Here is a 109322-nt window from a genome sequence, read left to right as displayed (position 1 = left end):
ACCAGTATTGGAAAGGCCCCAATTTCAAAAAATGAAATGGAAGCTCTCATTACCAATCATGTGAAAGAATATGTTTTGATTAATACATGATGATACAAAATTTGCCGGGAAACCGCCTACTAATTCATATATTTGGTAAATTTGTTTCTCTCATGGTCTGTGAGAGATATAGGGTAGTCCCATATACATCTTTCTGTGTATAGTGCTTGTAACTTTACAAAGAATGGGCCAAATTTCTTATCATTTTGATGATTCCAGAACCTTGCAGATGCTAGATGCTAGATGATCAACCTTTACTGATCGATTCCATAACGTTTCTTTCACAATGCAATCGCATGACCATAACTGGTCTTTACCTTTAATAATTCATATCAACAATAATGCTGTCCTGACATAATACATTAAATTTCTTCAAACAAGATAATAACCACTGTAGACATAAAGACAGGTGCAAACAAAATAAGAATGAAGATAAATTACTAATTTTTCGAATATTTATTTCAGCTGCAACATCAAAACATTGAATGATAATGCGAATGGTTATTTTCAGTGAGATACAAGTCAGTGCATATGTTGAGTTTTCATTACTTAAAGAGAAATCCAACCCTTGCAATAAGTTTGTTGAATGCAGAAAAATAAGATAAAACAAAATGGTGGAAATTTGAAATAATTAAATTGGCTCAATAATAAGATAATAATGAATGTTTGAAATATGAGATCACTAAATGAGTATGAATTTCAAATTGGCAGTTTGTTCTGTAGATTGTGACGTAGAGTCGTAGACACAGACAACTCTCCTGTTTGTTGTGAACAAAAACATCATTATTTCAGTTTATCTCCGAAGTGCCTTCTCCCGGCCTTGGGGGCACTATCAAAATTTATTATGGCTAGCATATCATTATAGGTCCTTTAAAAAGAAAAGACCCTTGTGAGCCATACATTTTTGAAAAATTGAATTTTATTCATTTTTGATAATAGAATAAACGGGAAAACTACATCAAAGAGACATTACCGATTAAGCCAATTTGAAGAGCTCATACCTATAGTGATTACAACTTTCAAATATGCATAACTTTCTCATAATAATGTATGATTTCATTCAAACTTTCACCAGTCTTTTTCTCTGATTTGTTTCTGCTTTCCCTTTAATCATGTCAAATGGCTACAGATTAGTTTTAAATTCATGTATATACCCAGCCTATTGGGCAAAATAATGTAGATACATAAACATTCATCTTTACTTCTACTTTCAAAACATCATTTATAAGAGTGAAGTCATTGTCAAAACCTTTATCTTAAACTGCTTTATCTTTTTCTTACAAACATATCAAATAGTTGGAAAGATTTTCAATTTTTATTACCAGAGTTGCATTCAAATTATTCCTACGGTACTCACAGATCGTATCAAGAGAAAACATTGACAAGAATAGGTCATGAATCCATAACACCACGAACAATAATCATTAACATCAAGATTGTGGACAGGTTCCAAAGGTGTTCATAATTGACAAAAGTCAAGTTTAAATTGGTACTACTCACAAATCACATTGACAATAAATGAAATATACAAGAGTAAATCATGAATCCCATATGACAAACATGAAAACAGACTTCAAATTACTACTAAAAATCATTGATCATATAAAAAGGAAAAGATTTTCAAAAGTACAAATCACAATTGTACAACAAAATATATATTATACAAACATCAAATTTACCACCAAAAACAAGAAATGTGAGAAAAGTTTTACAGGTGTTTATCAGATATCAGAGGTAAAATTTTACTACTCATTGCTTACATTAAAAAAAAGAAATACAGTGTACATACATTTTAATCTTTCTTTTACAAGTGTTGGTCGTAATTCCACAAAACAACACAATTACAAATTTTGTTCAGGCACTGTTCCTACTATTCAATCTCAATGTAACCCACTGAATTTTATTATCTGTGAACAATTGTGAATTGTGAATTGTGAACAACTGGTTTAGATGCAACAATGATGTACATTGTTATAACACCCGAAACTCCAAGAATTTGCATAGTATAGTATTAATGACTGCTTTGAGAGAAATAGTTGTTTTATTACGCTCAAGGGAAGGTTACAATTGGGCTATTCCCCGAGGCTTGCCGAGGGGAATAGCCCAATTGTAACCTTCCCGAGAGCGTATGAAAACAACTATTTCTCGAATATTAAAGCAGTCATTAATACTTTTATATGCCGAAAAAAAATAGACTAAAAAATAAAAAATAAAAATAATTTACATTTTTGTCGAAGACGGGATTCGAACTCTTGCGTACAACAAGAGGTGTATCGAAAACCAACGCTTAGACCACTCGGCTATCGCGCGCCGTTCACATGCTTGGCAGTTTTCTCCAATATATACATTAAAATGGATTGAAAACGGCTCCGCGTGAGGGATGCTTCGCAAAAGCTCCATGAAACGGACCCTTCTTTTACTTTTGCAATGCATATTGGCACGAACTTAGATCAAGATCTATCGGCAGATGTTGTTTTTTTGTTTTTGAGAGTTAATTTTCGTCTTCATGTCAACAATGCAAGATAAAATTGTCGGTAAGATCGATCGAGATTCAATTGTATTGAAATTGCCGACCAATTTTTCGCACACGTATGGTATCCTCCATCGCTCAAACCATTTTTTAACATGTAAACCTATGGGGTAACCATGGAGACTGACCTATTTTTTTAATAACCATGGTTATTAAAAATATTGAAATGTTTTATGCATGGTTACCAGGAATTTTACAGGAACAGTTGAAGTTTATGAATGCAATTCGACCAATCAGATGGCTGGATTTCTTAAGTGAGGTATATAACATTTATTACAGAACTGCTACTGGCCAAAGAAGTGTTAGTACCAGGGTTACCTTACATGGTCTGCTTTAGATGACAGTCTCAAACAATCCGCATCATTACGACAATTTAAATTTAAATATAAAAAATACCTCTGCAATTCTAAATAGTCATATCAATCTAAAAAAAATATATTATTATGTTTCAAATCGCAATTATGTTTTCATCGGGTCAATTTAATCTAATTATAAAACCAGACATGTGAAGGGAGAGTCCACCCTGAGGATGGGTTTACTCCGCCTTTACTTGGCCACACACATTCTCAGGGTGGACTTCCCTTTCATTGCTACCGGGGCTAGACTCGACAAGCTTCGCTTTTTCTAGCCCCATCTACATTACTCACCTTTTTATGTTTTAATGTTGATGTTTGTTAACTGATGTAGATTTTCATTGTTCTTTTATGCTTATGTATCTGTTTTTCATTTGCTCTATGTGTCAAATGTATAAAATGTATTTTCTTACCATGTATATTCTTCTGGTTTTTAACGTGGAAAATAAATGAAATAATAATAATTATTTTACATGGTGAATAAATAAAACAAACAAAAAGACAAACAAAAAGGCATCAGATTCACCATTAAAAGTCACTGCATAAACAGGAAATAATATTTACAAATAGAATTTGTAATTCAAACATTAATACAGATATCAAATTTACTAATGAGAGATCACTGATCATATAATATAAAAAGGAAATAATATTTACAAATAGAATTTGGAATTCAAATTTACCACAAAAGATTTGAAAGGTGTTTAAAAGTAGCACATGTAAAATTTCAAATAATTAATGTTAACTGATCATAATATAAATAAAAGGGAAAAATATACAAAGTGTAATTCAGAAACAAACAAAACATACACTAATATTAACATCAAATTTACCACTTGAATCAAAGAAAAAGAACTGGAAATGTCTTGAAGGCGTTTTGCACAGACTAAGTTCAAAGTATTCATGGGCAAGCAACGCTAGATGTAAAGTATTTTGTTTGATACGTTATTGACCACATGTAAGATTTTTTAGCATATCTGATCTTTGAATAAAGTTAATAACCCCACTATTGATTAGAATAAGGTCAAATATGAAGTAAATTTATATCCATAACTCCAAAACTTAGTTATATTATGAGAAACCATATACTCACTGATCACGATCACATTAAAAGTAAATGACTTTTACAAGTGTAAATCATGTTTCCACAACATCACACATAAGATTTTAGCATATCTGATCCTTGTAGAAAGTTAATAACCCCCACTATTGATTAGAATAAGGTCAAATATGAAGTAAATTTATATCCATAACTCCAAAACTTAGTTATATTATGAGAAACCATATACTCACTGATCACGATCACATTAAAAGTAAATGACTTTTACAAGTGTAAATCATGTTTCCACAACATCACACGTAAGATTTTAGCATATCTGATCCTTGTAGAAAGTTAATAACCCCCACTATTGATTAGAATAAGGTCAAATATGAAGTAAATTTATATCCATAACTCCAAAACTTAGTTATATTATGAGAAACCACATACTCACTGATCACGATCACATTAAAAGTAAATGACTTTTACAAGTGTAAATCATGTTTCCAAGACATCACAAACGTCAAAATAAGCAAAGTAAACAAATCATGATACTCTCTCAGCATCACTGACACATCCTTAGACTGACTCAGGATTTGTTTGATGCTGAGGAAGGACTAGAGAGAACCTGTTCCCTCAGGAATCCTGTAAGATCATCAAAGTCCAGGTCTAGATCCAGGAACTTGGCTAGAATCTCCTTGTACCTGTCAAACTGGGTCTCGGAGCTTGAGGAGTCTACCCTCAGGATTGGTTGGTTCTCTCTCAGAAGTTTAGAGACCTAGACAAGTGGGTGGAATTGATGGTAGAATTATTTAGATGAGGATTGCATTTTAGATAATATAATAATAATAATAATAATACACAACATTTATTAGACGCTTAATACGGGTGTTTTTAAGCGCACCATTGTCTGACTAAAAGTTAACAACCAAAACTTATAATAAACATAAAAAAATATATATATGTTCTTTATTCAATAAATCATGCATATATAATAACAAAAATAAAAACAAAAATGAGATCAAACATAAGGTCAGACATAAGATCAACCAAACAAGGAATAAGATGGTGTGCACCTCCTTTGACCGACTCACAACTGCAGAATATCATTCAATTGGAATTGTCTTATCTATTCTCTCTCTAATCTTTCTATCCCACTCTCTTAACCTCTTTATTAAGTTTTCCTTTATTTCTTAAACACTCTTGTTCGTCTCCATCACTTGTTTTTCTTTCAATTTTCTCTCTCCGGTCCCCTCGACCTCCCTGTTTCCCCTGTCTATTCACCTCTCTGCCTCTCTTTCCCTCTACATCGCTCTCTGAAGTGAAACATCATCCAATTTACCTTTGTACCCCTCTTGACCAGTTCTTCTGGAAGACCAGCGGTCAGTGCTATGTGGCTAGCATGGCTGTAGTTAGCATGTCCATCGGTCAGCTCGTACAGAAAAACCAATTCACCATCATTTTCAAGCACCTCCATGGTCTAAATGGAGTTTTAAAAAAAATTGATATGCATGAAGAAATAAACATAAGATTATTATCTTTCTATCACATGAACATTCTTGATGTTCATGGCATAATGTAGTAGGAAGAGAGTTGTGCAGAAAACAGCATTTAGGAGTACTTTGAACTTCCAGAAAAGTCTCTCTTGAGGGAGGGTAGTAGTAGTAGTGGTAGTGGTAGTGGTAGTGGTAGTGGTGGTGGTGGTAGTGGTAGAAGCAGCAGCAATAAGAGCAGTATTAGTAGAAGTAGAAGTAGTCTTTATTGGATATTTTTTAGCACAAGGCTAATCTGTTGAAGGTATAGTCCTTCCCTGATGATAGCGTGAAAGTGGGTTGAAACCATCAGTTTTGGACAGTCCGATCCCCACCCCCCCCCCCACTCCAGGAACGGAGGCACCGCATGCATGTTCCCAAAATCTCTGGCTCGTAACAAAAGAAAAAGCTCTACCCATATTGACTTTACACACCGGACTTATGCTGAAACGGGGGGGGGGGGGGGGGGGGGGGTGCTGAAAAGGCTTGTATAACTAAAGAAAAAGGTCTACCCGTATTGACTTTACACACTGGACTTATGCTGAAAAAGGTGGGGGGGGGGGGTGCTGGGAACACGCATATGCGTACCCTACATAACACTGAGTGGGGGAGCCGGGGTCCGATCTTTTGTTTGTAACCAGTATCTAACAAAAACACAATCTTACATTGTACCTATGAAACACCAGAAAGGCATTAATTTGTATCATGCTTTTGGCTTCTAACAGGTGGTTTGTTCTTTGTTGTATGAACCGTTACCTGATAAGAGAGTTGTTGCGATGCTGGTAGCAGCCCTTCTCTGACGATGGCATGGAAGTGAGTTGAAACCATCAGGTTTGGACAGTCAGATCCTTTGCCTTCCCAGTGTTTAATACAAGCCACCAGCAGTGAGAGACCATCCACTGTATCTGTGCTCCTTCCAAACTCATCGACGATCACCAGAGAGTTCTTAGTTGCATCACGGACGGCAGCAGATAGCTTTAGAATGTACAAAACAATTTTAAAATGTTTAAAATTTCATATTAGAGAATTAAAAAATGTCATGGCTTACCTAATAATAAATAATAATAATAATAGCCTAATAGTCCACTCCAAATGTTATTAAACCGAAACGGAACACACTCATAGAACACTGAGGCTGTTGGTTTAAGGAAATAACTCTGCCTAACACTGTGCTACATGTGAAAGGCAAATCAGCAAGGACCTAAATATATGTTCCATTTGCATTCAAATCATGGATTAGATTAGAAAGGTGATACATGTCGGTAAAGGAGCTACATTTTTAAATAAATAATGTGACTTATTCTTCGAACTGTGCACTCACAGGAAATTAAAATACCTGTGTACATAAACATGTTTATTTAGCATTCTAGCACACTCTTTCCAATTCTCACTCGAAAAATTACTTTTCCTTTCCTGATCTGGTCTTACTAAACTATTCCTCAAGCATGTTGTTCTTTATGATAATAATAGTTACCATTCATATAGCGCTTAACAAACATGTACTTATAGTGCATAATTGCTTCAATAAATGCCATATTTAAAATTCAAATTCTTTTATTTCACATCTTTTAGAAACACAAGGTATGCAGAAATACATTTTAAGATGTATATCCCTACATTGCTTCAAGTAGATACCATATTTTAAATTCAAATTCATTCATTTCACGTCAAAGTACAACGTATACAAAATACATTTTGAAATGAATATCTCCATGTTTTTGTTGCAACTATATGGAAATGAAGAACAAAGACTTCAGAAGTTGGCTTGAAACCAATTTCTAACCTGATTGAGGTCTATCATGAATGTTGATAGTCCCACTGATACAGATTCTTGTGTGTGAACTCGAGTGTAGATGCCATCTAGCATACCAATGCTTGCCTTCTCGGCCGGTACGAAGCTACCAATCAGAGCCATGAATGCTATCAAACCAACCTGTATATGGAAGAGGGAGGGAGGGAGGGAGGGAGGGAGGGAGGGGGGGGGGAATGGAGGGAGGGGGGAATGGAGCAGAAATATATCAGTCAGGAGGTGCCTTCTGTGTAACAAGCCTTGTGCTTTTTTGGGGGTTGGGGGAAGGTAACCTTACATCTATTATTTTCCCAATTTATGTATTGTTAACTTAATTATTCATACACTTACCAAATTTTTTTATTTTTTAAGTATGTAAAGAATTTATTTATCCAGATTTATGTTTCTTGAGAACGTGAGATATTAAAGCTTACATGTAAAAGTATTCAACAAAGGCCCTAATTTAAGCAGGCCCCCTTTCATTCTTGAGTTACGAAAACCACAAAAACATCAAATTTACAAGGGGTATGAATAATTCAGTTGTTAGCTGTATATATGTAAATGATTTTATATGTGTCTTACATGTTGGATGATAAATAAATTGAAATTCAATTGAAAAAGATCTTGGTTCTTGGGATGTGTTATACATTTTGATGTCTGTTTCAAAGACATGTCTATGCACGCATATTTCATCAAGTACAAAATGTGTTCACATCTTCATTAGACTTGACTCCTGCTACAAGATATCAGAGGGATATGAACAGGCATGGGATGGAGAAACAGAATGAGAGAGAAGGAGACAGGAGGAGGCTTATGGGCATAAAGACTGTCTATCTTACTGCATGATTGGCTTGCTGACTGATGGCATAAAAAGAAGAAGGAGAAGGAGAAGGAGGAGAAGGAGAAGGAGAAGAAGAAGAAGAATGAGAAAAAGAAGAAGGAGCAGAAAAAAGAAGAAGGAGCAGAAAAAAGAAGAAGGAGCAGAAAAAGAAGAAGGAGAAAAAGAAGAAGGAGAAAAAGAAGAAGGAGGAGAAAAAGAAGAAGGAGGAGAAAAAGAAGAAGAAGTAGAATGAGGAGGAGGAGAAAAAGAAAAGAAAAAGGAGGAGGAGGAGGAGGACAAAGGCATTTGGTTACCACACCTTTGATTGCAAGTCATCAACATCCCAGGGCCCCGTCTTATAAAGAGTTGTGATTGATCCAAATCAATCGAAAGTCCCCTAATCAATCGCAAGTTTGCATTTCCCTATCTCTTATTTACATAGTTGAGAATAATATCAACTCTTTATATCCAATGAAATGATGTCCCAAGTCTTTTTCTTCTGTAGGGAGCATCTCGTAATATAAAGTACTTATAAAGTCTAATTAACCTTCAAATGCAGTCTGAAAAATGCCTCTTCACAACTCTCAACCAATCAGTACAAAAAACATCATGTTGCCAATGGGATACCTGTTTAAGGTAGATGCTCTTCCCGCTTGCATTGGGACCAGTAATGACCTTGATCCTGGTATGGTCCCCTCCAAAGTGTGCATTGTTAGGTACAAAGGGGGTGACACACAGCTCCTGTAGAGGGTGACGTCCCCCGATGATGTCCAACTGACTGCCGTGGGTGAGCTCAGGCCGGACGTAGTTGCCTTCCTTGGCAGCGATGGCAATGGCTATCAAACTAGGAAATATTATTGAAAAGACATTGAAAAATCAATCAATTAGACTGGGAACGTGTCATAAGCTGTCACTATTCAAGCCCGCCCGCCCCCCCCCCCCCCCCCCCCCCCCCCCCCCAAAAAAAAAAAAAAAAAATATATATATTTTTTTTTTAATTATTTTTTTTATATGTAATAAAAAGACATAAGGCACATATAGAAAATCAATGAAAGAACCCTACGAAACCCCTTGGAAAAAAAATTATTCTAGAAATGCTCCTGGTCATAAGCCCTTTTAATGAACATTGTGTGGTAAAAAATGTACATCATCACTTAATAGAAATGTTCATACATTATAATCACAACTATGAAATTCAGTTTTGATGTGTCAATATACATGTACCCCATATGGTAAGTTGCAAGTACAACCATGATTGTCACCTACCAGTCTAGTTCAGCAGCATAGTCCATGATAGCATAGAAGACCTGTGATCTTAGAAGGATATCATTCTGTAGCTGATGCATGATCTGTGTCTCATGGTCAGTGATGTCACAATGGGTGTCGCCTAGCTTCACATCAAGGGCTGATCAAGAGAAAAGGACTTTGATTGATTGATGAACATATCCACAAATTATTATTTAAATTAGAAGGACCTTCAACTGCGAGCAGTCGAAAATGATGCCCTTGCCATAGAGCGTTTTTATACAAAACAGAAGCAATTTTTCAAACTCAAGTTTGATTGTAATCCATTAACAGGTTCTCAGAATATCCTGATTAGAAGCTATTTTTCATATACATGACCGTTTGATCTTTGACCTTAAAATCTAATCAGTTCATTGGTTCAGCAAGATACATACATGTCCTGAGTTTGATGGTAATCTGTCCATCAGTTATAATGATGATGTGATCACAAGCTATTTTTGCATATATATAATGAGACCTGTGACCTTTGACTTTGTGGCCCCAAAATCTAATCAGCTTATTAGCTCTGCAAGATACATACATGACCTAAGTTTGGGAGGAATCCATCAATCATTTCTTGAGATAACGCGATCACAAGCTGTTTTTGCATATATAAAGAGCCATGTGACCTTTGACCCTGTGACCCCAAAATCTGATCAGCTTATTAGCTCTGCAAGGTACATACATGACCCAAGTTTGGCAGGAATCCGTCAATTGGTTCTTGAGATAATGCGATCACAAGAATGGGACGTACATATGTAATTATGTCCTATGGTAAATATCAGACTAAACAAAACGGCTAACATTCTGACCATTAGTGAACATTATATACCTCACTTAAGAAATCCAGCCATCTGATTGGTCGAAATTGCATTCATAAACTTCAACTATTTCCGTAAAATTCCCAGTAACCATGGTTAAAATAGTTCTAAAGTCCCAGTAACCATGGTTATTGGAAAATAGTTCAGTCTCCATGGTTACCCCATAGGTTTACATGTTAAAAAATGGTCTGAGCGATCGAGGATACCGTACGTGTGCGAAGAATTGGTCGCTATATTTTACCAATTTTGTAATACAACTAGCAGCGAATCCGGGCTAACTCGCCCCACGGGACATCTCGCCCCAGCATCAAAGACTGGGTCGAGATGTCCCGACACGATTCATCGATCGAGAGATACCAATGTGTATATGTTTGTGCTCATTGTACATTTTAGACGATATGGCTGATATTTGTTCACATTCTTTCATCCTGGCCGTTAATTAGCAGACTACTGGTATCTCTCAATCGATAAATCATGTCGGGACATCGCGCTGGGGCGAGATGTCCCGTGGGGCGAGTTAGCCCGACTCCCTAGTAGCTGCGCCAGCGCAGACGACCGACTGTACTAGGCCAAAATGGCTGAATTAGAAACGCTCCCAAGATTTTGACTTCTGGATGAGGATCAAATGCGAGATATGCTGACAGCAAGAACTCCAAAAAGGGTACGTGAAATCTTCCATAATTTTTTCAGTAGGCCTAGATCTAGATTCTAGTACGCGACAACCAGATGCTGGTGATTGTAGTGATTTGCACGTCACGGACAGATGCAGATCCTTCCCGTAGAGATTACACACATCCCTATGCATTTCCATTGGCCATTGCGCATTCGATCATGCTAGATTGGTCGATGTTTTAATTACCAGAGATTCAAACTAATATTGCTCGTGATCCTGAAGGTGATACTCAATAAGTGAGGTGTCATATGAAAGCGCAGGTTTTTCTCCATATTCCCCACAGGGCCAGCCCACCCCCAAAATTGTAAAAATATCTTGCTTAGACTAGTACTGATCTAGATCTAGTCTACTCTCAAAGAAACAATCATAAAAAACAACCGTGCAGATAAACTAGAAAAAGGCCAAGGTGGTGTCATAATTTTTTTGGCATATAAAAGTATTAATGACTTCTTAATATTCAAGAAATAGTTGTTTTTATACGCTCAAGGGAAGGTTACAATTGGGCTATTGCCCTAGCTCGGCACGCCTCGGGCAATAGCACAATTCTAACCTTCCCTTGAGCGAATAAAAACAACTATTTCTCTCAAAGCAGTCATTAATACTATAATATATATTCAATATTTGTTGTATGTAATTTCTCTCCTCTATGCAATATGCAGTTCTTTTCATCTTCATTATGTGTACAAGAAATTGCTTAACTCCACCATAATAAAACTGAAACAGGCCAGCGTTTCTCGAAACCGTCATGACTACAAGTTCACCGACATCCCATTGAAACGCGTGTATTAAGTTTAACACGCGTTTCAATGGGATGTCGGTGAACTTGTAGTTATGACGGTTTCGAGAAACACTGCCCAGGACACCAGCAGTATGGTTGACATGTTTCTTAAGTCACAAGCGTTTATAATGATTTTCACTCAACGTTTTCATTCAATTTTTCTTCCCATCATACCTCTTGTTCTAGCACTCTTGTAATGAACGGTATTGTTGGACATGAACTGTGATAAAGAGAAATTGAAAAACAGGAAAAATGAAAGTCAGTGACATTTAAGCTCCAAATGATGACCATTTGACATTCTTCTGTAATTGTTTGAAAAATATGTATTTTCATAAACTTCATAAAAAACTTCTAGCTATAAGTCTATAAGTGTCTATAAGTCTATAAGTGTTCATTATTCATTAACATCTTCTGAATATAGCTAAGTTGTCATTATTCATTTACATCTTCTGAAGATGAGATAGTATTCATTTACATCTTCAGAAGATGAGTTAGTATTCATTTACATCTTCTGGAGATGAGTTAGTATTCATTTACATCTTCTGAAGATGAGTTAGTATTCATTTACATCTTCTGAAGATTAGTATTCATTTAAATCTTCTAAAGATGAGTATTCATTTACATCTTCTGAAGATGAGTTAGTATTCATTTACATCTTCTGAAGATGAGTTAGTATTCATTTACATCTTCTGAAGATGAGTTAGTATTCATTTACATCTTCAGAAGATGAGTTAGTATTCATTTACATCTTCTGGAGATGAGTTAGTATTCATTTACATCTTCTGAAGATGAGTTAGTATTCATTTACATCTTCTGAAGATGAGTTAGTATTCATTTACATCTTCTGAAGATGAGTTAGTATTCATTTACATCTTCTGGAGATGAGTTAGTATTCATTTACATCTTCTAAAGATGAGTTAGTATTCATTTACATCTTCTGAAGATGAGTTAGTATTCATTTACATCTTCTGAAGATGAGTTAGTATTCATTTGCATCTTCTGAAGATGAGTTAGTATTCATTTATATCTTCTGAAGATGAGTTAGTATTCATTTACATCTTCTGAAGATGAGTTAGTATTCATTAACATCTTATGAAGATGAGTTAGTATTCATTTACATTTTCTGAAGATGAGTTAGTATTCATTTACATCTTATGAACATTAGTTAGTATTCATTTACATCTTATGAAGATGAGTTAGTATTCATTTGTTAGTATTCAGTGTGACATTACATCTTCTAAAGAAATATATCATTAAAAACACATTTCATTTTTATTATCATAATAATTAATATTAATATTATTATCATAACTGCTATTATATAAATTATCATTATTATTATTGTTAATATTATTATCCATCACTATTATTACTAGTATTGTCTTACCATGAATTGTAAGCCCTCAATTGTGAAGTCCTTGGTTTCTGTCATGTGTTGGGTACATGGTAAGGCCAACAAATACCCAAGCTGTCGAATAATAAAGAAAACATTGTACTTACATAGGTGAAGGGTATGCCCTGTAGAGTGCAAAATAGTAATGGAATAGTGACGGGGTGATCATACTTTGAGCGATTTGGTCAGTTACGTTTTAACTGGTAAAGTACTTTATCAGTACTTCTTTAACATCATCACATGATCATAGCTACACCAAGGGGAGCCTCATCGGTGTTTACCTTTTTTTGTAAAGTCCTACAATCTTCTTATTAACCCAGGCTGTATTCGTTGGAGGTACATAATTATTAATCTAGACCTATGCTGTCCTGAACCCTCCTCTGGTTTCATGGCTACAAACATTAAAGGGATCGTTTAACAATATTCAATCTGAGATGCACGGCCCTACATGTTATCAGTGTCTGTGATATGGTGTTATAGTGAAGCCCTAAAGAGAAAGTGTGCTTCAAAATGATCAAGAAGTGCCTCAAAAAAGTAAACACTTTTGAGTGACCGGTTTTACCATACTATTTTTCCCCAATAGACTGTAGTGTTATGAAAACCGTTTGGCAAACACAAAATTTGATTTTGATTTTTCAATCATAAATATCTTGATAATCAGACAGGCTTGTAAAAGTCATGGAGTTCCTGACTGACCTAAAGGTTTATAATCATCATTGCAGGATGAGCTAAATCAAGGATTTTTTTAAGGATCTAAGACAAAGTTACTGGATCCCTTTAAAGTGTACCAATCACAGAAATACTGTTCTCCCTGAAGGCCCTGCAATTGCGCTTAATTCCTATAATTGCCCTACAGCGGATGTGGGAACATTCTTAATCATAAGGTTTAAATAAGAAACTATCTTTCAAACTATCTACCTGAGGTACATATATGATAGAACACTCTTCTATGTGTGGTCCAAGTCTATCAAGCTCTTCTCTGGCTACAGTTGTCATCAAGCTCGGTAGAGTGCTGTAGGTCCGCTTTCCTAGTTCAAGCAGCAATCAACAAAACATGATTTAAATTAGAAGAATTACTAACATTAGAGAAGCATGATGAAAGATCGCCATGAATTGAAAATATGAACTCAATAATATTGCAGTTGTAAACAATATGATGGAGCCTTCGTTATTCCCAAGTTCTTCATGCAAAAAAAAGGTTTTAAACGTATATCTCAATGCAACCTTTGGCCAAATGAAAAGGATGGAGTGGAATTTGCTTCTCTAAAAAGAAAAGGAAAAAAGATGCCCCCCAGCCATGACAGTGTAAATCACAATAAATCACAATAATTGATGAATATATATTTTTGGTAAAAGTATTTTAGTTAAATTTGTTTTGGGGTACAAAATTCTATTTGTGTCCCATCTGAAAACACAAACTCTGGAATAATGGGAGAAACTGAAACAAGTTTGGAAGAACCAATGAGCTTGGCCATTGCAATTTGATTCAAATCAAACATGCATTAACTCGAGCAAAATGGAAAGGATTTAACAATAAATGTTAATTATTATATGTACAGTATGTCAACTCTTCATTTGTTACAGAACCTTGTTAATTTTTTCCCAATGTTGCCTTCATTGCTTCACAACAAATTAACAAACATGCACGTGCAATGTGCAGATTTTACAAGTGCTTTAACCAGATAATGAAAATCACATAACACGTATCTATATCTATTTAGCTAAAAGTGAAATCAGAAATAAAATCACAATCACATTCAAATTGTAATGTGATTAGATATAATCTTACTTTGATCGAGTTCCTCATCTACATGTGGCTTCACAATGAAACGGTTCTGGGCAAACGATTCTTCAAAGTCCACCTTCGAATGCAAGATGACAAACAGATAAGGAGAATATTAATAACATTCACAAAAACAAACCTTAGAACTTACTTTTTCCTTAATTTATTGATTTATTTCTTGTGTATTCTTTATAAAGGGTACTCTATCAGGAGGGGGGGGGGGGGGGGGGGGGTTAAAAATCATTAAAAAATCCAAAGCATATTCAACTGCCATTTCACATTAAGAATTCATTGAGAAAGCTTTTTTCCAGAAAGTTTAAACAAAGTTAAAGCAAGGATGAATTCATTGTTAATACTAGAGAAATCTGACAGATTTAATTATCTTGTCATGACAATTATTTCAATTCATTTTGAACTATCATACACACCACCACAAAGAGGGTGCAATCATGACAAATATTTTATGATTGGCTTTTCTTTGTGAACAAAGATTTAGGAAGGTAATACTCAGTTTGTCCAAGTTTATGACTGGCCCCAGACTGACAACTGCCAGAATGGAAAATGAATTTTGCCCCATATGGCCCAAAATTGGTCAGTTTCAGTGGAGTTGGTTTGGAAACAATTTGGGGTTGTGACTGTGTATACTTACCAGCTGACTGATGGCTGCAGCAACTTGGTGGATATCATCAGTGAAGGCTTCTGTGATCTGAGGAATAAACAATAAATTCATTTCAAACAAAAATAAACAAGGGCATCCACATCCATTAACTTATGTAATCTGACGCCTTTTTTTGCATGAATTTTTTTTCATCTAACATATGTCTGCAAATTTGGTCAAACATCCCTGTCTCCCCCTTCAAATTATTTGCTGCTAGTCGAAAGGCTGCTAAGTACTGCATTGAAAAGTCATAGCTCTTACGGCCAGTTTGGAGGAAGTTGACAAAATGATCTAGCCCCATCCCTTGACACACAGCACATGTCCATTAAAATCTGATCTCAACTAGTTGTTTTTTTGCTACTGGGCTAAATCCTACCTTCTTGAAAATGGGTACATCAGCTCTCTGTGCTCGACATATCTCAGCAATATCGATGGCATTGTAGGCTGTCTGTACAGGGGAAAATGAGAGTTATTCATATTTGATTTGGTGTCTGTAAAATTTTTTTTTCTATCATCATCATTATCAGTAGTAGAAGTAGTAGTGGTAAAAGCAGTAGGAGTAGGAGTAGGAGTAGGAGTAGGAGTAGGAGTAGGAGTAGGAGTAGGAGTAGGAGTAGGAGTAGGAGTAGGAGTAGGAGTAGGAGTAGTAGTAGTAGTAGTAGTAGTAGTAGTAGAAGCAGTAGAAGTAGTAGCAGCAGCAGCAGCAGCAGTAGTAGCAATATTACTGTAATTATCATAATCATTATCATTATTAATATTATTACTATTATTAATAATATTAATAATGATTCTTTTAAAGACCGTCAATACTACTGGGCCAGAAGGGATTAGACCACACAGCGAGGTCACTGACAGGTGGCTATCTCATTAACTCAGCTCTCAACTAACATAAAAAAAGAGGATCGTGGGGGACCAACATGCACCGATTGGGGAAGTTTTCTATATAGAGGGAGCAAGTAGCTACAAGTAGGACAGTGGGGCTTTAATATTAATCCTTTTATTATCATGATCAATATCATCTAATCCTGGATACATGAACAGTCCTTTACCTTGTAGAGGGACTGCCAGTCTGTCATGGAGGCTTGTGCTTGCTGCATCTGCTTGAAGATTCTCTGAAAAAAAATCAAGACAAAATTTTAACCCATTGAGAACTTTTTTTTTATTTTTTAAACCGAACATGTGATGTAAGATCATATTCAACAAAGGAAGAAATAGACCTCAATCTAACAACCTTTAATTTACCAAGTTTTAGACAAAAGCTTAAGCTGTGCATCGGGTATCAATTTCATTGGAATAGGGGCCATTGGCTCTGATACGGGAGCAAACTGGTTTGTAATGTTTTGGGGTTGGGGGTTAAATTACTTAATTAAACAAAGATCTTTTTATTTTCATGCAGTAGTATACCTCCACAAATGGACAGTGAACATACAATTCTAATGACTACATGATCAAATGATAATATGCAATATTGAAGAACAAATACAAATACTCTCAGGGCCAACTAATCCTCTCGAAAGAACGTGTGGTGTTACCACGAACCCCAATCAAATCTATCCTCACCATGGAAGCCTTCAAAGATTAATCTAGTATATACAGTATAGTTAAACAGACAGTAATAATCAGTGCAAGGAATGTCTAATATAAAACACCAAAATGTGACTACTGGATTTGACAGTTTAATCATCTTGGTCACTGTTTAGCTTGCTGAAACAGATCATCAATTTTAAAAAAATCTTGCAAAATAGAAAATAATGAAGTATATTTACACAGATAAAAAAATAACACTAGGAGTAAAGTAAAGGCATCCTTGATGTGCAACTTTTGGTCAAATATAAAGAACAAGACAGAAATAATAATAATAATAATATTTGCATTTATATAGCGCTCATTACAGTAAATGTATCACAGCGCTTTACATATCATATACATATATAAGAATATCAATAACAAAATAACAATAACATTTTTGGATGCATTTTGAAGAAAACTGAACACATGAATACTTTCTTGCTTTGCCACCTACCGGAACATTCTTAACATTCTTGAGGCAATTCTGAAGTGACCCGGTGACCTCAGCGTTCTTAGGATTTAAGAAGAAAGAAACAGCTTCCTGGCGCTCTCGAAGAAGGTCCAGATTACGAGACGGCCGCAAGAACCATAGTCTGTAAACATATATCAGAGCAAACATGAAGCTTCATTAACAATAACATTTTTGATAGCAGCAAACCTTTACTTGATTAACTATTATAAATTTGAAATAAAGACTTAATTAATTTTGTATTTATGTACAATGATATAAAATTGTAAAATATATGAACAAAATTCAGACATTTACAAAATCGATGAGAAAAAGTGATGAAATATCAAAATTCTAAAATTGATTATCTATAACTGATTTATGAAATTAAAAAACATGAGTTTATTGCTCTATCTTCCAAAACGAAACAGCACCACCTCTTGTTAAAAATAGTACAGTCACTCTCCTGATATCTATATAATGTAAGAAGAGAATAGCCGATGAGTACATTTACCTCACTAGATGAACATAACATATCTGTCAAACCACTGACAACAATTATAATTCTGTAATTAGATATTAATATCAAGTAATTTATTTTTCATTCAACCTACAAGTGTTATAGAAATTGCTTCTGTCTAAATCTCACTATTAGATTGCAATGAGATAACCTAGAATAACTAGGAATACTTGTTCATCATGTATTAGTTTTGAATTACCCCATCTTTTGACCAAAGTCATGCAGGAGAACTCTTTTCTGAAAAAAAAATGTTTCCAATGCAGAATGACGGAGGAGTACAATGGCACTTTACAGAATACTACCTTCATACCTTTGTTTGTTTTACCTGACTGCTAAGAAAGCAATAAACAAAAAATGTAATTCTAAGATTTAAAAAAAAATGTTTTATCTATAAAAGAAGTATCCTAAGATCTACTACCTGTCAGCAAATATCACAGAAAATCACTCTTGCTGATTCCAGCCGATTGTTTTACAAAGAGGGCATAACAAATCACAGGGCTTTGATCTTGTACCAAATTTTGGATGAAATTTCTCTCTTTCTTACGGTAAATAAAAATGGGTTTAAAAAAAATCATGGTTAATCAACTGAAAGACTTTACAAACATCTTAAAATACATCCAATCAGGCTTTTTTTTGCCTTTCAATACAATGTGTATTCTTTTTTGAAGAAAAAAAAAATCACTTGTTCTACATTGTATTCTGTTAATATAAATCTATTGTAAAACTCATTAATTATATTTGTAATCTCACCAAAAAAGGATTAATATTTCCATTTCTTACAAAATATATATATTTTGTGTGTGTACACCACAAAAAGCCCGGCCTGAATGGATCGAGCTAATGAAATAAATGCACAGAAGCAGTGAGTGAATAAGCTCTGAAAAACAGAGAGCCCTGGACAACAAATGAGGAGCTCTAATTAAAGTTACCGGGTAAACAAAAATAATAATAATTAAACAAAATCACAATCTAAAAAATATCAAATGAACAAATGAACAAAATAACAATAAAAGAGATAAAAGTCAATGTGCTGAAATATGATTTGTTCTATAAGTCCACAAAGAACCTCACAAACAAACAAATGGTGCATTTTCAAACTCTTATTAAACCAATTCATAATTCATTTGGGTCTGGAGATGAAGTCTAAAGAGACGGAGGTAGGGGAGGAAGGGTAATTTTTGGCAGCATGAGCCAGCAAGGGGGATATCCACTCACCCCTGGTCCCAGTCATTAAAAACGGGGGAAGTACACTAATGAATGAAGCATGACTCACCTCAAAGAGTCATTCTAGCTGCGTGTTAAGACGCGAGACGCGGTACGTGACAAAGAAAGGGAAGAAATTAAATGAGGTGACTTGAGTCAGCCTTCTTGCATGGGCCTCCCCGGCTCAACTTTATCAAATTCTATGGATGACTTTATTTTTATTTTTTATTGATTAGCCATGCATATGACTCTTTTATAGATTTCTGCATATGGTCAAGTATTAACTTTTTCTTTTCTTCATATATCAAAAAAGTTTTGTTTTACCATCTTTTTTCTTCATTTTGTTTACTTTTGGTAAATTTTTAGTCCTGTAAAAGGAAAAAGGTAATTGTATTTGAAACAATTGCCAAGTGGTTTCTAATGAGGATATTGGAACAACTGTTTCAAGTGGAATCCGAGTTTCCAGTGGAAACTCAGTTGCCAATGAATTTCCATTGAAAACTAATAAGCCAGATTGTTTTTACAATGGAGAAATTGAATCTACTAGTTCCTGGAAAAAAAATTCTATTCAAAACAATTCAGTGGGATTATGAAATTATTTGACCCACGCATTTCCTGTGGAAAAAAAAGGTACAATAAGAAAGAATCAAATAGTTCAACGGAATCTAGAAAAGAAAAAGGGGAACAACAGTCACCCACCCCCCCCCACACACACACACACACGCATACACCCATGATTACCACCCCATGTAAGTTAGCAGAGCCATAGGCTTCTCTAATACCCTGTGGGTGGGTGAGTGAGTGAGTGGGTTGGGGTAAGTTTAAATCATTGTTGATGTTCTTTTTAATTGAACAAAAGTCACAAGAAAATTAAAAATACATGCAAATGCACAGGTATCAACAAATTCAACCTTAAGCTTAACTTTTAAAGGTAAATAAACAACTGTTTAAACCTAGCACAACCGCTTTGTACTTTGGAAAACAGTTAAGAAGTTAAAGTTAGTGGTTTGATTGTAAATCAGTAAGCAAATGAATCCAATTCATTATGACATTAAAAAGGGAAGTTTTATTACCCCCCCCCCACAAGTGATTCGAAAGCAAGACTAACAATAAACTTGTAAACTTTAAACATAGCAAAGAAACATCATAAGTTAATCATGAAATTCATGATAAAAAGAAAGTAACTAAACTTTACCTCATAAGCCTACTGCCAATGACTGATCTTGTTCTGTTCAAGATCCCTAAACATTGCAATAATTCATTAGCAAATAGGTGAAATATAATTCTATGATCAACATATCACCAGTTCATTATGAATTAAGTTCATCTTTTAACTCTTGTTTTAAAGAAAACTTTCTTTCAACTTTCCCAGTTAAACAAAAATGGACAGAAGACCAATCAATGATATACATGTAGATGTTAACATAATCTAAACTTAATCTGTAATTATTATTTGATAGATATATCTATAACTATTAATTTTCTCTCTTCTGTCTAATATTATTTGTTAATTTCTTATAAATACTTTTTTTTTCAGGGTCACTATTTCATTAATTCCTTAACAGTAAACCTACTTGTACCAATCAGTCCTTAATTACAAATTACAAAGTAGAATAAAGGAAACGTATGACAAACTTAAGATGATGCTGATGTTAGAAATTATGATTAATGCATTTAATAATGGAAATGATGATGATGGAGATGATGGAAGTTATAGTAATACAGTTGATGATTAAGTATGATCCTATTAATAAAAAAGAGCAATAAATTCCAATAAAGTTGTCTTTGTTATGGGGCCCTGATGAGAGAAAGATTGGATGGAGGGAACAAAATCTTAAATACATACAAAGAGTAAGAGAGGATGACAAATCTACCAATCATATTAGATACTAGATGCTAAATAACTTGAAACCTACCAAATAGACTTAGTCCCTCCTTAGCGCCACTGCCACCAGATTTATAGACGGATGGATGACTCTCCTTCTGGAAGATCTGAAGACTGCTGTATGTATTGACATCAATGCTTACCATATCGGACCTGAGACGGAGAGGGAGAGAGAGAGAGAGAGGGGGGAGAGATAGAGAGAGTAAGAAAGAGAGAGAGAGAGAGAGAGAGACAGAGGGAGAGATAGAGGGAGAGAGAGAGAGAGAGAAAGAGAGAGGGAGAGAGAGAGAGAAAAGAGAGAGCGGGAGAAGAGAGGACAAAGATGAAAAAGAAAGAGAACAAAGAGGTAAAAGGAAGAGAGAAAGATTTACGAGAACGAGAGAGAGAGATAGGGGAGAAAGGGCGAGAGAGAAAGAGGGAGGGAGAGAGAGAAAGGGGAGGGAGAGAGAGAAAGGAAGGAGAGAAAGGGAGAGAGAGAGATAGAGAGAAAGGGAGAGAGAGATAGAGAGAGAGAGAGGTGGGGGTAGAGAAAGACGGAGAAGAGAGAACGAAGATGAAAAAGGAAGAGAGAACAAAGAGGTAAAAGGAAGAGAGAAAGATTTACGAGAAAGAGAGAGAGAGAGAGATAGGGGAGAAAGGGCGAGAGAGAAAGAGGGAGGGAGAGAGAGAAAGGGGAGGGAGAGAGAGAAAGGAAGGAGAGAAAGGGAGAGAGAGAGATAGAGAGAAAGGGAGAGAGAGGTGGGGGTAGAGAAAGACGGAGAAGAGAGAACATAGATGAAAAAGGAAGAGAGAACATAGAGGTAAAAGGAAGAGAGAAAGATTACAAGAAAGAGGAGAGATAGAAAAAGAGAGTGGTGAGAGAGAAGAGTGAGAGAGATGGGATAGGTAGGAAGTAAAATATGCATGGTTTCAAATATAAAGGTTATTAAAAAGACCAATAGAATGAAGAACATAACAATTTTGACAATTTCAAAAGAACTAGACAGCTTTTTTCTTTTTTACAGCTCATACCACGGACTTTGCACTAACACTACCCCCAGTGGGGTGAACTTTATAGGGGTCTTCCCCTTACAAAGTGACGAAAGGGTAACAAGGCAGATGATTATGATTCAAGAAATTGAGAGGGAGGGGGCAAATACAAATTCTGACATTAGATACAGACGTTTACTTTCTCAATCTGTTAACAAGTCAACAATAAATGTTAAGAAAGACAGGAGGATATGATTGTGATGGCATTGTCTGTTTAGAGGCAGAAGGGGGGTAGCTTGTATACTTTTAACACATAGTTAACACCCTTCTGGCTCTCTGCAGAGGTTATATGTTTGGCAGGGAGCTCCTCTGTGATCTCAGTAGGGACTTCCCTTCATATTTGAGTGGTGATGATGAATGACAGCTAGGAAATGATCCATAACATGGGTTCTTCTCATCTCTCTCAGGCCTGTCAATCCCTCCCTCGGCCATCCCTTGCAGAGATGGGGGAGAGGTTTTCTTTGATTTTAGTGATGGCATCGATGATATGACAATTGATGGGTAGGTGATCATGAGAGAACAGGAGGAATAGAAGAGGAGGAATAGAAAAGGAGGAAGGAGAGGTAGGGGAGAGAGTGGGGGAGAGAGGGGAAGAAAGAAGAGGGAAGAAAGAAGAGGGGAGAAGGCAGGGGGTGTAGAGAGTGGGAGGGATTGTGGAAGAGAGAGTGGGATAGAGGGTGGGAGGAAGGGAAAATGAAAACTTGCAAGAGATGAGGTTTTTCATAGCAGGAAAGATGGAGAGAGGCGGGATGGGGGTATACATCTACATGTAGGGGAAAAAGATGAGATGCGAGAACATTCCAAGGACCTCAGAATGATGAGATCCTATCTTTAAACCTTTTTTAAAGATCTGTTCTGATCTTTCTAAGTGTCATTGATAAAGAACAATAGACGGTAATGCTAAAGTCTAAAGGCAAAAGTTGGAGGTTAAGAGTGAAGAAGTGCATGAGAGATAGGGAACAAGGCGAGAGAAGAGAGATAAGACGGAGGTATGAGATGGGGAGAAGAGATGGGACAGATATGATGATTCAGGGCAGATTACAATGACAAAGATGAAGAGAGCAAGACATGAAGGAAGAGAAAGTGAGAGAGAGAGAGAGAGAGAGAGAGATAGGGATACAGACAAGAGAAGAGGGATATGACAGAGGTATACATGAGATGGAGAGAAGAGATTGGACAGATATGATTTAGGGCAGATTACAGTGACAGAGATGAAGAGAACAAGCCGTGAGCGAAGGAAGAGGTAGAGAGAAGTGTGAAGAGAGTGAATGAGATATAGGGAACAAGAGGAGAGAAGAGAGATGTGACAGAGGTATACATGAGATGGAGAGAAGAGATGGGACGGATTACAATGTCAGAGATGAAGAGAGCAAGACTTGAAGGAAGAGAGAGAGAGAGAGAGAAGTGTGAAAAGAGTGAATGAGATATAGGGATAAAGACGAGACAAGAGAGATGTGACAGAGGTAGACATGATTCAGGGCAGATTACAATGACAGATCGAGATGAATAGAGCAAGACTTGAAGGAAGAGATAGAGAGAAGCAAATTCACAGAAGAGTACAGCAAATAGAGAGAAGGGGTATGCAAAGAAACAGTGTTTGGGAGAGATGGGCATGAAGAGAAATAGATAAATGAGGCTGATTAAGAAATTAACTGACATAAGAGTGTGTTTTTTTTAAATGAAAATAATAATAAGTCAGAAAGATGGGAAGAAAGAGAAATAAAAAAGGAGGCATGAGTTTGTAAAAGTTCTGAAAAGGTAAATCAAAAGTAATAAACGGCCGATGTTCAGTAGAGAAAGATAAAGAGTAACAGAAAATAAGAGAAAAGGAGAATGAATATGAATAAAAGAAAATAAATATATGCAGAGCGAAGGGGGAAGAGAGAGAGAGAGGGAGGGAGACAAGGAACAAGAGATGCACATATGGAGACACTGAGAGAGACAGAAAGACGGAGATGAAGATGGAAAGAGGAAGTCCATCCACGCTGGAGCAAAATGGGTTATTGATGAGGAGCATGCAAGCTGAGCCAACATCCCAACGGGGATTCCCTCTCATATCCCCTCAATCGTGTTGAGTGACAACGCGGAAATGATTTATAACGGATTCCTACCATCTCACGGAACCCAGCGACCCTTACTACAAAGGAGACAAAAAAAGTAGAAAAAACTAGCACAAATTTCTGAATGAAATTACCGCCAGTAATCTCCTCCGCACGCTACACTCTTTCCTTTTTGGCTTTCGAGTCACACTAACTTGGCCAAAATAAAATGCTGCCCTCGTATCCCACCCTGCCTCCTTTCCTCGTCCGTCAGTCACTCATTGAGTCACGCAATCCATCTCTAGAGTTCATAACCTTAGTTGAATGGGAAGCTATCTGCTGAGAGCCAGAAGGGCATTAATTCAAATTCCTTAAAAAAATACTAATGGTGTACCAAGATTCTTTTGATAATTTGCGGTAATCTCTTCATTTGCTTTAATTCTTACTAAAAACACCCTTCCCACTAAAAAAAACTGTCTGAAATGCCCCCATGTATGAATAATATGTGTTTAAAGGCCTACATTAACTACACTTATACAATTTTCTGCATTATTTATTCATAAAAAGTCATTAAAAGTGTTACTTCTATACAAAGATTACAAAGCTCTTACATAGCAAGAGGTTCGTCTATATTCAAAGCAAAGAAAGTGTACATGTATCAAATAACAGAATTTTTGCTTACAAATCATGCCCTCAAATGTATATTGATTGTGTCTAAATAAAAAGAAATATTCAATGCCACTACAACAAATCAGGAAATGGGAAACCTCTGTTGAGGCAGAGGTTTTTGTTCTTCTGCTCTCAATGAAACTTAGTTTAAGTGAGTCTGGAGTAAGAAGACTACCCCTTTTATGGGGAGAGGTGGAGAAAGAAGGAGGGGAGTGATGACAAAGTGAAAGAAAAAAGAGAGATGAAGAGAAAGACAGTAGGGGAGATGGAGAGAGGGGTGATGTAAAGGTGAAAGAAAAGAGATGAGAAAGAAAGGGAGATTGGGAGAGATAGAGTGATAGAGAGAGAGAGAAAGAGAAATGGAGAAATGGAGAAATGGAGAAAGAGAGAAAGAGAGAAGAGAGAGAGAGAGAGAGAAAGATAAAGCGAGAGAGAGGGTGGAAGAGAGAGAGAAAGAGAGATGGAGAGAGATGGAGAGAGAGAGAGAGAGAAAGAGAGAGAAAGAGAGAGAGAGAGAGAGAGAGAGAGGGAGAGAAAAAGAGAAAGAGAAAGAAAGAGAAAGATGAGGACAGTCTACATGCATGCATAGCTCTCACAATAAATCTTATTGTCATCTCAAGGATGGAGTAATAACTACTTTCATCTTGAAGGACAGGTAACCAGGATGGCTCTTAAACTCCCCCAATCAGATCAAGATGTGAACACATTAAGGGTAACCTGGAGGCAAAGACATAATAGCAAATAGAAATACCCCCTAGACTTTAGATTCTCATCAAATGATTGGCCGACTGCCCATCAATCATCTGCCGTTTCAAAATCTACATCATCAGAGGTTTGGAACTAGCCATTTCTTACAGATTGTTCAAATATAATGAGAAACAAAACCAGAAGTTTTTTTAAACCAACAAAGCTTAAAAATAAAGCACAGCAACAAAATAGAGCGGTCATTTACATGTAAACTTTTATCTGTAGGAGAGAGAGGGACTTGGTAAATGCACGTAGGGACGATTTTGGAAACTTAATAATCTTATGTTAGAGACCAAACCAGCATAGTGCCCCGTAAACGCATGAATAACTATTCTACATTACCTACATGAGGTCCCTCTGATACGATTGAGAGACTGGAGTCCACAAGAGATTAATACAAGCAAAACTAATTGCCTCCTTAGCACTACAGTAAAACTGTAAAAAACTGTGACTGAACCTAATACTAACAAAAACAGTTGGATTTAAACATTGCTATTTTCCCAGGATAAAAAGTCACAAATACTTTTCTTACACCATCTTTAGTCCCAATAATTTTATGTTATTATTAAAAGCATCTTCACTTCTGATGTGCTGTGAACTTAATTTCCCTGATAAGGCGTATGTTTCAATGAAGATCTTGGATAGTGAGACACACAAATAGACTATGCAATCCTTTCTTAAATGTAACTTGCAAATCCTGAAAAAGATGATTTTATTATCATTTGGCAGTTTCTTGTGTACACAAAATAATGTTGTGTAGCTCTTACAAGCACTCAAGATAATCTTTACAATTTTTAGTCCATGTAGTTTGCATATGTAAACAAACCACTTTCATTCAATAGCAAACAAAAGTGTCAACCGAAAATGAAACAACGTTGATTGGTGTTGTTGCCACTTCCTTGTTTTTCACCTGCATGCACAAAAACAATCCTTTATAGAAACTAAAAGACAGCACATATAGAACAAAAAAATTAAAATGGGTTTTTCCCGGTATTCCTAATCAAGGGACAACAAAGATCGATCAGTGTTTTTTTCCACTTCTTTTTTCTTCCTGTTATTGATGTTGTTGTGACCTTCAACTTTTGACCCAATTTAAATGAAATTAATCATCACTATCGCCAGAATAGAAACATTTTTACCAAAAGCTATGGCGTTGACCATCCAACCAAGCCTGTGGTTAAAAATGAATAGCCAAAATTTCAGCAATAATAATAATAATAATACATGAGATTTATATAGCGCCACTATCCACTTTAATTAAATGGTCAAGGCGTTTCAAAATATTAGGGAACACCTTACATCATGACAAAGAATCGTGTACATTAACATAAGAAAGAAAATGCAAAAAAATGAAAGAATGAATGAATGTCTGTCTTCAAAACGTGAAATTGAACAAATGGAACAAATAAAGACATCCCAGAGGATAATGCATTCCATATTCTTAATATTCTATGTTTAACCCGATGACCACTGAATTCTCTAATTCTCATTGACATAATACAGGGATCACCCGGTTCCAGTAAGCAGAGGGTTTATATATCATCTGCTTTGAGCCATAAGGGCGTTAACTCCCTATCATTTTTATAAAGGTACCTGCCCTTCTAGTGCTCTGCATACGATATACCAATAGCATATATCATATTCTATATAATAATATTAACATGCAGATTATGTCATGTATTGATTTTGTTATTGTTTGTTATTGCTATTTTTGTTATTGTTTGTGAAAAGCAATGGAGAAAATAAAATATCATTGAAAAAAAAAAATATCAGAACCTGCCAAAGAATAATGCTGCTTTCCATGTTCTTAATTTCTACAAAATATATTATTTCCTAAGAGCTAGAAGGAGGTAATCCATAAAACAATGTCCTTCTGACTGCCTCGGTATTATAATAAATGTGTTATGGATATTCCTGACTCATCAGTTCCTAAAACTGGAAGGAAACTTTGTTGGTGGTCAAGAATCATGCGGAAGTTTCACATGTTAAAAATAGTTTCTGCTCTGGGATTTCAAAAGAAAGATGATAAATTTTGAGTGATGATGTGATGATGGACTGTCAAGTGCATGTCTTAGTGATAAAGAGATAATTGAAAACAATCCATGCTCTACAAAATGTTGAACTTGGTGGAAGAAAAATTATCAAACGTGAACATCCCTCACGCAATTTTACTTGTTTTCTTCGAACCATCCATAATTTTATCTTTCTTCCTTCCTTTCTTAGCTCTGACATTTAAAGTGACACCCCCCACCCTCTCTATCTCTCTCCATCTGTGCCCTTCGATTTGTTCATGGAAGCGGTGACTCAATATAAGACCATCACCATACAAAGTAAAATGATATTTAGGAAACAGTGGTGAGGTTGTGTAGAGGTCTGTATGAATGAGGAAGTTACAAAAGAACAAAAAAACATTGGATAATTATTTATTTCAGGCATTGGTTTTGACTCACTTTCCTATTAAAATATTGGGATGTACAGCAGGAAACAATGTTGGTGGTTGGGAGATTCAGGAAATGCGATGTGTCATAAACAAGGCACAGAATATGAAGGATATTTTTTGTCTCTAATTTCTCCACTTATGAATTTCTTTCTTTTTTTCTTCCACTTTTTTCTAATCCTTATAGTACATATGGCCCCTTCCCCCTTCCTCCCACACTCCCCCTCTCTCTCTCTCTCTATCTGTGTCTCTTTCTTTCTATGTCTTTCTCTCTCTCTCTCTCTCTCTCTCTCTCTCTATCTATCTGTGTCTCTCTCTTTATGTGTCTTTATCTTTCTCTGTCTTTCTCTCTATCTATGTCTCTCTCGTTATGTGTCTTTATCTTTCTTTCTCTTTCTATCTGTCTTTCTCTCTTATCTGCTTCAGTCATTGGTTATTTGCCATCATGTCAAAAATGTCAATATAAATATATATTTTTTATTGTTGGGAATAATAATAATAATAATAAAATGAATTTTTAACGCCCTTGAGCTGATTTTTTGAAAATCATTGCGATTGGCACATAACCTTTTTTCCCCCTGACTTACAAGGAAAATGTCTTGATGTTCAGGACCGGACTGGAAACATCAGATCGCTCCAACTCCACTCCGATCCTCTTCTTCTCCAAGAACTTCAGAAGTCCTCCAGTGGCACGGATCTACAAGGATGGAAATGAGTTGAGATTAATCACATATGAAGGGAAAAAAAAGACTGATTATTAAGTATTAGGCGTCCCCTGTGCCTGAGAGGCGAACAGCGAACAAAATCAATGTAACCCTCGCGTCTCTCCTCTCGGTATGACTGATTGGGGTGTGCAGGTGGACCACTACACCGGGGTTTTCCCCTACTCTTGTGCGAATAGTGCAGTGGGTTCTTTATGTGCAAAGGTGGTGACTCTCCTCTACAGGGGGCTTCCATTTAATGTCCTATCCGAGGGATGGAAAATGATAATTGGCTAGTTTTGACCATCAATTTTATGATAGTAATAATGTTCTGTGTATACCATTACCATTACTATTGAAAATTTGCAAGATGGATCAAACTATCATCAGTATCATCATCATCAGTGCCATACTTATCGTTACATCAATTATAATCGACGTCTACCATTAATTGTGCGATTTTTAACACTTTAAAATATTGCACTTAGTCTTAAACAACAATTTCATATCCTTTTAGATAAGAGTGCTCGGAGTGAGAGATTGAATCTGGGTAAGCAAATAAAAAGGCAAAATAAATTACTTTTATGCATCATTGCTCTAAATTCTTGTGGGTAATACTTGGTTATTACTGCATTAAAAAAAAGACTCTGAAGTGATTACTATATCACCTTAATACCTCATATAATGCACTGGAAGTAGTATTCATCTGGTATTTTGAGCATCCTCTTTTCCACATATATATGTAACCTTTATCATCTCACTCTCCCCCCCCCCCCCCCATGAAAAAAAATTGGATCTTGTTTGGAGGAAAAGGAATAACGGGCATAAATAATAAATCTTTCGTCCTCGCTTTGAACAGGTTGACAAGCTACCCATAATCCTTGGCAAATCACTCAAAATTAGACATATCCTTGTTGAGCACGCTGGAAACCACAGGGCGCTAATCGCTCAACGGGATCTAGCAACGGAGACCTTATCCTTTTACAAACTAGAAAGAAAATCGGTTAGCGGGATATCATCTTTTTGAAGTGATGAATCAACGCTATTGCACTGTCAATCATGCTATAAATTGCTTATTGGCTTTACACAGTTATAAACTAATAAGATTATTGTTTGTTTTTCTTTATCTTTTAATAAAATCAATTATTATTGGACTTCACCTTGGAATATGCAGACAGTGACATCAGATTTCCCTAAGAACTATTTCGGGTAAGACCTAGTCATATTTGATTCAGGAAATCTTTTATAAAGAACATGATCATTTGAAAATGAAGGTGAATTAGGTTTAGTAATTTTCGGAAAAAGAGCAAAAGATAAATCTAAGAATGTAAGATTCTTGTGTATTGCGTGAGAAGTGGTTTTAAAAATGTGAATGACATATACTTCCATCTCCTAAAGAAAAAAACATATCTTGCAGCATATTTCTTTCCCTTCTTCATTCCTTATGTTTCTATTCCCAATATTTTATTGATTAACCTGCTTTTTTTCAAGACAATTTTTTAATTCATTAAAAACATTACCTATTTAGTTGCAACTTCTATTCACAATCAATTCTCTCTTTCTTCTGTTTTTGTTTGCTCCCCCCCCCCCCATATCTCTCCATTTCATCCCCCTCCCCCCTCTCTCTCTCTCACCCTCCCTCTAACTATCTCCCATTCTCTCTCTCATTTCCACTTCATCTCTGTATTCCCCCCTCTCTCTCTCTCTCTCTTTCTCTCTCTCCCGCTTCTTCCAATTTTGTCTATCTCTATTCGATCATAACAGCAACAAAGGAAGAAGTAAATCAGGTCTTCCTCTTTTAATATCTTCTGTCTTAGTGGGACCAGCTGTTCAGATTTCCAAGACTGAATCTTTTGCCAAAAAAATTGCTTCAAACCAACTCTTTTCCAGGGTTGCCGACATTTGCGTGTAAAATCCAATTAAATTGTGACATCTTATGGCAGGGCACTCAAACAAATAGGCAATGTTAATTGAATGAATATGCCTCGTCTCTTGTCAACCTATAATTATTTATATATTTCTTGTTTCAATTTATTCCTGCTTGTATTTGCTTTTCATCCATCTCTCTCTTGTTTTCCTTTTTCTCTTTCCCCTTATCCTGTCTCTCTCACATCTGCTTCTTTGCTACCTCTGATGAGTTCCACATTCAGATGAATGAATCTTTCTTCAAAATTATTATCATCTCTTCTCTTTCCTTCTCTTTCCATTTGACATTTTAGAATTTTTTTAAAATGTGTTTATTTTGGAGAACAATACCAGGTTACATTTAATCAAAATCAAAGTTTCCAAAGGTTTAATTGAAATAATCCTTTATTTCACTTACTTAATTTGTGATTTATCCTTTTTTTTGTTAGTGCCCAAAGAACTAATCCCATACAAAACTAGACAGACAACGAACAGTTTAACCTACATATATCATCAAAAGTTTATTCTTATTACTTTTGTAGTGTTACATGTAGAAACAAAATATTCAAAGTTGGATAACTTACACATCTCCATTCATCTCAAAAATTCTCTCCTTACAATCTATTCATATCACTTTCACTCGCCGGCGTGTCAGACTGACGTTTGCGTGTAAAGTTTCCATTAAATTACGCCATTCTACAGCGAAACGCTTCCTGTAATTTTGAGTGACACACTCCTGGCGGTTTAGAAATTCTTAGAGAGTGATCTAAAGGTTTAGTGGTCAGTGAATATGTTCAACTTCTTGTTTCATCACTTACACTATTTTAAAGGCATTAATACCTTAAAAATATTGACAATTTTAACATTTAGGTATAATAATATAATAGTTCTGTTTTAAAGTATAGATGATATTGATGTTTTGGGCAATGTATGAAAATATAATTTGCATACATGCACTTTTTTTTTCTTTTCCAAAAAAGGATAAAATCTAGCTGTTCAAAACTGTAGAAAAAGAGTCAAGCATATTGTGTTCTGAGAGGCAAAAGTCATTAAACTCTGATAAAAGCTCTTATTGCATTTCTAGCTCTTAAATGATGACATTAACATTAAAGTAGGAATCACCTGTCATTAAAGCTATTTATAATCACTTGTTTATAGGTATGCACTTTGATAGAATCAATTAACTAAATATAAATCACAGTAATTTGTTATCAAATAAAATTGTGAAATGTCAATCAAAAAGAATAAAAACATTGCAGTATCAATTATCCCTTGTGCTTGTAAACAGAATTTATCACCCAGGAGTGACCAAAATAAGAGAAATGTGATTAATTTCCTAGAATTTCCACCCTTCAATTAGGGGATGATTTGTCTACGGGTCATTTCTATCAGCTGTTGCAATCACATCAGAGACAGACGAAATGCAAGGAAGCAGTGTGAAAGGTATATCCCATCCTACAACCCATACAGATTAATGCATACATGCTACTTTATTTACCTTAAATTACAGTGAGTTATGCCACTTTCTGTTCACTATGAATGCCATTTTAATAAGTAATGTTATCTAGTAGTGATAATAATAGATATTATCTAAGTTTTCTAGTAGTGATATTATAGATACTGTCTAAATTTCTAGGGCTAACCAAAATAGGTGGAACGTTTGTCTTAATTTGTATATGATTTTCAGTATCCCTAAGCTAATTCATTAACTTATAAATAAACTCAAAGAAAATTACAAATGCATATGTATAATACATTCTTTTAGATGCTCAATAATAACATTATGCCTGAAATGGCAATATCCTTGTCCAACAATATAAGATATCTTTATGTATAACAAGACTATTCTATCAAAGTTTACTCTGAAAATTAAATAACACCTCTATTTACAAGTATTTCTTTCCTTGGCTCCAAAGAAAGTGAGTACATGCTTATAGCAATAAGTGGAGGGACTTTCATATTTACATCATATCTCATGGACGACATCATATCTAAATGAAATCAAAATTGCATATAACACAAGTTCCCAAGTACTTAATGATACCCTTGGTAGACTTCATATGTAATTTGGGCATTCTTTTAACAAGTTTTTAGAATATTTCTGCCCATAGTTCAGCGACTTCTTTCCTAACTAAAAACCCTTGGGGGTTTCCTTTAGATGTTGAAATAGTTCTCTGAATAAAGTTACAAGATTAATCATTTTCACGAAGCTCCAGTTTGGCCTGATAGTGTGATTAATGCGATGAAGAGTCAATGAACTATGGTATCCTTCACACAGTTACATGGAATTCAGCAGGATATCCTATTATTTTCTATCCATGGAGTGACAAAACAGAACTTTGACATAGATTTGGAGGAAAGAAATAACTATATCTTTGCCAGACACAGTAATATGATTTTCATATGGTATTGTGAAACTTGTGAAGATAATTAAGCCTTTTTTATGAAGTAAAAGTAATCATGTTATTACATTATCATTACCCAGTATCCAAGATGCATGTAACTTAAAGGCATCTTAAGATAAACTTGAATTCTGTAGACTGTTTTCATGCAATATTTCCGAATCCAACAATCTAAAAACATTATTCCTTTTCTTTTCTTTTTTCTTGCTACAAAATGTGTGAGTAATATCAGGCTTCCTTCTCACATAACTAACAATATTCATTAATTAGACTTGCAATATATAACATTTTTATATCAACATATCCTAAGAGATAATTACAATATTTTTGTCACCATCTTTTGACAGGGGGACACTCCTTTCTCATAAAACAGATTCAATAGTCATCAATTAAGGCCATCAGCATCCATGTCAGGATGTGAACATATCTTGAAGAGATAATAGCTGTAGCTTTGTCACCATCTTTTGATAGACGAACACCCTCCTCTCATAAAGAAATGCAATAGTCATCATGACAATCAATTATCTCTACATACGAATACAACCTAGTGATAATTACTTTAGCTGTGTTAGTATTGACTTGTTGTATGCTTAGATATAAACACTACCCGAAGAGATAATTACAGCATCTGTATCACGATGTTTAGAAAGTGAAACACCCCTCTACTCATAAAGAAATGCAATAGTCATCAATGAAATCAAACAATTATCTCTACATATAAATACAACCTAGTGCTAATTGCTTTAGCTGTGTTATCGTCTTATTGACTTGTTGTATGCTTAGATATAAACACTACCCGAAGAGATAATTAAAGCATCTTTGTCACGATCTTTAGAAAGTGGAACACCCCTCTCTTATAAACAAATGCACTAGTCATCAATGGGAGTAAATCATTATCTCTACAAACATGTATGAATATTATCTAAAGATAATCACGTTAGTTGTGTCATCGTCTTATTGACCTGTCCAGTCTTTAGATGTGACCGCTACCTTAATAGAGATAATTACAAATATTTGTGTCACTATCTTTTGACAGTGGAACACCCCTCTCGTCATCAATGGTAATAACTCATTATCTATGCGTATGAATACAACCTAAACATAATCATGTTAGCTGTGACACTGCCTATTGACTTGATGTTAACTCTTTCTTATCTAAGAGATCATTACAATATCTGTGTCACTATCTTTTGACAGTGGAACACCCCTTTCTCACAAAGAATGTAAGAGTCATCAATTAAAGATATGACTAGCCTGTCACAGCATACCGTCCGCATCCTAGTGGGTAATTATTGCGCTAATCAGGATAATCTAATCTGGTGATTAAGTTCTTAAATGGATCAAGTCTTTAAGAAGCAAGCAGGGTGGTTTTCCTCTGGTTTCTTGTTCAAAGAATAAATTTATATGGGATTACCCTCTACTGCAGCCATTGCTGCAAAGTTAAGAAGCTGTATTAATCTATCATTCAATATATTTGAGTCATTAAATGAGAGAAGAAAAATTGTTCCATTTCTTACAAAATACAATGAAACTTTCAAAGACATATTAGAGTCAGCAACACACTTCCAACAAAATACTTTATTCCATTTCTTATTTCTTCATTACAATATCTGTGTCATAGACACCTTTATTCATCTTTTTTCCAATATTTGCCAAATTAAAGACTCTTGAAGTTGATGATATCAATATTCTACAAATTGCATTTTTTAATGTTCCATTTACAAAATGGTGAACTACCTTCATACTTCTCGAATAAAGATGAACACAGTTTAATATTCCACTAGACAAACTGACAGACTCCATCTAAGAAATTTGAAAACTGTATTAGCCCTCAAATTCATTTGACACACCGGCACAGATACATGTACCGTAACTCACAACGGTACCCATCCTTTGATCAATCTACAAACTAGGAGGGGCACGCAACTGTACCCAACCTTTACTGGAGGGGTGAATAAATGTACCCACCCTTCCTCATTTGACAGTCGGTTGTTACTTTTTTTCTTTTCTTTAATTTTTACTCACCAAAACAATTAGAAAGAGGGAATACCCTTCCTGAATAAACTGATGACTATATGTACATTAAGTTCTCACATTCTATGTAATATCATTTCATCCATGACTCCTCTGTAAAAATTAACACCTGTACACAAAAAAGGGTTTTAAGTTATCCATCACATTCTGTTAAAAATCAAACAGAATCAACACCAGGTGATTCTTATTATACAGTAGGCTTGCGGGTGCACCATGTGAGAGAGAGAGAGGGAGGATTGAGAAGTCCTGAAAAGGACTCTCGGTAATCTTTCTTGAGGGTGTGTAGTCCTTATTTCCTTGATTCTTATTATCTTAAACATTGTACAGTAAATGAAATTTTAATCAATAACCGGAGAATATAAGATTGAATTCTGTCGCAAAATTCAGGCAAGGGATGGAGTATGAAACTTTGAGACATGTCACATTAATAGAAATGCTCTATGTTTGTTTTAATTTTTTTATTGTGAAAGGGGATTCTACTAGAGTATTCTTGTAGCATGTTGCAAGTGGTAAAGGTGAAAGTTACGAGCACCTTTTAATTATTTTTGCCAAATATTGTAATAGCCTGCATCAATGTTTAGCCAAATTGAGCTGTATTCTTCATCAGTCTTCCCTCAATTCTAATATTTTGACTCATGTGAACCATTAATGAAGAAGGTTATCAAAAGCACTCTGCATACATATAATACTCCTCTGGCTCTTCGCAAACAATTTAATGTAAAAAGGTGAGAAAGCAAAGATGAAAGAGGTGGGATATTCATCTAACAAGTAGGAGTAATAGTTAGAAGATTATTCATACCCTTACCAAGTTCTGTAATTTTTCAAGTACATTAAAAAAAAAATGATTTGTCCAGATTTATGTTTCTTGATACTTAAGCTAACCTCAAAAAGTATTCAAGAAGGCCCTATTTCAACCAGTCCACTTTTCATTCTTGAGTTATGAAAAACACAAAAACCATCAAATTTACACAGGGTAAGAATAATTTAGTTGTTAACTCTATAGATCACTGGGGGATAGTCAATCCTAACAGTCATATCATTGGATGCATCTATCAGCTTTACCACAGGTTTACTATGAGGCGTCAATGCTTAATTGCTAATTGACCACTTGTTTAAATTTAACTCAGTTAGTGATTTAATCATTTTTAAGCACACCCTAGTGGTGTGGGTTAATGACTTATACCAAGGGTGTGAGTGGTCATCCAGTCATTTCTCTCTTTCTATCCTCCTCTCTCTCTCCCTCCCCCTCTCTTTCTCTCTTTCTATCCTCCTCTCTCTCTCTCCTTCCCCCTCTCTCTCTCCCTTCCCCTCCCCTCTCTCTCTTTCTATCCTCCTCTCTCTCTCCCTTCCCCTCTCTCTCTCTCTCTTTCTATCCTCCTCTCTCTCCCTCCCCCTCTCTTTCTCTTTCTATCCCCCTCTCTCTCTCCCTCCCCCACTCTTTCTCTCTTTCTATCCTCCTCTCTCTCTCCCTCCCCCTCTCTCTCTCTCTTTCTATCCTCCTCTCTCTCTCCCTCCCCCTCTCTTTCTCTCTTTCTATCCTCCACCTCTCTCTCTCCCTCTCTCTCTTTCTCTCGCTCTCCCTCTCTGTCCCTCCCCTTCCCTTTCTCTCTCTCTTATCTCTCCTCTCTCTCTCTCTCTCTCTCTCTCTCTCTCTCATCCTCCATTGACTCTCCTCACCCTATATTGTGTATGTCCTCACACCTGCATCTTTCTCATCCTTTTCCAAATCTCACTCCCAATTTCAAGGAATGCAGGAAATGAAAAGTGCTACAAATTGACCATAACATTATTAAATTAATAGTCCCACCCTTTGTCCTTTCCGCCTTATCCAATCAATATTTCCATGCAACTTGACCAAAATTTAAAGGGATTTTGTAGCTTTGCAACATTTTAGAAAAGCAGTTGCCAGAAAAATGGCATGCCACTAGGCAGTAAATGTAGCGTGCCCAGCAGAAAGATGATTACCTGTGACCAATCCAGTCATGATAAAAATGCCTTAATTACAATAATTCAGCCATAAACACAAACATGCTGTCTACTCATAGCTGAAGGGTCGTTAGTTAACTCATATGATTCCACACAGGGTTAATGTCCTTCTGGCTCTCAACTGAAAAAAATAGAGGTATGATTTAATCATCCTATAAATACAAAGATGAATCAATTCACATTGGTTGCCCTTATTCCAATTTTGTGTTCTTTTGAGGTTGGTCCAGATAACTCTAGATCAGTCCAGTCTTAATAGCAAGAATCCATTAGAGCAATTGAATGTCTCCTAGTATATTGACCTTTCCCCACACACTCACCACTGAAGTTTGTTACCGGTCACCTGATCGATATCGCCAAAATACAGAACATCGCCCTCGTGGGTTGAGAATTGAGACATCAGCCTAAATAGACTTGGACAGGTCGTTATTAACCACTATACACCAGAGAGGCGTGTTCAGGAACAAATGAGGTCAGAGAAAGACGTTTAGAAAGCAAGGTATCGTAATGTCTTAATCCTCCACATGAGGATATAGCGGTGCATGCATCAGACAAGGGGGGACATTAGGACTCTAGGAGAGGGGGCCCCCAGGTGAGGAATTCTGGGAGGGGTTATGGTTTGCAGGTGACCGTTGTTTGAAGTCAATGGAAAGAAAGATGTCAAAGTTTTGATTTGTTTTGTTTTGTTTAGTTTCGATCGAAGGGGGGGGGGGCGCAAGTTCTTGCATAAAGTGCTTAATCATCTTTTCAGAAATATACTACACCTGCCTTGCAAAGCCTTTAGCCAGAACAAAAAAAAGAAAAAGGTTTATACAAACAAGAGTGCATGATACTGCTGGAGTAAGATATTGACTCAATATTTTGAAATCAAACAAATTAAAAAAACTTACTGGTAACTGAAAGTATTTTTGAAGTTTTATGAACACATCGCTCAAAATACAGTCCTTGAAATGATAGGGAGTAAGACGTTCAGCCTTTTCACACACGAGTAAAATTCTTTAAAGCTGATTAGTCTACAGCCCTTTAAACTAATCAGCTTTACATACGACATATCATTCACACACAGAAATTTTGGTGTGATTGTTAATCGTTTCGTGATTAACTACTGCTTTTAAATTGCGCAGTAGTGCCATTGCGCATTGAAGGTCAGGTCATATCAAACAAAGCGCACGCTCCATCCAGTTTAAAGACTTATACTGTTCACACACAAAATGTCAAGCTCTCTAGAACTTTGTATCTGCAGCCTGCTTTGAGGGGCGTATGAATCGCAACTTCGTATCTATTCGAACATCGTATAAACGATGTTCACACAGGGAAAATTTTCTTTAAAGCTGTTTAAAACTGTTGAGTTAAACAGCTTTAAACTATAATCAGCTCTAGATACGATGAATTTTAGCTGTGTGTGAAAAGGCTGACGGTCAATGGTTTGGAATTCCTATATAAAATAATACAGACTCTAATTGTGATGAGATCCATGATTTCAGGTTTTTCACTGTCACAATGCTGTAAAAAGAATTATTTAAATATTCATTCGCAGAAAAATAAAGGTATCAAACTTGAATAAAGTTGTACTCTGAAAATGAAGTCAAACATTGCAGCTATTTTTAAACCAATATAGAAAAACTACAGGAGCCAAGGACAACAATCGGTTTTGGTTCAAAGCTTAAATGATTAATTAAAATAGACCAGTTTTGGAAACGCCCCCCCCCCTCTCAAAAAATGAAATGGAAGCTTTTATTACCAATCATGTAAAAAAAATGTTTTGACTAATACGTCATGATACAAAGTTTGGCGGGAAACCGCCTACTAATATATTTGGTAAATTATTACCGGTATATCTATCCGGACTGGATAGATATCGCGTAGTCCCATATACATCTTTCTGTGTACAGTGCTTGTAACTTTACCAAGACTGGGCCAAATTTCTTATCATTTTGATGATTCCAGAACCTTGCAGTACGCACCAATACGTATATGCTAGCTGATCAACCTTTTCTGATCGATTTCACAACATTTTTTTCACAATGCAATTGCATGACCAGAACTGGTCTATACCTTTAATAGGATAGATTCATTAATTAATTAAGAAAGCAATAGTCACTTGTGATGATCTATTCAACACAAACACACCAAGCTTGCATTCAAAGATAATCAACTTTGAGTGAGGAGCAACAAATTTCTAATTCATCCAAATACCGCATTAAAAAAAAAATGGCAGACCCACACAAAAATAACAACAATGGTTATGGTCCATCACTTACGAAGGATGCATTGCTAAGTAAGCAGGGAAAGGGGTTGGTTGGGCTGCCATATCTGTAACGAGATGTCGGCACTTTGCAGGATGAAGACATCAAATATAATTGAACCTGATTGATCTTACTGACCACTGGGCTCTGGGGAAAGGTGCTTTATGAAATCACATGAGGGATAAAGGGGGTAAAAAGGCACTTTTAAAAATGTGAAAGTGATACAAAAAATGGAGCATGATTTTGAAGGTGACTGAGGAAGGAAAGGAGGGCTGTGGTCGGTGTGTAAATCAATCAAGAAGTTATAAAATGCTGCTTGGCTGTTTTGATTATCTTGAAACCACTCATTTGAGTTGCTGTTTTCTTTCTGTAAGGCCTTATACTTTTTGCCATCATGCGTTTGAATGTATACATATTCTTTTAATCATTTCAAGAGCCAGCTTTTCAATTTTTTTATTTTTTCACTTTTCACCAATTTATTTACTCACTTAATAATATCTTTCATGAATGCTTCGCTTCATTAACAAGCCTATTTGTCTGTCATATCTGTCTCTTTAATCATCTTTTTTTTACCACATATCTACATTTTCAGTCTCTTTATATCTGCAATAAAAGGACCTGTACATGCTGTAAACACGACCAGATTCTAAACACTGTTTCACTCTACCTTTCCAACTTTATAGCTGCCCTGATTTTGGCTTTAAAAGCAAATGAAAAAAACCTTTTGTTATTCATTTGCACCCATTAAAGTTAATATCTGACTAATACGATCAAAACTATTTTCAAATAATCAACTCAAGGGTGTTTTCAATATTCTATTGCATGTCCTATGGCAATCGTTTTCCGATTACGTAATACATCATTGTCATCTTCAGACATTTTAATAGGTGACGCACAAGGATATTGTTATGAATAGGCAAATTATTGGATTGAAATATATTAATTCCAAGAAATTATGTGTTGTTAGATGATCAGCTAATAAACCATGAATCAAAGGTAACGAATGATCCGATTTTGTCTTGATTTTGAATGTATTAATTTGATTCTAAGTTGTAGGGGATCATGTAATCTAAGACCCCGTTCTCACTCACTTTGAAAGTGGTCTTAGTTAGACCGCTCCAGAGGAACGGGTCTTGAGGAACGGTTTGCGAGCGTTCACATTCCGAGCAGTTTTTATGGCTCAACCGCTCCATGAGTCAAAATGGTCTTGTTGCTATGGCAGCTCAGGTCAGCGGGTCAATTTTTTCGCGCGCGGAATACAAACCGTATGTACCGTACTACATGTTTCGCACCGAAGGTCACTAGCTTACTTCCGTTCAAAGTACGCTTCCGTTCACATTGCACGTTAGAGCGCTCCAAACCGCTCTTAATAAGACCCGCTCCTCAAGACCACCTCGGAAGCTGGTCTTCTGGAGCGGTCCAGAAGTCCACTTCCTGGACCACTTTGACCGTTCTCACTCACCTAAGAACCGCTCCTGAGGAACGGGTCTTAGTTAGAGCACTCCAGAGCGCTCCAACGAAGTGAGTGAGAACGGGTCTAATTGCCCCGACCCAACAATATTGAAATTGCTTATAAAAGAAGTTACGATCGTGTTCTATCATATTTATATCTAAAATGTAGGTAAAGGCAATTCTCCGTGTAAAGACTGTAAAAGGAAACAAAGAAAAAAAAGTTTGTCTACCGTACATAGAAAGGTGTTAGGTGATCTTTACCAAGGAGTTTCTTGTCATACAGGTTCATTGCACTACAAGTTTTGACAAGAAAACTGCTCTTGCATCTGAAAACAAAAATGAAGTTTATAAAGACAGGTGGCCTTTAGACACAGGTGATCACCAGAGCCATGGATTAGCAGAGTTTGGCAAACCCGGTTTGAGTTGGGCACAACTGCTTTGTTGGTTGGGCGAGCACAAAACAAATAATGTATGCCATAGTGTGACCAAGTGAAACCAAGTTGGCCAAACTCTGTGTATGGATGGCTCTTGTGATCACTATAAGTCAATAACACTTGTGAATTCAAAAACCAACAGTAGATCCATACAATGATTAAAAAATTATTCAACTACTCCATGCAGTGGTGGATATGCAGAGGATAGGACAAGGGTCAATCTTGAATGAATGGCAAAATGCAGGTCAGAGTTCAGAGTTCAAAGTTCACATCTACTTCAGACAAGAGTTTCACAACTGGCATGTCCATGAATACATGTTCCTTTGAAGATGGTAGTGAAACCACTATGGACCAACTATTAAATTTCTTTTGTGTCTGTTTCATGCAAGACAAACCATCCATTAAAGGGACTTTGTAACATTGTTCAGATGAGAGATAGTGGTGCTAAGGCATTGACTTCAATGCTAGATGTACAATTAAAGATAATCTGAAAATTTGAGCGAAAACGGACCAATATTCATGGTACAAATGGGGAAAAACTGATCCGATCGATTCCTTAATTCTCCCATTACTATATTATTACAATTTAATGACATTTTAGGTGAATGGAAATCTCACAAAGCAATAAAATGGCTCTACATTCCATTCCAGACGTTTTAGTGTTGACACATTTTTTTATAGCCTGTTTAAATGTCTTTTTTTCATGGAAAAACGGTTGGGAAAATTAAAAAAATTGTTGGGAGAATTTAAATTTAGAAGCGCCGCACATCGACGCCCGTTCGAAAACCCGTTGAACTTTGTTAAAAATCTTCATATTGCTGAATTAATTTCGGATTTGGGGCATCGTAGTTGGATAATCCATACATACAAACATAATTTTACGTGTTTTGCATCCTGATTCAACAGATTTGTGAAATCAACCATCACAATGTTACTAAGTACCTTTAAAACTAAAAAGTATGCAAATTAATCCCTTTGGTCATTTTTCACATATGATACTAGGAGAGTTGAAAAGGATGAAGACAGTTCAGTTAAAATTCAATCAGATATTTAAAACAATTACCATCTCCATTTTTCCTTTTAACGTTTTCAAAGTACTTTCTAAAACTTGAAATTTCAGCGTCCCGGTGGTTCTCAGGTAAAGTTGTGGTTATAAAAAGTGTCATGTCATTTCTTGGTCTAAGGTTGTGGTACTAGCGTTCGTTCGACACATGCCCTCTATTGGTGACTCATAGCGCACCAGTTGTTGGAGGACATGCGTCAGCGTGCGACAAGTGTTTGCGAGCGCCGGGCAGGCTTCGGATCCTACGCAGGAAGTCTCAGTTTGCGGCAACTGGCCTGGCGGGCAAGCGTACTCACGCAATTCTCGACCGCATTCTGGGATGGCAGCACTCCAAAAACTACACCTCGATCAGCCGATGTATTCTCAGTGAAGGAGAGACAACTCTGAATGAGGTGGTTTGTAAATTTAGTCATGCAACTGGTGCATGAGTATTATTCCTTCCTCATTCTTGTCATATTGACTAGATGAAGAACCTTCCTTTCCGTATCGTCTATTTGGAGCCTTGTTAAAAAAATTGTTTAACATAACAGGGATATCTCTTTTTATCGACTAATAAAAAAGAGAAAATGGATTGTAACTACCTAACTTTTGTAGTTTCATGTCAAATACGCACAATTTTGTTAAGTTATGTGCAATAAATGCAGACCCAATACTATGCAACAGAGTATTATCTACTTCATAGTCTATGGTACACACCATCTAAAAACTCCTTTTAGACTTTGCAACAAGCCCAAGACTTGAATCATGGGACATCCCCTTTTCTCGATGACTCTCCCTTAAACCTGACACGGATGATTCACACCTCTCCTAACTCTGAATCCCTAGTCGAACAAGTTCTGACTTTTTAATCACCCCGTTAACTGATCAACCCTTTTATCACATTCTTGGCCCGGAGCAGACTTTGACTTTTATGTTATCACCGATCAGACTCCCTATTTTACCCCCCTTTTTACTCTCTTTCATACTTTTCCTTCGTGATGATTAATGCTCTAGCGATCTTGAAGTGAATAAGTCGGTGCTGGTTTGATATCATGGATGCGATCAATATCCCATGGATTAAGAGCGTTATTCACCCCCAAGTCTCTTTCGTCAGGGGTGCAGCAAAAATAAAACTTGAGTCAAGTTTCTGATGACTGGGTTTAGTCATTAGCTCACAAAACTTGTGAGATCAGAAATTAGTTAGGTATTCACCTCACAGAAAAAGTGCTAAAGTGCATGACACTTAGTCTGCTAGTTAATGAGGAAGACACCTCATTTCTGTATTTATCTATGGTTACAAGAATTACCAAATTAGAATAAATTCATTTAAGTTGATGAAAGAAACAAAAAACACTCTTTTGGGAGCATATAGCTGTTCTCATTTAGTATCTGCTATAGTTTCTTTCTTGATTGGAGATAGGAGGGGGTTGAAGGAATAACCCTCATCACTCATAATGTATAAAGTTTGGTATGAATTATTTTTGGTGGAGACTGTCACAAACCATTGTGACACTGGATTAAACAAATTTTATTCAGTTTAGTTCATTTAGGTGATGAATTCAAACATATACTAGGTGAAAAGATTGATTTCGAGGTGGTATTTAGATTTTAGACTTTTTTTTTTTTGAGGGGGGGGGGGGGGGGGAGGTTGGGGAGGGCATGATGTCAGATCAGGGGTCTCACTTACCCTGATTTTGTTTTAATATATTATTTACAGTTTAATTTGTCTTCCATTCGTACCCTCAAGAATTTGATTTTCAATACTTAAGAGAGGGATTAATGATCTAATTATACAAACTAAAATTGGCCTTGGAGAAGCACTGGTGTAATGAGTACATGATATTTTCATATATCTGTATTTTTGCCTTGCAAAGCCGAGAATTCAGGATAATTTTTTTTTCTTTTTCCAACTAGGTCTGACATGTGATGAAGAGCGATCTAATACGGCCGTGGCATGGGGCTTTAGATAGCACATGTGATAGAATAATCCTGGACGTAATACGAGCGAATGCACTCGGGCAGGATTTGGAGCTGGTTTGCAGGAGTTTCTTCGCTATGCAGAGACCACGAAAGCCGGGAATGCCTTGAAATAAAGTAGAACTAATAATCAAGGCAGCTGGATGAATGCTTGTGATACTAATTCATTCTCAAAATATGCTGTCGGCAGCCTTGAATTTTAATCTAACTGAAACATATTCCTCTCTTCTCATGATTTTATGTGATAAAGTGATAAAACAATGATCTATAGACTGGTTGCTTTTTAAAATTGTAGGTTACCCCTCCCCCATATAAAAACATTCTAAGACAATAAGATTACCCTTGAAAAACAACAATACCCTACCACCCCCCCCCCCCACCTGATTTTCAAATCATTATGTTTGTAAGTTTGTAGTGACATTCAACAGTATTAAACAAGACACTGTGAATTTTATGAAGTATGTTACTATTTGTTTTGTGCTTTTATGCAGAGCCCTCTGAAAGACTTGTACCATTTTTATATTATATATGTATTTTCTTATTCAATTGCTTTTTATTGTACATGAATGATATAATTTTGTATTGTTGTAACTGAACACACTACTCTGGTTAAAGATGTAAAATAAATGAATAAAAAAATGCAAAAAGTTAAAAACTCACTCTCTTTACATTCAGCATAGTTGGATAGATCAAATTGGTATTTAGCAGGAGGCCATACATATATGTACTGTAGTCGCATGTCTTAATTACATCTTGTAGAAACATCCATGTAGATTTTCTTACTTAACCCTAACCATGTGACACAACGACCTTGAAATACACTCTAAATATCTGGACAAGCCAATATTGCCTAAATGATGTGAACAAAATTGTAGCTTTGATAACTTAAGGGTTGCCAAAAAGGGAAGAGTTGTAAGTCAAAAGTCTTCTCTAGATCTCCTTAACAGCTTTTCCTCGTGAGGGATAATGACCTTGGAAGTCGAGAGATTAAGTACAGGGCAATATGGAGATTCTTTCCAATGCAAGATAACCTTGCTGGTAATATGATTCTAATCCCTATATCCGGTCAAGTTTTGCTAGACATTTTGTGAGTGAAAATAACATTTGATTTGATTAATATCTGTCTAGGCTGAATTAGGATGCTTGTATTTTCAAAACTATCTTAAAGACCCTAACCAGTGAAAATACAATTTCAGATCAATGGCATGCTGAATGAACGTACAATACAAATATAAAGGAGTAAAAAGTATTTACCCTTTTATTATTGCACAAAAGCAAATTAATCCGCACCTCTCCAAATTACGGGTCAACAGGGGTCAAATTTGCTGAAGTTACAGTGATGACATAACATGTGGAACTGACCGGCTCACCTATATATACGAGGCAATGAGCCCTGCTCAATTAATGCCATTAAATTCATTGTGAATATGCATACTGCACATAAGATGATGTCATCAAGTCAATAGCTAGTTTTTAGTTTAAAAACTTCTGATTATCAAAGCTTTAAATTTTTAGTCTTCAGAGAGCTGATACTCTTCTGGCAGACACTAAAATGGCATATAATTGATATTACTGTAATGTACGACCTTTAAGCTTCTAGTGATATTTAATTTAGCTTTTTTTTTCTTTCCGATTCGGATAGGGTCTTTAATAATATTGACTTGGGGCAGACGTAAAATGTACCATTTGTGGTCAAGCATGTCTTTGATTGGTTGATTAACAGCTGTCTGTACTGAATTAAGAAGTCTCTATTCTTGTTTGATGTCCAATTATCAATTCTAAGTGTCATTTCATCGAGGCAAACCAAGTTTTAATAAAAAGTTTAACAACAAATTACTGATTTTAGACAAGACTTTCAAAAAGATAACAGGAAGAGAAGAAGTACTTTGTCCCCTAAAATCCTTGCTTGTTGCATGCCACCCCTCATCCATTTTAAGCCCTGTCAAATTCTCATGAATCGAGTTCAAGTAAAGTGAAAAGTATCGATCAAAGCCAAGAATTTTGTAAAGATAAACAGATAAATAGTTTGTTCCTCCTCATCCCCTACAACCCCCCCTCCCCCCCCCCCCCCCCCTCCACATTTCACATCTCCTCTTTCCTTAATTACAAGAAATGATATGTGTTGGAACAAATAGGAAAGTTGTTGTCCGGCTCTAAATCAGTGAAAGTACCGATTTCGGCCAATTTGAAGTTCCTACATGTAAAGTGATTACAACTTTCAAAAGTTCATAACTTTTTTTGTTGTTGTCCGATTTCATTCAAACTTTCACCAGTCTGCTTCTTTAATGTTTCTGTTTTCTTTTAAAGTTGTATGCTCTTAAGTTTGGATTTCCCACATATTTCTGTCACATGATCAGCCTTTTCACATACAGCTAAAATTCTATAAACATGATTAGTTTAAAGGGCTTTAAACTAATCAGCTGTACATACGACATCATTCACACACAGAAATTTTGGTGCAATTGTTAATCGTTTCGTGATTAACTACTGCTCTTAAAATGCGCAGCAGTGCCATTGCGCATTGAAGGTCAGGTCATATCAAACAAAGCACACGCTCCATCCAGTTTAAACACGTTTAAACCGTTCACACACAAAATGTCAAGCTCTCTAGATACGAACTTCGTATCTGCAGCCTGCTTTGAGGGGCGTATGAATCGCGACTTTGTATCTATCCGAACATTGTATAAATGATGTTCACACAGGGAAATTTTTCTTTAAAGCTGTTTAAAACTGTTGAGTTAAACATGTTTATACTAATCATCTCTAGATACGATGAATTTGAGCTGTGTGTGAAAAGGCTGGATGACGTCCTACATTGGTCATAGCCAAGTGGCTAAATATGTAGCACTCTAGCACATCAGGTCTTACATATTATTATTATTATTATAATAATAATAATAATATTCCGCTTCTATATAGCGACCAATACATCGATTCGATACAATGATGCATCTAAGCGCTTTACAGATTACCCTGGTCATCGGATTCAGGCTTACCCGCACACAATGTATGCACATTCTCCACTCCCTAGGGAGCATCTTAACTTTCGCATCTTACCATGCAGGTGGCATCAAATGAGAGCAGTGAAGACATGTAGATGGTCCTGTCTGTCTCTGTGAAATGCTCTGGAATGGATGGTAGACTGATGGATAGCACTCTCCTCTTACATACTTCCAGAGCTGTTGAAACGTTAAGATAAAGCAACAAACGTTATGAATAAAGTATATAGGAACACTGCATGCTGACACTGCAAAGAGAACCTGATAACAATAATGTATCAAATTGTTAAGCAATATGTAAAATCTGTTTCCATCATAACTATAATTCATATGCTTGCACTGGCAATGATGATGATGATGATGGTGATGATGATGGTGATGATGAGGATGAGGATGAGGATGATGATGAGGAGGAGGAGGAGGAGGAGGAGGAGGAGGAGGAGGAGGAGGAGGAGGAGGAGGAGGAGGAGGAGGGGGAGGAGGAGGAGGAGGAGGAGGAGGAGGAGAGGAGGAGGAGGAGGAGGAGGAGGAGGAGGAGTAGGAAAAGGAGGAAGAAGAGTAGGAGGAAGAGGAGGAGGAAGAATAGGAGGGGGAGGAGAAAGAGAAGAACTGGAGAAGGAGAAGGAGGAGGAGGAGGAGGAGGAAAAAGAAGGAGATGATAACCATGCAATAATTCCAAAAAATATAAATCAGAAATTATTGTACCGTACATTCTTCATCAAACCATTTCTATTGTTTAGTTTGAACCTTACTTTGACTCTATATCTCACCTCCTTTCTCTCCCACTCTATTAAAGTTTTCTTTAATTTTACATTTTTTTTTTCCATTCCGCATTTCATTTTTATCTGTGTGTTTTCCTTTCCTCTCTCCTAAACCTTCTTCACCCATTAATCTATGCATCCCTTTCCCCTCTCTGCCTCTCCAATTTGTATTTATTCCTCTATCCATATTTTCTTCATTTCTTGTTATTTTATAATTGTTTTCTTTTCCCTCTCTCCTAATTCTTGTAAACCCATGGCATATATCCAATCTGAACCTGGCAGGAAGGAAGGGGTTCATTTAATCCACTATCCAATTAGTCTTTCAATTCAAACTTCAATAGAGGTGCTGTGGTCGAGTGGTTGTCGCCGGACTGTCGATCACAAGTTCCGCAGTTCCAGACCCGCAGCGGCACTAATGTCCTTTGGGAAGGCATTGATCTACATTTGCCACACTCAACCCAGGTGATGTAAATGGGTACCTGGCATGAATTAATTCTTTGAAATGCTAGAGCGCCGAAATGGCAGCACAGCTAAAGCCGGGGCAATAATCTCCAAGTTTGGAAGCGCTTAGTGATTGTAATAAGCGCTATATAAAAACAGAGTATTATTATTATTATTATTAACAGAAATAACTCTGATACAAAACATGAGCACCCATTAGAAGAACCAAATTAAACTAATACTGACAAAATCCAATTTTAGTTGTCACAAAAGAGGTATTCTGCTTCTCTTTCTTTTAATTCATCAATCATTGTGAATAAAATAAGTCAAACAAAATTATCTCAATTTTCTTTTTTTAATGTTCAGAAATTTAAAGCTAGAGAGTATATAGAATTTGACAGTCTAAAAGGATACAAGGTTTCTGATGCTAGACTATCTTTCAATGTCCCCCATTGGCCGGTATTCTCTTCCATATAATATGCCTCTTCCTGCCTTAAATCCATGTCAGATTTTCTTTGTTTTTATGCAAAAGACGGAAAGAAGAGGAGCCTCTGCAGAAACATAATACCTCACCGAAAACACTCCAAATAAACATGCTACAGAAATGCAATAACAAGCAAACTCAAGGACAGAGAATTGTTAACTTGATCAAGTTTTTGCAAGTACGAAAGACAAATGCAATTAAAAGAGAATGAAACCCAACAAACATTAACTAATAATCTTATTCAAAATCGTCAGTCAATTAAATATCTTTTAATTACTTGTATTTGATTATTTGGCAAGGAATACAGCATCTCCCAAATTGCACCTTCTCCACTCCGTTGAGAGAAAAAAAAGTATTTCATAAAAGGTTGCACACAATGTGAAATGAGCGGGACATGATTAATAAAAGGAGAGATTCCCCCCCCCCCCCTAAATAAATGAATTTGGGACTATTTATGGGCATTTTTTTCTTCTTTTTCTTGTTGTTGTAAAACCTCCCATTGAAATCAATAGGACATCAGCTTCAAATGCATGATTATCTGAGAAGCTGATCTTATATCTGTTATGTAGCAGGGCATTATGTATCTCCATCTTGTTAAAGATCTAGTAGGGAGAAACAAATGAAATCAGATACAAATGAATATAGATAGCCAAAAAATTAAAACAAGTACCATTTCAGTGACAGAGCAACAGGAAATATCACTTTTACCTCATTGCAATTGACCTTTTGAAATATTTGGTGTCATTTTGAGAAGATTTAAGATTACATCTAATACAAAACAAATCATTTAGTTGGGGGTATTTCCCCCTCTTGACACTTGACAGAAGTATCATTCACTAGCTCAATGGAATCAATGCTCTTCACTTTAAACCTTTTTCATTCATGTACCACATACCTATCTGTATATTTCTATAAATCATTTCTACCTCTTAAATCTTAACTAGATTTTCTCCAGAACATTCTTCATTACATATTTCCTCATCTTCATCCCCCCCTCTTCTCTCTCTCTCTCTCTCTCTCTCTCTATCTATATATTCTCTCTCTCTCTCTCTCTCTCTCTCTCTCTCTCTCTCTCTGTCTCTCTCTCTCTCTCTCTCTCTCTCACAACTTTCTTCCTTTGCTCAAACTTACATAATCAACTGAATCACTAATAGAACTAGCGTGAGCCAGGACTCCACGCAATTATCTTGAATAGCTCCCTCTATAGACCACCATGGTGATATTATCTTCACTTTTGACAAACCGTTTCCTTCCTCTTGATAAACACATTAAGAAGTATTGCCCTGATTAGGCTTATATACTAGTCATGGTCATCAGAATTATACACTGACCTGGGAGGTCTGTGGAGGCTATAGATAGGGGTAAACAAACTTGATAACTCAGCAACAAACAGCTAGAAATCAAAAACAGTATTAATAAGTCTAATGGACATGAATCAATTGCAATTACATCACATCTCTCTATCTCACTCTCTCCCTTCTTAAATTTGTGTACACAAATCTTTGAACCCCTTGGAAAACATGCACTTACCTAGCTTTCATGATACTATATAAATGCAATTTGCAACGGAGGGGGGGGGGGGGGGGGGGGGGGGGGGCTCTTTTCTCAAATATTGGCATATATTTGCTGGGCTGCAATTTACTGTTGTTGTAGTGTTGTGATTATTTTCTTATAGGAAGTGTCCCCTAAATTTCTTATGATTCAGTTCAATTTTATTATGGTGTCTTTTCAACTTTTGTAATTTATTTCCAGCAGGCTTTATAACGATACGTTAGTGACTGTGATGCTTCACATAAGACCCATATTTTAACTTTAACCTCTCACAAATATGCATACTTTGAAGTTTAAATGAATATTATTGATGACATCATTCATATTTATAAAATGGTAATCAAATTCAATTTGATGGTTCAAATGGAACAATGGCAATCTCACGAACTCTCAATCAGCATGGTCGCAAAATAGATTTTTATGAAGACATACTTTATTTGCAATTAAACTAACTTAATATTTACATTGTTCAAGTTTATATATCAATATCCGTCCAAGACTGTCGTGTCTTTTGCAACCCACACAATGAATCCTGTTCCTGTGTCTTCAACAGTATTTGTGTAGTGTCAACAATCTACGTCACAATAGGTGCGTCTTTTTCTGATTTGGGAAATAATCCCAATGTTACAAATCGTGTTTTCATCAGCTCGAGACTCAAAACTTGAACTCAAGAAATTAGCTCGAGATATTTTGCTCATCATTTGCGCAGAGTGCGAGTCTGCAGGCTGGTGAAGTCGCACATGACAAATAGCGGGATATTTTGCAAACTAGCCCAAGAATATACTTCTAATTGCAACTGCGGGCAAATGAAGACGCAAATTAGGTGGATAATTTGCAATCGGGATAGTTAAAATAGCGAGTTATTTGGCAATCTGGAGCTGATGAAAACAGGCCTTATGAATCCTGTTCTTGTGTCTTCAACAGTATTTGTGTAGTGTCAACAATCTACGTCACAATGTCATGAGTGGTATAGGGGGTTGATGCTTGTTGAGTAGTTGTGAATGACAACTTAGTTTTGACGCATGACTGGTCTACGTCACAATCAAAACAAAAATCAGTCATCGAACCATGTCTGTAGCATTCTAGTCTAGTTTGATGGATGTAAGTAATAGTTACCCACGCAGAAATAGTATCACAGAATGTTGACATGAGAAGGGATATTCCCCCCCCCCCCAAAAAAAAAAATAAATAAATAAATAAAATAAGAGAGATATTGTATATGACAAAGAGAGTTACTATAATTATTCATACTCGTATCCAGAAGCAAGTCTTTCTTTTGCATATGATTGGGGTTTAAACCACTAGCCTTTCCAAAATCAACCTTACTCTTGTCTAAAGTACTACCGGTAGTCCTTAATTCAAAAAATCATTTCTTTTAGTTGGTTAAACCTCTCTGTATAGAAAAAAATTTGTAGAAGCTTTTCACCGTTTGATTTCTCGGTTGACTTGGCTCCTCACAACAATTCAAACTAATTTTGTGCCAATTTGACTTTTTTAATTGTTTAGTATAGGTAATAACAATTCATTAATACATGCTCAATTTAAAGGAAAAGTAAAAAGTCATATTCATATTCAAGCGTGTGGCACCTATACAAGCTTAAAACCATGGACTAGGTTTGCTTGAATTGGCAGCAATGAGAAATCCACCTTTTCAAATGTTGATGTCAATGACACAGAAAGGAGATCAGACTAGAATATATCAAAACATTGACTCATCCATATATCTCCCCCTCATTTACAACACTAACAAATAGAACCATGCAGCCCCCTCCAAATAGTCATCAAACTTTTTATATTGCAACTAGTTTATACAGTAAACCTCACGTAAAATGATCTTGACGGGTCTGAGTGAAATGCGTCGACTTAGGCAATCTTTGGATAAGTTGTAGAAATACAACTCATACATGTGTATGTACTACAAGTACATGTACATACACATGTATTTTGTCCCTAGGCCTAATATAACAAATGCCCCATAGTTGGCAGACATATAAAATGTTCTGCAATTTTTGTTCAACACAATATTGTTTTAACACTGTATATTTTGTTATCATATCCAGATGAGAACATCAGGCCCAAAAGCATCATGAGTTCATGACTACCTATAACCAAACAAAACCAAAACAAAACCAAAATGGTCGAATTTTCTACATAAAAAAATATTCATGCCCTCTTTATAGAAGACCTTAAACTCTAATCAGTTTTGTTTTCCTTAACAAGGGCACAAGCATTTACTTTCTACTGTATTCTTCATTGAGAGGAAGGCCATTCTGCCCACTCGCTACCTTAGGTAAACCTTCAATGTAGTTTCACAGGATTCATGAATTTTATTATGCAAGACAAATACCTTCTATATTTTCTCATTATGTGTTGCATGGTATTGTATGAAGTCAGGAATGGCATTACTTCTGGTATCACAGCCCACTTCAAATTATACAAGCTAACAATATCAGAAAAGTCAACATAAGAGTTTGTGATCCAATGCCTTGATGCCTTCAAATTTTAAGAAAAAGCAAACACTTTGATCATCCCTTTCTGTAACTGTTAATCAATCCATATATATAAGAATTGTCTGGTGTTTCACATAACGAATGAAGCTATGATTGGAATCAATCTTTTCTGGGTTATAATGCACCTCTAGCTATAAGTTGAGTTTTGATATTTCTGAATATTCAAAATATGTAATGACTTTGTGATCAAATACACTAAACATTCTTTGGTTGGTTCACAGAATGTTCCACAAGAACTTTTTCTCATGTTTCTAATCAGTTCACTTTAAGGTCATAAATTTGGTACAATATGTGCCTTCTTTCTTGCAATTAATCCTTTTCTTCCTTCAAATCCATACCACCATTGACTTTACACAAGGTATCTCTGCCTATATGGTATTGATAGAATTTTTGCTTAGTCAAACAAGTGTTTGCACTGCCACCATCGCAAGTCCAAAGTCTAATTGAATAATATCATTTGTAACAATCACTTGTCCATATGCCTCATTGTCTCCATACTATCAGCATGTCCACACTACAGGAAATTTATATAAAACTTTTATAAAGAAAGGTCATTTAAAGAATCATTGTATAGTGAATGGAGCATATATACAGACTAGAAAATAACATCATATAATGAAACGTCATATAAAGAATCATTGTATAGTGAATGGAGTGCACAGACTAGAAAACATTGTTTTATATAGAAACGTTGAATAAAGAAACTGTTTTTGAGGAGCTCAATTGACATGACAGATGGGCCAATCATCAGTGCATGTTCACATCAAGCCTGGCCCAGTTATACGATTTTCATACGATACAACGTTCTGACTAGAATGGGACCCAAATTTCTTTATCCAGTTTTTATTACTCAAACACGCATTTCGCTATACATTTCATAATGTGACATTTCTTTATATAAGTTTTGTATAAATTTCCTGTAGTGTGAACATGATAGTATGGAGTGAAAGAACATATGAACAAGTGATTGGTTACAATACCATTCAATACTATACAATGAATTCTGGAAGTATGAACAGGGGTATACCGCTCTATATCTGGATTCTTGTTGTGTCGTCATGGTTTAAAGTCCAACATGAAGCGCCAATGTATGTTTGCTGTGGCAACAAGTACCGGTAGGATAATTGCGGCTAGATGTATTCATGAAAAATTGTGTTTTTATAACATCTGGATTTTTATTTGCTTTGAATGGGAAATTAGAAAGGTGAATAGTTCATTCTGGATTGTGATATAATCAAAAGGGGAATATTTGTTTAACAATACCAGAAAGAGAAAAGTTATCAAACGACTTTTTGAAATAAATACAATAAATAAAAAGTTTGACTGAATGGAAAGAAGGGAAATGTCAAAACAAGAAAAATAATAACAAATATATTACATCATTCTGTGTTATGAAAACAGATTACCACATACCAGCCGTGATCCATTTTATCATATAGAAAAACAGAAAATTAACAGAGAGGGTGGGAAATCTGGGTCAACGGGAGTTTTACTAAATGAAATCTCTTTTCAAAATCAAAGCATTTTCCTATATTAGGGGGAAATTTTGTGTCATTATCCGCTAATCAGGTGAATGTACAAGAATAGAAAGAGGTGCTCTCTAACATTTCATAGGCTAAATTGCTTAATCTACTATTTGGATAACATTACATCAGATGGAAATAAGACACCTGCATTTATTCAAGACACTTGGAAGTTTGTTAAAAGAGAAAGAGGAAGAAATTATTCTTTGCTCATTGAACTTCCTCCCGGAGTTTCAGATAATTTGACTCTTTAAACCAGGAAATGTTTAACTTTCTGAACCAACAAAATAAACCCCTCCAATGTATCCTATTTGTCTATCGAACGTCTCTCTCTCTCTCTCTCTCTCTCTCTCTCTCTCTCTCTCTCTTTTCTCTGCTGCGTCACAGCTCAAAGTCCAATCTCTGCACACTTGTGTTTCATATGTCCTTGTGACGATGGCAAGCTGCCTGGCAACGTTTGATCAACAATGGAACAACAGGCTTCCCCCGTTACCAGCGTAACTAACATTCAGTCAGAATGTTCTGGATGCTGGGGGATTTACCCTACTTGACAAGACTACTATTTTCAGAGAAATGTGGGGCATTTGAAATATGGTTTCTTTGAAAAGGGTGGTGAAATGGTTGCCACAGTAAGAATGACAAAGGTGTAAAATTCAAACAGGTTCGAAATAGTCAATATTTATCATTCTACATTGTGTAATCCATATAAATGAAAATTCACAATCAGATTGAAATTGCAGCTCCTAAATTTGGGCATGTGTCCAAAGAAAAAAGAGATTAATTTGAGATTTTGAAACTTAGATAGCCTTGGTATAAATTTGAAAGTGAAAGACGATCTAAGAGTCAGTACTACCAACTAAACTAGTGTATATTCAGATTAAGCATAATACCAAGTGATGTTCAAACCTGGCTATTTATGTCTCAGATGTGATAAGTTTGATATGATCAGATCAATGTTTTGCATGAGGAAGATTTCATGAAATCTGGAGATTTTGGTCACATTTCCACAACCTATTTATCCTTGAGACTGTTTTTAAATAGAAACTTAATCAAGAACAGTTTAAAAGCTATATATTGAGGCAAAATTTAGATTAAAGATCACTGAAACATCAAAGTTTAATCCATTACAAATTTCATCCATCCTTTGGCATAATCAATACATTAAAACTATTATATATTCAACTAATTTTGCAACACTCTACTTGATCATCAATTATCATGATACATTTCACGGTTTTTTTTAACACTTACAAATAGATTGTAATTTCACAATGCTAAAGAATTCTGAAACCAAGTTTAAATCTATTGTCCTTATTATTTCACATTCCAAAAGCTTTGGGTTTCTGAGGTCCAAGATTTAAAATGAATCCTTTATACCTTTTACGGAACCTAAACTATTCTAAAGGTAATCGAAAGCCTGGAAATTAATGACATTTATCGGCAGTGCCCTAAAGATATAAAAGTGCAACTTAATAAAACCACAATACTGACACAAAGAGCAATGCCTTCTAGATGCCTGACATTCGCTCCAATTTCAAATTACTATCACAAAGGACGGTTCCTTGAAAATTACCGATTGTTGACAGCTTCAATGGGGACCATTTAAAAAAAGAGGCATTTGGAGAAGAAAAGGAGGAATTTTTGGTGTTGCAGCTGTGATCACTACAAAAGTTAAGCGATATCCTTGAGGCTTGTGTCCATCCCACGCATGTTTCACTTTGCGCCTTTCTATAATGAAATGGGTCTATTTTTCCTTGTTCACCGCAAATACCCAATGAGGCGTAAACACAATGCACAATATCTATACCTCCTGACTTTAATATTTGTGTCATCTCTCTCTCTTTCTCTCTCACTTTGATTTTCATTGTAGGCCCATTTACACAACTAAAACAACATTTTGATTTTATTTTTCCTGACATTTATACTCCTGGAAAAACCCATAAAAAACGTCTGTGTTTAGTCATTCTGGTTTTTGGGGTGCGTAGTGTACATGCACGACTTGTTGCTGCTCGGCATGCGATTGCGCAGAAGCAACGAGAGTCATGGCCAAAAGTTGGAATAATTCACTGATGTTTCGAGAGCGGGCATTCACACTGCAAAAATTATCAAATTTCTGCCAGCATTTAAAAAAACTACACTCCAGAGGTGGTTAGTTCGATTTCGTTTTTTTTGTTGTGTTTGCTGGTAAATGCTTAGCAATTAACTATCAACATAACACCAGAATATGAGGGGAAAAAAAAATCAAAAAATTAGTACAGTGTAAATGCAACCAATGTTAGGTGGCAGGCCCCCAATTCTATGAAAGTCAACAAACTGTTTGCACAATTCAATAAAAGATCGGTTCTGTACAACTTCCGGACACGCTTGTTCGATCCTGTTCTTGATAAGCACTTCACACCCCTTCTCTAAAGCTATCCTTCACACTGTGTATCCTGTTAGCTTTGCGTGTTATCAGATGATGCAAGAATAAGGAGAGGAAGCTCCATCCATTCAAATGAACATCACCAAAGATTCAGTGACCTTAATTACCCCGTAAACTTTGCAGAAACGGAAGTTTAAAGGTTGGTGAGATTTTAAGTGATAATGCTTACAACTCTTATCATTTATAGATTTTGTTACAGCTCTCACAAAATATTTAGATGTCTTTAAACTTATATTCTTAGATTCAGATATAACATAAATTATTTATATCATATTGAGCTACAATGAAAATGCCTAAAAAATGTTCTTCAATTCAAGTTTGAGCCTTAATATCTCTCTCTGCACTATATTATCATACTTGACATTTGTATTACCCAGTATTAAAAAACCTGACTGTTCATTCCCTTTTACAATGATGCCCCATTTGTAATGATTATGTAATCATGGATGATTTTGCAGTACACCTAAATATGGGGCCGCCGGGTCGAAAAAATATGTTGCAAAATGCATTGTTATCTAACATTTAACATTGAATTCTTCACTGGTTTGGATGGTGGATTGTGCGTTGAATCTGTATGAAACTCAAACACAATGATAATCTTACAATCAGTTCATAAAACACATTTGAACTCCCAAACAAAAGGTGAAAACATATTGCACTTCATGGTTAACCTCCTCCACATCATTCTAAACATGTTTCATTCACCAAAGAATAGGAGAATACACCATTGGCACTCATACATGACAGCCTCAATACCATTAAACAATTGAATATCAAAATGGAAAATGGTATTTCTCATTAGCAGAGTAAGGAAAATAAATAACACATTTTATAGCTGGAGATCAGTATACAAAATAGTGATACATTTCTGGTTATTGCCTCAAATAAATTAGTTTATCCTTCTTTTTCTATTCTGCATCAGAATCTATCATTAGCATAGTTCATGTCTACAACTTTTTGAGCTAGCTTTCCATTAAAGTTCCCCAAGTTATGTGTACATGAAATATTTAATATAAAAAAGAATGCAAAGTTTATCTATAATGATAACACCTTTAATTCCAAAAGGTGCATCCTCCTCTATTTTTGTCAAGGATGTCCTTTTTGAAAACTAAATAAGCAGGCTTTTCTTTTGACAAAGATTTTTAACAGTAACTTCTCAGGTGCTTGCAATACCTACCAAAGATATGGTGGCCCTGAAGGGACATCGCGAATAGACTAAATCGTGAAAAATATGCGATAAAATTCACGATATCGTCAATTTTATCGCATATTTTTCACGAAGAAATTCACGAAATTGACGATATCGTGAACTTTATCGTGAACTTTTCACGATGAAATTGACGATATCGTGAATTTTATCGTGAAAAGTTCACGATATCGTCAATTTTATCGTGTACTCTATCGTGTACTCTATCGTGTACTCTCCTGACGGGCGCTTCGTAAACAAAACCAGCCCTAGCTGGGGGAGACAGAGAGAAGGAAAAAAGGGAAAGGGAAAGAGAAGATAAAAGAAAAGAAAGAATAATAAGAAGGAAAGAGGGAAACGGGGGAAGGGCGAAGGGCTCTTGCCTCCTCCCTCCCCACCCCCGCCAAAAAAAAAAAAAATAAGAGATAGAGAGAGAAGGGAAAGGGAAAGGGAAAGAGAAGATAAAAGGAAAGAAAGAAGAGGAAGAAGAAGAAAAGAGGAAAACGGGGGAAGGGCGAAGGACTCTTGCCCCCCCCCTCCCCCCCCCCCCGCCAAAAAATAAATCAGAGAGAGAGAGAGAAGGGAAAGGGAAAGGGAAAGAGAAGATAAAAGGAAAGAAAGAAGAGGAAGAAGAAGAAAAGAGGGAAACGGGGGCAAAGGGCTTTTGCCTCGTCCCCCCGCCCCCCGCCAAAAAATAAATAAGAGAGAGAGAGAGAAGGAAAGGAAAAGGAGGCAAGAGCCCTTCGCCCCTGTTTCCCTCTTTTCTTATTCTTTTTCCTCTTCTTTCTATCCTTTTATATTTTCTTTCCCTCTCCCTTCTCTTTCCCTTTATGGCGGGAGGGGGAGGGGGAGGTAAGAGCCTTTCGCCCTTCCCCCGTTTCCCTCTTTCCGTCTTCTTCTTCTTTCTTTCCTTTTATATTTTCTTTCCCTTTCCCTTTCCCTTCTCTCTCTATCTCTCTCTCTCTCCTATTTATTTGTTGGCGCGGGAGGGGGGGGGGGAGGAGGCAAGAGCCCCTCTTTTCTTCTTATTCTTCTTCCTTTCCTTTTTTATTATCTTTCCCTTTCCCTTCTCTCTCTCTCTCTTATTTATTTTTTGGGCGGGGGGATGCAAGAGCCCTTCGCCCCCGTTTCCCTCTTTTCTTCTTCTTCTTCCTCTTCTTTCTTTCCTTTTATCTTCTCTTTCCCTTTCCCTTCTCTCTCTATCTCTTATTTTTTTTTTTGGCGGGGGTGGGGAGGGAGGAGGCAAGAGCCCTTCGCCCTTCCCCCGTTTCACTCTTTCCTTCTTATTCCTCTTCTTTCTTTCCTTTTATATTTTCTTTCCCTTTCCCTTCTCTCTCTTATTTATTTTTTGGCGGGGGGCGGGGGACGAGGCAAAAGCCCTTTGCCCCCGTTTCCCTCTTATTCCTCTTCTTTCTTTCCCTTTCCCTTCTCTCTCTCTCTCTCTCTTATTTATTTTTTTTTGGCGGGGGGGGGGGGAGGTAAGAGCCTTTCGCCCTTCCCCCGTTTCCCTCTTTCCTTCTTCCTCTTCTTTCTTTCCTTTTATATTTTCTTTCCCTTTCCCTTTCCCTTCTCTCTCTCCTTATTTAGTTTTGGCGGGGGGGGGGGGGGGAGTGAGGAGGAGGCAAGAGCCCTTCGCCCCCCCCCCGTTTCCCTCTTTTCTTCTTATTATTCTTTCTTTCCTTTTATCTTCTCTTTCCCTTTCCCTTTTTTCCTTCTCTCTGTCTCCCCCAGCTAGGGCTGGTTTTGTTTACGAAGCGCCCGTCAGGAGAGTACACGATAAAATTGACGATATCGTGAACTTTATATCGTGAACTTTTCACGATAAAATTCACGATATCGTCAATTTCATCGTGAAAAGTTCACGATAAAGTTCACGATATCGTCAATTTCGTGAATTTCTTCGTGAAAAATATGCGATAAAATTGACGATATCGTGAATTTTATCGCATATTTTTCACGATTTAGTCTATTCGCGATGTCCCTTCAGGGCCACCATACAAAGAAAACCCTTTGTAGGTTATCTTGTGGAAAACCCAAGGATATGTATTGTCATCTATCATAAGATTCAGACCACACAGGGTGCTTACCACACCCCACACAACTTCATAGATATTCTTACAAAAAATTTATTTGACGGAGTATCTGTATTCTTCAAAGTTCAGAGAAAGAGCGAGAAGGGTAGGGGAAAGAAAAGGAGAGAGAAGGGTAGGGAAAATGAAAGAGAGAGGGAGTGAGAGAGTTTAAAATATAGAATTTGTATTTGTTGTGTTATTTGATTAACTTCCTTTTGTTGCATATCTGTATTGTAATTTATATGGAGCCCAATGTTAAATACAAACCCATCCTTAAAGTTAAAGATATCAATAAACATAATGTTTTAAATAAGTATTTTTTGTGTTCGTTATTAATATCAAAATCATAATTATACAGAGTTTTGTAATTATTATTATCATTATTATTTTTATTTTTTTTACAGAGAATAGATCAGTAACAATCATCAAAAGTCAGTGAACTTTGAAAATAATTAGCCAGATATTGTTTGCACACTAGAAAGAAGCTAAAATTTAAAAAATGCAGCAAATGTCAGTGAACTGTGCTCTTTTAGAATATGAAATTCCTGCTCACAGTTCCATACCATTCGGTCTAAACACCTATTGTTGAGATCCAGATTGACAGTTGTTAACAATGCCTATTCTCGTGATCTGAATACAAAGATTCCCTGTTCTATTTTCCACCCCTTTTGCCTTTTGTTGAGGGAAACAATATCTACATTTAGGAGATAATGCCCAGTATCATCCATACAAATCGACCTGATTGCTTGTAACCCGGAATAAAAGACTTTTGATCACAATCTAAGTATAATCATTGTTATGTAATGCAAGGCATTAAGTTGAAACTATTATCAGACAACATAAAGTATGAGGGGAATTTTCCATTGCATGCTCACTTGATAATGCTTCAATTACAAGTAAATTGGATCTCTCAAAGCCAGGCAGGGCATTAAACTCCATGTAAATTAACCTGCCTGTCTAGTGGCAAAGCCCGGGCCCCCCTCCCACTCCACGAACGGACCGCATTCATGTTCCCAAAATCTCTGGTACTGTTCATGTCGGACTTAGGGGGTACTTTCAAACGGAGGAAACATGCATACGCGTACCTTAAATACTGGGGGAGGGGGCAGAGACTTGTGAAAAGAGGGAGAAAATTGTATTAAAAAGAATCATTATATTTGTATGAAAAATAAATAATTGTTTCAAAATTCTTTTGATCTGCTAATAACGAGAAGAGCATTAAACTCCATGTGGCAGTTAGTACCATACATTTGTTTGGAGCAAGAAAATAATTACTTCATTTACTTTAAAGAGATCGTTTAACAATGTTAAATCTGAGATGCATGGCCCTACGTGTAATTTTTTGTTGTTGATATGGTGTTATATTGAAGCCCTAAAAAAATTGCGCTTCAAAATATCAAGAAGTGCCTCAAAAAAGTAAAAACCTTTGAGTGTCCGGTTTTACCATACTCTTTTCCCCTAATAGGCTGTAGTGTTATGAAAACCGTTTGGCAAACGCAAAATTTGATTTCGATTTTCAATCATAAATATCTTGATAATCAGACAGGCGATCAGCTTGTAAAAGTCATGGGTTCCTGACTGACCTAAAGGTTTATAATTATCATTGCAGCATGAGCTAAGTCAAGGTTTTTTTATAAGGATCTAAGACAAAGTTACCGGATCCCTTTAACTACAGAGTTAATGCCCTTCTGGCTCCTAATAGTCAATAAGTTAACACACTTCTGGCTCTTAACAGATGATATAGTGTTGTTCTTCTCCTAAAGATACAAACAGTGGCACAAGAACAAAGAAGAACATCTTCCAAAAAGGTAGTCACTTTATATTGAAATAATAACTTGATGCACATGTCATGGTTATTCTTCACTATTAAATAAAAACACCTTTTTCTGAAGAAAAAAAAATCAAAAATTCCTCAACACAATATGCCTTCATAAAATTGAAATGTCATCTAGCAAAGCAAACATAAGGTAATGGCTTTGTTTGCAAACAACAAAGAACCATTTCATGGTATTGGCTGTATCAAATTATGACAGAGAAGCGTACTCTCTGAAGTTTTGAACACCTGTGCCGGTTTCCATAATAAAAAGAAACAAGATTACTGTCTGGACTAAAATGGTGATAGATTACAAGTGCAGGAGTAAGTACCTGGTCTGTTTGCAGAAGGAAGGTTGCCTCTTTCTTTTGTTAAGGATACAATTTCATGACAAACAAGCAAAGTTCTCTAATCACATCTACCTTCAAAGGAGGGAATTCAATGTCTGCGGTAAACAACTTCAATCCTGGCCAAACCACAACACAAATTCATTGTAGATACCTTGCTTTTTGATCTCCTTTGTTCATTAAGATGTTCTGTATTAAAGGCAATATCAACCGTCTACATATTTTCTTTTAACTGTCATTATTTGATTCTCATTTCTTATGTACATGTAGTTCTACCAAAATTTAAAATGAAACCTGCTTTAAATGTATGTTTTGCGATTCAAAGTTAGTGAAATAGTCTTGACAGTATCACAAACTCCTGCAAACTTCATATGTGTGTAGTCTACAATATCCAGACTCTAACCTGACTATAGTACTTGGGGTTGTGCATCTACTTCCATGGTTTCAAGCAATTGCAGCATTTCTTTTTTTTTTCTCTTCTAATTACATGAATGTTACATTATATTTCACTAAGTAAAGATCTCTTTTAATACCATTTCTCAAAAAACATATTTGAAGATGCCATTCGGTATTGTTAAGGTCTCATTTTCCAGAATGAACAGTAAGTGTATAGAAAATCTATACTTAAGTTTAATATATAAAGAAAAGGAACAAACAATTATCATCATTCTTGTTGTGCACTTGGCAGTTGTACATATTACCCTACTTTACTTTGAATTCTACTTAATGTCAGGTTCCCTATTCACAACACAGTGTTAAATTTCTTTCTGTTTTAATAAATCACTGAGCTGTTTTATTTCTAGTTAATCATTAAACCTTTTGGAAAGACCTGTGAAAGATTGTCTATTTGGTCATCAACAAACTGCTAATGTTAGAAGCTACATCAATTATGTGTCTAGAGGTGGAATGGGGGTTCTATAAACACATACTATATGCTTCAGACCAGAAATGTGTTAACTCATATATTTGTGCATAAAGTTAACATTCCCCTGACTCTCAAACTGTGATATTCTCTACTAGTTGGCATTAAAAAAATAGCCGTACCAAACTCCAACAACTGCCCAACAAGCTTTTTTTTTATTTGGAGGGGGGGGGGGGGCACACAAGTATCATGTGAACTATTAGAATATTGTTTTAATTTTCTTTATTTAATGGAGGGAATTGTTTTGTGTTAAGTCACATCTATTCTGCTAGAAATTACTTTATTACCAGCCTACATATACTTTACTGATCTCTGAGAAGTGTCTTACATTTTTTTTGAAGTGGCCCAAACCAGGGACTTGGGATACGTCCCTGCCCAAACATTGTGGACCAACAAGTCCCTGGTAACTGCAAGGAAAAGGCACTATATCAAATATCTTTTGGATATGATTGGATCAGAGAATATAATTAATTTCATGAAATTTTCATTCATTATAATAAAAAAATCATTCAATCAATCAACTAGATATTGATTACAATTCCTCTGCTTTGAGACAAAAGGGCATTAACTCTGTGTGAAATGATGATTATATAAATGCCCTTCTGGCTCAAAACAAGACTACCCAGGTACTACAAGACTTATCCTTTAAAGAGAAGGTTGAGTTCTGGGAAGAGGTGAAAAATAATTTGTGAGCGTTATCTTTCTTATTATGCAAGTGTGGAAGAACATCAGTTAAGACATGTTCCCTGAAAAACTTGGCTCTTCAAATGCCTTCATATTCTAAATATGTCATGTAACATCGTAAAACTCCGGGGTAGGATTTTTACGCCACGTGTTCGTGTAGTCCCATATACATCTTTCTGGGTACAGTGTTTGTAACTTTACAGACTTTTCTTATCATTTTGATGATTCCAGAACCTTGCAGTACACACCAATTCTTATATGCTAGATGATCAACCTTTTCTGGTCGATTCCACACCGTTTCTTTCACAATGCAATCGCATGACCAGAACTCAACTTCATCTTTAAATCCTGTCTGTACTAGTTTGGCCAGGAGGGATTAGACCACCCAGCCAGGTCACTGACAGGTGGCCGTCTCATCAAATCAGCTCTCAAACAACATAAGAAAAAGAGGATCATGGGGGACCACCGGGCACCGCTTAGGCATTGTTTCCTATATAGAGGGAGCAAGAAGCTAATAGTAGTGCAGTGGGGCTTTAAGTAACTGTACATCATAACGATTAGACTTTGTTTGTTAGGGTAAGATTTAGACCTAAGCCACAAAACCACTACAGAGTGCATGTGGGCTGGCGAAGGGTTGGTTGAAGCACCAAACAAAGAAAGACTATCTGGATAGAGCCTGTCAAGAGCTTGAATTGACAAGGTTTCATCAAAGAGGACAAATATCAAACAATGCAATAAAAGCTATCCAACCATGATCCAACCAAGCAAAAGGAATGAAAAGAAGGTATCAAATGATTGAAGTACCAAGTATAATACCTACATTGAAAGACATGTTTGTGAGAGCAAAAGGGTTAAAGGTAAAGACCAGTATTGGAAACACCCCAATTTCAAAAAATGAAATGGAAGCTCTCATTACCAATCATGTGAAAGAATATGTTTTGACTAATACATGATGATAAAATATTTGCCGGAAACCGCCTACTAATTCATATATTTGGTAAATTTGTTTCTCTCATGGTCTGTGAGAGATATAGGGTAGTCCCATATACATCTTTCTGTGTATAGTGCTTGTAACTTTACGAAGAATGGGCCAAATTTCTTATCATTTTGATGATTCCAGAACCTTGCAGATGCTAGATGCTAGATGATCAACCTTTTCTGATCGATTCCACAACGTTTCTTTCACAATGCAATTGCATGACCATAACTGGTCTTTACCTTTAATATAGTAAAATGGATTAAAAGAAACCGACAGGGACTTCAAATGCTTTGACAAGAAGATGGTATAAAAAAGAAGGGCTTGACAAACAACTATGGATTAAGTTGGTGAAAAACACCACTTCAGAGAGATAAATAATCTGTTAATATATCAGATTATCCTCATTTAAAAATGTCATCAATTGTGGTGAATTGATCAGGTGCTTTGAAGAAAACATGTTGTTGAGTGATTTTCATATGTTTTGGGACAGCTTCTCTCTTTCTGCTCCTCTAAAATGTCCTCTGTATTTGCTTTGTTTAAATCTTCCTTTTAAAGATAAAGGTGCGTTCTGGTCATCCGATTGCATTGTGAAAAAAATGGTGTGGAATGGATCAGAAAAAGTTCATCATGTGGCATGTAAGTATTGGTGTGTACTGCAAAGTTCTGGAGCCATCAAAATCATAATAAATTTGGCCCAGTCTTGGTAAAGTAACAAGCACTGTACACAGAAAGATGTATATGAGAATACACAAGTGTTGTGGGGGGGGGGGGGGGGGGGGGCTATTAACCTTGATTTCCTAACCTTTCAATGCTCATTACTTAGTCAGTATACATTTTATACCAAAATTGTTTGGCAAATGACATTTTTTTGTAATCTTGAACATTCAGTGTAAGTGTCGTTTGATTTTGTGAGAATTATTATTTTTTTTTTTATTACCAGAACTCACCTTTATAAATCCATTGTCACTTTTTTCCAATTCTCTCCTAATGTATTTTTTTCCTTTTTATTTCTTTTTCTTCAACTGGGATTTTGTGACACAAAATAGAGTGGGACCATACAAAGAAGGAATAGCTACATCTTGTCCTGTCCCAAATACAAACGGCATATCTAGTCTGGATCGCAATGGAAAAGTATACTGCTGATTAAAATTTTTAAAAATGCAATAAATTTTCAAATTTGTCTCTCATTCATTGAGATTCACTCAGATCAGTGTCTCATCTTTTTAAACAAAGTGCAACAGAATTTATAAGTGAGATCTCTGCACTAACACCCATCATAAGTGCTTCCACTAGAGCTATAATAAGATGATCTGTAGAAAATCTGCAGATCACCTCTTGATTTCTTAATTTTTTTGATGAGAAAATTGACGTAAAATAGTGTAACCTATCAGGGTTCTGCTCACAGGTACTGCAATTATCCAGTTTCTGTTATGCTAGTACCCTTCTCAGACGTACAATTTTTATTGAAATATTGAGCCTGGTATATTTTGTGTAAAAAAATCTATAGTTTCTTGGTCATTTCAGATCTGCTGGAGATCACATCTCAGCAGTGCTGAATGCCAGTACTAATGAATGTGATAGGTTTCCACATCAAGTTGTCAACTTGACAATTAAAGGCCTGGCTGACCTCACTCAGATGTAAACAGGAAATATAAGGCCATAGTGGTTTAAAGTTGCATGGGTGTAGAAATGGAGTTGAACAAGAGGCAGACATGTAGCCACGGAGGGGGGGGGGGGGGGGGGGCACATGCCCCCCAAAATTTCCAAGATCGGTTGAACTTTTTTAGACCCCTCACCAGGACGTCGATCGATCACATGTATGTGCACCCCCCCCCCCCCAAACATCAAACTCTGGCTACATGCCTGACAAGAGGTATAACCCCCCCCCCTCCTGCCTATACAGCCCTCTAGCATATATCAAGGAATTAATTCCTGCCAGGTACCCATTAACCTCACCTGGAGCGAGTGTGGCAAATGAAGATTAATGCCTTGCCAAAGGACTGTGTCAGGGATCGAACCACGACCTTTGAATTTCAAGTCAAGTGCTTAAACCATACTTCTACAAACGCACAAAAAGTTAAATTTGACTAATAATATATTTGCTGATGGGAATATTATATGAGATTTCTATGGTAGACGGGCTTAAGCAAGGATCCTAATGACAAGTCAATAAAGAACCATTGGTCTATCTAATCAGCAACCTGGGTTGTACAATTATTATTTTTGTTTTGTTTACAGCACTGCAACATGTACATATCTGATTCTGAATACATTTCAAAATGATTTTCCTCTTGTGTGAACAACCAATCATACAACCAAAGTTTGTTGTGGTTGCATTGTTTGTTTTGTGGGGGTGTTCAGTTATACTATCCTCTAGATAACCATCAAATACAAACAATTTACAGATAAAAATTCCAGATAACATCTCATTAAAGCCTCTAAGTGATTGACAACAGCATCACCCAATACGATGGGATTGTATTGGATGTCACGGAGGATTGATTGACAAGAGATAATAGCTTATTAACATGTTTCTGGTCTCCGTTTTCACTCACTCCAGAGATATAGATAATAGGCTATTAAGATACGGTTGATATCTTCTTTCAAATAAGATAAAACTGACCATAATATGCTTTGACAATGTGTATACATACAGTGCATGTAGTTAATATAACATTAAAAAGATGAACAGATAACTGGCTATAAATACACATATTCATTGTTAACATTTCTTTTTAACCAACAAAAAAGAGAGACAAAGACATGGGCCACAGCCGCCATAACTAATACTTTCACTCTCCTCAAAGATACTGACAGTATATAGTTAAATAAACAACTTAATTTGAAGTATTTCTAGGCAAATCTTCTTTCTACTGGTGGGATTTGATATACAATTTTACGGAGTAGGGGGGGGGGGGGTTCTTTCTTCTCTTAACAATATCTCCTCTGTCGTATCTGATATAAATTTCTTTTTTCAATATATAAGTATTGAAAAAATAATGATAACAACAACAACAATAATGATAGTAACAATATTGGATTTATTTAGCATTTTTTCGAGGGGATAAAAGGCACTGTTCTCCAGCCTATTAGTATTTGTAATGAATTTACAACTATCATGCACAGACAATAACCTACTACTTGAATTAAGTATAAAAGAGAGAGATAGACAGAGAGATAGACAGAGAGAGAGAGAGAGAGAGAGAGAGAAAGAAAGAGAAAGAAAGAGAAAGAGAGAGAAAGAGAGATCTAGGGGAGAGCTGTTGAGGTGAATTGAAATGTTTATAATTCAAAAAGCTTCATGACATAGTAATATCAAAATAAACACTAAAAGTCCTTCACCTTTAGCGACAAAAAAGACCCCCAAATTCTCCATGCATATCTGATAGGGTATCATGAAGCAATGTAAACAAACAAGTTTTGGAAACTTCCTTATAACAATACAACAACAAACATTTCAATAACCTAATTTATTCACATCCTCAATAATTACTGACCCATTTTCATCGCCGTCTGTATTTATTTTCATAATGGAGTATCTAAAAAAATAGTTTCAGTTCCGGTTTGGATATATTTGTTTTGTAGTGTTGATAGTGGGTGTAAATGCATTTGCCCGGAAGTGGAGGCATGTTTGCATAATTTTCAACTCTTTTCAACTCTTCCGGTGAGGAAGACTGGTCTGTCAATGTAACTTTTTGTAATACATGTGCAGGTGTTAGTTTCATCACACAAAGATATAGAAATAACCAAGAATAACATTAGTGCAGCATATTTAATTTTTAGGACTGCCATTAACACAAACCAATCAAAAGCTGTTGGTGTTTGGTCATACCAATGTTGTGGTGAGTAGTGTCCATGCCCGACTTGTTGCTACTCTCTCTCTCTCTCTCTCTCTCTCTCTCTTCCTCATCCCCCCCCCCCCCAGCCTCCTTTCTCTCTGCTCTCCGTCCCACTTTCTCTCTCCCACCCCCTCTCTCTTTCGGTCTCTTTCGGTCTCTCTCTCTCTCTGTCTCCCCACCCCCCTCCCCCCCCCCAAGCCTCCTTTCTCTCTGCTCTCCATCCCACTTTCTCTCTCTTTCCTTCTCTAAATTCATATTGTTTCAAACTCTGTATCTCTTTCTTTCTCTCAACCTGTCTTTTGAATCTAATGAGCGCTGTTAGATATTAAACTTTTTCAGTTCCTATCTAATATCATGTATTTTCTCTGCATTTCTCCGCATTCTATTCACATGCTCATTTTTCCTGTCAGTCGGTATGTCCATCCTCCGTTTTGCTTCTGTTTGTGACTCTTTCCCTCGACCCCCCCCCCCCCCTCTTTTTAACTCTACATAACTCTTCTCCTAATTTAATGAACTAAACAAGCTTAAGCACATACGCATTACATGTTATCTTACTGTTATCCCCAAGGGCCCCCACTTCTTGAAGAACTGAAGGATTTAGACATTTTCATAGAATTTTGTCTGTCTCTGACTGTCTGTTTATGTCTCTGTCCCTTTCTCCTTAACCCATTAGCAACTAGAGATTTTGTAAAATTGGCCTATTACTCACTGGAAGATGTTGCAACATTGCTCTCATTTTGACATTGTTCTGAACAATATTAAACATGCGCTATTTTCTATGCAGAATCCTTCTGTAGACATCGTAAAGATTACGCACGTATAACATTATCACGGTAGACCCAAGAACGGATACTATAGCGCGTTGAAAACGGACGGGCGGTTTCGGGCGGTTCAGTGAGTAAAAGGAGGGGGGTTTGGGGCGGTTTAGTTGCAAATGGGTTAATGCTCTAAATGTCAAGACCCCCCCCCCCCCCTTCATCAAATTAAACATGCCAACTCATATTACATGCTACATTGATGAGATCCCCCTGCCCCCCCCCATCCCCTCCCCCTCCTTGAAGGGCATGAGGATTTACAAATGTTATCAGTTAAATTTTGGCCCAGATGCTTTCCTCAATGAGGACATTAAACGATATCTGTCTGTCTAATGATTTAATCTTCTTTTAGATCCCACTCTAATGTAGTCTCCTAATACCAAGCACTTCAAATCTCCTGCAAATACAACATTAAAGAATGAATTTGGAATGGATCAAAATTTGCTAGATTAGACCAAACATAATGAGTACACAAGCCATGCTGATAATACAAACATGTCAGTAGTAAATTGCAATAGATAGTTCTCCAATATCAGCTTACACATAGTTAAAGTTCTTTCTTTAAATGTATAAGCCTGCACAATTCAACTTCATTTAGATATTTCAAAATTTGGCAAGTGCAACAATATTTAACAGGGTCTCATTTTATAACAATTCAGTTCTTGTATAGCGCATATCACATTATATGGTCCCTATGCGCATCCAAATAGCTTTGGAAATGATTACCCTAGCTTTAGCTCCGGTAGCCATTATCAGCGCACAGTGCATGTCAAGGAATAATCCTACCAAGTACCCATTTACCTCACCTGGGTCGAGTGAGGCAAATGTAGATTAATGTCTTGCCAAAGAAAGAAATAATAGGTAAGAAGTAAAAGACAAACATTCTACAAACACACCTACTCTCAGCCCTCAAAAAAAAAGTTTACAAAAGCATTCTTCAAATCAATATTCCATAAAGCTTTTGCTCTCATAAAATATTATAAATAAAAAGAATTTTCCACCTCCTTCTAAATCTAGGAAACAAACCAGACCCCCCATTTCACACCAGTAGCTCAATTACTACTCCATCTTGCCACAGTACTGGGCAAGATGGTCCACGATCTGCAACAACATTAGGCAATAATTCCCACCCAGACACTGCAATTTAGGGGCAAATCTCCACGCTTACATTTGGGACGACAGTAATAGATAGGAGTAATAAAATGCATTAGCACTAGCCAGACATAACGAGACATGGGGGATGGCAACCGATGGGTAATGCTGTACAATCCGCAAGGAAGGTTGGGAACCAGAGGCTTGAGATGGCCTGTAATTCCAAACAGTCGTGAGAAGGGTTTACAACAAGTTATCTCCGCAGCTGTATGAAAGGTTTTTTTTGGTTGCATCTTCTCTGTCCTTGAAACAGATTTCCCAAGGCAACCAATGATATACAGCATCCAGTGTATTTTCAATGCCCACCAACACCACATAGCCTTTCATTTTTGTCAATGTATAAGGATATCAAATTAGTATTAAGAAAACTAATATGAAAACCATTATCTTTTCTACAACCAATTTTGTTAAATAATCCATGCCTATACCTTTCAAGGAAGTCACACATGTATTGGCAGAGAAATACAAATTGAACCAACTCAGTAATTCTTGCTTGTTATAAAACTCAATCAGTTTGATAATTTACTGATTATCTGGTTAATTCATAATTAATAAGTTAGTTAGTTACTTATTGTTTTATTATAGTTGTTGGTTAGCAGGCCAGAAGTTATACAGTCATTTAGTTTGCTTTTAATTAGTGTGATTGTTATATAAAGTGATAGAATTACAGTACATAATAATGACTTCTTTCAACTTTTCAACACTTTTAGATACTTACAGAAATCTAAGCTTGGGAGGAGCTGTACATCAATTAGTCGGTTGCTACTATCCTCAGGCAAGACCTCACTAGCACCAAAGCACGAGTCAACTCCACCTGCAGTACACAAAACAAAAATCACTGCTGAATTAACTTGTTAGGGGGCTGATATCACAATTTTCAAACTGGTAACACCTTGTGATGAAATTAATTTCTTTGCAAATTGGTATGTCTTTGATTATTTACATTTTCGTTTCTGATTCATATTCTACCACAGAGACATTTTTGAAAGAATACTATTGTTTGTTCGGGCCAGATCGACGGGCATCAACTCATATACTTCACCACAGAGTTAATGCCCTTTTGGCTCTGAACGGACAAAGACCTGGGGGGCGTTTCACAAAACTTGTCATCAGTGACAAATGACAGTTTTTGTTATAAGCTACAGAAATCCTTGCTTCTGATTGGTTATCAACAGATTTGTCACTGATTTTTGTCATTTGTCATTGAAAAAAGGCTTTGTGAAACGGGTCTCAGATATGTGTTTCAAAGCCCTCTCTAGATTAGTAATCATCATAGAGCTGTCTGGTTGCAGAGGTAAGAGTTACAATGTAGATGCAGGACACATTCACTGATCTATGTCAACCATGGATGAGAAAATGTAAACATGCCCAGCTTCCTGGAAAGATACTGTTCTTTGAGAGCTGATGATCATTGGACATTTGCCTGTTTAGAGAGGACAAACATGTAGTTAGGTGTAAAAGGATATAGTCAAAGATATATATGTCAACCCTGGTTTCAGATGTCAATGAACCACATCAGCTTATGATGACAAAGACAACACAACAGAGTGATCGAGGCCTGACTGAGTCAAAGACATCACTAAACAATGTCTCCTACAGTCATTCTAGAGGATTCTATGGGTGTCATCTTCAGGACTAGTAAGTAATCTTGACACAGTTTTCATGACGATGAGTGTAAAAGCCTAAAAGGGCACATTCCCCAATATGTATGTCAACCCTGGTTTCAGATGTCAATGAACCACACACCTTATAATGACAAAAACAACACAACCGAGTGATCAAGGCCTGACTGAGTCAAAGACATCACTAAACAATGTCTCCTAAAGTCATTCTAGAGGATTCTAGGGGTTTCATCTTTTGGACTAGTAAGCAATCTTGACACAGTTTTCATAAAGATGAGTGTAAAACGACACATTCCCAGATATGTATGTCAACCCTGGTTTCAGATGTCAATGAACCACATCAGCTTATAATGACAAAGACAACACAACAGAGTGATCGAGGCCTGACTGAGTCAAACACATCACTAAACAATGTCTCCACAGTCATTCTAGAGGATCCTATGGGTTTCATCTTTGGGACTAGTAAGCAATCTTGACACAGTTTTCATAAATATGAATCAGAGCCCCAGTTAACTAGACTTCTAGAAGGAAGGGGATATGGAAGTCATATCTCTTATATTTTTACGCTAATCTTTCTGTTCAGTCACTTTTCTATAGATAGTACGTCTCAGGAATCAGGATATGTTCTGTGTCTTTCCTCGCTTTGTGGAGGAATGTAGAATGAAGCTAAGCTTATTCAGGGTTAGTCACAAGTGGATCCTTAGGCAGGGGAGACTTATGATACATTCTACTGAATGATAAGGGATTACTCAAGAATTCATGAGCAAAATAATCACAAGATGTCCTCATGAGCCATACAAAGTAGTCTTGTTATAGATGAATCGGGCACTGTCAAATTAATTGCTTAAAAAGACTTTTCTTAATTTCTGATAAATTTTGAAACGATAATCATTTTCATGACAGAGAAATTATTGACTAAAATTAGTCCTAGTCCTAGTATTCACTAGTCATCTAGTTGTAGAGGGGATTAAGATTTATTCAACTATTTAACGGCACTTAAATTACGGTAATTTTATTTTGTCCTTTTCTTTAAACCAGTTTTTTAAAAGGTGAAGAAGTGATTAACAAACTATCGTTTTGTAGGAATAAACAGCATTGAACAATATTCCATATTATCAGCCCAGAGCCAGAAGGATGTTTAACATATATACTTAGCATCTTTTTGGTTCTCAAAAATGATATTATACATGTGAATGCTAAATGATTGTAAAGTGTTCATTATTATCATATGTTGGACAGATGATGATTTTAATGTATCAAGTTAAAAAACAAATCTTATCGAAAACAAGCTATCAATTTTATCAATAAAGCGTTGAACATACAAGATAAGAGTTTGCAGCATAATCAATCATGTCATACATGTAGCATTACGCCTCACCAATATCCTTTAATAGTTTACATTTTTGTCAAGAACTTGTTGTTATTTTATTCAATCTGTTTGTTGCGACTGCCTGTGTGGAATATGTCGCACATTATAAATGTCTGCATAATAATTTTTTCTCATTCTTTCATTTTCATTTATCAAACGCACATAGACAGACTGGTGAATTAAGTGCTATGAAAGCATAATTCGTTGTTATTATAAGAAATGTTATCATCATTATCATTAAGGCTGTGTATCAATTCTCTTGAGATCTCAAGCCTCGCTGTCACAGCGTTGCTGTCGACAGTCTCTGCATCATCTCTCTCTCACAACAATGCAAGTGTTAAGAAACATTGAGATTACCTGGATAATCTGCTGGATTAGCTAAGTAGGGGATTACTCACCCAGATCCCGCAGCATGAGGAGGAGTCTCTCGTTGGCCTTAGAGCTCGCGATGACGCAGCACGGCTGCAGCTGATGGCAGACTGGTGATGGGATATGGAAGATAGGATGGAGAGAGAAAAGGTAACCAAAGAGAAATTAAGCATTTGAGAAATGGATCGGGAGAGAATGCATATATATGGAAAGTGAAATAGATTTAAGAGAAGAGAGAGACAAGAGAGACATATATTCAGAGAGAAATAAAAAGAGAGAGATTGAGATAGATGACAAATTGAAGAGAGAGAGAGGAAGAGAGATAGAGAAAAGAGAGAGAGAGAGAGGGGAGGAGAGAGAATTAAAGAGTTTGAAAGCTTTGTCAGCTAACATGGTTTATCGGATCCTGTGATCACATTTTTCTTTTTAATGTAATCATAATGATCCACATAATACATTTTACTGACGTTATTACATGACAAGTTTGTTATCTGTTATACTCTTTCTTTTTCTCTTTACTCTAGCTCCCCCCCCCCCCCCCCTCCTCTCTCCCTTTCTCTCTCTTTCATATTACCCATTAGTTTATTTTACCCATCTTTCTGAATTGATTCCTCTAATTTCCTGTCAATGCATACATGTGTATAATTATGATAAATCGTAATTATTGCATATTTCTTCAAACACCTGAGACCTAAACATAGAAGATAATTGGACCAAGTTGTCAGGAATTACAATTATATTAAAGCATTCATTTTACAGCTCTTGTAATACAATGTCACACAGAAGAAATATACTGGCACAAAGAAACATAATATTATATTGGAAAGGTTCTATTATGTTTGAAGTAGACAGAGTTTCTACATCTTAGAAAAATAATGTTATTGCAGACAGCTAAAAGGATTTCCTTAATTGATAAAAGCATGTGATTGCTGTAATAACATGTCTATTTCCTAGTTTTCTAGAGTTCAAATCCTCTTGAATCAATAACGTTGGTATATGCAGATGAACTATTTTATTTTGGAGACATTTCCAGAAATTATTGTATTGTATTGTATTTATTTATTCATGGTAAAAACACACTATCGGTCAAAACAGATTGCTTTTCAGTGAGTCTGTGCATATTGTAAAAAACAAGTGAAATTAACACAATATCATTGATAAACAAATATAGAATAAATATAAATATCTACAAAAAAGTATTGAAAAAAAAAATGAAAATCACAAGAAGAGAATCAGAAACTATGTTTCATGAATAATCAGTTTAGGTTTACAACTTTCTAGAAATGTGGAGTTATTCAATGGCAGTTATCTAGGTATAAACCTCAACATGTCTTGGTGATCACTGGTAATAATAACTCATCATATTTTCACTCCTTACAATCAAACTGAATCATTCATAATATTTAGTTTGATGAAATATTTAAATATTACTATTTCTTTTCATGGTAGCTGTGATTGGTACAGCTTGATCCAACTCAATCATAGAACTTTTAAGTGTGAATCGGGTCAAAATGGTTCAACAGACAATAAGTACTTAATATAGAAAATTACCGAAAATGAGGATGCATGCCATTTTGAATAAAGATCGTTAACACCTTCCTGTCAACAGCAGACAGTTTCTTCCAGACTGAGAACTTCATCTGTTTTGTTAATCAAATCACAACTGCACAAAATCTATGCATGATTAATCAAAACAATGTCCTTGTTTGGAAGAAAATGTTCATCAACTTGATGACTCACAAATGAGAAGAGCACTTAACAACGGAATCTCTCAGAATCCAGGAAGTCCAAAGAGAAAGGTAGAAATTTATCCCACTTGCGATTCACTCTGTGAGGATGATCGAGAACCTCCATCTATTTGTTTCCTCAATGCACATTTCCTGACAATTGAGAAAGGTTGGGCAGTAATTAAATTCTGAAGATCACACACACTCTTATAATACAAATATTTTCTTGAACAGGGACACGTGAGATCCTTGAAGAGGATATAATGAATGGACAAGGATAAATGGCATATTCAGGATACACTTCACACATCTACTTCACGTCAATGATGCTACTTATCCAACCTGGTTATCCTTGTTTGGTAGGTATACCTCCACAAGGTAGGATACTTGCGACGATCACGAGTGCTTAATGATATAAATATGACACGAGTGTAGGAAGATAATTGATAAATAAGGGTTATCATAGCCTCTTCCTCTCATTTTCAACTCCTCCTGGTTTTGAAATTAAAATAATTAATGGTAATCCCCCCCCCCCCTCTCTCTCTCTCTCTGTCTCCTGTAGGTACATTTCTCTTTCTTTCTTTTTGTCTTTCTATCTATATTATATTTCTTTATCTCTCTCTTTCTTCTCTAGACCTATTTATCTATTTCTCTTTGTTTCTTTCTCTCGTTCTTTCCATCAATCCTGTATCTTTCTCTCTCTCTTCTTCTCTCTCCCCTCTATCTCTTTCTCTCTCTTCTTCTCTCTTGCATCGTTTTCAATACAAATGCATTTAAATTCTGTATTTTGAATAAAAAATGTAATTCCTTTTTGGGCATGTGATACTAGAATATTTCCTTATAAGGAGAGTGACGATGTAGATCGATTTCAAGGAAGTATTTACCATTTGCACATGTTCTTAATTAGCTGTGTTAGAACAATTATATTAATGAATAGGAATTTACACATGTTTAAATTTTAAAGGCATTTCCCTACATCTTGTATAAGCAAAATGCATCTCATATGATAGTGACACAATTCATCAGTAGAGTTGACAATTTGCCACCAAAATTTAATATCGTTTACCGGTATGCTTTTACTAGACATAAAAAAAAAAACTTGAATTTCTCCTTGGGAGTCAAAATGGACTATTTGATTTTGAAGCTGAATATCATGAAACAGTGTTTTAATCATTTTTTATATAAAATTGTATAAAAGAAAATTCATATCATAAAACCATCCAACCTATAAAATTGATGGAACATTCAGAGTTGGGGGGGGGGGGGGTATATCAAGTTTTCTTATCCTGTATCCAAAAACATGAAAAACTTGAAAAATGTATATGAGATTATTAACTGATATGAAGAATTTTCTATTACCGTAAATCTCCGTGTATAAGGCACACTTTTTTGCCGCCGGAAAAAATTGAAAGTCGGGGGTGCGCCTTATACACAGGTACAGATTTTTTTTTTTTTTTTTTTATTTTTTATTTATGGCGCTATGCCTGGCAATGTCTCTCAGCTCAGTAATCAGTGTGTTGACATACAACTCGGAAACTACAACAACATTAAAATTTGTCTGTCATCTTGGTTTGAAAGTTTTAGAGATATGAGTGTGAGGTATTGTGAATGGATATTTGAAAGCGTGTTCACTCGTCACACAACATAACTCTTATTTTTATTTTAGCTACGAGGAAGCAAGGTTGCACTGACAATAAAATACATGAAAGAAAGTATTCCCTTTTCGTTAATTTATTGGGTACTGAACAAAGCTGACAATGCACTTGCAAAGTGCAGTCAAGCAAAAGTAGCAGACTTGAAAATGTGAATATTGCACGTAGTTACATTATGATTAAGGATGAGAATGAACATGAATAAATGTGATGTACATAATGAATGAAAGCTTACGACAGAATAGAAAGGGCGTCGAAAGTCCAATGAAGATGAAGAGAGTTGAGAACGAAGGAAGGGGCTCACGCGATGATGTGCGGAGGCTTGAAGGCGGAGATGCAGCTTCGTTGTCGTGGCTGAAGAGCCGTGAAGAATCTCGACGCTGACGTCCGTGATGAAGATAGTGAAGAAGCTCTCAGGCGAGAAGAGAAGAGACGAGATGTGGCGCTCGACGACGGAACAGTGGGTCGTTCGATGTCGGGAGGCGAAGAGTAGAAACGTAGACATGCAAAGTCGGCACTGGTGCTGAGTAGTAATAGTTGCTCGTTTGATGCGCCGGACTTTGATGAAGAAATGTTTAGATGAGCTGCGGTGAAATGATGAGCTCGTGAGTGGAAAAAGCTACCGGAACGAAGAAACTGGCAGCTCCCAGCGGAGAGTCAGGCGCCATGTCGGTCCTGACTATAGCGTTCCACTGGGAGACTGCAGCCCGATGAACACGGCAGAAAAAGAGTTGACGTGCCGTAAAATAGATGACAGGCACAGAAGAATAGAGCCTGGAGAGGAAATTGCGGAGACGTCTTGACTCGACCAAGGTGAAAGCGGGAGTGGAGAAAAACCTCGTGGAGTTGAAAATACGCGGGGTGAACAGTGCGGAACCACGATGCGCGATTGGAAGGAAAAACACACGTGTTCCGAATAATGAATATAAATAAGTACCGCGATGGAAAAATACTGGAGACATGAATGTACGGCGAAAGTAGGGCGAATGTAAGTAGGGCGAATGTAAGAGCCGCTACATTACTCCCCTGCCAGAATTGAAGCTGTGTATGCAATACACAGATAAAAGGCGATAATATATAAATGAGCAAAGTACAAAATGTCACAAGAATCAATGGCTGATAAAAATGTAAAAGTGCATGTATTGTATAATATAGTGTATGCAGTAATTGACAACAGCCTAAGAAATGTACAAGCATGGCATGTTGAAAGAATGTAATACAACAAGCATGCACGGCTGTTTAGTTGCCATAAATAGACAGTAATGAATGACATGGTATGCATCGAATAACGTGTATAAATGCAAGAGCATAAAAAACAGTCGATACATAATCCAGAATGAAGACATTTTATAAAACATTGCTAAGTCCAAAAAGTCTGGGAATAATAAATTCGTACAACCAAGCTTCAAAGTAAACGAGGGGTCACCACTTTAGAGATAAAAGTGTGAGGTATTGTGAATGGATATTTGAAAGCGTGTTCACTCGTCACACAACATAACTCTTATTTTTATTTTAGCTACGAGGAAGCAAGGTTGCACTGACAATAAAATACATGAAAGAAAGTATTCCCTTTTCGTTAATTTATTGGGTACTGAACAAAGCTGACAATGCACTTGCAAAGTGCAGTCAAGCAAAAGTAGCAGACTTGAAAATGTGAATATTGCACGTAGTTACATTATGATTAAGGATGAGAATGAACATGAATAAATGTGATGTACATAATGAATGAAAGCTTACGACAGAATAGAAAGGGCGTCGAAAGTCCAATGAAGATGAAGAGAGTTGAGAACGAAGGAAGGGGCTCACGCGATGATGTGCGGAGGCTTGAAGGCGGAGATGCAGCTTCGTTGTCGTGGCTGAAGAGCCGTGAAGAATCTCGACGCTGACGTCCGTGATGAAGATAGTGAAGAAGCTCTCAGGCGAGAAGAGAAGAGACGAGATGTGGCGCTCGACGACGGAACAGTGGGTCGTTCGATGTCGGGAGGCGAAGAGTAGAAACGTAGACATGCAAAGTCGGCACTGGTGCTGAGTAGTAATAGTTGCTCGTTTGATGCGCCGGACTTTGATGAAGAAATGTTTAGATGAGCTGCGGTGAAATGATGAGCTCGTGAGTGGAAAAAGCTACCGGAACGAAGAAACTGGCAGCTCCCAGCGGAGAGTCAGGCGCCATGTCGGTCCTGACTATAGCGTTCCACTGGGAGACTGCAGCCCGATGAACACGGCAGAAAAAGAGTTGACGTGCCGTAAAATAGATGACAGGCACAGAAGAATAGAGCCTGGAGAGGAAATTGCGGAGACGTCTTGACTCGACCAAGGTGAAAGCGGGAGTGGAGAAAAACCTCGTGGAGTTGAAAATACGCGGGGTGAACAGTGCGGAACCACGATGCGCGATTGGAAGGAAAAACACACGTGTTCCGAATAATGAATATAAATAAGTACCGCGATGGAAAAATACTGGAGACATGAATGTACGGCGAAAGTAGGGCGAATGTAAGTAGGGCGAATGTAAGAGCCGCTACAAAGTAATCTTTCTAATAGATCTCAATATGTAGTTTATAATAATAATTCCTCAACTTTTTTATATAACAAATGGTGTACCACAAGGTTCTATCCTAGGACCTAGGTACTCTATTGTTTTTAATTTACATTAATGATCTTACACATTCTTCTAAAAACGACATTGTTACTATTATTTGTGACAAGTTTACAAGCACAAATCAGCGCCTTTAACTGCACCTCGATGTTAAATGAAGGTCCTTCCCTGCGTGGGTTTTCGGCAACAAAACAACAACAACAAAACAAAAAAAAACATTTTTTTTCCCCCCCCCCCTCCCCAAAATAGGGGTGCGCCTTATACACAGGTGCGCCTTATACACAGAGATTTACAGTAATTTTTGTATTCATTCTAGAATTTTCTATCTTGCTAAAATGGTTAAAATGGATATTCATGAATTAACAATTTGCTCATATTTCAATGCTTTCATACTTAATTAACACTCTATTAGGATTTATTTCCTTATTTGACAATGTAAAACATGAAGACAAGCAGTATTCTCTTTTCATTTATCTCCTTCACCTAAGTGTTTGGAAACAATAGCCAGTACATTCAAAGCGAATATTAGTACAAGGAAGTGGAAGGAGCATAAGAATGAAATTCAATAAGAATGAAATTCAATACGAATGAAAGTTTAGATGTCTTGATGAGTATTTAAGTACCTTGGGAGTGTCTTAGCTGATCTACTATTCAGACATTTTTGATGTTATTTATTCTATACTTGAAGGAGAGTTTTCATATTAGATTTTACAGTAAATTTATATAATGAGGTTGAACTACTTTAATCAAATAAAAAGGGATTAAACATTATATATTTCAATAGAAGACTGTGGGCGGGAGGTGGGATAGGCGCACACTTAACAAGTCTGAACATCCTCTGGATTAACCACTTCATTTCATCACATGATTATTCAAGACTTGCAGGACTAGGAAAAAAACATGTTTTGATTTTTATGGGTGGGCAGGTTCATTTCTTTTTTCCGTTCTACTTTTCTTAGGCTTTTTTCTTCTTTTCTTTCTGTTCTTTCCTTTTCCGCTCAATGTTTTTGAAGTACTTTAATAAGAGTAGGTCCTCAATTCAAAGAGTAATTATAGAACAAAGGATATAATTTAAGAAATTTGTAAGCAATCTTATAAGATAATGATTGAAGTTCATTTCATTTCATTACATCACATCACATGGTTTTCCACACATGTGAGAAAGTTACAATTTCATTGATTTCAATAGCTCTTTTCCGTTGTTTCATTTTCTTTGCAAACACTTCAATTTCCACATGACAAAATCAATCATGAATAATTACCATTTAAAGATGAAGTTGAGTTCTGGTCATGCGATTGCATTGGGAAAGAAACGGTGTGGAACCAACCAGAAATGATTGATCATCTAGCATATAAGAATTTGTGTGTATTGCAAGGTTCTGGAATCATCAAAATGATAAGAAATTTGGCCAAGTCTTGGTAAAATTACAAACACTTGCACAGAAAGATGTATATGGGACTACATGAACACGTGGCGTAAAAAGCCGGCCCCCGATTTTTACGATGTTACATGCATATTTAGAATATGAAGGCATTTGAAGAGCCATGCTTTTCAGGGAACATGTCTTAACTGATGTTCTTCCATACTTGCATAATAAGAATGAGTAATATTCACAAATTATTTTTCACCTCTTCCCAGAACTCAACCTTCTCTTTAAAAGAAAGTTTCAACCTTGCACGAGGCATGGAAGTACTTGAGGTACTTGATGTATCTAACATAGTAAATTGGTTTTTAGTGATCAAACATCAATGTGGCTATGTAGGCCTACACCAGTGATATCACATATTATAATGACGGCTCAGTAAATGGTCCAAATATTTAACATTCATGGGTAAATATGTGAGTTTTGTGAAGGTTATATGTTTTATTTTCAAAGGAGTCTTCCTAAATATAGGTAGATTTCCCTATTTGCACTTGTTAGATTTGGAGATTCAGCAAAAAAATATTAAGATTAAGAATTTTCAATAAATGTTTTGTCAGACAACCCATTGACTACTGGATGAGAATAAAAATTGAGTAAATACCTGGATAAACAGTTGTACAATTTACTTGAAATAAGAACTATTATAAAAACCAAACATTGCATGTCGCTTCATTTACCGGTACAATAAATTAACAGAGTTATAGAATATCAAAAAAATTGCTCGATTATTATTTTCCTGCACAAACTAATGGAAGCTATTACCTGAATTAAAGATGAACTACTCATAAAGGATGGGTAATGTGTAATTGTTGGTTTCTTGCCATTTGGTCTACAACAAGTTTGTATACTACCCAATTTGTCTGTTTCAATATGATTTACATCACATGGTCTAATAATCACTTAATCATAAATAATTATAATCAAATGATTATTAGACCTTGTGGATGGTGGATGAAATGGGCAATAGACAAACTGGGAATTAGACTAAATGGTTATTAGACTAAATGGACAATAGACCGAATTAGTAGTAGACTTATTGGAGATTAGACCAAATGAAAATTACCGGTAGACTGAATGGATGTTAGTCTAAATGGTTGATAGACCAAATGATAAGCAGACAAAATAATTTTTAGATCATGTGGATAGTAGACGAGCTGGGTGTAGACTGTAGACCATATGAGAATATACTAATCGGGTAGTAGACGAACTCGCTTTGGACCAAACAGCAATTCACCTAATCCTTAACGTTTGACATTAAAGAATAAATGATTTCCATTACGATGTGGAAGGGAACAATAAATGGTTTAATTGACAATAAATGTTTCCATATTTGGAGTTTGAAGCAATGATGAATTACTTCCCACTTCTAAAAGGAAGCTGTGAAGTGGGGTGGTTAAAAGTAATGGAGTATATAAAAGGAAGTATGAAGTTAAAAGGATGCATGTCACAAGTTCTGGTGTTACTAGTAAATAATTTGTCGATTGCGACATTCACGTGTGTTATTCTTTGATGTACGTCAGTGTAGATGCGATTGCATTAATTTCTTTATCTTACTCATTTGAACTGGGATTTAACAACTTCACATAAATCAAAAAATTAAAGACACAAACAAGATTTGGGGGAGTAGCATATTAATTAAATAGAAACCTTGGTGTAAATTAACTGAAAATCCAAGAAAATAACATATTTTGATTACAGATTTCTGACTAAAATTATTAGAATACCAGTAATCTTTGGTGTAGGAATACAATTTTCAAGGTCATTTGAAAGAAAATGTTTGGTAGGGGAAATAATTGACATATGAAAATATGTACAAAATATAAAAGAATTAATTTAGTTTTGACAATCGTTCTTAGGATAATTGCAAGCATCTGATTGTTCTCTCTGATAAAACCTGAAACTTTAAAAGAAAATGGGGTGGGTTGTTTTCACACGGCCGGTTATAGATGCTGAGCCTTTAGGACAGCACACATGAACACGCCCTTCCACAGAGTTCAAATGAAAAGAAGTAGTGGTATCAATGACAAGATGTGAGAACACACCCTTCTACAGTCTCAGGGCTGCCAACTCTCACGCAATCTGCGTGAGTCTCACGCAATTCAACCCATTCTCAAGCTCTCACGCTGATCATAGGATCTCTCACGCTGAACCCCGAAAATAGAAACTAAAAAAAAAAAATGTCTATTATATCGGATATTCAATATCCCTGCCGAAAGTTTCAACATTTTTTTAACCACACGTGCGCAAAGCTAAACCATTAATGCAAATTGGTTTCGGTTTGCCGCGCAAAGACAAGATAGTGAATTGCGATTGGCTTATCCTGCGTGTGCGAGGAGTGACGTCGTCACTTTACTATGACGCGGGGTTTTTGTGCGCGACACTAAAACAAGCGAGTGGCGCCTGTCATCGCTGTACATATCGCAGCGCGCCCGGCCGGCCCGGGTGGCTCACAGTGTTTGCGATCGGATAAAGTCGTCAGGCTTCAGCCGGTACAGGTGAGTTTAAACTCTTGTCTTACGATCTGCGTTAGATGTTAAAGTATTTTATTTATCTGTGTTGACGTTGGGGCGTATTCAAGAGCCTATAATTTCGTAAATTGGTATCTTAAACTCAATTTTAGTGCATAATTGACAATTTAATTAGTGCTTTTTAAGTTTTACAGTCAATATGATGGGATCTAGTACAAAGTGTCTGCTTAGTCCCACAAGTAGAAAATTTTGTGGTAGACCGTAATTTGTTAGGTCTTCTTCACAGATGGGAGGCTGGGGGTCATTCCACACAAAAAACAACAAAAAAGTTCCAAAACCAATAAAAAAAAAAAAAGGAAAAAAAGGGGGGAAAAGAAAGAAAAGGAAAGGAAAAAGGGTGAGATAATTAAGAATTAAGAAGTCATTTTCTGAATTTTATACCAACATCTAACTTTTTGTTAGATTAGTCTTAGATCTAGACTCTATCTTAGATCTAGACTAACCCAAAATTAAATTTTCATTTTGAAAAGATCAAAAATTTTGCTCGCTCGCTCGGGATTTTAAAGAAATTTTGCCACATACAGTACACCATGTTTTGCCCCTCAATTTTTGTTTGGCCCATTACGCCACTGCCACTGCCCCACTGGTCTTCTAAATTTTTTATTAAGTGCCCTCAAACTCGACCCTTTACGTTTTCTCTTTTATATGATGAGTTAGAGTCAGGGGTCAGCATAGCCTTCTCTTGGCCCTTCAGCAGGTTAAAAACTTGTTGATTTATTAAATCAAGGTCGGCTTAGACTAGATCATAGTAGATGGGGGGGGGGGGGCTGGAGGGGAGATTTTAGTTGGGGCGGGGGGGGGGGGAGCAAGTAACACGACTAATTGACAATAAAAAAGGACTAAACAATACCTGATACCTGGAATACTTTATTTCACGTAGATCATTGGATGTCACAAGTAAGCGAGACCCGAATCTAGAAGAGATGATGCAGATGCCGATGGACATAGATACTGACAGCGACTCTGGTGATGATGGCATCAACGTTCAGCCTCAGGCGGTCGTTCCTGTCAAGAAGGCCAAGGTGACCGGGTCCAAACGGAAAGGTGCGGCCACCTACAAATCGTCATTCAAACGTGAGTGGACGATTATATGGCCATTTATAACGATGGGGGCCACGGCAGGTTATTTCAGATGCAATGTCTGCAATCAGGAGGGTTCCTGTAGGCATCAAGGCCTAAGTGACATCAAGCGCCACATCAGCAGTAAGGGGCACAAAGATAGGGAGACTCTTCAGAAAACTACCCGAAGTATAGCTCTTTTCACACATAGCATCAAGGAAATGTCGAGCGCAGAGACCAAGGCAAGTATCAAATAATATATGATTGATGATATTTTTATTCATTCTTGCATCAATTATTGTTCATGGACATAAATTAATCCTAATAATCCCGAGAAATTTTGAGTCTTGTCAGTGGGGGGGGGGGGGGGGGGGGGGTCCATCAAATGGAGAGCACAAATTTTTCCACACTCAATTGGTTTTAAATGGTTTGATGCCTTATAAAATAAATATGCAGAAATATAAATGAAATAAAAGTGGTTTATTGTGATAAGTGATAAGTGGTTGATTGCAGTTTCCCAAAATGTTATGCACTTTGAAGAAGTTTTATCTCATTGCACTGATAGTGTCTAATATATATATATTTATATATATATATCTATCTTTCCAGATCCGCAGAGCAGAAATCAAAATGGCCATGTCATTGGTGGAGCACAACGTACCGCTGGCCTTCTCGGATCACTTGAGCCCACTTATTAAAGAGTGCTTTCCAGACTCCCCCACGGCCGCAGGATACCGATCGGCGCGTACCAAGACTACGTGCATTGTTAACGGGGCACTGGCTCCATATTTCCATCAGCAGCTGGTGAAGCAGCTACGAGAGCAGCCGTTCTCCCTGTCGACAGATGGTTCAAATGACACTGGTAACCTTACACATTATATAAATTTAAGATTTGAAGTGATATAAAACACCATAGAATCAAAATGAAAGCCTTCATTTAATATTTAAAAAATCAAAAAAAACATTGACATCGACAATTATTATTCTCACGTTAAAAAGACATATTTTGATATACTTTCAACGACCAAATAAGTGATTGTTGTAAAATACGATTCAAATAGATATTTTTCCTGAAAGCAAATCCACCGACAGCCATACTCAAAAGAAAATTTACAAGTATAGTAGATTATTATTCAATCCTGAAACTCATACAACTAATAAAACTTTTCTTTTGTCTCATTTCAGGCTTGGAAAAGATGAACCCTTTGACTGTCAAGCTTTTTGACATTAATCAAGGAGTAGTGTACCGATTTCTGGACATGTGCACAACAAGTGGCTCAGCTGCTGCGACAGCACAAACCATTTTCAGTAAGATGGACGAGGTGTTCTCAAAGGAGGAGATTCCTTGGCGTAATTGTATTGCCCTGTCTCTTGACAATGCGAGTGTCAACATGGGAGTGAGGAATTCCATTAAATCCAGAGTGCTGCACGTTAACCCCGATGTTTACGTCCATGGCTGTCCAGCTCACATGGTCCATAACAACGCACATGCGGCTGGAAATGCCTATGCAAAGGTAATTATTTGTTTTTTATTTGACTTCATATAAAAGGTGTGTGGCATGTGTAAACATATCATCTAAATTATATCTATAATACAATAGTTTCATTCAATTTTGTTTGCTCTTTTATAAGTTACAGTAATAAACATTTGCCAACAAATTAAACAACTTTAGATTTTATTGCAATGGAATGAATGTATCATGTGACAATGATTAAGATTGAACACACATGAGTCATTAGATGAATATGAATTAATTTCTACTCATTGCTATGTTGCAGGTGACAAAATTTGAAGTGGAAGATATGGCAGTAGATCTGGCCTATTGGTTCAAGGGAAGCATGAAGAGGAAGGCTGGACTTGAGGGTAAGCTAGAGACAGAATTCTCCAACACTATATTTTTAGTTCAGTTCATTTTATTTTCCACAATCAAGTAAAAGAAATTTAAAGATACAAAACAAGATAAAAATACAATATCTATAAAATATAAACACTCTTGAAACAATAAGTTAATATAAGAGCAAGGTACGTATCAAAACAACATATTATCAACAAGCAAAATCCTAGTAATTTTGAATCTCCTATTTTCTCCACCAGAATTTTGCCAGTTTTGCGACACCCAGTACATGGCGGTTGTAAACTATGTTCAAACAAGATGGCTGAGTCTTGAAAAGGCAGTTAATCGGACCTTGAAACTCTACACTTCACTGGCAAGCTACTTCAAATCGAACAGTGAGTACATTAAAATTTATCAACCATCATACATGTATATTTTTCTTCTATATGTTGGTACAGATGAAATATATATATATATATATATACATGTATTAACGTTCAACACTATCAATCATAATTTATTGAGGGTTTACATGCCTACGGGCAACAGGGAAGAACTTCCCTTTTGTGAATCCTGACCCACATACCACTCTGACTTATCTTCCTCTATTTTATATCTTTTACTTTGTATGTACATATTTTTAAGGTCGAATGAAAATAATAATAATCCACCTTTATAATATTAATGCTACATGTATTATTTTTTATTTTTCTTCTTTAAAGTGATTTCATACAGCCATAACACTATTTGTTATCTTTTGGCAGATGACAGCCAGGCTCGCTTCAAGCGGCTACAAGAACTATTCTCCAACCCAATGACGGAGCTTCACCTTATGTTTTACCAGGCAACTTTGCCAACATTCACCGATTTCAACCTTCTGCTCCAACGGCAATGCTTCTCCGTACATCTTTTGCACAAACAGGTGTGTAGGCTGCAATTTATCTGAAAATAAACAATAAATTAAAACTTTCTCAATTTTGTTCACATGAATACATATAAAAACTTAGAAGGCAGTCAAAGATTTATAAGTACACATTATTTCAAAACATCTATCGAGACTTATCTTTTTTCATATGATTGTTGTAGCGTAATGTAGTTTAATTCAATAGTAAGACATCATGTAATGATATGTAATGTAATCTAATTTCACGTGATATTAAGTAGAATGCAATGCAATATAGATTTAATGTATAGTATAATGTAGCATAATATTTAGTATAATGTAGAATAATATTGTATTATTCGTTCAATTTTTTATGTAATAAATAATTCATTTGTAAAGCGCATAGAGATCATGAATATAATGCGCTAATATAAGTACTATATTATTATTATTATTATTGTTGTTGTATATATTGAGATTAATTTTGTATTATAATCCACAGATGCATTTGTACATCCGGAAGCTTATGAGCAAGTTCATGAAACCTGAGAAAATCAAGGACATCAGAGTGTCAGACATCCAGTACAAAGCAGAGGAGAACCAGCTGCCTGGTATGTACCTTGTTTTCTGTCATGATGTACACTTACAAACATGCACATAAATGGCTAACCTTCTAAACTCAACATGACTGTTATTTCATCACAATGAAGGACCATTGCAATTCTAACTGAGATACATTGAAATTAAATGATCATTGTAACACAAAATAAATATTTTGTATAATGTGCGTGGAATTATTCAATTGCAAATAGTGCTAAATAAAAGTTCATTGCTTACTTATTGTCAATGCAGACAGCAAGCTCACTATTGGGTTTACTACTCGCGGGACATTAAACCGACTGTTGGAAGGTGGCGACAACAGTGAAACGCAGGTTAAAAAGTTCCTTGGTGGTGTAAGGAGCTTCTTCTGTGAGGCAGTTTCATACGCCCTCTCACGTCTCCCCCTTGATGAGCCGGTCCTACAACATGCTACCTTCGTTGACTGGCACCAGAAGATGGAAGCGTCAATTGATGATGTGCTCTTCTTCATTGACAGGTATGTCAATATTGCCATATAAAAAATGCAGAGATGCCTGTCTTAGTCTTTAATTTTGAATCAAATCAGTCTATGATTTGAATCTTGAGGTGATATTGTTACTTCAGATCTGAGATTTTTTGCATTTCATTTCTTTTTTATTTTAGGTTCCAGCATCTACTGCCGTTTAATAGTCCACAAGATCAGGACAAGGTGCAAGAAGAGTTTACGGACTATCAGATGATGGATGAGGTGTCTTCCAGGCAGTGGAAGGAGTTTACTTCTACAGATGCAGAAGCTGAATTTCTTAGAATTGACAAGCTCTGGGTCCACCTTTTTTCGCTGAAGAACGAGGTAACTGGGCAGCCGAGGTTCTTGAGGCTCGCTAAGGTGGCTCAGCTGGTGCTCTGTCTTCCCCACAGCAATGCTGATGCTGAGAGGGTTTTTTCGTCCATCGGTCTAAACAAGACAGACACCAGGAATGCCCTCCACTTAAATGGAACGCTCAGCTCCATCATGACAATCAAGATGGCAGCATCGGAGCCCCGTTGCAGGTTTGAACCACCAGCAGAGGTACTGAGGGCATCGCGGAGCGCAACCTCCAGTTACAACAAATCCCACTAGACTAACTGGATGAGAGGAAAAAGTAAATGGCTTTGCTAATTGACACCCAGTATGGACAGACATCATAATGATCACTTGTTCTAGTATCATCTTGGGAAGCTGCAGCCCAGCCTTGCTTTAAGTTTGAGCTACCAGCAGAGAGTAAGGTCATCCTGAAATGCAAATTATCTCAAGATTAACTGGATGAGAGGTATACTTATTTTTAAGAATGAATGACACCCAGTATGGACAGACATCATAATGATCACTTGTTCTAGTATCATCTTGGGAAGCAGCAGTCCAGCCTTATCTCAAGATTAACTGGATGAGAGGTATACTTATTTTGAAGAATGAAAATTGTGCAGTATGATTTATTTATTTTTAGTATTTGTTATATATTCATTATATATCTATTTATTAATTTTTATATTATTTTTATATATTATATATCTATTTATTATTTTCAGTATGCATGTTCCTGTTGAGTGAGGATTTGTCCATTTTGTTACAGATAATCATAGGTTGAGGTTCAACTGCTAAGCTTATAAAGAAAGTTGATTTGGAATAATGCACTTACAAATGTGGAAGTTTGTATTTTTTCAAGGTCAGTGTACTTCGTGAAATCAATTAACCTATTTGAATCCTGCCTTATGTATTTGTGGAATCAGGGTTAAAGTATGCACCAGATTGCACCATTTCAATTGCAAAATTGTAAAAGCTCCCTACCCTGGAAGGGGGGACACCCCCCTTCCACACCATCCCCCCCTCGGGCGCTTCGCGCCCTCGGGCTTGGTCGCTCCGCTCCCTCGCATTGTCTCACTCCAAACTCTTTCCAAAGGTTGGCAGCCCTGCAGTCTTCAAATGAAAAGAAGAAGTGGTATCAATGATAAGATGTGTAAACACACCCTTCCACAGAGTTCAAATAAAAAGAGGTACTGATATCAATGATAGGATGTGTGAACACACCCTTCCTCAGTGTTCAAATGAAAAGAAGTATTGGTATCAATGATAGGATGTGTGAACACACCCTTCCACAGAGCTCAAATGAAAAGAAGTATTAGTATCAATGATAGGATGTGTGAACACACCCTTCCACAGTGTTCAAATGAAAATGAGTAGTGGTATCACTGATAGGATGTGTGAACAGACCCTTCCACAGTGTTCAAATGAAAAGAAGTAGTGGTATCAATGACAGAATGTGTGAACAAACCTCCACTGGGAGACGGAGCTGTGCATTATTAGGGAAGGAATTCCTGGGAGACGAATTGATCGGTTCTGAGACGGCAGCGGGCAAAACTTCAAAGAGGATAACGTTCTACGGGTGTAATTGACAAATCAATTAACAACGTGACATATGGACCATCCTCAATACTTCCAAGATATTCTATAGCAGGGTGTATCTATATCACATATGCTGAGAGCTAAGATACACTAGGCGCGTTTTCATTGTCTCGAAATTGCCAAATAGGCCGCTATTTCTGATTTGGGAAATAATCCCGAAGTTACAAATCGCGTCTTCATCAACTCGAGATTCGACCTTGAAACTTGAGACTCGACCTCGAGGAATTAGCTCGAGATATTTTGCAAACTATCCCAAGATATCTTGGGATGACAATCCCGATCAAATATCCCGCTAATTGCTACTTCGGTCTGATGAGAACGCAAATTGGCTGGATAGTTTACGATCGGGATGGTTCAAATAGCTGGATATATGACAATCTTGATATAGTGAAGACAGGCCTACTGTGTAAGATACCATTATTTCATTTGCTGAGTTAACGCTCTTCTGGCTCTTAACATATAGTCTCATCTTACTATTACATCTTGTGCTGGGAATAGGAATGATATCATCTGGATGTTGCGCAATGCTTGCACTGGAAGGTTCTTCCTTGGTGGTAGGAGGAATGACATGAAATTGATGAGATGTAATCGACGAGATGAGATGTAATTGACGAGAGGAGAAAGGTCTTAAAGTCTTAAGGTCTTTAAGAGCCAGAGAGCATATACATGTAGCTCTTTATTCTTACACAGAGTTAATAGCTCTTTACAGACTGGTTTCCTTTGGTATTTTTGTATTAATAAAAGATTAACTTACTATTTAGCTGAGGGACAGAGTTAAAATCCTGCTTAGTTTTTTAGTTGGTTGCCACTACTTCACAAACTAACCACACCTTGTTTAATACACAATATTTCAGAGGTGTTTTTTTTAAGGTTCAAAATTTGGTTCTTGAGACATTTCTATAACGAGTCTTATACCTGTAATTTCTTATATTGACCTCAATGACCTTTGAACTTTGAACTACTTACTCTAAAATACAATTTAATCGTATTCATATGGTGATACACACTGTCACCAAGTATGACAGTTTGCGAACGTATGGACAGACGGAAGGACAACCTGAAAACATAATGCCCCCTGCACCACCTTTGGTGTATGGAGACATACAAAAATAAAACACTGACACTTTGTAAAGTACAGATTTTAACAAACTCTCACCAAACAAATGGTTTCACTATCAGGACACTTAATCTCCAAAACGCAGGAAATACCTTTTTACCCCATACAGGATCAAACTGTCAATACGTTTCCCCCTTTCCAATTAGCATGTAACAAGAAGACGGAATAATAGGTGTCATCTGCACTCTTTAAAGGTTCTTTTCCCCCTCTTATGTTTGTCCTGTAATTGTTGAATTCCTGGCTCATGCTCTTTTTAGCTGACAAAAAGGGGTAGTTTTAATTAAGACTGAATGCCACAATGCCTCCATAACAAAGCCGCAAATTGTCCTTTGGCATGTACCGTATCAATTGGCTTGTTTGGGCATATAGACTTTTACATGCACATGTATGAGTGTAGAATTTGTGTGCATTTTTATCCATAGAAATAATGTTTTGATCCCAATTTATGTTAATAATTTACATTCTTGATTTATTTTATTCATCATACATTGTCTTCATATATTATTTTGCTCTTTTTCCTTGTTATTGTATTGACTGTAACTCTTTTTACCATTTCATAAATGTTAATACTTTCACGTTTTTTAACATCAGGACCAAGATGGAAAACAGTAACATTCTGATCTTCTATATCCATTATAAATATTTTTAAATGAACAGATGAAATATATAACCTACATTTCTTTACAATTTCATCTTTCTGCCTATTTTCCCTCTTGCTCCTTTATTTCTTTGGAATTCATAACTTTTTACTCCTCACTCCCCTATCCTCTCCTTTTCTTTCTTTTCCCATCTCTATTAAAGCCCTTGCACCTCTACTTCTCATACCACATTCCTTTCGCCTCTGTCTGGTGTTTGGTTCTTCACAAAAATGAAATCATGAGACTGGATGTCCAATCAATAACCCTTAATTACACTGTTCCCACATAAACATCATTTATGTATTTACACAACATACTCCAACAGACCATGAAGGCTTGAGGTTAAAGGTAAAGACCAGTTTTGGAAACGCCCCCTCTCAACCTTTAGTGATTGATTCCACACCGTTTCTTTCACAATGCAATCGCATGACCAGAACTGGTCTTTATCTTTAAAGATGAGTATTGGTTAAGTGATTACATCGTGTAAGAAACTGTCTAGAAGCAATTGGAAAAGTTTGGTTTTGTTGTACATAGGAATTGATGAAGATTGTGAGGTTTTGGAATGGTCACAATGAAAAGAAATTGAATCAATCCTGCTGAGAATCACATACACTGCACATAGATATGGGTATATGGGACTACACACAAATATGGCATGAAAGTTTGATCCAAACTTGTCTGCTATTTCTCATCAAATATTTAATATGAGGGTATTTGAAGAACAATCCTTTTCAGGCAACATTTTTTCACTAGATGTTACTCTCCCAAACTTATGAAAATAGAATTAGAAAGGATACAAACTATTTTTCATCTTTTAGCAGAACCTAACCTTCTCTTTAAGATTCGAAGAAGCCTCAAGACATTCTGAGAGGACATCCTCATCACAGCAGCTTGTGTTTGAGGAGAGGAAGAAGACATAATGGAGGCTTTTCCTCGAGACAAAGGGACAAGCTAATTGAATTACACCCAGGTGTGTTTGCCTAATTCAACATGTTTATACCTTGTAAAAAAAAAGAGCATCACACAAACATTTGCAAGATATCTATTTTGCCTAGATTCCTGAATTCATGAAGCTTGCTCTCTTAGCAAAAAAGCGTATCATTTGAAATTTGCGGGACAGCAAAAGGAATATTAAAATCACTAATGTCATTTTCTTTACATGGTATCTTCATAGCATTTCAGAAAACTGATAAAAAGAAAAATCAAACGTAAGTAGAATTTTACATTGTTGATTTCAAAAAGTGGTAAGGTACTCATCCTCCTGAAATAAGGATAGGTACTAGAAAATGTCTGAAAACGAAATCAACATGATCACCTTATTTTAAAAGGAGAAAACTTATATTATGGCCATGATTATTATATCCAGTAAACAAAAAATAGATGTTACCTTAGGGATAACTACAACACATAATTCAAGGAGAAACCAGTTTCTGTTGAAGGGCTCTATGCCTAGATACAAAAGCTTTGTCTAGTTTAAATAGCCCTTCAAAAACAAACTGAAGTTTGTATGTACACACCTTTTTTCAGCAGTGAATAGTTGTTTGTTTCCATGGTATCATTCATGATATAGATCTCAGCTGTCTCTGAGCTGTAGTAAGCCACGCCCAGCGTCCCATCATGCCACATTACACTCAGGTAGATCTAAGTGATAACATAAAAAAAAAGACAAAAGATATAATAAAATAGTCTTAAAGTAGAAATGAAACATTCAGTTGATTTAAAGCTTCTTTTTTTAATACAAGAGTATAGATGATGCTGGGTGACAGAACTGAAGTTATCTGAACATGTTAGTAAATTTGTTATGAATGTGGATGACTTTATTATGATTTTTTTTTTAAGCGACCATTTCAGGACAACTTAAATAAAAATCTAAATGCATGCATTATTTCATAAAACTCTGTTTTAAAAGTCAGTTTTCATATCCCATTCCTTGAGGGGAGTTCTTAAACATTATCTCTCATGTGCCTTACCACTGTGTTTAAATACAACTTTTTAAATTGATGCATAGAGAAAGGACACACCATCTTTGAGTCTAGTTTTGAAAGGGTTCATAAGACCTTTTCTATGATTGAACTATCTGCTGAGAGCATAACATTAGCACCCTCCTGGCTCTCAACTGATACACCATGCATATACAGGTATGTGTGGATTGAAAGAGATGATAAGACCCTGTTCATGATTAAAACCTCTGCTAAGAGCCAGAACAGCATTACCTCATATACATTTCGTAATGTTAATGCCGTTCTTGCTTACAACAACAAAACACAAATCTACATAAATCTAAATACAGAGTTTGAAAGGTTTAATATGACTTTGTCTGTGATTATATCCTCTGCTACGAGCCAGGACAACTCTAACTTATATACTTTTATAATGTTAATGCCGTTCTTGCTTACAACACCAAAACACAAATCTACATAACGTCGGTGGGGTGACAAAACCTTGTATCTCAAAAATTATGAATTTTCAGAAGAGCGAAAAAACTTTCCTGTCTCAACAAATTTAGTGCTGTGACACCGTCCTTTCTTTTTAAAACTGGAATATTTATACAATTTTTAATGTCATTGTTGAAATACAGTAAAATAATTGTTTTTATATTTGAAAGTGAGTTACGAGGTTTTTGCTTTAATCTACATTGAGATACAAGTTTTTAGTTGTTATTCAAATTGAGATACGAGTTCTTACTTTCAACTCTGAATGAGTTACGAGGTTTTGGTTGAATAAGTTACGAGGATTTGAATACACTAACTTTGGTACTGTTAGGCCGTGTGTGAGTTACAAGGAAAAGGAATTACGTATCTTATGTTATGAGGTTTTGTCAGTGCAACTTCAAAGGAGGTTAAAGTTACGAGGTTTAGTTTAAGGGTGTTTGTGTGGATTTGTGAAAAACCGAGACAGGAGGCGTTCCATGGATTTATCAGGTGGTGTCGTAGGCCATTAGCTACAAAATTATGCAAAAAAATCAAAATCTCAAAAAATTGAGATACGAGGTTTTGTCACCCCACCGACGATAAATCTAAATAAAGAGTTCGAAAGGTTTAATATGACTTTGTCTGTGATTAAATCCTCTGAGCAAGAAGCCCAGAACAGCCCTAACTCATATACTTGTATAATGTTAAAGCCCTTCTTGCTCACAACACCAAAACACAAATCTACATAAATCTAAATAAAGAGTTTGAAAGGTTTAATAGGACTTTGTCTGTGATTCAATTCTCTGCTATGGGCCAGAACAGCTCGAACTTATATACTTTTACATAATGTTAATTCCCTCCTTGCTCACAACAACAAACCATACATCTACATTAAGAGGTTGAAATGTTAAATAGGACTTTGTCTATGATCAAACAAATGTACATCTACTTAAAGAGATTGAAAGGTTGAACAGGACTTTGTCTGTGATTAAACCAATCAGATCCAAAATTAGATCCAAAAAGGCATTAACTCACACACATTTACAAACAATCAATGGCCTTTTGGCTCTCGAGTAGCTAAAGAGTTTGGCAGCCAACCATGTTTTGGAGATTATAGTGCGCTACCTCTGGCAAGGCCTCATGATACGACATAGCATTGGGGTTCACACACCTGGCTGGGATCAATCAGACAGATTAAATGTCAAGAGCGTTACATTAAGGAGGGTGCATTCACACTAGGCACGTCTTCATCAGCTTGAAATTGCCAAATAGCCTGCTATTTCTGATTTGGGAAATAATCCTGAAGTTACAAATCGCGTCTTCATCAGCTCGAGATAACTTGAAACTCGACCTTGAGAAATTAGCTCGAGATATTTTGCTAAGTGTTCGCGCATAGTGCTAGTCTTCGGGCTGGTGAAAACGCACGGGACAAATAGCGGGATATTTTGCAAACTAGATATCTTGGGATGATTATCCCAAACAAATAACCCGCTAATTGCAACTTCGGGCTGATGAAGACGAAACTAACTGGATAATTTGTGATCGGGATAGTTGAAATAGCTGGATATTTGGCAATCTCGAGCAGATGAAAACAGGTCTACTTAGAAAGTCTTCAAATTTATAAAGATGCAAGGTTTTACAGTCAGGGTATAGAGCAGATGGGGAAAGGATTTGCCTATCTTAGAAAGGATTTGATCAGTCTTAAACTCCGTTGACAGCCATGACATAACAATGATGATGACTTCATATCTTCTAAAGATGCCTAACTCATATAGCTTTAAAAAATCACTACAAAGTCGCTTTCTCTAGTATAACATACACAAAAGGGCATCTTCGAATGTTGCTTCATTTTACAGTTATAAAGGAGTTTATATCATCAAGATGTACAAATTTGGATAAAATCACATTTCCTCTAAAGGACTGCACACAGCTGGCCCAACATAGCAAAACTAATATTGTTGCTATATTGGGCAATCATATATATCACATTTTCTACACATACCTCATTAAACACTCGCAAAGTTCAAATGTTTAAAGCTAGAAATTGTGGGGGGAAAAAATATCACATGCCCTACCGACACCTCATTCAAATTGAAAAGTGTGATACTATTGCATACATACCGGAAGTAATTAACTCTTACCTGAATTCTCATAGAATCTGAAAAACACAAACGATGTGCCTTATTTTAGAGGCAAGATTTCATTCACACTTATTAACACAGTTTTTTTAGATAAATGTCTGACAAAATCTCCCTAAAAAACATGATATTCATAAATGACTAACAATTTTGTATTGATTTACGCAAGGCTATTTGTGGGTAAGAAATACCTCGTCCATAAAATGCCTAAGATTAACAACTTCTGATTTGGAACCTCAGACCTCATTTTCAACATCACCACTGCAACCACTGAAGTGGTTAGAGTAAGTATGAACACAGCCTAATTTATCTGCGATTGTAAACAGCATTGAGATGTGGGAACAATGTTCATCAGTGACGGCTTGGGGGAGCAGGTATGAATCATGGACCGCTTTCCGAGAAAAGAGTAGGATGTCTCGAACGTTCACCTCCGTGGCAAAACAAGAAAGGGATAAAGTGACATCTGGAGAAACCTTTTCATGTCTTCACATACAATGCTCCATGATGCATGGATTCATTTAATAGCGGGTTAGAGCTAGAGTCATCAGTGTGCACAGCATGACGGATTACAATTTAACTCCATGTCTGCAGAATTCTTCATCTAATGTAGATGGAAATGTATTCTCTCACTCTCTCTCATTCCCTCTCTGTGCCATCAAATTCCCATCATCTTCTATTTCATTTTCTTCATGCCCCTTTATCTGTAATTTTACTTTTTAGTTGATTCCCTTACCTATCTATATGACTCTGCCCCTCTCACTTTTTGTCTTCAATTTCTTACATCCCCCTTCCCCTCTCTATAGGGTTTTTCAGTATACCTCTTTCTCTTTCCCTATCTCTCTCTCTTCTTTTAACACTCTTCTTGTTTTTCTCTCATGCTCTCTCTTCATGTCTCTCTTCAGGTTCTCTCTCTCTCTCTGTCTGCCCTTTTCCTCATTTCTTTATCACTCTCTTTATTTGATTACCAGTTAATGTCTATATCTAACCCTAACCCCCTCTGTCTTTCTCTCTCTTTCTTTCTCTCTCTTTCTTCTTCTCTTTTTATAATTGTGCAATAATTTGAACATAATCAAACCTGAAAAAGGAGTTCTCATTGTTACCTAAGATACAAAGTTTAAATCACATGATCAGTCTAGCAATACATGCCCTATGTGTATTAGGTGAGCAGTTCTCTAATCAGACTACTAATTAAAGGGTAATTAACAGGTCAATCGCAGTAAGAAATGGTGTCAGACAGATGGCTAACTCTAATATGACACTGTTCCCATTCCCAGCTTCACACCCCAAGTCTTTGACAACATTGCTCAACAGCAGCGCAAATCCCTATTCAACATACACACACCAAATTTCATGCAAATGCATACAGAGAATAGTTTGCATTTAACAGCTTTTTATTTTCAATGGGGAAACTTTGGGTTGTAATAATGCATGAGCATGGAAATAAAGAACTCAACTTTACCATCAGATAAATGTATATTGACAAAGGTATGTCACAAAAAAAAATTTCATGAGAGTTTCAAGAGATGTGGTTTGGATTAAAGTTTCCACTTTTATTTTAAATTTCTCTGTTTGTAGCGTTTCAGAATCAGAAAACAAATTGCTTAATTGAACCCATTACAGATTTGGGGGAAGATGAGCTCCGTGTTATAGATTTACATGAAGTAGCCAACAACATTTTCCAACATGTATATCACAGCAAGCAGTAGGGCCTAAGAATAATCTATGTATGTTCTCTATAGATCAAATGGGATGATTGAATACAAATAGTTTCTGGGTCAATATTTAGGTTAATCATAATAGGGCTGTTGCCATTGCTTGCAGTGGAGCTATCCTAACTTTGAATTATCTCCTATCATCACTGGTAGGGTTATGCAGCAATGGAAACAGTCTCTGAATGTTCTCTGTATATTAAAGGCATCATACCCTCGGGGAACGTACCCTGCACCAAATTCTCATACTCCTAGGTGTCCCCCCTCCCACCCCCACAAAAAGTTGACAAATATGAAATAAACATAACATGATTACTGTATGCATAGTAGCAATTTATGCATCAAAATGGCAAATTATGATATTTTTTTCAAAATGCCGTTTAGATTTTGCTTGGTCGCTGAGCTCCATCACAGAAAACTAGATGTAAGTATAAGATGTTCATGCACTCAATTTAAAAAAAAATAATCCAGTGCCATTTCCCCTCCCCACAGAAGATGGTGACCTCCTTGTTCCCCCCACTGAACACATTTTTACTATGCCACTGATTAAATGGAATGATTGAATATGAATTGTTTCTGGGTCAGCAATCTAGGTTGGTGGATAAGGGCCATGAACGTTCATTTCCATAATGCACATCTAATCAACTTTAGATGTAGGAGGTTCAATGGCCTATCACAAAGTCATCATCCAAGACGGTCTCAGCAACAAAATGATTTGACAATTCATTCTCAATCAAATATAAACTAACTTTATTTTGAGTCAACTATATAATGATAAACAGCACTATAAAGTAGACCTTTACCCATCCTATTCCCTTAATGAAAATTTGAACTTTGGAAGGGGGTAGTACAAGTTCATTTCTCTAGCTTCTACTTCGATCATTTGTGCAGGTTTTGACACCTTAACTATATTGCAGGCATTCAATTTCACAGGTCTATGCTTTTATGATAAGCAGAAACTCTATTCAATGAGTTATTCAATATCAAAGAGTTGGTCCTTAAAGCCTCAAAGCTTCATAACAACCAGATAAATATCATGCATCCAAGTGCCTTCTTCAAGACAGTACTTTTAAAAAAGAAAGTAAACCCACACAAAGAAATTAAAGGCTTCCTTATTCTTAAAGGTCTCGATCGTCATAATAAGATAAAACAAAGATAAAGCAAAGAAAGACATCTTGAAGTAATAGAATCTGCCGATATCATGGCTCAATCATCGCATCAACGCTCCTGAATTTGCAACATTTCATGCTATAAATACTAGCCCACCTCCATGATTTTAATCTCTGATCCTGTTCTCAATCAAGTAATACCGCCGGCTTCCTCCTACCCAAATTGAAGTCTACCTGTAGGCTGCCTCAGCATCTCTTGTCCCAACCATTGTGATCCTAAGGCGCGTCTTCATCATCTCGAGATTGCCAAATAGCCCGCTATTTCTGATTCGGGAAATAATCCCGAAGTTACAAACTGCGTCTTCATCAGCTCGAGATTCGACCTCGAAACTTTAAACTCGGCCTTGAGAAATTAGCTCAAGATATTTTGCTCAGCGTTAGCGCATAGTGCAAGTCTTCGGTCTGGTGAAGACGCACAGGACAAATAGCTGGATATTTTTCCAAATAGTGGGATATTTTGCAAACTATCCCAAGATATCTTGGGATGACAATGGTCTGATGAAGACGCAAAATAGCTGGATATTTGGCAATCTCGAGATAGTGAAGACAGGCCTCTTAAAAGGGGGTGCAGGAAGTGACCCCAAGGGACCGGTGGCGTACCCCTCTAGGGGGGTGGTCAGCTCCACTATATAAACAGAATGAAAAGGGGGTCTGCCTAAGGGCGGGGAAGGAAGAAAGAATGATGGGGATGATTGACTTTGATCCCAAACATCCCGCTTCTTGCTTGGTCTCAAATTTGCTTTCTTCCTTAGTGTTTAGAACTTCCTTGTTCAATATTCAGAACTGCCGCAAGAACTGTCTCTGAACTTTCTTTTGTTTCATCTTTAAAACTTTTTGGATAGGTCTTGAATACTTTTTTATCTAGATAAGTTATATTGATACATAAATTTCCTGTGCCATTCTCCTCATTATAAGTGCTTTCTATTGACCTAACTTACCTAGTCTAGTTTCAAGACAAATTTCCTTATTTTGAGTGAGATACTATTTAAAAAATCACACTCCGGCTTGGAATGTTTCTGGCTGGGCATCTTTGGCGGTTTGGTGGAGTTGCCTAGCAAACTTCACAGAAAGATCTCCGTCTGGCCCCAGGTTTGGCATCTTTAGGCATGTTTGGCATGTTTGGTTGCAAGTGTAAATGGCCCTCATACTAAAATTAAAAACACTTACGTCATACTTCTGGTGAAAGGAACTAACAAAAAAATAAATATGAAGGTTAGTCCCATCAACATAATACCTTGAATGACACTACCCTGTGCCATGAAATCAGGATTGACCTAAACAAAACATAATGTCCTTCATAGAAGATTATGCCTATCATCCAGTCCACCAGCTATTTACTATAGCCAGGTAAGGTGTGTTTTGATCTGGTATTCAAAAAACCGTCCCCATTTAAAAAACACCTCGGCTAAACCCACGGTGCCATACATGAACATGTCCGTCATATCCATCATTGATTAGGCCTTTAAAAAAAGGATGTTGTATTTGGCCCTTTAGGTGCAAAAACAGGGGTCGGTTGGTCAGAATTTTTTTTTTTTTTTTTTTTTTTAAGTTTTCTTTTTAAAAGCTCCCTCTATGGGCTGATATTTTTCAGTGCTTTCATATATTTTTTCTCGAAAGAAAACGGTAAAAAAAAGAAAAAAAAAGAAGCTAACTGTAGATTTCAAGATTTTGGGGTCGGTCGCAAAGGGCAATACAAAATCTTTATTTGTAGGCCTTATATTTACTACATTAATGAATCCATCCAGTGGATCTGAAGCTCAGGAATGACCTTAAAGACAGTGTCCTTCAAAAGAAGATTCTGACTTGTCATCCATGATTTTAGTGTTATCTAGTATGGGCAGGTATAGGTGTCTTCTGATCTTTGATTCCCCAATGTCCCCACCTTTCATAGGTAAGATCTCCTTTAGATCATATCAGTGGAATCTACACCACATCATGCTACAGTGTGTATAGCTAGTGCTCCATTCTTTCCTTTACTCTGCTAGCAGAATGGGCTGATTGTGCAGTCATCTGATTGGCTGAAAGTCACTCAATGATAGTCTGCAAGCACAGACTCTATTGTGACACTTACCTGTCAGGGTTTTATACACACAAACAAGCAAAAAACACATGCCGGTACACTCAATTTTCACAATGTAAGACATACACATACACACTATTTCAATACCCTTGAAAACTACATGTGCACCTCACTGTACTGGTAGAACAGACCATTCTAGGGGAAAAGTCTGAAAACTATTGAAAATTGACTGTTTAAAACCATTTCATAGAATATTCTTGCCAACATTTAGCTTAGTATTAGAGTATTGAGAGTATTCTTAGACAACACAAATGTTTTATCTGCAGCATACATGTATGGTGATGGTTTATCCAGGAATCTTCCAATAAAATAAAATAGTTCAGAGTTACAGCAACTGACTCCTGGCAGCAACACATTAGATTTCTGGTAGATAACAATCTTCTTCATGAAAATGGGTTCTTATAATCCACAGTCTTCCTCTGTTCTAGTTTTCTACCCCCCTCCCAAGGCTTTACCCCTCCTGGGAGCACATTGATACCCCTCTAGGGGGGAGGGTCAGTCCCATATAGGGGGAGTTGCCTGGAGGCTGGGGAAGGAAGATGGTAAGATAGGAGATGAATGAGTCCAAATCCAAATCAATGCACCCCTCTTCTTTAAAAAAAGAAAAAAGAAAAAAAGAAAGAAATCATTGCTGTACCACTGCGGTCGCATTAAGTAATTTTTTTTAAGGGAAAAAAGGCCAATGACCAATTAATTAATGAACTAAATACAAATATTTTTCTATCATCACAAATAATTTGTGGTCTTGATTTTTTTTTATCATTGAAAATTGAAGAATAAAAGTTCATGGAGTCAAATTTGTTTTCATTTGGAGGTTTCTTCTCATCTTCTTTTTCAGATAAACATTTCTTATTTTTATGATATTCAGTTAGAGAAATGACATTTCCTGAATGTTTTACACTTCTCAAATTCTCACACATACATCGTGAAGGAAACTAATCAATCTTAATCAATCTTATTCAATAAAATAGGGATTATTGGCGACATGTTAGAGGGTTAAATAGAGAGCCAGAAAGGTGTTAACTCAAATACCTTTAAAGTGACTCGGTAACATTGTTGAAGGTTGATTTAAAAATTGTGTAATGAGTGTATGAAATGTTACTTATTATCTTCCTTCTACTGTATTAACCCTCTAATATGCAAAAAATCTTGAATTTTTTTTCAAACCACAGAGATATTAATGGTTTTATAAGAAGGAGTCACTGTGCAACACCCTGTAACAGTGATTAACAGTAAATTCTCCCAACCATTTTTTAATTTTCCCAACCGTTTTTCCATGAATATAAGACAAAAGACAGACTTTTTACAATCTTTCAACACTTAAGTGTCTGGAATGGTAAATAGAGCCAATCCATTGCTTTGTGACGAATTATATTCATCTAAAATGTAATTAAATTTTAATAATATAGTTGGGAGAATTAAGGTATCGATCAGATCAGGTTTTCTCAATTTTTATCGTTAATAATGGTCTGTTTTCACTCAAATTTTCAGATTATCTTTAATTGTACATCTATCATTGAAGTCACTACCTTATAGCACCATTTTCTCTCATCTTTACAATGTTACCAAGTCCCTTTAACACAGACTCAATGCTCTCCTGGCAAAATGTAAAGCAAAATGAACGGGTATAGAAGGGAAAAGATGAAACGGGACAGGAAATAGTCAAATAAGATAAGTAAAGAAGAAAGGGACAAATTAAATGCAGAGAAAGAAGAAAGTAATAACTGGAAATATTAAATAAACAGTAAGAAAAAAACAGATATGAGCTTTGAAAAAAAAACAATTGGATAAAGAGAAAGTTCATATTTTGGCACCACTACAGTTCCAAAGTAATGATTACAATTAAAAAGCTTCTAAAGGACACACAACATAGATCAATCTTGAAAGCCTTAAAAAACTGCTAGGAGTCGAGAGGCTGTTTAATTTCTTCCCAGGTACTTGGTTTTTCAATCCTGGCGAAAACAACAAAAGGGTCCTGCTCTGCTGCTTGAAGGACGAGTACTTAATAATTTGTTGTGTGTTTTGTCAGGCCGCCAGAGGTTGTGGGTTGATGAGTCACGAAGACGAGGAGTGTGTTTGTGTGTGTGTGTGTGAGCGTGAGTCACACAGTCCCAGGGGGATGAAAGCAAATGAAGGGCTGGCTGCATCACTCTCTCTCTGACAAGTCAGAAACCCTTAGGTCTTTAGATAATGAAAGTGGAATGCGTACTATTGAAGTTTGTACTTTTTGGACTTGAAAAACTTTTCAGACTTCTTGAAGACATGGGTATGAATAAGTTTTACAGATTTTTGTATCAAGCAATCATGCTTGACACACTACATATCAGAAAGATGCAGGCTTCTATGTATTAACAAAGTTTTAAAACACCGTCAATCATAATAAAAGACGGTTCTCTGCTGAAATAATGTCTGGTTTGTAAACAGGATGGAGCAGTGCTAGTGTACATAAGGGATATAGGTACGAGGAGAGAAATAAAAATACAATGAGGATGATGAAGAAAATATGAGAGTATAAAACAAAAGGATTTTTTTTAAAGAATAACATAAGCTAATATCAAAAAGAAAACAATATGAGGATAAAAGATACGATATCAAAGATAACAAAGAAAGGGTTGAAGAAGGAGAACAAAAACAAAGAAATACATATAGATTTATGGAATAAGATACCAAAAAGAGTGACATGAAAAGGGGATCCATGACTTTGCGTCACCGTCACCAAAAATCTAAAAAGATCACAAATGAGGATGGGAGCATTATTTGAGGACCATCAGTCAACTAAACTCTATGTTGTGTATGCTCTACTGTCCCCTTTCGAAAAGCCCCTACTGTACCCGCCTCCATACCCTCCACTCCATACCCTCCCCCTCCTACCCCTCCCCTTCTACCTCTCTCCTCTCCTCCCTTCTCCCCTCTCTCCTCCCCTCTCTCCTCCCCTCCCTCTCTCCTTCCCTCCCTCCCCCTCTCTCACCCTCTCTCCCCTCCCTCCTCTACCTCCCCATGCTCCTTCCCCTTCCTACCATCCCATCCCCATTTACCCTTGAACTCTACACCCACCCCCTGATTACCCCCAAGTCATCTCAAATGCGGCTATTGCTCTTTCATCCATCCTCCATTAACTACATGTACTTGTCTACTGGTAATGAAGTCATTCATGAAGTGGGGCAGGTAAGAGGTGGACAACATAGCTGAGTACTGACTTGATGGAAGCCGAGAGCAATCAGTCGGCCAAGGGAAAGGTCTTCCCTCGTGAAGGCATCCCGCTTCCGGAAGACAGCATGCTTGTGGACATACCAGCAACATGACTTGTAGGAAACAAGATTGCAACATGATTGAAATGGAATATGTTTACTTGCCTTGATTACCGGAGGTGAATTTTTCTGGAATGATTAACCAAGAGAACGTGACAAATGCTTCATAAACATTTCGCAGCCTGACCTACAAAATTCTTAATATTGTACTGGCAAGTACATTAAGTTGATAGACTATTTCCTACAGGGTAATTAGTAGTATTAAAGGTAAAGACCAGTATTGGAAACTCCCCAGTTTCAAAAAATGAAATGGAGGCTCTCATTACCAATCATGTGAAAGAATATGTTTTGACTAATACATGATGATAAAAAAATTGCCGGGAAACCGCCTACTTATTCATATATTTGGTAAATTTGTTTCTCTCATGGTCTGTGAGAGATATAGGGTAGTCCCATATACATCTTTCTGTGTATAGTGCTTGTAACTTTACGAAGAATCGGCCAAATTTCTTATCATTTTGATGATTCCAGAACCTTGCAGATGCTAGATGCTAGATGATTAACCTTTTATGATTGATTCCACAACGTTTCTTTCACAATGCAATCGCATGACCATAACTGGTCTTTACCTTTAATCAACATCATGGAGTTATACTACACCAAAATGATAGAAGTTTCCTTCAAGTAACCTTGAGAGCAACCCGAGGACAGCACGCACGTTTTCCTGTTTTCCTCTTCATATTCTTATAATCAGAATGATTAATCAATATGAAATAGGTTTGTCTATGAATTTGATATTCATTTTGTAGAAAATCTACCAGAACAAAAGATATTTATTCATGTTTCCAGTAAGATAATATATCACTAAACACGAGGTTTCCCTGGAATGCAGGGTTACCCCCCCCCCTCACACACACACACACACACACTAAGCTTAAAAAGAACTTCCCTTTGACTATGTGCAGGTAATTCAATGCTACTGATTTAAAGGTAAAGGCCAGTACTGGAAACGCCCCAATTTCAAAAAAGGAAATGGAAGCTCTTATTACCAATCATGTGAAAGAATATGTTTTGAATATTACATGATGATAACAATTTTGACGGGAAAAACCGACTACTAATTGATATATTTGGTAAATTAGTGTATCTCTCGCCTGTTGAAAGATATGAAATGCATGTGTCGCGCACGTGTGTGTAGTCCCATATACATCTTTCTGTGTACAGTGCTTCGAACTTTATGAAGACTTGACCAAATTTCTGATCATTTTGATGATTCCAGAACCTTGCAGTACATTTATGCTAGATGATCAACCTTTTCTGATCGATTTCACAACGTTTCTTTCACAATGCAATCGCATGACCATAACTGCTTTAACTAATATTCAACCAAGAACTTGATGATGATGTGTTCATTTTACATGATTGTCAAAATGGCAATAAGCAAAGTGGATTATTGATTAAGGACTCCTGCTTTAACAAGGGCAATAAAAGCATCAACTTGGTTTTGAACCCGGAGCCTTCTAGTAAGACCATTGCTCTACCACTGAGCTATTGCACTTTTGCCACTGACTTAATCCTTAAAGAGACAACAATCCATGGCAACGATGTTGTGAGGTTCTCAACTCTTCTTCATTTAATTTTCAAAACAACTTTGACCTTCTCTCCTAACAGAAATCTTCCTGAAGCCGAAATCCAAGATCACGTTGTCGTGAAGACACTCGAGAAGCAAGTAAGTTAAAATGGAAAGCTGAGATAGGGAGATGATCCGGGCTTGACTGAGTGATTCACAAGCTTGTTTACTGCTCTCAACAAAGTCAGGGAACGAAGCCCATGAAACGTTGTATCCTTGAGGCCTATACTGTGTATCATCTGTTGAGTGCCAGAAGGGCATTAAGTTAACTCATGTGCTTAATAGTACACAGAAGGCCTGTCTTCACTAGCTCGAGATTGCCAAATATCCAGCTATTTGAACTATCCCGATCGCAAACTATCCAGCTAATTTGCATCTTCATCAGCCCGAAGTTGCGACTAGTGGCGGGACATTTGGTTGGGATTGTCATCCCAAGATATCCTGGGATAGTTTGCAAAATATCCCACTATTTGGCAAAATATCCAGCTATTTGTCCGGTGCGTCTTCACCAGACCGAAGACTCGCATTATGCGCAAACGCTGAGCAAAATATCTCGAGCTAATTTCTCAAGGTCGAGTTTCAAGTTTCGAGGTCGAATCTCGAGCTGATGAGGACGCGATTTGTAACTTTGGATATTTCCCAAAGCAGAAATAGCGGGCTATTTGGCAATCTCGAGATGATGAGGACGCGCCCTAGAGTTAATGACCTTCTGGCTCCAAACAGCGGGTACCTTGATCATGATTTGCAGTGCAAACTCAGAAGCCTTGGGGTTGATACAGACGGATGCTGCATCCGTTTCAGAGAGAGAGCTGGAGGGATCTGTTTTTCTTGGGATAAGGGGTGAAGGTTGAGCAGGTTGTCAGGGAAGGGATTTGGTGGATGATACAGTATCAAAGGGCAACAACCATTGCTGTAGGACATGCAGCCTTTTCCCACACAGCTAAAATTCATCGTATCTAGAGCTGATTAGTTTAAAGCTGTTTAACTCAACGGTTTAAAACAGCTTTAAAGAAATTTTTCTGTGTGAACGTCGTTTATACGATGTTCGGACAGATACAAAGTCGCGATTCATACGCTGTTCAAAGCAGGCTGCAGATACGAAGTCCGTATCTAGAGAGCTTGACATTTTGTGTGTGAACGGTTATACGTGTTTAAACTGGATGGAGTGCGAGCTTTGTTTGATAAGACCTGACCCATGCGCAATGGCACTACTACACATTTTAAGAGCAGTTAATCACGAAACGATCGCATCGAAATTTCTGTGTGTGAATGATGTCGAATGTAAAGCTGATTAGTTTAAAGCTCTTTAAACTAATGAGCTTTAAAGAATTTTATTTGTGTGTGAAAAGGCTGTATGAAGCAATGGGGTTGATACAGACGGATGCTGCATCCATTTCAGAGAGAGAACTTGAGGGATCTGTTCTTCTTGGGATAAGGGGGTAAAGGTTGAGCAGGCTGTCAGGGCTTTAGTGGATGATACAGTATCAAAGGGCAACAACCATCGGTGTAGGACATGCTCTTTCAATTTTGAGGTTGATGGCGGATAAGTTTAATAGGATCTGCAAACATAAACTATCATGGTGTAGATTCATGTGGCTTACTTGAAAGTAGTCTGATCCTCAAGAGCAACAAGTATATCAGGCTACCTGTATGCCCAGTTCTGCCCAACATTTTCTTCTTAGTGTGTTCCCCCATGAGGAAGTTTACTATAATATATCCTCACAGAAAAAAAATGACAGGTGCAACTCATCCATTGCCTACCAGAATGCTGTTAGAGCTATGTATTGTCGATAGCAGTATTGACCTTCTTGCAGGTAGCCAGAAATACAATTGATTAGTAAATCTGAAAATCTGAGGACCTAACTTTTGTTTTCCTTTGTGAACTTGGACTAATTTGTCAGCAAATTTGGTCTGACACTCCACCAAACTGGACTAGCAATGCTCATGTCTACTGCCCCCCCCCCTTCTCCCCATGGTATGGTAGCTCTAAATTGATTAACTAAAGTCATCAAATTGAGAGCGATCTCCCATTGAAGGATTCTGATCGAGGCAGGTTAGTTCACTCCCGTGTCCATGTAACTTGTTTGGGTTTGATCCAACGCGACCTTACTCTCAAACTCAGATTTCCTCCGGAAGTTGAAATGTAAAGCTTTACTTCTGGTTAAACGAACGTGTACCTGTCACAGGCAAGGCCAGTAACATACCGTAGATAATAACATGGGTAACCAGGGAAGAAATGGAATCCTCGATGCACGCATGATTTCTGATTTCATTTAAAGGTACACTTAAACATTTGGGATTGTTTCCTCTGCTGCCTAAATTAAAGATAAAGGTGAGTTCTGGTAAAAAATATATAAAATAAAAAATTCTCACAGAATCAAACAAAAC

The 109322-nt window shown here is 36.6% G+C and overlaps 1 protein-coding gene across 1 annotated transcript; it reads right to left on the bottom strand.

Annotated features, from left to right (window-relative positions):
* Nucleotides 1–3868: 3868 nt before the first annotated feature.
* Nucleotides 3869–94192, bottom strand: LOC586390 (mutS protein homolog 5-like). The gene is made up of 21 exons (XM_030996261.1): nt 94067–94192; nt 74104–74184; nt 71433–71528; nt 47272–47393; nt 28626–28735; nt 21149–21270; nt 20428–20473; nt 17516–17654; nt 16542–16604; nt 15869–15940; nt 15484–15540; nt 14841–14913; nt 13970–14079; nt 13046–13126; nt 11833–11878; nt 9369–9507; nt 8730–8946; nt 7277–7426; nt 6250–6468; nt 5304–5441; nt 3869–4739 (listed from the first exon to the last, which is right to left on the bottom strand). Exons 1-21 carry the CDS (start codon nt 94173–94175, stop codon nt 4551–4553), a joined length of 2379 nt encoding a protein of 792 aa, XP_030852121.1. The 5' UTR covers nt 94176–94192; the 3' UTR covers nt 3869–4550.
* Between the last annotated feature and the right edge of the window lie 15130 nt (nt 94193–109322).

The sequence above is a fragment of the Strongylocentrotus purpuratus genome, unplaced genomic scaffold (genome assembly GCF_000002235.5).
Source record: "Strongylocentrotus purpuratus isolate Spur 01 unplaced genomic scaffold, Spur_5.0 spur5_scaffold_3, whole genome shotgun sequence".
Lineage (NCBI taxonomy): Eukaryota > Metazoa > Echinodermata > Echinoidea > Camarodonta > Strongylocentrotidae > Strongylocentrotus > Strongylocentrotus purpuratus.
This window is presented reverse-complemented; position numbering and strand designations above follow the sequence as displayed.

Bases quoted from the DNA above. Each gene is read 5' to 3' on its own strand.
- LOC586390 (XM_030996261.1), bottom strand. From the start codon at position 94,175: ATGTGGCATGATGGGACGCTGGGCGTGGCTTACTACAGCTCAGAGACA. The intron at 71,529-74,103 runs GTGAGTAATCCC...TGTGTACTGCAG, and splicing joins CCTCATGCTGCGGGATCTGG to GTGGAGTTGACTCGTGCTTT. The intron at 16,605-17,515 runs GTAGGTGGCAAA...ATTTTTTTTCAG, and splicing joins AGAATGTTAAGAATGTTCCG to AGAATCTTCAAGCAGATGCA.